We start from the raw sequence: 135,150 nt of genomic DNA on the forward strand, positions 1-135,150 counted from the left end.
GTTATATATTTTTTTTTAACCTCCGGGACCACCGTAAGGTATTACTTCAGAGAATGACAAATTTTTAGCGTTTGAAAATGCCATGCCTGACCAGAATTCGAACCTGGGACTTCTGGATGAAAGTCCGAGACGCTACCACTCGCGCTCACGGAGACTGGCTACATAATATTAATTGTAAAGTATCATCACTTCATAATTTTCCCCATCAACGTTTTATCGGTCATTACCAACTGATATTATTTTAGTATTGGTTACAATGCGATCGACCAAAGAAATCTGTGGTGAGATAGAGCTCAACAGAATTTTTTTTTTTAATTCGTAACAATTGCGGTCCTAATAAAAAACAATAGTAAAATTTCCTGTTAGCTTTTAAAACCCTATTTGTTTCTCAATTAATTGTAAGGCTTTTCGTCTACATGTTATACTTTCTCGATTTAATAATGAGCATGCATAAGACTATCGTTTCATATTTATGTGTGTATTGGGTAGGATGATTTTGCCTATAATTTATACCTAACTACTGATGAATTATAAGTAAGTTTAACCATCGATATGGACACAATAAATCTTATTTCCTCCATCAACTTTCTGTCATGATTAAGACTTTCCCTGCCTAATTTTCTGTCTTAAGATCACTTATAACGAGCGGTTCTTGATAACAAAAATATAATCATATTTCATGTCAGTATATGTGAAGAAACAGAACTTGACATAACAATTTTTAAGAGAGTACTAAGCTCTCTATGACAAACGATTGGTCGGAAAGTTTTACTAACTGCAACCAGCACTATCAACTTTAACGTTGTATATATTAAATCTATAAAGTCTGCAAAAAGATTGTTTTAAACAATAATTCAGGATTACAAATTTTTTTAAATAATATATTAATGTTACAAAAATTATAATGTAAATAGTATTATTACAATATATTGTAATGTAAGTGAATATTATTTCATTTTTTCATACGTTTTTCTTCTAGAAAAGTCTAGAAAACTTCACCGATAATGAAGTCATAATTAGAATGCTATCAAAGGCACATTTCGTTTTTTTAAAGTTTTTAATGCCATTAGATTTGCCTTTCAAAGACATAATTTGACCATTAATGATTTTATGAATAGAGTTTACGTATTTTATTACTATCTCCTCAATTCTAAATCCCTTTTTTTAAAGTAGATTTAAATTCAGATAAAAAGAAACATATGATGTCTTTTACCTGAAGATGGAAAGAAAACTTAAACAAACAATAAGAAATAGCTTTAGAATTTGTGACTAAAATTTCGTGAGTTATTTGGTAGAACAATCTTTTCTCTATTTGAAAAATAAAAGCAGTTTGTTGATTACCTACCTTTGTTAAAAGACCATTTCAAAAAACCGGTCTTTTTCAAAGACTACTTTTGAAAAATACACATTAAAGAAATGTTTCAGCGATCCAGGAGTAGACTAAAGTTGTGTAATTGTCAGTATAATGCAAGAAATTCATTTTCAAGCAGGTAAATTTTCTTTAAAGAGAATAAAACCTTAATAAGCATTTCCTAAGAGATCTGAAGTAACGATCATTAAAAAAAAAATAATAATTCAAAGTGAAAAACTAGACTGGGAGCTCGTGATAAAGATGTATCGCGAGCTTCGGATGGATCGCAGGCACCTAAAACATTACCTGTGGTAAGAAAGTGCATCAAAAAAAACATTTATTATTTTTTTTTAAAAGTATTTAAATAGGAGTTCAAAATTATATTCACAATATTTTTTTTGATTGAATTATATAGATTCCATGTAACATTTCTTGTTTGTACTCAATTCTTTATGAAAAACACGATTTATGCAAAGGAAAACACGATTTTAAAATTGGACCTAGTAGCAATAAATTAAAATTCTGTAAGTTTAATTTGTAATTTTTTTACTGACAAACTTTGTGAATTTTTTTTGTTTTTAGGAAGTAGCAATTTTTAGAAAGGTAAAACTCGAGAGATAAAAACTTAATTGTAACCCCATACAACGTGTTTCAGCCAACTGTTTATTTTACTTTTAAAAGCGTTTAAATACTTCCAGGGATATTTTATCAGAAGTGCTGAAATAAAATGACCAATACAAACTTATTTCAGGTCGTATTATATTTTCTAAATGGATAATATAACATGAAACTATGATTTCTGTTTTTCACTTGACCTCAACATATTATGGTAATGAAACTAGAGAAAAAATGTATTACCTTTTTGAAAACTGTAGATTTTGTGCAATGGTTTCTATTATGTAGTAAAAGAAAAAAAAATAATGATCGTTATTAAACTTCCTATCTGTTAAAATGTTTCAATATATTTTTTACACATAACATAAATTATATGTTTACTTGGTTCATATTTATCATATACTACAATCTTTGCTCTCCAGGAGTAAAATTATTAAAGTTTATAATCAGAAGATTCAATATCAATCAAACTGCCTTTTTGTATTTTAGAAAGGATTACGAGATAAGAGATTTACCCAGTAGGCGCTTCTACAACCACCGGAACATTGAATTATAGGCCGTACAGCCTGTCAGAGGTGAAATAGAGGATAAATATATTAAATTTAAATTATAAAATTAAATTGAAAATAAATAAAAAATTAAAAATGCAGTTGTTTATTTACTTGAGTATAAAAATATAACAAAATATAAAAACTTATTTTTTTTTTTTTTTTTATATAATTAAGAATCTTGAGGATGGTTCTTGTGGAAAATAGTAACAGTCTTGAAGAACTGGTTGGCAGCGTTGAAGTTACTCTCCTGTACTGGTCTGTCAAATGGGAAACCGTATGGACGTCCATCTTGGTACTGGCTCTGATAGTAACCACCACAGTAGAATGAATCAAAGTAACGTCCGTTTTGTTTGTTGTAATTAGAGCTTTCGTTATTGTATGGACTGACGATAGTGTAAAATATAAATTCTTGTCCTCCTTTCTTTCCCTTTGGAAGTTGAGCTCTGGCTGGGAAGCCACAGTGGTAACTTTCTCCCTGCAAGTAAAAAGAAAATAATTTATATAAAGACTTGTATCTTTCTAAATTAATAATTTTATTCGTCTTCTTATTTACAAAAACTATCGAGTAGATATTTGTTTAATCATTTAAAAAAAAGTTTTCTTCATTTCAATTTATTCGTAAAAAAATTGTACATAACGAAAATAAAATAATTTAATTTCTATTTATTATATCTGCTATCAGAAATAGTTTATCTGAATCAAAACTAAAATAAATTGTCAAGTTTGTAGTAATCTCTTTACTATAAAAATAATTCAAAATACAATTAAGAAAACTTCATGAAAACTAATTTTTATTCGTACAAAACTAAAGCTTCGATTACAACGTAATTAAATTTTTAGCGAACTATAAAAAATGTATCATTCAATTTTTATCTTTTGTCTGAATTCTATAGATCACAACACACGTGCTATTTCAAGATTTCGCTAAATTCTTCTTGAAAACTTTAATGGTTCTTTTTAAGTAGGGTTTTATTTTTGTATAATTTCCCTCAGTTTAAATATTTTCTAAGTTCAGATAAACCAAATTCGAACGTTATCAAAGTTTAAATCAATATTAATTAAGAAGTCGAAATTTCATCGCTTATAAAATTAATCTACCTCAGAGTAGTAGAAAGCTTGTGAACCCTGAAGTGCCTGTTCAACTCTATGTTTCAAAGTCTTATAGCTGGGAACATCCCCAACAAACACTGGTGATTGTCTAGAGCTACGTTCAAATTGGTTTGAACCCTGGTTCACTGAAAAAAACGAAGATCAATTTAAAATTACAAAAAAAAAATATTTGAAGCTAATATCAAAAAAATATTTAATATAATAAAAATACTCCACTCTCTGCATCATAGCCGATCTAATAATTATTACGATCTATCTCTATTTTTTGTTACATGATTTAAAAACTTCTAGAACGTATATACAAAGTATAAGATCCACTATATCATATTAAACACTTTAAAATGTAATTATAAACAGTTTTCATATACTTCTATATTAATAAATTATTTTACATAAATAATATTTTACAGGGTTAAAAACATAAGATTTAACCGATTTAATACGTTGTTACGTAATTAGAAAATTTTCAGGGATATTTAAAATTATTTCCAAAATCCGATAGTTTAAATTTCACAATGTAATCATTACAACAATACGTCAGTCAATATTCTGTTAATTTTCTTCATAATTCAAAAAATAAAACAACTTCAAAGGTTTATAGTGGATTAAACAATTCTTATTACTACTATTATTATAATTATGTTTATTTAAATTACTCTCACTTACACTGAACAAAGAATTGGTCAAGCTGGAAGTAATATTGGCTGGCTTGTGCAAGAGTAAATCCTTGTCCGTTAGAGTCATATTTTGGACCAACGAAAACTCGGACGACAGCGTTCTGAGCTTTGTCACTGTTTACGGAAAATTTGTAGGTAAATGGATTATGATTTAATCTTTGGAATTTCACGTGGTAGTCATATTTGTAGAAACTGTAGTTACCAGGATAGTTGTTATTATCATTGTTGCGATTGTTATTATCATTGTTGCGATCGTTATTATCATTGTTGCGATTATTATAATCATTATTGTTGTTGCTGTTATCATTATTGTGATTGTTATGATCATTATTGTTGTTTCTGTTATCATTATTGTGATTGTTGTCGTTATGATGGTTGTTATGGTGGTTGTAGTCGTAGTTGTAGTTACCAGATTGATTGTACCTGTAATAGAAACCAGCAAAAGCGTTGTTTACGTTGACATCGTATGTGTCAAAGTAAGTGACCAATTTTTCAACATCGAAACTCTCTACTTTAACTCCTGGGAAGGCAACCTGAAAGAAAAATGATAAGTTGTTCATATCTATATAAATAAATTCAAGGGGATATAATTTGGTTGTATAAATTAAATAATAAGTTGTTTATTGATAATATACTTTAGCGTAATAATATACTTTTTTTTAAATTATAGACCAATTTCTTTTTACTAACCACTTATTAAAGAAAAAATAATAAACTTATTAGTACGTTATAATAATTATTCTAAACTTATTTAATAAAATATTTTCATTCACGTTGTATGTTTTATTTTTGTACGATCGTATTTCATTTTAACCTTTATTAAAGTTAAAAAATAAAGTATTTTTAAAACAGGCAAATTTATACGATTGATGTGGATGGAGGTAGCTATTAAAAAAGTTTCGAATGGATAGACCTATCTATACGAGTTTTATTGACAAAATGCTTGAAATTGGCTACTGAAATCCTAGATTTCAGACTCACTTCACTAAAACAAACTGTTATTTGTTCAACTTTGTTGAATGAGGAATACCTTTTCATAATTCTGCTACAAATGTGAATATGTTTGGTTTTAACCAAGAGCTAAGTGTATTAATTTTTTTCTATTTCTCTCATACGGTTGGACCATAACAAAAATAAGAAAGAGAACTGAAACTATTGAAGCTATGATGATAAAGTATTTTGAACATCCCATGTAAGGGATACAGCAGGAAAGTATTTTCTTGCTAGAGTAGAAGAAAAGAACATTTAACAAAAACATAAAGAGAAGAAACAGTATATAAAACACCTGCTCAAGTTAGGTCAGTACCTTGCTGGAAGGAATCTAAAAGGAAGGAATTTCAAGAAAGTAAACTTATTAAGTTCGGAAAAGAAGGGATTATTTAAGGTTTTCTCTATTAAATATGATTATAAAAGAAAAGACATATAAGTTAAATGACTTGAGAATAAATTGACAAAGTAATTAGACAATGAAAGTAAATTTTCATTGAAGTAAGATTTATCTGAATTTTGTAAATCCTTTCTTAACATATATGTTCGGATGTTTATGGCGTGGTAAATTTTTAAATATATTTTTATTATTATTAGTAATTTTTTTAATATTTATTTATTGTTTTATCACGCAGTTCTAACAAAATTAACGTTTATTCAGAAACATTACTTTAAAAAAGTACGTAAAAAGATAAAAATATTATAATTCTTAAAGTAATTCAAATTATGTATACTACATATTAATTATGTAACTTATGTAATCATTTATATAAGCCATTTGTTAAACACCCATTGTAGGTTAAGTAATTTATTTCTGTAAAAAAAAAAATATGTAAGAACCAGAAGAATGGAAATAACTAGCGGTTACTTACCTGGCTTTGTGTGTATGGTCCTTGTTTGTTCTGATAGTTAAAGAAGACTTGCAATACATTAGCTAAGAACTGGTAGTAAGCCGGATCTCTTGCTGCAGTTGCGTAATTTGATACAGCTCCAGGAGCAACTCCGTTCTGGTTGTTAGGATCAACGATGTTACCAATGGCGTTTTTAGCAGTACTGAAGAAGTCTCCATAGTAATCAGGGTTAGGTGAACTTGCTGGGAAGGCGATTATGTTGGCGAGTATTCCTACACCGTTTTGGCTGTTAAGTGAGTATTTCTTACTATCATACTGCAATAAAAACGAGTTAAACCTTTATTAGAAATACTTTTTAACTTAAATTTACAGCATGTTTTTTTTTTTTTATTTAGAATTTATCACAGACATTTTTAATTCATTTAACTAAACAAGAGTTTATGCACACGCACTTGTGTGTTTTTAAGAGGGTGCCTGTGAGTTCATTAAAGAGCATGCAGTGTTACCAATCTCACCGTATGTTTGGAAACACATCCTAGTACTTTTGTAAAATATAGCGGCTAGGCTATCTAATTTCTTTTAAGTTATTAAGATTATATAAAAGTACTACGAACATTGATAAAAAGTACAAGTACGATTACCAATTATGAAGCTTTGGTTCTATTGGTTATCTATCAGAGTTTACAATTAATATTTATTGTATATCGTAATCGATTAAAATTAAAGTAAAAAGGTAAGATAACATGAAGTCGTGATTAACTTACATTAGTTAACTAAATAAATTGAATACTATAATAATAATGACAAACAAAAAACAAACAAAAATTATCTACGATACTCACAGCGTAAAAGTAGCCAGAGTCAGCAACCTTGTGAATTCTGTGTTCGTATACTTGTGGATTTTGAGCTTGGTAGTTGTAGGGTTGTTGAGCGTTATTGTTGTTGTTGTTGTTGTCGTTTTCTTGCTGTTGGAAGTAGGTGTTTGGTGGACGTGCAGGAACAGCTTGACCATTGACGTATTGAAGATTAGGGTTGTAACCAGGCTGAAAATAAATTGAAAGTCAGAAAGTCATCAAAAAATCTACTTTTATGTACATAGAATGGAATGGAATGCAAAGTTGGCGGGAGTTTATTACTCCCTACTTTATCGCAGAACCTGGACAGAGTCCCTTGCTGCTGGATGATTCTAATCGGGCTTGGTTTTTAAAAGGGTTATTTTATATCTCGGGTCTAATTTTTCAAGTTTTGTGTTATTTTAGTGAATTTAAGACGGATTTAATTGCATTCCAATCCGTTGTTGAACCAGCGTTATCGAACCCATTTTACGGGCCGACCGCGGAAGGCTAGGCTTATGAAGCCTGTCCTCCCGACGCAATTCCCCTTCAGACCGTCTACTGAAGTCCTTTCGGTGCTAACGCTTAATAGGCTAGCAGGAATACGCCACAACGGGGCACTAACTATAAGGAGGGAGCAATGCGATCCCTACTCCGGAGGAGTCGCAATTGCTGGTTTATTTTTTATGTACATAAAACTGCAATAACATTTTTCGTAACCTATTCTTCCCTCTTCAGGTTTATTGTCACCAGAACTCTTACAACAAACTTTACTATTAATATGTTAACACATTCATTCATTGCTGGCACAGTGATTATTTTTCCCGACTAATCATCTCTATTGCGAGTCAAATATTCGTTTTTTACAAACATTCTATGACATTTAATATTTTTTATTTGCTTAACTTCATTTAACTAAATTAAATTTGAATAAATTCACATTTAAAAAAAAATAAAAACTATTGTTAATAAAGCAATAAATAAGCAAGGGATATATTAAGTTGATTGAACGGTTGTTAAGTTTCTTATTGTAAACGTTCAACTTCTAAACACGCTAAAAATATCTTATCGGATATAAATTACATTAAACTATAATAGTCGTATAACATAAAAAAATGGCGTACCTTGACGTATTTGTAAAAGTTGATTGGATGAGGAATTGGCAGATCATTTGAAAGCCTTTCAAGAACGTATCTGGCGTAAAACTGCTGGTTGGCATAATAGAACGCTTCTCCCTTTTCTTGGTCTTGAAATGAATACTGGTTTTGATTATTATTATTGTTGTTGCTGTTTTCATTATTATTATTATTATACTTTGTATAGTAGTTGTAATAATAATTGTATCCAAAGAATGATGGATACTGAGTGTAGAAACCTGTCTGAAAAGCGTTGATACCGACATCTTCAGTGAAGTAGCTCATTCTGTTCTCTGGATTCTCTGGAGTACCAGCATTGTTGTAATAAGCGCCATCATCGTTAGCGTAGAAAGCTTTGGCACTGTGTGGACTATTGTATTTACTGTTGTAAAAATTGTTGTAGTAGAAATAGTTATAAAAGAAGTTATTTTTGTTTTGACTGGTGTAATTAGCGTATGCGTAAGCCTTGTTATATCCTGAAAACAGAACAGAAAATCGTACGTATAGGCTTTTACAAATATTTTTATTTTACAAGTTAAATATCAGATATATCTTCGTACAAAAAGAAGGTATTACAGATATTGTAAATATACCGAGATCATTATTACTATTTAATATTATCGAGAAAACACATCTCAAACTGATGATTGTGCCATATTTGCATATAAATATACCAATAAAGACAGCTCGAGCAGATCTGTGGGATTAATTTCAGAGAGATCACAATAAACAATAAACTGTAGTAATTTTTTACTAATGAAATTAAAAAAAAAAATGTTCTATTTAAATTTCGAAAATAAAAAAACAATTACATCATATTATAGATGTATACTATCATATATTATGATGTGTACTATTGATGTATCTATGTTACGAAGCTTACTGAATCACCTTTCCGTATAAAACAACTTCGACTTCTTTTTTATCAAAATATCTACTCTAAAATTAAACATATATATATATATATATATATATATATGTTTAAAACAGTGCTTTCATTTATAAATTAATAACATAAAAATGAATAATTTCTCAAAGCTTTGATTATCATTTTTATTGTGATGTTTAATTTTAAAAACTGCTTAAAAAATTTTTCATGTCATAAAATAAGAAATACTTACATGACAACTTCCTGATCGAAAAGTTTATTTAACTTTAACGCGACAGATTTTTTAAATAGTCAAATAATAAAATAGATATTCCCTATAGATTCATCTTTTCTTGTCCTTTAATAATCGTTTATGCATGATAAAAACTTTATTTTCAGAAGGTAATCTACTAACGCAAAAATAATTTCTAACTACCAAAAAATTTAATAATACATTAATTTCTGTCTGTCTCTCTCCCTATTTCCTTCACCGTATACATGTACCTATTTATTTGCCTATTTACTTATCTATCTCTCTCTCTCTTTTAAAAAATCTGGAATCTTTTTTCTTCTCCTGAACTTGATGAAGTTCAGAGAAATTCCAAACCTTATAAAGATTATTTAATTTTTCAGACACGAAGTAGGCAACTGTTATGTTGAGATACTTCTTTATAATTATGTGTCATTCAGGTAAATTCATGCACATATTTTATTACAAAATTAGTAATTCAATAATTGTATGGAGAATTAAACCCACTCGTTCCTGAATAATGCATTCTGCAGGAATTTTGAATAAGTTATTCAACATTTCACATCTGTGCAGAGAGTTACCAGAAGTTTTATTATACGTACCATCGTAGTATGCGTTGTAGATCTGACGTAATGCTGTAGCTGGAACATATTGGTCTGGGAATATTTCATAGAATGGGGGTAGAATAATTCCTCTAGTGTCGGGACGGTTGACAACAGCTGCAGCGAAAGCGTACACAAATTGACCAGGGTTGAAGTGAGCTTTAGCCCAAGCAGCGGCCTGGAAAAAAAATATATTAAACTCATTTTATCAAAAGGGACTAAAAAATTAAATGTCTAAAATTAATGTTTTATCCCTTGTAGAAAGAAGAAACAAGAGATTTTTTACCTCAATTTCAATTCATCGGAAAAATAGTAATAATGGGCATGATTAAATAAAATATACGGGCTAGAATAGTTACTGTATACAGAGTGCAAACGCCAGTTTAGTTTATTTTTTACTTACTCTAATTTAGTTCAGTTTCGATTATCCTGCATAATAGAAATTATTCCGATATGTAAGTCATATAATTAGCATTAACAAAAAAAATTTAGACTTCGTCATTAATAAAGGTAGGTCTTTTTAATCTATCTTGAAAAAGATTTTAAAGGAAACAATACATTAAAATAATATAGAACTGTAAATTTTAATCTAATAGAGAGCACAAAACTGAGATTAAATGAGGATTTTTTCCAGACTAAGGAAATATGTAAAGTTGTTGAGGGTGTACGAGGTAAAACTCAACGTGAGATAAAATATTCTGATTTACATCAGAAGTCCCTGCATCTGGCTTTTCTGTAGACACGCTTAGATAGTTTATGCAATTCACCATCTGAAAATGTATGAAACAACCAATTTCAGCAGAATATTTGATATTTTAATGATCGATATTAATATATTTAAACGTTTCCTTTTTCCCTTGTATTTTTATTTCCTTAACTTACAAAAAAATAATTGTACAACTCAATTGTAAATCTTTTTCTTGTTTTTTTAAAGCATTGTCTCTGTGTTAATAGTGAAACAATAAAGGCTTCTTTATTAAAATATACAAAAAAGTAAACAATGTAATTTTATAAAAATAAATGTATCTCTTCATTTTGTAGGAATAGTTATTAGACGAAAATCAAAGCATATATAATTAAACAGACTAATGAAAATCTCTAATTTCAGAATCCTGAAGTTTAGAGATCAAACTATTTAAATTAACTGCCTTAAAAACCTAAAGTAATAATGCTCATCTCAATGTAATTAATTTATGTCAGTCTAGAACACTTCCAAAATTTTTAAAACGGTTAAGTACAAACCTGCTTAAATGTGTTGAAATCCTGTGCATTGTAGAAAAAGTAAAATAACTGAGCGACTTGGTTCTGGTGTTGCTGGCTGCTAGGAGAGAACACCTCATTTTTAGGTAGGAAGTTGTCACTGTAGAAGGACTTCAAGAATCTCTTTACAGCCTGGGAATTCTGAACACAAGAAATACACATTTATCTGAGAATTATTAGAAATTGTTATTACAGATCATTTTTAAATTTATCAATAATAATATTTTACATTTTTCTTTCACACACACAAGCAAACTCCCTGTCTCGCACTTTCTCTCTTCTCTCACTCTCTCTCTCTCTCTCTCTCGTGTGTGTGTATATATATATATATATACATATGTGTGTGCGTGTGTGTGTGTGTGTGTGTGCGCGCGCGCGCATGTGTTTTAATTTACATAATTATTATGTAAATTTGTAAAAGAAACAAATAAGATACAAGGTTTTTAAGAATGGTTGATTTTTTAAACACTGAATACTTTTAGATTGTTAAAAATACTTTACGTTTCAAACTTCAATTGTAATCCGAAACGGAAATTTCATTATCAGCGAAATGCGAGTATTTATCGTTGGTAATTTATTATTATAATAATACTTATTATTACTACTTTTTTAGCAGTATTATTCAACTTGGGGATTGCTGGCCATTCTTGATATTGTTTTGTAAATAAAGAAATTGGTAGTGTACGTTATTGATTGGTCATTATTCTGAATTATTAACAATACTTGTAAAATGAATATGCATAATATATTTTAAGGAATTATCAAATAAAACTTCTAAAGGTAATGAATGATATTTAGCCCTATTCAAATTACCTTGTTTTAATTATATATTTCTGGAAGGTATTTTTCATTCTGATGCAAAAATGCAGTAAATGAATATAATATCAGTAAGATAATAGTCTCAAAAATGTGAAAAACGTTTAATTTTAATGTACTTCATATTTTTGTGTGTTTCTGAAAGTAGTAAACATCCACTTGTATGTGCTCACGAGGATGAGCTCAGCTACTGCTTTAGTACGTAATAATTTGATTTTGAATTTTTGAGAAAAAGCATTTTTATGTAAAAAAATAATAAAATAAATTTAAAAAGAAGATTAAAAAAATCCTTTCAATTTTTTATATTTCGACGATTTAAATTAGGTGTTAAATAAAGGTCAGTAAATTGTTGCTAATCTTTTTAAGTTTGTATTATTTCTTAAAATCAAAAAGTTTTAACTTGTTTATGGCATGTTTTTTAAATGAAAGGCAGATTTCTATGAATACTTACTGAAAATTTATTTATGTTGGCCTCAGGATCAAATTGATATGCATATTGTATATATTTCTGGTTTCTATAAGGGTGGTATATGCCATTAAAAAGTTCCAAAACTGCTTCCTGCTTCTCCAAAAATTCTTTATCCGCTGAAAATGAAATAATCATAAATAATTATTTACACTGCAATAATTTTGTCTCTTTAATATTATATATAAGAATATTCTAATTTTTGTATACTCATATTTTTATGTTTATTCAATCTTACAATGTTATTAAATCAGTAAAATTTCCTCTTATTTAGCTATAATGTTACCCTTTTTTAATACAACAGAAAAAATGAAAATTGCATGAAAGTAGGTATTGAATTATTATTCAAAGAAACAAACATTATTATTTTTATTATTAGATTTTATAAACACTTCTTAATTTATAATATTTTTATACTTCAGATTGATTTTTCTAGTCTTAACTACAACCCATCGATAATGAAGATAGCTTTGAAAAATTAACTGAATATAAAATATCTAAAATTTTATTAGCATCATTTATTATATTTTGGAACGATATTTAATAGTAGAAGTATATCAGAAACAACGTAGTATGAACTCTGTTATCTAAAATCATTACCCCATTTATATTGACTCAATATAAGGATTAGTGATCAATTTCCACGTTATAAGTTGTAAGACCTTTAATCCTTTCCCCTGAATATTATCAAGCTAGTATTAAATAAGCAAACGATATTAATATTATTATAAAGCATCGTATGTGGTTTACATCTACCGGTATATATTTTGTAATAAGTTGTCGATAATTTAAAGTAAGAATATTACAAATCCAGTTAAAGGTTAATAGAAATCTTATTTTTGTAGCAGTTAAAAAAAATAATAAAATAATACATTATAATACTACTACTACTATGTCCTGGATAAAAATACAAAAGGATATAACGTTTATTAATTTACACATCAACTATAAATATTACATATCAACTATAATATAATTATTACATATGTTACCCTAAATTGATTATTATTAAATATATACGTTTTCTGTTAAGATCGTCATAGCTTCGTCGTTAGTTTCGTTATGACGAAACTAAATTTATTTATTAAACTGTATATTATTATAATTATCTTTGTAACTACATAATTTAATATTTTTCTTTTATGGTTATTTTCAATATTATTTTTGTATCGCTAAAAATTACACTGCCTCCTGTTAATTAAAGAACACTAAGTTCTTTTTTTCTTTTTTGAGCAACAATGTTGCCAGTGTAATTATTTAGTTGTATTCAGTTTTCAACTCAGGCTCTGTACAGTTCGTTTTAAGTCTATTAAATCGTGGATTGGTCCACCGATCGTGGATTAGACACCGGATTGGTCTAATAGTGAACGCGTCTTCCCAAATCAGCTGATTTTGAAGTCGAGAGTTCCAGCGTTCAAGTCCTAGTAAAATCAGTTATTTTTATACGGATTTGAATGCTAAATCATGGATACCGGTGTTCTTTGGTGGTTAGGTTTCGATTAACCACACATCTCAGGAATGGTCGAACTGAAACTGTACAAGACTACACTTCATTTATACTAACACATGTCATCCTCATTCATCCTTTGAAGTAATACCTGAACGGTGATTCCCAGAGGCTAAACAGGAGAAAATAAGTAAGATCGTGGATACTGTCGGCCTCAGTGGCGCGAGTGGTAGCGTCTCGACCTTTCATCCAGAAGTCCCAGGTTCGAATCCCGGTCAGGCATGGCACTTTCACACGCTATAAATCATTCATCTCATCCTCTGAAACAATACCTAACGGTGTTTCCGGAGGTTAAAAAAACAAAGATCGTGGATACCAGTGTTCCTTGGTGGTTGGGTTTCAATTAACGAGACATCTCAGGAATTGACCTTAGACTGTACAAGGCTACACTTTACTTTCAGTCATACGTATCATCCGATGGAGTAATACCTTATGGTGGTTCCGTTGGATAAACAGAAAAAGAGAGACCAACTACCAAACTGAGTTGATAGCCTGTTATGAAGTAAAATAAATACGAATGAAAATTTTATAAAACTATAATTACAATAAATAAAAGAAAATAAAGTATAAATACAATATCTATTGATTTGTCCTCACAGGTTATCTAAAAATCTAGTGTTTAAATTTTTTCGGATAATTTTTTCTTTTTAAATAAAAGAGCTTTTTTCATGATAACTTTTGTTTTACCCTTGCTGGTGTGATGCTCAAACATTCGCTTCGACTTCCAATAAGGGTCTGTAATTTTTTTATCGATAATGTGCTTCGTGAAAAATGATTAAAACTGGGCTTCGTTCTCTTGTTACGATGCAAATAAATAAAAAGGAATTTCGAAGAATATTCATTTAAATAAATTTGCGTATGTTTAATTTCTTTCCTATATATTAATAAATAAAGACACATGTACATCAGTCATACTTGCCCAAAAAGTCATGAAATCACTACACGAAGTAAGTTATAAGACATGATTAATTTTTCTACACTAATAAGATAAAGTATACGAATCTCAAACAAATTAAGTAATTTAATACTTAATTTTAGCATCTGATGGTGTCGACCAACGGTGTTCAATGTCGATACTGTGAATTTGATAGAACTAATAGGGTTAGCACTAACTTTTATAAAATTAAATTTTCGATATTTTGTTTTTAACCCTATTCAATTAATAAAAAGTGATTAAAGGTTTTTCACCAATTTTATCAAGTTTTGCACAAATTTTTTCAGATTAAGATGGAATCTGAATTCTATCTGCACATGTTATTTTTTTTTTATATGCCTAAAATATAAGCCCAGAATTTAGCTGCTCATATTATTTTTTCTGATAAAATGGTTTGCCAAAATAAGAATATTTAGCTCGCATCATAAGTCAGCCTTCTAACAATTAGCTGCAGATCTCTATTACAAAATGACCAGTTGTCGAACTAATATAATCAAAATTACTGCAAAAGAATTATATCCGTAAATTAATAACATTTTTTTCATATCCCCTAAGTGAGGAGAGACATGTTAAATAAATTTGTAAAAGAAACATAGCCTAGTCACTTTATCCTTATTTAAGATTAAATTTTGAAGCGTATTTTATAAGCTGTCAAATTTAGTTTTGTTTAAATTCTAATCCGAAAAACATTACAATTACTAATGTATTAGTAACCTTAGAAAAAATTAAAAGTATATGTTTATTTACCAGTTTTTTTGTAGTTGCTGTATTGGTTTTGTTCGCTGGGCGGAGCAGCGATCGCCAGTCCAAAAAGGAAAAGACCAGAGAAGAGCAACTTCATGGTAGAGCAGTGGTTAATAGAATGATGACAACTGGGCTTTTTATACTATTCTTATATCAAATACCTTCCCACTATCAAAAAGTATCAGTGTCAATGTCCTCAACAAATAATATAAATTATGTTAATTTTGTTTTGTTTTTTTTACATTTTCTTTATATAGTTTCATTTCTTTTTTACAAGGAAGTTAATTATACAAATTATAATTTATATGCACACAGAAATTAATTACTTTTTATCGGTTAGCTACTTTTAGTTTATATATATATATATATAAAAAAAACATAATCAGTGGAAGATAATTTGTAGAGTAACTTTACTTATGTATTATTTATTGTTTATGATTATTATTACTATTATTATTAATCCAACAGTAAATATTAGTTTTTAATTATATTATATTTTTAAATGGAAAATTACCAAACACAAATCACAGCAGCTATCTTTTGACTGCATTTCTTTCCATAACTTATTTATTCCCATATGCGAATAATACTGCAGATCTTCAATATTCAGCCTTACCTTATTTAAATTTCTTTTACGTTAATAAGTAAAACAAAATTTATGAGCAAAAAATTACATTTTTCACTAGAAGTTAAAATTATTGAAATTTCAGCTGAAAATCTAAGAGTATAGAAAACTTTATATTTTATTATTAGTTTGGAGTATAACTCTAAACTAAAAAAAAATTCCTGATAGTACTTTTACCCTCGACCAATAATTGTTAAACTACAAGAAGTCGGATAAGCAATTACTGAAAGCTTCCCAATTAGAAGTGAGTTTGATACAATTAAAGAAAAGAATTACATTTTTTTCTATATCGCGATTAAACTCCAACAAAAATTCTGCCTTCAAACGAATCTAATCATTGTAGATTTTTACAATAACGTTCATTAAAACCTAATTCCTTACCGTAAAATAAGCTTTTCTTATTTATAATTGTATAATACTGATAAATACATTTATTATATTGTATATTTAAACAATAATAACAAAATACAGTTTCTTTTACATTAATAATTTTTCAACGTTAATAGAGCATACAATGAATTTCCTACACTAGTCATAGGTAGATCAATGTGCACATCGATGTTTAACGAGTCGATAACTATTTTGTGTGAAGTCTCAGACATTAGTACTGATTTTTCTAAAGTTAGAAAATTTTGTTCTTTTTGGAAGGGGGATACATTTTTTTCTGATTCCATACGATACAATCACGAAGCCGAGAATAAAACAAGACAAAAGACTTTATTAACATTTTTCTTAGGAAACCTTAATAAATCAATAAACTTATTAGCACCAGTAAACTCCCCATTCATCAGTAAAAAAATGTTTATGTAATTACCTTAATCAGTATCATGAAGTATAATCAGTAAACATGTTAATTTCTTTTAAAATACATATTTAATTTATCTTCTCCGAATAACTCAAAATTAAACAGAATCACATAAATCAATACTGTGGAATATATTTGCTGATAAATAATACTCATTCTTTCACTTTATTTTCTAAAAAATTGTTAAAGGTGCAAGAAAATCTTAAGATCGAAAAGAAACAGTACTTTAGAAGTCATAATTTCCTAACTTCAACCCTAATTTACAATCCAGGATTGTGATTTAGGCCACCTAATAACATACGCCTCTAATAATATTCTAGTCAGTATAATAATATTATAGCAGGCGAAGAATTTCCTTCATAATTCTAACTGCATGGAATTATGAAGGAAATCCTAGAGCTAATCACTCTGCTTCCACCATAATTTTCTGACACCTTTACACCAGCCTTTAGTTTCTGGTCCTATATTCTCTAGTACATCCTAAATGTATTTCAACTGTTCAGTATTGAGTCTGTACCTTCAAACTTCTAGTTCCACTGCTGAAAATTTTCCCTGTCATTTCCCAGCTATTTATAAACCCCAAATACAGAGATAGATAATAGCCTTCAGCTGATGTGTCTCGACAGTAGATGGCAGATGTGTCTGCCATTCTTAAAACATTGAGTAAGTTTTTCCATGAGTAAAGTGCTCTATTTCAGGAAGCTAATATCAGACTGACTTGTAGGGATTAAATTCAAGGATGTTCACTATGATTATAAGGTTGATCACTATGTTTATAAGGGTTGATCACTATGTTTATATGTTTTAAAATATGTTTTGAAAATATATCAGTCTTTTAGAAATATTACTATAAAATATTTTTTTTAAATAAAATTTTGTAATGACAATATATTTCACTAAAAACTATTTATAAATTTCAGAGATAACTTAAACTAAATGAATAAAAACATCCCAGATTCAAATGCAGAAGAGAATAGGCAATGAGAATATCGTAAAATAGTTGGATTTACTGACAGCATTAAATTTAAATCAGCAATAAAATTGATGATGGAGCTCCACAAATGAGTTCTAAAAGCATATTTCTCAAACTTAAAAAGTGAGTAATATAGTTGCGTTTTATTTTCCATTTTGTCATGAATACAACTTAAGCTAAACAAATCCTACCTTTGTCAGCAAAGTATGAGAGGGATGTTATCTACATGAATTTTTACTTTTACTGTTTACTTTTAGTACGTTTTTACAACTATCTTTGAATCTAAGCACCAAGTCTCAATTATAGACAATCATAAATATATAAGTTAACATTATAAAATCTAAATTTCCTGCATGACCTCTTCAACTTTATCCCACCATAACGCCTAGGGTTACCTCAGCATTCAGTCATGGTGAAAGCCACGTCAAAATTCTATGCGACTGTTTTTCATTCCCATTTTGGCTCACTAAACCAATTAGGGTATCATATATGTCATAGTCGCTCTCCCAGCTCACAGTATTATATTACTTTTGTGACCCAATCTGTATTATAGATATTTAAGATTTCAAGTAGATTAAGATAAGGTTATCCGTAGGCTTCAATAAAATTAGAACAGCAAGACATAAAACATTAGATAGCAATTATTTTAATAGGTAATATTTCATATCAAAAAATATGTTAATTTAACTTTTATCTTAAATAAATTAAATTTATTTAAGCAATAAGTTACGATTATATCAAACATTTGTCCGACATCAAACGGTGATTTCAGCCTTTCCTTGGTAATATTTTTACGTTGAGTTCACCGAAAGGAGCAGCACAAAAATTTAATTTTTGAATTGGATCTTGCCATTAAATGCCAGTTATATCTAATGAAACTGTCAAATAGGGCAAAGTCTTCTATATTTACAGTTGGTTAACTCTGCCAGTAAATCCTACTTTCATTAGCCCTTGGTTTGTTCGCAGGGCAATGTATGGTGGCATTTGGATTGTCATTATAAAGCAAGATGAAAGAGGGTGGAAGGCAGGATCTTGGCACCTTAAAGCTGTGACTTTTTGACTAGGTAATGGTAACCCCCAAAGAAAATCCCTGAACCTTCAGGGAGGGAGTTGTATGGCAGGTTAGAACCAGTCCACAGAAAAAAAATAATACTTTCAACACCAAAAAAAGACCTCAAAACTAAGATGGATAAGGAAAGTTTAAAGATCCTTGGATGTCGGATACATTACATCTTGATGTTTGGAATGTAAGGGACTCACCGTGATGGAAATGAGGCTCGCAAAGCTCCTGGAAAAACATAAAGTTGAACATAGCAGCAGTAACTAGTAAAACTAAAAGAAAATGACAAAGTTCACTATATGATTCCTATTTAATACTGTATTAAGGCACATTAATGAGAGAAAATGGGGTAATAAGGATGTTGCCTTTTTGGTTGACAAAAAATGATAAAGAATTGCAGATTTATATAACAGTGAGGTTTTAAAATGACAGAGGGTGTATGACTGTTGTTGGAACATATGGGCCAGAGGACGGGAAACCAGAAGAGAAGGAAATATTTTGTGATGGTTTATAGAAGATGGTTTTCGGTCATCATAATAAGTGGGGAACATGAATGCCAGAATGGCCAGAATTTTTACCTTAAGTGGTAGGTAGATTCGGAGAGGAAGTTATAAATTATAATGGTAAGGTTTTGAAAAGTTTTACAACTTAAAGATTACCAATTCATTTTTTTGGAAAAGGGATACATGAAAGTGTACATGGACGGTTCGGGGGTTTTGAGGTCTGTGATTGACTAAGTAATTGTAAATGATGTTCTAAAAGGACAAATTTATGCTACTACAGTATGTAGGGAAGATGATCTGTTTACAGATCACTGTACTATCTGTTGGCATCTCGAATGAATCTCTACAAGAAATGGAAGAAGATTAAAAGCTACTTCACCTGCAGCAAAAAATATGCAGGATAAATTTGCAAAGTATGGATAAACAGGTTTCGTATCAGAACTTTCTTGCTTCAGAAATTACTACAAAGATGTATACAACATGATATTTTGCAAGAATCTCATGATATTCTACAAGATTGGAATGATGAAGTGAAGGAATCTGTTGAGAAAAAAAACAGCATGTAGAAACTGGTTAAATTATCCTTTGAAAACAAACAGATTGACATATAATAGAATTAAAAACAAGGTGAAGGGATTAGTAAGGAAATTGCAGCAACAATCTTTGGATACTTTTATTGAAAATATTGAGGATGATCTTCATGGTCGTGCAAGGCTCACCTTCAGGGTTTAGAGAAGATTAAATTTTAATAAAAAGGACGAGTGAGGCTTAGAATATTATAAAAAAGAAGATTTAATAGAACACCAGGAGACACTTTGGTAAATACCAAATTTATACAAACAGTATTCTAGAAATCAAGGTATCAACTGCAAAACCTGTAACCAAGATGATATTACATATGATGAACTTAAAATTTTCTTTGCACTCTTTAAAAAGACAGGAAATCTCCAGGTTTAGATAATATAAGTGGAGAACTTTGGAAATTGGCGGTTTTGATTTGATTGTACACTCCTTTATCTTTTTAATTTATGCTTGTATAATCATAAGCCCCAAAAAATTGGAAGAGGTCAAATATGATCGATGTGATTGGTAGAATTACAGAGGGGTAAGCCTTTTTTAGGCAGGATATAGGGCACATACATTTATAACATATAACAGACTGTATAGCTGATGGTCTGCTTGAAGAACAAATGGGTTTTAGAAAAGAACGTTCATGCATAGATGCATTGTTCACCATAAAAGTGATAAAAGAAGAAGAAGAGAACATAATATTGAGATGCTTAGAGCTTTTATTGATATTGAAAAAGCTTTTGATAGTATCATAATATCCAATGTCTGTGAGATTATGAAGTAAAGAAGTTTCCTTAAACACCTTCTTATCGCCATAAAGAGTTTATATAAGAATAGGACAATTTTTTTATAATGTAGAGAGAAATTAACATCACCTTTAATGATAAATTAAGCAGTGGGACAGGGTTGTTGTATTTCCCTAATTTTTTTTAATATTTACATTGGCCATGCCCTTCAGGAATGGAAAAGATATTTCAATTCTAATATAATACTATCTGATGATCTGATTTTAAGTGCACTGCTTTATTCGGATGACAATGTGATATTTCAGGAGTTAGAAGAAGAACTTTAAACAGCACCAATTAAATTTTGTAAGATATTATGGGAATATGGTTTAAAGATATCAGTACAAAAATCAAAAGTAACAACCATTCTAGGAGTGGAACCAGTAAGAAGCAAGAGTGATGGGAAAGTTTTTGAACAAGTATTATATTTTTAATATCTCACCCGTGATATATCATATGAAAAGGATACTGATATACAAAAGGATACTGAAAGTGAATAAATTCAATGCAATATGTGGTACTACTCATTGGAATCAGAAGAATAACACTGGGTAGATCAAAGGATCAAGTTCCATAGAACTATTGCAGGGCCTACTCTGTTGAATAGGTGTGAAATGTGGATTCCTTTGATTAAGGATGGTGGTTTGGTTCAAATGTCAGAGATGAGATTCTTAAGAGCTACAAAGGATCGTAGCAGATTCGATAGATTCAGGAGTGAGATGTATGGAAGGAGTTGGGGATTTTCACCATCAATGACAGAATAAGAGAGAATAACAAGTGGTGGAGTACATATATTTCAAAAATGTCCGAAATTAAATTGCCAGTGGCGGCAGTTTAGGTATCGACTATAGTGGAAAGATGGACCAGAGGCAAACCGAGATTGAGATGGTTATCGGAACAGGCTTAAGGCCTAATCCCTGGAATAAGAAGAAGAGGAAGAAAAGAAGTACTTTTTTCTTGAAAGTGAAAATATGCTTTCATTAATTTGTATGTCATTATCGACAACTTATTTTAGATCGTTACACTGAATAATAATTGATTGTACTATATTAAATCATTAAGAAACCGGAATCGGCTTTTCATCTAGATGTAACCATATGAGCTGTAAATCCGATGTAGTTTTTCACATAGCTTTATGTTTTAAATGCTGTATAATTGTCCATAAAAATAAATAAAAACGAAAATTACATGCAGTTATCAACGGCATGTAAAGAATTTTTCTGAGGACACTCCGACTAGGTAATATCTGCTAACCATTTATCAATTCTAAATCAAATGGAACTTTCCAGTTGCTTTGCAAATAGAACAAAAGCGTTTGATTATTATGTTAGAAGTAGTGACTGGTGTTGCGTTATGTTCGTATATTACAAATTCAATGAACAATTGCAGGTATTAATTTTATTTTCTTAATTATAAAAACACATATATTTATATCAATATTGTAACTTCATTATAGACAAACTGTTCCTTCTTACAGTGAATGTAATACGCATATCACAGAAAAAAGCACTTAGCCTGTTAACTAGATTTTTGATATAAAAAAAGTATTAAGTATTATTAAAATTATTAGAAGTATTTAAAAAGTATTAAACTTTTATTTAGAGAATGACCTAAAATGAATTCAAAGAACGATAATCAAAGTCTTTTTAGTTATAATTTTATATTATTTAATGATAATCTATATTAACATAATTATTAAAGACATCGTATGTGGAATACAGAGTACATATTATACATATATCCACACATATTTGTGTGTGTGTATGTGCGTGTGTGTAGGGGGCATTTGCCTGCCTATATGCGTGCGCGTGCATACGTGTGGTGAACTTTATCCATATCTTTTTTTAACGTCGTACATCCACCCTGCAACTATCTTTACTCTAATTATAATAATTTAAAAATTTTCCTCCACACTTATTATTTGTACTCTGATTACAACTAAATATGAAGTAAACTAACTGATTTATTAACACAACACTAATATTTATTTTTTAAAGTATTTAAAGTATTTCTCTTCAATTTCAAAATATATGTAAAATAAATCTATATTAAATTTTGGCAGTGTAATAGTATAAAATTGATTAAGAGAAAAAAATTGTGGAGAATCTTAAGATAGAACTTAAAAGAAAGAGAAATATAATAAAGGAAGTTTGATTGAAACACAGAATAAAATAACACAAATTATAGCTTATCGTGCAGAATAATACGAAAAACATTTTATTATTAAATCAAAATAATTAATTTCAAAAGTAGTCGCGGATCACTGCTAATACAAACAGAATAAATAAAAAAACAGGAGATAAAGCACTTATAACATACAAAGGAAAAAATTGTCCGATTTGGTTCTCCAGGAAAAAAATAAAATAAACTGAAGTTGAATCTCGCGAATTGACTATATATATATATATATACAAACATAAGAACCCAAAATATTTAAACAAGATTAAAGAAATAGAATAGTAGGAATTAGTGAGGTTCGGTGGGAAGAGGAAGGCGACTTTTGGTCAGGTGATTTTAGAGTAATTAATTCAGCGTCAAATAATGGGCAGGCAGGAGTAGGTTTCGTGATGAACAAGAAGATTGGGAGGAGAGTGGAGTATTTCAAAACGCATAGCGATAGAATCATTGTAATAAGGATAAAATCAAAACCTAAACCGACAACGATTGTTAACGTCTATATGCCTACAAGCGCCCATGATGATGATGAGGTAGAGTGTGTATACGAAGAGATTGATGAAGCAATTAAACACGTAAAAGGAGATGAAAATTTAATAATAGTTGGAGATTGGAATGCAAGCATTGGAAAAGGCAAGGAAGGAAATATAGTGGGTGAATACGGGCTGGGCAAAAGGAATGAAAGAGGGGACCGACTTATAGAATTTTGCACGAAGTATAATTTAGTAATTGCCAACACCCAATTTAAAAATCATAATAGAAGAATATACACTTGGAAAAAGCCAGGCGATACTGGAAGGTATCAGATAGATTATATCATGGTTAAGCAAAGATTTAGAAATCAACTCGTTGACTGCAAAACTTACCCTGGAGCAGACATTGATAGCGACCATAATTTGGTGATAATGAAATGTAGATTGGGGTTTAAAAACCTGAAGAAAAGGTGTCAGATGAATCGGTAGAATTTAGAGAAGCTTGAGAAAGAGGAGGTAAAGAAGATTTTTGAGGAGGACATCGCAAGAGGTCTGAGTAAAAAAGATAAGGTAGAAAATGTAGAAGAAGAATGGGAGAATGTTAAAAAGGAAATTCTTAAATCAGCAGAAGCAAACTTAGGCGGAATAAAGAGAACCGGTAGAAAACCTTGGGTTTCAGACGATATATTGCAGCTGATGGATGAACGTAGAAAATATAAGAATGCTAGTGATGAAGAAAGTAAAAGGAACTATCGGAAATTAAGAAATGCTATAAACAGGAAGTGCAAACTGGTGAAAGAAGAGTGGATTAAAGAAAAGTGTTCAGAAGTGCAAAGAGAAATGAACATTGGTAAAATAGACGGAGCATACAGGAAAGTTAAGGAAAATTTTGGGGTACATAAATTAAAATCTAATAATGTGTTAAACAAAGATGGTACACCAATATATAATACGAAAGGTAAAGTCGATAGATGGGTGGAATATTTTGAAGAGTTATACGGAGGAAATGAATTAGAAAATGGTGTTATAGAGGAAGAAGAGGAAGTTGAGGAGGATGAAATGGGAGAAACAATACTGAGATCTGAATTTAAGAGAGCATTAAAAGATTTAAATGGCAGAAAGGCTCCTGGAATAGACGGAATACCTGTAGAATTACTGCGCAGTGCAGGTGAGGAAGCGATTGATAGATTATACAAACTGGTGTGTAATATTTTTGAAAATGGGGAATTTCCATCAGACTTCAAAAAAGTGTTATAGTTATGATACCAAAGAAAGCAGGGGCAGAAAAATGTGAAGAATACAGAACAATTAGTTTAACTAGTCATGCTTCAAAAATCTTAACTAGAATTTTATACAGAAGAATTGAGAGGAGAGTGGAAGAAGTGTTAGGAGAAGACCAATTTGGTTTCAGGAAAAGTATAGGGACAAGGGAAGCAATTTTAGGCCTCAGATTAATAGTAGAAGGAAGATTAAAGAAAAACAAACCAACATACTTGGCGTTTATAGACCTAGAAAAGGCATTCGATAATGTAGACTGGAATAAAATGTTCAGCATTTAAAAAAAATTAGGGTTCAAATACAGAGATAGAAGAACAATTGCTAACATGTACAGGAACCAAACAGCAACAATAACAATTGAAGAACATAAGAAAGAAGCCCTAATAAGAAAGGGAGTCCGACAAGGATGTTCCCTATCTCCGTTACTTTTTAATCTTTACATGGAACTAGCAGTTAATGATGTTAAAGAACAATTTCGATTCGGAGTAACAGTACAAGGTGAAAAGATAAAGATGCTACGATTTGCTGATGATATAGTAATTCTAGCCGAGAGTGAAAAGGATTTAGAAGAAACAATGAACGGCATAGATGAAGTCCTACGCAAGAACTATCGCATAAAAATAAACAAGAACAAAACAAAAGTAATGAAATGTAGTAGAAATAACAAAGATGGACCGCTGAATGTGAAAATAGGAGGAGAAAAGATTATGGAGGTAGAAGAATTTTGTTATTTGGGAAGTAAAATTACTAAAGATGGACGAAGCAGGAGCGATATAAAATGCCGAATAGCACAAGCTAAACGAGCCTTCAGTAAGAAATATAATTTGTTTACATCAAAAATTAATTTAAATGTCAGGAAAAGATTTTTGAAAGTGTATGTTTGGAGTGTCGCTTTATATGGAAGTGAAACTTGGACAATCGGAGTATCTGAGAAGAAAAGATTAGAAGCTTTTGAAATGTGGTGCTATAGGAGAATGTTAAAAATCAGATGGGTGGATAATGTGACAAATGAAGAGGTATTGCGGCAAATAGATGAAGAAAGAAGCATTTGGAAAAATATAGTTAAAAGAAGAGACAGACTTATAGGCCACATACTAAGGCATCCTGGAATAGTCGCTTTAATATTGGAAGGACAGGTAGAAGGGAAAAATTGTGTAGGCAGGCCACGTTTGGAGTATGTAAAACAAATTGTTGGGGATGTAGGATGTAGAGGGTATACTGAAATGAAACGACTAGCACTAGATAGGGAATCTTGGAGAGCTGCATCAAACCAGTCAAATGACTGAAGACAAAAAAAAAAAAGAAATAGAGATAAGAACGTATTATCGTAATATATACAAAGTATTAATGAAAAGAATAAGCCAGTTAATTGAGAAATTTATAAGATTGGAGAAGGTTCCTGGGATTAAAAAAAAAATAGAAATTTTATTTTTACCATAGAGAAGAAATTAGAAAGAGATAGATTCAAAAAATGCAGCGTTCTAACATCTCATGTGAAGAAAATCTTCTGTAAGATAATTTCCGTATAAGAAAGAACAGAGGTGATGTGTACTTGGTGACGAGCAGTTCGGTTTCCGAAAGAGCATGAGAAAAAGGAGGCATTGCTATCCTTCGGATTTATCCAATCAGCTCGAAAAAAAATTAATAATGCTGAGTAATTATAGTTTTGGACATCAAAACACCTTTTATTAAGTTGGTTGGAAAACAATATAAAATTTTAACTAAAAATCGTCTTGAGTTATTAATAAAAAAGAATTATTCACCCAAGAATTAAGGAAGAAACAGAAAATGAGGAAAGGCTTCTGTAGCACGAAAGAAGTGAGATAAGAAGAAAGAATACAAACTTGCTTTTGATTTTTTAATGTATTAAATTTACAGATTTAAAGCAAAATACTGGTGTTAGAGAAAGAATTCAATGAAACACAGTTCACATTCGTAGATAATATTTTTTATAACTATGAAAATAAGAAGGAATCAGAAAAATATTAAATTATATGGAAAAGGGAAAAAAAATATTGATTTGAAAATTAATAAAGAAAAAGCAGATTTGTGAAACGTTAGTGAAAATGAATTAAATTTATGATTAAATAGCATCATGAAAAGTGTGCATTTCGGAACAAGAATAAAATTTTAAAAGTTAAAATAATTAAAGCTGTATAAATAAAACTGGTTTAGGCAAGTAATTTTATGCAGAAAAAGAGATCTGCTGGTATAGCATAATAGTTTTTGGAATGTTCGTAAGAAACTCCTAAAATTATTTCTATGGAGGAGAGCGCTTTGTGGACAATGAGAAATAGACAACTGGAAAGCTGGAAGAAAAAACACAAGAGTTTTATTTAAATTTAATTTTTCAGAAGAATAGTATCAAAAACTGACGAATTAGAAATGACGTGCATTTTCTTATAATTCAAAAATTTTAAGGATTTGCTATTCATTGTTAAGATTATAAGCTATGTATAAAAGAAATCATCACTAAAGATTTTTATTTTGAAATGTTTCATTTTCATTTATCATCAAGTAAGAAAGCAGAAAACATGCTTCTCTGTAGCCCTCATATGAAAATAAAAGATTTTCTGGCTCTTATAAGAAATTATAAATACTTAGCATAAATTTTAGTCGGGGTGGAAAATATTTTTTTCTTAACTTATGCTAAATTCGTTTCCGTTAAAAATGTTTTATTACAGTTTTGGTTAAAAATATGATTTTTCCCATCTATTAAATGTTTTTTATTTTATACTAGCTCTACCCGCCACGCTTCGCTGTGGCACATTGTGGTTGCATGGATGAGAAATGAGAAACAAAACAAAGCATACGTTTCATAGAAGTTTAAATTTGCAATACTTGTAGATATACAATATTTTTTTTGTTTTTCCACTGTCTGCGTAGATATAAAAGCTATCTGGTTTGCCGACTCGGGAACACGCAACATACAGTTGCCCATGTGAGAAGCAATCCGCATCTAAATCTAAACCACACAATTCTAAAGATTGACCTTGAGCTATATTGATTGTGATTGCAAATGCCAATCGAATTGGGAATTGCAATCTTTTAAATTAAAATGGTGCATCGGTCGGGATAATGGGTATTCGAGGAATGAGGACATCTTCACCTTTGAAAGGCCCCGTTAAAATCGTTGCTTCCACTACGTTATTCATCAATTTCTTAACTGCAAGTCGCGTGCCGTTACAGAGTTTTGGCTGATTAATATTCCGCTACAGGATAGTTGTCATTTTTTGATCTAACCGTTGCTAGAATCAATCTAATGAGGAATGTTTTCCCAGTTCCTCCTGGCGCATCCAAAAAGAAGGTCCTCCCCAACTCCGTCATTTATCATTTGCATTATGCGATCATAAATGCCTTTCTGTTCACGCGTTAATTTGGGAATGTTTGATTGGACATAAGACTGAAGATCACCAATGTTGTAACTCTGTCCACGGCGTAAATCCACATCAAATGCAGCAATCGCAGCTCGGGTGGGTATTTCCAATTGAGTAAGAACTTTATTTGCAATAGCTAAGCACTTGTCTTCAATATTTATCAATGCTTCGTTGTAAATGCCTTCTGTAAATTCCATGGTCATATTGATATTTTCTAGGCGTACTCTATGCAAAATATCCTCAGCCATATGCGATCGATATCTTTCCCATAACTCTGTGGGAGATGAAGGGAAGCAAGCGGTCAATATAATTGCGAATAATGCGCGAATTTGGTTTGGATGTGCAGTGTTGCACGCGTCATTAATACATATATCCCACTCTTGGCCGTTTTCTAATAAATTCAGAGCTTAGTGAAAGGCGCAGCTCAACCACGACACGATCACACAAAAGTGCCTCGATTAAAGTGAATATTTAATTCTGATTGTATAATAATCTGAGTCAGATTATTATACAGTGGATACTTTTTTTTTTTTGTTAATAAACAATGTAATTGGGAACAGGTATTGTTTCACATGTGACTGCGGTGTCGTTAGCTAGTATGGCGATTGTTCCCCGCGCTTCCGGCAGATGCCGCGGTCACTGGTGCACAGCTGACCGTTAAAAAAACTGTTATCTCACGGTCGCGGGTATGTGACTGATACTAAAAATAGATAAAAACAATCTTTGATGCGGGTTATATATCGTGCTAAAATTTGAGCACACAATCGGAGCAGAACATTTTCAGTTTTTGAAGCGTACACAAACGAACTTAACATTTTTATATATAAAGATTTGTGGGCTGCAAAAAAAAATACCCTTAAGTCGTGCGAAAAAACACATCATTTTAAATGCTTACAAAAGCAGAGTAATGCTTACAAATTACAGAATAATCAAACGGCGTTGATTTCTGATGTTAATAAACTGCTAACGTAAGTAGAAGTTGTGCTGCTTCAGTGTACAACATGATTCTCGAGTATCTAAATGAATATTCCTCATCCACTAATGAATTACGGTCTCCAAAGAAAACAAAACCCCGCAGGTCAATTGAGAAAAAGGTGGGATTTTGATAAAAACGCGATTCGTAAAAAAATTACACTAATTTGAATTATTTAGAAATAGTTTAGCGGTGTATTATGTCCTTTGGAAGAGAATTCGGTTATTGTCATCGACAACGCTTCTTATCATTAAACGAAAAGAATTCCAGCCGTGTTATAGAAAAACAATGATATCAAAATGTGGCTTAGTTCAAAAGGAATAATTTTTGAAGACGTTTATGTTAATGTTCAATCATTGCAAAGGGTTTCGCGTATTAAAAGTAATTATAGTCCGTATAAAATTGGTTTGACACAACGCCATATTGGTAAGTCGTGTTTTTATTCGGCTCCTAACGAATATGTTTGCCGGCCTCCGTGGCGCGAGTGGTAACGTCTCGGACTTTAATCCGGTGGTTCCGAGTTCGAATCCCGGTCAGGCATGGCATTTTCATACGCTATAAATCATTCATATCATCATCTGAAGCAATGCATAATGGTGGTTTCGGAGGTTAGAAAAAACAAAAAAAAAACGAATACTTAGTTGTGTGGTTTCAGTGTTACTATTTGTGAATTTTGTTCTTTGCTTTTACATAGTAAAGAACGCTAAATGACCAAAAAACGATTGTTTGGTCATATATATGTAAAAAAATAACCTAACAAAGGATTTTTTGGTCATTACGTAGGGATATTATTTTTTGTGTATTTGGTTATTTCGACTTTTTTTGTTTGCATAGTCTTAAGTCTATCTGGGCTATAAGAAAGTTGGGTGTTTAATTTATTTACTGTAAGTCATTCTTGGTGGCTTTTCTTTTTGTTTTGGTGTTTTTTTGTGTTTTTTTTTAATAAAATACAGATGTTTTAGCTGTTAAATATAATTCAAAGAAATTTGTTACTTAATCAGTTGTGATTTTGTTTACATTGGCAACGGCCATACGGGCTCTTTGTGATTGGTCGTTGTGTTTGACAGCGGCCATCTTGCATTGATCTGATTGGTTTTCCTTTGTTTACATTTCCATCTGATTTATTAGCCTCTTATTTATTAAAAAACTGTACAAATTAAAAATAGATAGATAGATTTATTAAAAATAGATGAAAACAATCTTTGATGTGGGTTATATATCATGCTAAAATTTGAGCTCAATCGGTGCAGAATATTTTGAGTTTTTGAAGCCGTACACGAACGAACTTAACATTTATATATATATACATAGATTTTTTTTTTTAGTATATTTACTTAAAATCTTTTGCAAGAAAGTGAACATGGGCAGTACTGCGAAGTGTCTCTTTCATTTTAAAATTTGCTTACTATATAATAGCATAGATATAATAGCATCACCTTTGCGGATTTTCATTAAGCGTTGCCGCACTACGCAAATATAACTTCGATGAAAATTAAAACTTTTTTCTCTTATTTAATTAGAAAATTGTTACATCATTAATCTTTGGAAGTAGATTACTTATTTTTAACAGATACAACCAATAATAATCAAAATAAAATTAGTAATCAGTCGTTAGACGTCCATAAACGACCTTAAAAGTTGAAAATTGTTATAAAAATTATTTTTTTAAACGTTTTAAAATGAAATATTTCACTTACATTGTTTTAAATTTAATATTAAAGCAAGTTTCTCAAACGTTAGAGGGGTAAATAACTGGTTTCCTGATTCTGATGAGTTAATCATTTTTTAATAAAAGCGACTTTTACAATCAGAAGAATCAGTTCTACTATAATTACTAATATCAATTTGAAAAAAATGTATGTTATTTTTTGAAATCGACTAAGTATAACAATTCTTTCCTTGCAAAAGCGATTCTCTGAGATTAATTGTTAAATACATATTTTTAAATGTAATAAATTAAAAATGAAGATTCTATCTTTACTTGACTTACAATTTTGTTGACTTGTAAAATTAAAAAATTTCACTGCTAAACCAGCGTAGAATGTGTATTTTTCGCATCGAACTACGCATCGTATAGAGTAATAGCATCCTACAAACAGACTCTAGTCTGTTTCAAATAAACTGCAAGAATTTAACAGTTATTTACGTTCTAGACATAATATAAATTATATTACCTATACAGTCGTAATGTAGAAAATGTAAATACAGACTTTCAAATAGAAACAACACCAAAATGTAATTTATGATTTATAAAACACAAAATCATCATTTACAATTATTCCTCTTTTACATTTTATCAAAAATCTTGATATAAGTTTCAAACATTGCGCAAAAAGCTTATTGCAACATATGGAAAAGACTTGTGCAAAGAAATAAAATTAAAATAAAATGTTTGTTTTTTTTTTTAGTACTAGTTCTGATCGATCAATATTCATGTTTGACGCCGAGAAATCAAACAGAAAGAACAAATTCAAAAATTCTCTTTATCTTTATTTATTAACAATTTTTTAATTTAATTTAAGAATAAGTTCAAATAACCATTATGTCAACCACACATAATAAAATTCATTCATCTGGAGCGAGAAATACGGATCACTCCATCAATATTAGAAATGGGAACGCTTTGGAAGTTAACACTTCCCCATACATTGCACCCAAAGCAAAGCACGTAATATAGTCGATTATCTTAGATGTGGAGTTCATAAACTTATGTGGAGTCCTCTTCACTCGGTATCGTCTAAAATTCTCAATTTATGTTAGTCTTTCTACATTATACTAAAACAAACTAGTATTATATAAAGAAGTATTAATAATAATATAAAGTCGTTGTTATTAATTTACTTCTGTATGGCAAATTATTATTATTGTAACTTTCAAATGGCAAAATATCCTTATCAACCTGTAACCAATGTTTCAAATGTAAAATAAACATATTCCTTGAGCTTAGATGTGTTTCCGTATCTTAATACGTAAGTGCGGGACGGAATAAGATTCACTCTTATTACAATAAGCCATTGTTTTCTCTAGTAATCCGTCTCAACGATACGTTTACATCGATAAGGAATTGACAATTGCTGATAGACTATCTATTTTAAACTTCTGAATGAACTCGCTTTTGACATGGTACTTAAATAAATATTGCTATGTTGTACTCAGAAATGGAAAAATTCATTTCATTTGTGTGACTAATCATGCAAAAAAGTGAAAACATATTACTAAACCAAAAGGCTCTTCTTTTTACCAACCAATGTTTATCTTTTATTTAAAAAAAAAAATTAATCCACGAAAATAGTCTAAAAATACAAAAAATAGTTGGTAAGTTGAAAAAGCTTCTTATAACAGAATAAATAACCCGTTAATAAAAGGTAAAAAATAAAAATATCAAATTTCAATGGTTACATACGCTTTCTTTAATTCACAAATTTATTCATAATCCGAGATTCTGCTAAATGGCAATGGGAATCCTACGTTATTAATTATACCTATTACAACACCGGAAAAGGATTCATATTACCAGGTCAATATCGGAACCGTTTGTCTAATCCTCTTTCTCCTTAAAGATTGATTTACAACTGAAGAAAATATTTCTGTGTTACTTTGGTGTTAAATCTTAGAAATCAATCACACTGTGTCGTAGATTATCTTACATTTTTTTATAAAATAGGTTAAATCCACTTAACCTTTTACACTTAGCTAGTAACCTGCTGTTAAGGTTACTTTATCCGTAAGATGTACTAAATTGATAGATACTATTTGGCATAATAGTTGCTTTGAAAACTCTGGTATATTGTTTTGTAGACATATACATCCTTAATTAAAAGTTTTTCATTCTACTTCAAGATTCAAATGAATTTTCTAATTTTTTTCTACTATTAGATTTCTATTCTAGATTATGCTCACAAAGTATTGATTTTAAATCCTATTTCTAATATAAATAACATGAAAGAAATTATTTATTTAATTCTCATTAGAGTATATTTATGATATACATTTTCAATATTTTAATGATAGTACCGGAAGTATTTACTTAAGTGTTTAAAATATTTGCTTCAAATATTTAAAAGTAAATAGAACCTAACCAAATGACTACTAAAATGATTAACTTTAACTGCATTTGGATAAATCTGAAAAGCACACATTGCTCAAAAATAAGTAAGAGTGAAATAAATCTCTTTTAATTGCGCAGAAAAGTAATCCATTCATGTTCCGGAATGGGCAAAAGGCTTGTACTTAAGTAAGGTTAATAATAATCACACCTTTTTAAATAAAGGTTTAAGAAATAAAATGAACTAGATTCCCGAATGAATGTTGAGAAAGTAGTTGATAAGTGAGAATGAACTTTTCTTAAAATAATTAAAAAGAAACCCCAATATATAATTTTTTTTTTGTAGTGGTAGGGACTCCATTTTACAGACGCCGAAGCAGTGTCGGGGTTGCTAACAGCTCCCGCTAGGTTTTAGGAAGAACGTATGTATACCTGCGCACTATCGACTAAACCTCCACCCCTGGCTATCCATCCTCCCTGGCATAGCTAATAACGCATCCTACAGGTAGGGGGAAATCGCCCACACACACAATCATACGTCATATCATACTACAAGTACAGATCTTAAGCTGAAAACAGAATACAGATTCTTACATGAGTTCATTAAATAATCAGTACAAAACACAATACAAACATAAAGTGTAACAAATTATATATGATACATGTACAAATACAGCTAACCATATACACAATGTAAGTTTTTTTTTTTACATAATATCTAAAATTAACATCATATTATCATTCAGAATAGGATACGTATATGTTACATAATACCTAAAACTAAACATTATATACGTACTATAAGAAAAAAACAAAAATATAGAGTAGTCACACCAGAAGCGCAACCCACAGAAGCTGTACACAGCTGTACTCATTTCACAGATACAGTACGTGCCTAAAGTACTAAGCCATCCAGGCTGCCATCCAACACCTGTGGGAAGTGCCCGCAACTTCATCGCGCCAAGGCGACCCACACGCGCCCGGGGGACTCCCTAGGCAATCGACCGAGGGCCTATCCGCCCACGTGTCCTCCGATGGGCACGTGGGCGTTCTAGCTCTTATGCGGGTCTCTTCCCAGGTAATTAGGACCCACAGGACTGTCCTGGAATAGTCAGCGACAGCCTTCCAGTTCGACTCCGAGTGCAATATATCTTGCACTTCTGGTGTGAACATATCCTCTTTATGTAAAATATCTAATAGATCTTTTCTCTCACGATCATATCATGCGCACTTAAAAACACATGGTAGGCGGTTTCCTCCTCGTGACAGAGAGGGCATTTATCGGAATGGTCCAGGAAGAACCTGAACAGGTTGGTCCTAAACCCTCCATGGCCCGTCAGGAACTGTGTTAAGAAATAATCAAAAGAGCCGTGGCGTCTGCCGCTCCATCACTTGGCATCACCAAGCATGCGATGTGTCCACCGTCCCTTCGCGCACCGGTCCCATTTCCGCTGCCGTATGTTGTTCATTTCGACCGTTATGTTAATATTTTGCTGCCTTCTCTCTTCTGGTGGGAGAGTCCTAATCTCCCACATCCTTCTCAGTTGCTCAATCACCAGATCGATAGGAAGAAGTCCAGCTAGAACCTCTGCAGCCGCTCCTGAGACAGTCCGGTATCCGGATATGACCCGTAGACAGCACCGTCTGTGATATGTCGTCAGTATTCCCCTGTAGTTAGCGTAAACCATGGCTCCCGCCCACACTTCCACACCGTACAGTAGTGTGGAGTGGGCCACGCTTACCAGGGTTTTTCTTCGGTGTTTCTTTGGTCCGTTGCAGTTAGACAGCAAGGCGGCAACTAGCCCCATGACCCTGTCCGCCTTCTTGCTAGCCTCTACCGCATGCGTCCCAAATCGCATCCTGGTATCAATCCAGATACCTAAATATTTTACGGCCGGCCTGGATGTGATGCGCTATTCTTCGATGGTGATCGTCTGGGTCGCCTTTTAGCTGTTGATATCAAAATCGCCTCTGTTTTCTCGGGTGCCATTTGCAACCCGACTCCTTGCACCGATTCTTTGATGCTTTCATAGCCGTTATGTGTCTTCCCCACCGCCTCTCTTTTAGTAACTGCATCAACCACCATGACGAGGTCATCCGCATATCCCGTTAGTGCAACTCGCGGAGGCAGCTGCAGGATGAAGAACCCGTCATATGCAAGGTTCCAGAGGGTTGGTCCAAGGACCGACCCCTGCGGAACTTCCCTATCCAGTGCACGTTCCACTACGCCATCCTCCATTTTGCAGATTAATTTACGCCCAGTCAAATATGAAATTGTTATTCAGGTAATGTATCCAGGTATCCCACAGGATATTAAGTAATGCCTAATAGCTGCGCGAGTGATGCTATTAAAAGCATCCCTGACATCTACGGTGACCAGTACACATTCTGCCTATGGGCCGGCCTCCGTCATCACCTGTAATTCTGCGAGCCATCTCGCATACTGCACTTACCACGTCGAGAGTGGACCTACCTCTCCAGAAACTATATTGTTTAGAAGAGAGTGCGCCCATCCCTTCAACAGCCTCAACAAGCCTGTGCTGTAGCATTCGCTCTAACAGTTTGGCAACTGCATCTATCATTGCAAGTGGCCTGAACGAAGTGGGGAGCTCCGGATCTTTTCCTGGTTTGTGCACTAATACAAAACTTGTCTCTGCCATACTTCCGGGAACACTCCTTCTACCAGACAGGTGTTAAACACGTCCAGGGAAGTTTCCGGTTTGGCCCCGACCGCCACTTTAATAACTAAGTTAGGCAGGAGGTCTGGCCCAAGTAACTTATCTGCTGGCATCCGTACCACAGCAGCATCCAGCTCCTCTTTGATGAAGAGCGGTGGGGGGGGTCATCGTGGCCTTTTTCTTCTATAGCAATCATATCTCCACGAGGAACCAGACCATCAATGATACGTGTGATCTCGTTACGTTCCCTCGTAATGGGTTCCCTCAGAGCCCTTTTTACTATCAGTCTATAAACACATGTCTGTGTCTATTTCCGCCAATAGTCGCCGCCAGCAGGATTTCTTGAAGTCTCTAATCATCGCTCTGAGTTGTCTCCTGTGTTCTTTAAGTAAAGAAGTAAAGAAGTTATATAAGGCCCTTTAAGTTGGGCCTTATATAACTCTCTCTGCAAATCCAGGTGCGCACGTGTTGTCAGCCTCCTGTATTTGTGGCACTTTTTTCTTTTCTCTCCTATTTCTGGGGTCCACCAGTACACAGGTGGATGGCCTCTGCAAGGATATTCTTCTTGAAAGTGTGTTATCACAGACTTCTCTGAGTGAGTTGATCAGGTATTTTTCTTTCCCTTCAGCTGCAGTTATCGCAGTAATGATCCGTAAGTTAAGTGTCCCAATGAGTGCCTCCTTGTCCAGTGTCCTGGTACTCTACCCAGTTGTTGTCCTACCACTCCCACGTCTGTCACTGACTGAGTACTCCTCCCAAAATCTCCAACCATGAAACCGAGCGGCCAAATCCGGGGTGGCAAATGTGATGTCGACTATAGAACCCGTCGATCCTCTCCAGAATGTGTTTGCAGCACCATTATTGAGGCATACCAAATCCAGGGCCGCGACAGTCTCCATCATGATTCTTCCTCTGTAATCAGTCCTTGTAGTCCCCCATGCAGTGGACCAGACGTTAAAGTCACCGGCCATCATTTCCGGTCGGTGTGCCTGGAGGTCATTCGTGATGGTTGTCAAGATACCTCTCATCACTTACGTTCGGTGAGATGTAACAAGCATAGTAGTACACCGGTCCAACTCTTGCCCTGACGAATCCCGTTCCTTGGTATACATCTTTAACTGGTATTTGTCTACTCATCCATATAGCCGCAGTTCTAACTTCAGACAGTATCCACCCCGGGTGGAGGCGAGTGACATACGGTTCGGAGATGAGTGCTATATCTGCGCCCATCTCCGATGCGTATCTGATCATCACGTCATTGGCCAGTTCCGTATGATTCAGGTTGGCTTGTATTATCTGGACGTTCATTTCTTTGCCGTAGTTTGTCCGGTCCTTCCCCCGGTTACTACTAGTGTTCATCTTGCCAGCCCCCCTGGGACATAAGAAGGAGCCGGTGCGGTGCCCCTCCGTGTAACATGTTAAGCATTTTGATGCCGCAGCTCAATCCGCCGCCCTGTGGCCTACGCTACCACATTTAAAACAGGCTTTGGACCTGTCAGCGCGGCTACAGTTCCTGCCGGTGTGGCTCGTTTCGTGGCAGCGGAAGCACCGCAAAGGCTGCTCTCTAATGTCTACCCTGCGTGATACGAGGCCAATCCACACTCTATATTTCCTCACGATTAACTCTGCCATTGGCGCTGGTAGCCTATAGAAGGCAAATTGTGTCTTGCCATAGCCAGTTCTTATTGTATAGCGTATATTGTCGGATATTGTTATGTCTACGCCTTGTGTGCCACATACAAGGTCCCTTATGCACAATGCAGTAGTTCTGGTCTTTGCCGTCACCTTCCCATCCTTTATTGTATTAGTGACCGTTTGTTTAAACTCACCGGAATTTTTTGCTCTTCTCTGACTTTTATTTCCATACGGTCTCCGGTCCTCCGTATGGAAAGGATCTCCCTGGTTTGGGGCACCGTGACCGTACTCGGTACCGTTTTCAATAGGTCCGCGTACGTCGCGGTAGGCTTTACGACAAGTGTTTCAATCTTGTCCGTGGACTCGGCCAGTATTTCATCGTTTCGTCAACTCCAATATATAATAAAGAATTATCATTATTCATAAACCCACATTCTGACGACCAGAGTAAATAACAAAATTCACAATTTTACCCCATATTTACACTACACCTTTTGTCAACAAAAATTATTTACTTAAAAAACAAAATTTAATCTCATCAAAATATTTTTTTAAAACTACCGAACTTTATAAAATTTAAAATAATTGTAAAATTTTACACTTTTTTTTAAATAAAAAATGTGAAAGCACAATTAAATTGATCAGTATGAGAATATAAATATATTTATATACAGTATGTTAAATCTTGAATAAAATAAGTTCTTTTTTTTCTTGTAAAAAACCAAGAAATCGTCAAAGTAGCAAAAGGTACGATATTGAAATTCAACATTCAGTAATGTAAAATCTTTTTTTAAACCTTTATTAAGTTTTAAGTTCAGTGTTTGTCTGTAATATTACTTTCATAACTACATGGAATTATGAAGTCCATGATCGCATTTGAAGGATTCCTTTATAAACTTCATATGAGGCTTAAAAAAGTGAAGTAGACTTATATCTAGAAAACTGGTTAGCCAGTCGGCTTTAGAAATAATTCTATTCCCAATACCTCTGTTAGCAGGTTCGTTGATTGTAAATTGTCTTTTCTATGACGTTATCTTAATAAAAGCACGACTTGATAATCTCATCTTCAGTAATCTTGCTTATTAGCGAATGTAGAATAATTAGTTTTAGCGTTCATCGATTCATCGAAAATTACGAAGCCTAGTTTTCTTCTTCTATTTATTTAAAATCATAAAACCACCTTTTAATAATAAGAGGATGCCATGCAATCTATGGCATGTGGTATTTGGTAGTTGAGCTTTACATAAGTTTTTTTTTTAACCTTCGGGTCCACAATTAAGTATTGCTTCAAAAGATGAGATGAATGATTTGTAGCGTGTGTGAAAATGCCATGCCTGGCCGGGATCGAACCCGAGACCTCCGGGTGAAAGGCCGAGACGCTACCACTCGTGCCAGGTAAGCCGGCTTTACATAAGTTGTAAAAAGGTAAGAATAAGAAGTAAATAAAGAATAGTCCAAATTAATTTTAATATTGTTTGCTAATTAGAGTTTTGAAATCTGTTAGATTAATCGCATTTTATTAACCGTTGAAGTTCAGCCCCTTAATAAGAAAAAGGTTAGAGGTTATGATGGAATGCTTACTGTGCAGGAATGGCACATTGACATGAAAGGTGCATGCCAAACTTGTTTCTACCGAAGCAATTTTGAGAATTTTTAATATAACTCGAAGCTCAATAATAACATAATCTACTTAAGGCGTGCTAAAAACATGAATGTAATATGATTGCCGAATAATTGTGTAATACTTTCCCGATGCTCTGTATATTTTAATGCACAGTTACGACATTGCTGCATGTAAAAATTTCCTTTAGGAAAATATAAATCTTATAAAATCATTATATTGGTGATCGCAGTTTTTTTTTACAAAAATATTTGTACATTGTATAGATTTATGTATGATCTTCAAAAATAATTTTTTTAAATGTTAATCGGAAAGGTTTTGTAGTAATATAATTTTTTTTATTATTTTTAATATTAATTGACGATTATAATAGAATTTTAAGCGGTTAGTTTTGTTCTAATCTTTTAGTAATAAATATATGAATGTATGGATAATATTAATTGTTCTGAAATATAATTTATAAGCACAGTAGATGGAAGGGTTTCGGTCATTCATATCTATTTTTTTTTTGTTCGATTTTCGTTATGTTTTAATGATTATACGAGTAAATTGTAATACGATTATATTCATAATCTAACTGTGTTCCTAAACATACTATGTGTTTATATTAGTCGGGACAAATTTATGCAAAATAAATTTAATGTTATTGCTTTATACAAATATTAATCGGTTCTTATATCTTCACATGCTAGCATTATATTGCTAAAACACAATCCATAATTAATTTTATTCCCTCAAGGAATTTTTTCTCCTAATTCAGAGAAATGAAAACAATCAGAAGATTATTATTAGCTGTTACTGTTTTTCATATTCACACGGGTACGTACGTATACTACATGTTTATTTACTTCTTGTTCACTTTGAATCTATTTATTTATTTTCTCTCCAATAAATTCAGCCCTCTGCCTGGTTAGAGTTACCTCCTTAATCCGTTAATTATTTTGATAAGAAACTAATTTTGTATCATGTGAATAAATGTCCTGCCTGAATGGAATTCGAACCTTTCGAATCAAAGCCGGAGACTCTACTCTTCCTCCAAGGAGATCCGACAAAATTCTTATTGGATTATTGTTAATTATGAAAATTATTACAATTACTCTGATGTACTTATATCCTTTCTATATTTAAAACGTATATCCTTCTTTCTATACTAAAAACAGAATATGTATTTCAAAAGGAGTAAGAAGGCTTTATCCGATCAGCACCACTGCTATGGCTTTCTGAAAAAGCAACGGATGGAAAAGAGATCCTGAACAAACCCGTAGTAAGAGCTCCCCCAAAAAACCTGACAAGTACACTGTAACTCTTCAAGACTCTATAGCCTCAGATCAGATACAGTGGATGTCTTTTCAAACCCATCAGAAATCTCCAGAAATATGTTTTTTTTTTGTCATATTCCGAGACGTGATTTGCTAATGCCCTGTAAAATGTAGCAAAACCCACCTTGAAATTTCTGGTTATCTTTACCTAGAATGGGAATAGAACGTTATTAATAAATATTTCGCATTCAGAAACAGCAGTATATTCTTTCACAAAAAACTTTCCATCTTCTATTTAACAGCCATCTTAGGAGTAGAGTGAGACTTCCTAAAGAAAAATATTGCTCATTGCCAGAATTTTATGACGGATAGAAATATCAAACAAAACCACTAGACTCAAATTAGTAAAGAATAAAAATTTAATTAATTAATACTATTCTACAACTACAACTGATAGAAATTGGAATATATTTTGTTGGCTTCGTTACGTATTCAATATTACTTTTCCATATATTTTACTGTACGATAATTAAGAGTTACTGTCACTGTGCGTTTGTCTTTCTTGAAGTTATACCGGTCTATTTCTCCAAACTCCGCAACCACACAGTTCACTTTTTCTTACAGGAAGACAAGCCGATTTTATGTGATGCTATTACAGTGCTACCATATAAAATAACTACAGCCAACCTTTAATTATACTTTTATACAAAAACTTTCTTTTTTTCTAAATACGGACCTGGAACATACGTTTGGAACGGAACGCAAGAATGGCAGGAGTTTCAATATTTCTCCCTACAGATCGCAGAGCCTGGACAATGTCCCTTGCTGTTGTATCCTTCTATTATCGGACGGATTTCAGCGGTTATTTAGTGGTGGTTATAAATTTTAAGTTTTATTTATGGACGGAATTGGTAATTTGCGTTCCTATCTGTATGGACCATCGTGAAATTTATTTTCTTGTTCTGACCGTGAGAGACTAAGCTTTTGAGCCTAGTAATCCCGGTGTGATTCCCCTTCAGTCCATCCGCTGAAGTCCTTTCGGTACCAACACCTATGGGCTAGTAGGAGTGCGCCTACCGGAGCTGTAGTTATTTGGGGGGAGAAATGCGCCCCGTTCTCAGGAGGGAGTCGCATATACTGACTAAATGAAATTGTGGTCTCTTCGTGGAACGGTGTGGGGTGATGTCTAGCTTTTTATAATTTTAACAAAATTTAATTGCGAAAACGGTCACTTTCGCGGCCGGAATTTTCGCGCGGTTTCCATTTATAGGTTACGTGGTATAGAGGCTCCTAAGCCTGGTTTGTCATTTTTTGACTCTCGTACCGCCTCTTCACGGTGGTTCGTTTAATACGGCATGAGGCCGTTTTCTTATACCCTGCGGAGTACCGTCCTCTGCGCAGATATCCCGGGGATGGCCGTGTTCGGACACGGCCGCTCTCCCGAACAGTCTGCGTGCCTGCGCAACCACCACCTCGGATACGGTGTGTAGTCCCACATCATTGCGAAGAGTGATGTTTCTGACGAACCACGGTGCTCCAAATATCGTCCGCAACGCTATTTTTTGGACAGCTTCTAATTCCTTTTGAAGCGTGGAGTTCAACTAAGCTCTCCATGCCGGGTAAGCATATGCTAGAATCGACAGGACGTATGGTCGAAAAATGTACAATTTGGTTGACAGTGGATATGGACTGGCACTGTTCAGTACTGGGTATAGTGAGGCCCTGACGGCCAACATACGTTTAATTTATCACGGTAAAGAAATAACATCACTCTCACTTTGATTGAAATGTAAGGCTACAATTACCCAATTAAATACTAACATTTCAATTTTTAGGTAATTGTTTCGGAAACTGACTATCAAAATTTCATTTTAGTTTAAAGAAACTTTTGAACTGTTCAAATTACATTTTTTAAACCAGTTTTCATAATGATTTAAACAAATTTTTAGAAAAATTTTTTTCCAGTTTCAATTTTTTTTGTAGAAGAAAATTTGTTTTTAGGAAAATTAAAACAAAAGAACCTAATTAATGCTCTTGATTCCAAAGGTTTTATTTTGGCCGATTATAACTTGTGAAAAAATCTACAACCATTTTTTTTTTTAATTTTCTGTCATTTATCTTAATGTTTTAGCTATACCTTCAAACTATCATATCAATAACATCAAACTTTTCCTTTCTTTGTTCTTTTTATGAAGAGATGATCTCTAAGTATCTTATTTCCGTAATTAAAATCGTAGAGCTTTAGACTTACTGTTATTTGTTACGAATTCACTGACATATTTTAAAAATAATTAAAATGAAGTTACTGTGAATAGATTTTATACTGTTTTTCTTTTTCTTTTTTTTTGTTAGTAACTTTTGGGTTTTTATTGATAAAATAGAAACATGTCGCAAAGTAGAGAAACATTATTTTTATTCGTGTATTATCTGGTTAGTAACTTAGGCACAAAACGAATATCTTAGGATTATATTTCGCTTATAGAAAGTTAGCGAAAAAGGAAATGAGGTGAGTCATAGAAAGTTCCTAAATCGAGCCAGATGTGGATCTCTTAATACAGAGTGGCGCTCGAAATGATCCAACAGTTGTTTTGGCAATAATTGTTTAAGTTAAAAATTATTTAAGTGTTTTATGTTGGCAGAAGTGACAGCAGTTCATAAATCTTAGTTTCTTCTCTTTGCGAATGCGCTATTTTGCATCGTTCCAAGACGGCTGACAAAGGAAGACTGACTGTTGAACAGCGCTTGAAGACCGTGTTGTTTTTTAATGAAACGAAAAGTGTAGAACTTACACAAAGACGGTTTTGTGTACATTTTGAAATTCGGTGGTTACCCTCAATTAAAACAATACGTAGACGTTACGAAATATTTAATAGCGGTAGTTCAGTATTTGAGAGAAAGCGCGAACGGCCTGCCAACCTTTCGTTCTCCAAAGAACGTCGAAGCTGTCGGAGCAGCGTTGCTGATGAGCCCGGGCAAATCAATAAGAAAAGCAGCTTCACAACTTGGGATATCATGCAGCGAATCTTAAAAACCGATTTGTATTTCTATCCGTACAAAATAATAGTGCCGCCTAAATTAACGGTCGACAACAAACATCAAAGAATGGCATTCGCTGAACGGGCTGTGAACCATGATGTACGGTTCAACAATGTTTGGTTTTCAGATGAGGCACATTTTTACCTAGATGAAAAATATATGCGTTTTTGGGCTTCTGAAAACCCATAAGCGCTTCATGAAAAGGTGCATCACTATCAAGAATTACCCGTACGGGCCGATATCTCAAGTCACGTGGTAATAGGGTCATTCTTTTTTGAGCAGACAGCGAACAGTGAACGTTATCTAAACGTGCTGCGTAATAGTTTTGTTCCTCAGCTTCTTGCAAATGCTTTCAATTAGAATACGAGTGGTTAATGCAGGATGGCACCAGACCGCACACAGCTAATGTTGTTTTAGACTTTCTGGATGAAACTTTTAACGCAAATATCATTTCAAACGGATTTCCGATTTTCCAGAATTGGCCCCCGAACAGTCCTGATTTGATTCCGTTTGATTATTTTATTTTCTAAAGTAAAAGATTTTTCCTAAAAATCCATAGTACAATGATGGAACTGCGAATGCTGATCATCGAGGCGTACAACAAGATAACCAGCACGGGTATGTGTCGTCAAGTTATTAACAACAGTTCGTGTTGAAGAGGTTGCTAGACGTGATGGTGGTCGTATTGAACTTGTGATAAGCAGAACACAATTTCTAGGTATATAGTAAACACGATGTTTTTTTTTTTTCTGTAATGAGATTCAAATAAATAATTTTTAACAAAACCAAATGTTGGATCATTTCGTGCGCCACTCTATAGGATACTAATTATAGGGACTTTAAAGAAGTCTTACTATAGATCTTTTACTACCATTGGAAAATGAAATAATAGTTTTATATTAATTGGAAAATAGAAAATCACGTCTTTAACGGGTTGATTGTAATTTTAGTATCACTTTGGATCGGGCTCATCTCCTGTATTATCTACTTATGCAAGTTCAGTGCATTGAAGATCAGTTCTCAGAGAATGACAACAAAAGATCCATTTTTGTATTATAGCGAAAAAAAAAATATTTTATACGTTCTATAGAAAATAATAATAATAGTAAATTGAGATTTAAATTTAAAAAAAGTAAGACTGAATTAAAAAAAAAAAATTAAGATGTGTATTCATCTTACTTTAGGCATTGGGTAAATACAGATGCATTTTTTTGTGTTGTGTTAGACTGTAATGTCACAATTTATATTACATTATAAAATCATAAATCATAAAATGTGATAATATTGTACTACATAGTGAAAATAAAAAAACTGTGTCTGTAGAGTAAAATAGGCTAAATTTTCAGCTAAATGGGAAATTTTTATTTCTCCTCTTAGCTTGAAAAACAATAGAAATCACTTTGTTTCTTTTCTACACCACACATAGCTTACAGATTCGTAGCTCATTGAAATAATTTATGTGTGGTTTAATAAAAATTGTAATTTTTTATATTGTAATATTTCTATATTGTTATTTATGTTTAATCGTATTTTACAACATTTTAATTACAAATGATATAGTAAAATTAATGTTTTCTTCAAAACATAACGTCAAATTTGCTTGAAACTCATAGTGAAATAAAAAATTCTAGTAGAAATAGCTTATCGAAATTAATTTATTATAAGGTTCCGTAAAAATAATATGCTGGACCATTTTTAAAATGTATCTTTCATTACAATAAACCTAAATATAATAATTAAAATCATTTCACCAATTTATGTATGAATTTTTTTTAAAAATAAATTCTGTAAATTCTTCTTTAGATTTATTGAAAACTGCTATTGAAAAAGCTGAATAAAACGACATGTTATAAATTCAATAAATGTCTTTTAAAATTGTGTTTAAAATATAAAAAAATTAAGAATTTCCATAAAATTTCAGATACATGCATATATTTGACAGAACACAAAGAACGTTAGGTATATGACAGTACGGAAAGAAATTAGTCGTAAAATTATTATTTAGATCTATGAAATCATTTTATCTCTTTTCTAATTATAGGTATGGATAATTACGTACTATTTTTCACGTACACTGAATATATACGTAGATATACAATGTTTATTGAATATGTTTAAAATATTCTAAAACTTTTTATGCAAAACTTCTTTTAAATTACTATTTGTTTAAAATTTTTTTTTCTGGAAAAAGTAAATATATAAAAAATACTTCGACTTATTTGAATTTTTTTCTTTTTACTTATTAAAAGTAAATAACGTCCTTCTAAAGAAGAATCAGTATATTTTTCTCTTTTCTGTACTTAGTGTATCTCTTGTTTAATTTTTTTTTGGCAAATACTATTTCGATCCCTTTGTAATAAGTTTAATGATATTACAAATTTTTATAACCAGCTTATCAAATTGAACGTGTCAATATTTAAGTATTTATTAAATAACCCCATTCCAATTCATCGGCAAAGTTTCAGGCGACTAGTACTAATATAGTATTTAGACCATTAGCACTGACAATTATCAGAATTATTTTTTTACATGTACAGTTACTGAAAAAAATAATAATTCAGAAGTACACTTCTGAATGATCAACTAGAATAGGAATAGTGAAGATATTTTCATTAACGATGTTTTAAAAAATCAAATAATTCTTTTAAAAATATGAAGAATTAGTCTTCTCTTTAAAAATAATGTAAATCTCTCATTTACTTATCTTTTAATATTAAAATCCAGCGTTCATATTTTGTACGTTTCTATTTCTATGGATAATTTTAATATTTTAGACTGAAACTCTTCTAGGTTGAAAATTCCTTTTGATTAATCTTGCCTACCAAGGTAGTAACAGCAGTGATGCCATGTTTTCAACACTAGTGTTACCTTTTGTTTCATGGGGAACGAACTTTCTTACTGACATTAAACCAGTTTTTTAATTGAAAAAAATATTCTTTATAGCATTAATATAAACTTTGATAGATTTAAAAACTTAATTAAATCTTATAATTTTTTTTCCAAATTGATACAGTTAAATTAAGGGAATTAAGAATATTTGCCTAGTAAAATCTTTTCGAAACCAGGCTATTTCCAGTGAGTAAAAATAATCGTAAATTGATTTCTACAAATTTAATTCTGTATATCTTTAATAAAGAAAAAAATTATCCACTCAAAATATGCATTTTATGATGTACTAATAGTTCAAACTTACCTTATGTTAACTGATCTACAGTTATTTTTCAAACAATTCAGTACAAAAACAAAAAAGAACCAATTAAATATTATACCATACATTTTAAAAGAAATCTTGTATAATTTAAATTTAAATAAACTGATATTCTCATTTTAAAGCCTTAATTTCTTCTTTTTTTGGACTGTACATCGTTTATGATTCCTATTTCATTCAATCTTGTGTAAATGAAATTCAGTCTTTCAGATTTAAGAGATTGGATTACCTGCAGAAGGAATTTATTTATTTCTTTAGTATCTCGCGTGCGATTTTCTAGTTTTATGGAATTTTCCAGTCCTATGTATTTTGCATTAATTTTAGTTCAATTTTTTCAAAATAAAAATGGAAATTTATGTTTTACAATAATGCTGTGAATATTTTTACGAACCTACTTATTTTTAGAAATTATAATAAATAATTTTAAAACCAGAAAATTAAATATTTGTAGTGCTCTTTTTAAGGTAATTTAATTTTATAAAAATTTCAATGCCAACTCGTTCTTCATTTTATTTAAAAAAACAAAAAATAATAATCAATCTAGTAAAGTACGAAGAGCACATTTTTGAAGTATTTTATTATCTCCAAATTCATATGACTGGAACATGCCACTTAATTACGTATTTTTTTCCGTTGTTATGATTATTATTACATTTTTAATATAACTGATAATTTTTTATTTATTTCTGTAAGGGTCATTACATAATTTAAAGATAACATGTACGACTGAACATTTTCAAGTAAGAGAAATCAGTAATTTTAATAATAAAAATAATAAGTAGAACCATGCTTAGAACCAAACGTAATGAAAAATATATACATTAAAATCTGCTTTTTATAATAGATGCAGGCTGTGTAATTAGCAAATGTAGTTAGAACAGTATTTAATTGTGTAACAGTAATATAAAAAAGGTTTTCACGTATTTCAATAGCAGAAATCCGGAACTGGCGAACTGTAATATACAGAAAGTTAAAGTAAGCTATGGTCTGTGAGTATATGCAGTGGGCTTGTTTAAATTAAAAGATAATTTGACTATCAAGTGGACGGGCGATGGAATAATCTATCAGTTCGGACGGGTGTATTTTTCAAAACTTCCAACTTTTTCAAACTGCGCTCTGCAGGCCCCCGGAAATTTCAATAGAAATTTCCCGAAAGACGTTCCCCTAATTTTTGATACAGAATCCCAAATCAGGTCTCAAAACCCGCAGAGCGAATAGTCTAAATTCACCCTAACTGAATTAGTAGATTACTTGGCATAAACAAAGCTCATTAAGATAAAATGACGATCTTGCACCCAAATTTGTGCAAACCAGAAATATAATCCTAATGAAAAAAAAGATCAAAGCTTTGTAAAAATTGATGTTTCCAAAGAATTCAAATGTTATTTTCGTTATCACTGAAGAGCGTGAAATATTATTTAGGTACTTAAGAATAAAATTGAGGCACAAATCATAAATGAATGTTCCTCAGACATAGATTTGTTGTAAATCATTGCTAGAGAATGAATATTGGCTGTAAGTCTAATTCCAGCCAATGATGTCCTGTCCCAAAAATATTCCCTGGACAAGTAAGGTCAATAAATTATATTATTATTAGTAATTATCTATATTCACCGTTACTAAGCTTTAACGATTACGTCTTTCGCAATCCACCCTTTTGGTCAACTGGAAAACTCGTCGTCGCAAATCAGTTGATTTCGAAATCAAGAGTTTTACGGTTCAAATCCTAGTAAAGGCAGTTACTTTTATGTGGATTTGAATACCAGATCGTGGATACCGGTGTTCTTTGGTGGTTGGGTTTCAATTAACCACACATCTCAGGAATGGTTGACCTGAAACTGTACACTTCATTTATATTCATACATATCATCCTCATTAATCTTCTGAATATCTTACGGTGGTTCCGGAAGCTAAACAGAAAAAGAGCAGATTACGTCTTTCGCAATATAGGTTTATTTCTGACAAAAAAAAATAGAACAAAATACATTCCGTTTGTCTTCAGTTGTGAACAGTGAGAAAGATGTAATTAGTTCAAAAATGTACTTCATAAGTTATCACCTACAATTAGGCAAGATATAGTAATGGTTTTCACTTTTACCCATGACAAGGTTATGGTTTTAAAAAATTGTCATTAAGTGATGAAATTAAAATCTGAAACCAGAATACAAATAATTATTAGTTATAAAATAATTTTTTTTTAAATATGATAAAGTTTTTTATTAAAGATGTTTCCAGCACCTAATTGGACATTTGTGGTCGAATTAAATTCCTATTATCATAAGACTATATAAATATTACTCTTCAAAGAGAGAAAATCATACTGAATAGAATACATCACTTCATACACAACTATCACTTTATCTGAGATTTTGAGGAATGCCTTTAAAAAATTTGTACATAAATTTTCCTTTTCGTAGCTAACAAGAAAAGATCGTCTAAGCCTTTTCAAAGAGTAAAATAAATACCACTTTTTGTTTCATACACCTAATATCTGTATAACTTTAAATAATTTTATTTATTATTTGCGTTGAGTGCCATTACAAAATTATAAACTGACTGTATAAAAGAATAAAATAATTTGTCTGATTCAAAGTGAAAGAAATCTACAAAAACCAAAAGAGCCAAAAGAGATCTTTTTTTCTTCATTTTTTTGGGGGATTGTTTATTAAAGAAAAAACAATGAAATGTCAATCTTTCGTTTATTCCTTAACAGGTTTATGGTTAATAAAGTTTTTCAGATAAAAATATGCACCCAAAATAATTCTGCAGCTAATCTCGACCTGCTGAAAATGATTTTAGGGTTGTTCTCTTAGATTTCTGATTTAGATGTCATATCCAAATTTTTCTCATTTACATAAAATCGTAACAAACTATTTTTCTGGAAACTGAGCCTTTTTCCGTCAAGATAACAGTCTTCCGTTAACAGTCTTTTCAGCGAAGAAATAAGACCGACCTGACTTCACGATTTTTTTAAACCACACCGAACATTAACTTTAGATGTGTTTTTTGCTTTCGCAAATATTACATTTTGGTTTTCAGATCCCTTTATCCGTGAATGTTTCTGTTAATACATCCATTATGGTGAAAAGTATTTTCATCCGTAAAAATTACATTGTTGAAATAATTCGTTTCCACTAACTTTTTCTAAAATTTTATCAGCGAATTAGAAACATTCGTCCGTATCACATGATTTTATTTCTTGTATTACTTGAATTTTATAAGTGCACAAGTGAAACATTTCCAGTAATTTTATGAATGGTTGTTTTGAAATTTATAAGCCTACGCCTCTATGAGCAATGGATTTATTAGGACCTCTGATGGCCTTCCAAGCGATTTCTGTTTGAAAACAGATCCAGTTTCTTTGAACTGATTGAACAATAGTCGTATATTATATTCACTTGGTGATTTCGTTCATATGTACGTCGATATGCAAACCGTTGAACTAAATTTATTGACTTTATTTCGGCATACTACAAAACATTGTGCTTTTCTTTTTAATAAAAAACAAAGTAAACAAAAAATAAACGTTAGTAACTATACAATGACTGATGTAATTGTTAAGACGGCTACAACACAAACCTTTTGAATGGAAGGCTTCAGTGCTACCAAAAAAATGATTCAAGATGTCTCTAATACCTTTATTTGAACTAATGAAACCTCATCATATTCTTATGACAATCCTATATTTTAATAATATGGATATCTGATGAAGCTGCATTGAAAAACATTGAAATTTCATCGCACAGAATTTGCAAAATTATTTTCTTTAAGTGTTATAAAAACCTTATAGAACAGAAAGAAAATATTTAACTATAAAAATTAAAAATATTTATAAGAAAAATGAGTTTATTTTTTAGGATTTGGGAAAACATTGTATGTTAAAAGTCGTTCCGCAGCAATTCATGGAGAATGATTTATTTTAGAACCCAAACACGACCAACACAAGAATTATAATTAAAAGCAAATTATAAAGTAAAAATAAAGACAAAATGTTGTTAAAAGAAAATCTGATATTGACGCCACATAAATTCCTTGTACGCTATTAAATTACATATACACATCTTTTTGCTGCACTTCATTTAAACTTACTTCATTTGAAGGTGACATACGGTCCTCCACTTCTTTAATAAAGTGGACAGTTACACAATTGCTGAAATATTACTTTTTATTAACATCAAATATTTGTACAATTAATTCAATAATCTTACATGAAATATTAGGATAGAGTAAAGTCCCTTTATTACTCGTATTACTAGATCAGTATTATTAGTATCGTCATGAGTTTCTGACTGGCAACAAAAATCAAATAAACAAAATTATAATCAACTCCGACCTTGGGGAGAATATTGTCCGACAGTAACAGAAGCGTAACTAAAATATAAGAATATAAAAGAAAAAAAATTAAAAACATATATTTTAACTAAAATATAGGAACTAAAATATAAAAAAATTTGCATTTTATTAAAGTTCAGGCTTGTATGCCTCACTATATAAATTGTTCTTGTGAGGGTTATTTTTCAGTCAATCTGTCATCTTTAATGTAGATAAAATTAAACAGAATAATTAAATAAAATTAAACAGAAATTAAACTATAAAGTCCAAAAATAATACATTTCTAAATTATAATTTTCAATTAATATTAAATAACCAGATGTTTCACCAAATCTATTGCATATGTAATAATGCGTACTAAATTACATATACACATTTTTAAAAGTACTTAAAATTTTATTTCACTATTAAATTCTGATTTTTGTTCATATTTCTTATACAATATAAATAATAATAATTTATATTGTATAATTATTATTTATTGTAAAAGTATTTTTATAATCACGGGTTAATAATTATTAATAAATCAATGCATTTAAATTTAAAAAAAAGTTAAAAAAAAAAGGAGACGAAATCTGATTTGAACCGATGTGCCTTCCCTCGTAAGATCCAAATAAAAATAAATTTTTTTTACTTCCTTGTACGAAGTAAAGGAAGTATTGTGATCGCGAAAAATTTCGGTTTTCAAATTTCAACGGAAGTATCCATTTTCACCACCCCTGAATCCATTTGACTAGTTTCGACGTGACATCTGTATGTACGTATGTATGTATGTATGTACATATGTACCTTGCACAACTCAAAAACGATTAGCTATAGAATGTTGAAATTTTATATTTAGGACTATTTTAACATCTAGTTTTGTACCTCCCATTTTGATTGCAATCGACTGAACCAAAATTGTAAAAAAAAAACAAAATTCACAAACATTTGGATTTTGAACTATTTCTTAACCGCAGTAATATCAATGAGAGCTTTTCAATGATGCATAAGTGGTACTTATTTTTGTTGGTTCCAGAGTTGAAATTTTAGTTCCAGTCAAATTAAATTTTAATTAATGAAATATTTGGTCTTGCAAGGAGAAGTTACATCGGTTCGAATCCGATTTCATATACATATTTTTTTTCTTTTACATTTATTTTTAATTTTAATATATTGATTTATTAATAATTATTAACCTCTGTTTGTAAAAAAAATGTTACAATAAATAATATTCAATAATAACAATAAAAAAATATGAAAAAAAGCAGACATTATTAGTGAAATAAAATTTTATGTACTTTTCATTTTAATTCAAAAATTTTTAGAGGTTAAAAATTATTAATAAATCAATATATTAAATATATTTAAATTAAAAAAATAGTTAAAAAAATATACGTATACGAATTCGAATTCGAACAGATATGTCCATGGTCGGATCCGACAAGTTCTCACTTACACCACATGAGTTCTCACTTGAGTGACGTGAAACAAGATTAATATATGAACTAATATAAAATGCTCATACGGACACCACAAAAAAATGTGATGAAATGTGGTTTTCCACCACAATGCAATTGTGTAACGGCCTACTACTTTATTATAAAATTGGAGGATCGTATCTTACTTTCAAATGAAATAAGTTTAAATGAAATGCAGCAAACAATTTTTATATGTAATTTAATAGGCGTATAAGGAAGTCATGTGGTGTACACATCAGATATTTTAATAATAGTATGGTTAACGTTAACAGGCAAAACTCCTGTTTAATAAAATGAGAATAAAATGTTTTATTTTCTATTTTGTGAGTTAATCTTTTTGAGTGGAATTTTACTGTTTAATATTTATATTTTCACACTACCTGCTTTATACAGTACAGCTATATATCACATAATTAGTTGCAGTTCATGATTATTGTAATATTTTTGATATTCAGGTCAGTAGTAAATACCTAATCTGTATTTGATCTAAATATTTTTGAGTGTCTGTTAATTATCATTTATAACAACTATTTCTATTATTTAATCTTTTACTTTCATATATTTTATAACACCCTTAGTAAAGTATTCTTTTAGTTACGTTTACTTTGTTTGATGTAATTGTTATTGTATAAATTATTCTTTAAGACATACTTACCTAATTTCACTCGATACTGAAATAAGTAGGTTACACTTAAGATTCTAAATAAAGGTTATCTATAAATATGACCTAAAGCTTGCAAAAATTGTTTCTACTTCGAAGTTATGAAAGCTTCGTTTAACCTTTTATTTTTATATCATTATTTAATGTACTACAAAGTTTTCAGAAAACACTTGCTTATTCTGTTTTAATTAACAATTTTCCTCTAACTAACGTATATTTAATCAAAATAAATATGTTTTAATGATATTATATTATCGTGTTAGACATGAAAATACTTTAATTGATATTAAAAGATACTTCTACTTTCCCGTCTAGCCCTGTAGCAGAGCTTAGTTTCCTTTAGGAAATTTTCGGTGACCGAATTCTTACACGGCCAAGTTTCCTAGAAAAAAGCTTTTAAAATAATGAAGAATTTTTTATATCGTCTTCGTAGTCCACGGGATTAATTATCCTGAACAAATTGCGCCCTTATATGATTGAAGTTTAATAATACCTGTATACGATATGGAGTTTAATAATACCTCAAAAACACTTCAAAATTAATGAAACGTAATTCAATATTAAATAATTTTAATAATATTTTACTGAGCCACCAATCTTATTTAAGTTCTTGAAATCATATCTGATCACTGAAGAATTTTGGAAATCGAGCTCCTCACAAATATATTGGTAAAGAGGCAGGACTTAACTGTCCAGTCTCATACTGGATTTTATTGACAAAAATCGTTTTTGTTTCTCTCTTTTTGGTGTACTTTATGTAATTTTTCGTTATAATTTTATTTTAATTTGTCTCATACAAATGATTGCTAACACTGCCAAAAAAACATCATGCTTAATAGAAAAAATCGATTATTATCATTTTTTATTGATGAAGTCCATTTTCTCTCTCAAGTAGTACTTTTAATGTAATTTGATTAAGACTTTATTCTCAATTTTATCGATGACATTCTCCAGTGACATATTATTAAATGAAAGTATTTTTTATTTAATACTAACAATAACAAATTAGGCTACATTGTTTCATGATCTACTACTTATACTATATATTATAAATTCATGTTACTTTTCTGATTTAAAAAAAAAAATATAAGAAAAACAACTCCATATTTAGAATTAACATAATGAGGACAATATATTTGTCTGCTGTCTTTATTTTATTATTTCTTAGTTAGCCACCTTTCCTAAAGCACACATCACTATTTGCTATCTTGACAAATGGTTATAGTTATCCAACAATAAATATTAATCAATGGAAATTTATAGTTAATGCTTTCATTTAGTTCATGGTTATCGATTACAACATTTATGTCATGTACTTGTTTATTAGATTTATTATTATGTTGATGACTTTTCTTTCTTAAATTCTAGCTGAAGTACTCGGTTATTTGAAAAGACAAATACTATGCAAAATATTTAATCCTTCGATTATGTGTTTTCCTTTGAAGCCCAAGAAAACCTATATTACCTTCCATTTAATATGAAACTCCTACATTCAAGACAATTTTTTTCTTGATGGTATGGTCACATGAGCTTGAAGTTTTTGCATAGGATACGAAAATGGAGATTTTGTAGCGTATGAAAAATGCCATGCCTGAACGAGAATCGAACCGGAACTTACGGATCAAAAACCGAGACCCTACCCCTCCACCACCGGAAAGCAGTGGAATTGAATTTTAACTTGAGTTTTAAAATTAACTTCAAACTGAATTTTTAATTGAGTTATAGACTGAATTTTAAATTGAGATACAAATTGAATTTAAAATTCAGTTTGTAACCAGAATGCAAAAATAACTTGCTATCTGACTAAAAGGAGTTGTCCTTCACATGATTTTGATGAATTTTTTCAACACCTTAGCATATAAACAACGAATAAAAGATTAAGTTGACCAGTTTTATTACTTTAAAAATAATTTAAAGGAAAACCCCATAAGGCTTTTTCATAGAATTTTGTAATTAAAATTTGTTTTGGAATTTTATTCTATCCTGATCCTATTAAAAATATACGCAAAAAATTAGGGAATTCATTTTTTTTTTTAATTCTTATTTTGATTTGCGAATTGAATAATTGATTTCAACCGTCTAGTTATCACTTTGCTCACCCATCATATTTCTTCGTCCCGATTCGTACTGTCATCTTTCCAAGCTTTCTATCTACCCCGAGTTTATTGAGTTCAAAAATTACGAAGATATCTTCAAAAATGTTACCTACCGAATTTAATAATTACATATTGTGTTCCTTGATCAACATTGATCATTACTGTCTTGATATTCAATAGAATTTCCGCAAATATTTATTTGATATGTTCATTTGTTTATTCGCTTTTCCCAGGCTTACCTTTTCAGTTGATAATCACATTTAACATTTTTTTCTACTTTAAACTTTCTGTACAATAATTTACTCTAAAATACAGTTGTGCATCATTAAAAAATGCATTACCTTATTACTTATGAATAACACAACTACTGACCTGTAAGCGAACTTACAAACTATTCCCTCTCGAATTCATTCTAGACTGCTATGTAACTACTGAACTATTTTATTGCTTGTTATAAGGTTATTATTGCTTGAACTTATTGATTACTATAATATTTTAATCCTTTCAGAAATAAATTCAAAAACAATCATTTCTGAGGTGGTTAAAAAGAAAGCGTAAATCTCTTAATATTTGTTGACGTTACTACTTTTATTGCCAAATTCTAGCTTTAATCACAACAGGATCGTAAAACATACTGGAAATACAAGATTATCCTTTGATTCCTTACCCTTTAGAGGGACAGTTTCCGAAGGATCCTTTTAGAATAACTGTTCCACATTTAAGACCTATAGCTGTTAAGTAAAAGAGCCTTCTATTAATCAGTGATTCAATGATGAGGTATTTTCTATGTAAATATGTAAATCGATTTCATCCGCCTCTTAGAAATAATGGAAAATAGAAATCTTATCTAGTGGAACCTCGCTTATAAGATATTTTCCAAGTTTGAAGCACTCACATCTTCCAATCTTAGAATTCCTTCTACAATTTAATCCTTTTTCGGTTCTTAATCTAAAAAAAAGTCTTCTATATACTCCTTTTGGAACAAACGTCCAAAACTCTCCCTTTCTAGCTGTCCGATCTATAAAAGCATTAGAGATTTTTGAGTCAGTAAGGGTTTTCCCATTTATATAGAATTTTTTATTAAAATAAATTTATAAAGAATTGCTCATTTGTTTTCAGTTAATATATGGACGTGGGAAAGTTACATACTAATGAATAGTGTAAATCTATTCCACTGTTTGTAGTGGACGACTAAAAATATTTGCCTGATCAAGTGCCTGATGTAGCATCTGAATGCATGATACGCTAAACTGATTAGTAGACGACTTAAAGTAAAGCCGGAACTAAGAACAGCATCTTTTTCAGCACCTACAATTTGATGCGTCTTCCGCCTTAAACAATTCTGAAATTTTTATCCTAATTCATAATTTACATCTATAAAAAAATGTCGATTACACTGAATTTTATAATTTAAATAAGATAATAAGACAATAAATTTTTGAATTTAAATAATTCAAACTCTTTAGTAAAATATATGCGTTCCTAATTTGTTTCTAATAGTATAGAAAGAAATAATACTATAGAAATAATAGTATAGAAACTATTATACTTTGTACAGGCAGAAATTTAAAGAATTTAAAAAATGAAGAAACAATTTCTTGTCCATTATATGTACGAGTATCATTACATGTACGAAATATGTACAATATCGTATACATATATATATATATATATATATACTTTTTCTTACGATGAAAAACCAATAGTCGATCCCCCTCAGTTAATTTCCCTTTTTGGGTACCATCTTTCCTACAACTACAATATCTTTATTTGAATGTCGTTATAATTAGTGAAGTTCATATTCTTTATTTTTATTTTTGCAAGTTGGAGAACTGACTTGGCTTTAATGACTGACAAAGCTTTTTACCCTTCTAAATTCATTTAATCTTCAAAATTTAGTTCAAGAGAAAATTTGTCACCATTAAACGAAATCTTCATCAAAGAACATTTATGATACAAATGAAATTTCAACTAAGAATATTTTGCAACTTTTAATAGCACATTGGGAGAATTTATTTTTTTGGAGGTTGTATGATTCCAGTTATCTAGTGATAGATAATGCAGAGAACAAATAATATTTATATTAATGAATCATTTTTCCTGAAACCTTGGTTAATTTATTTATTAAAACAAACTCACATCCCTAGCAGAGATTAATATAAATCCAAATTCATATAAATTTTGTTACACAGGCAGAACCTATAAAAAAATATACTATCAATAAGAAATATTATCCGCTAGCTCAATTTTTATTCTAAAACTTTCAATATTACTCTTAATTCAGCCGAGAATCAGAATGGAATATTAAGTATTAAATTTATTTGAAAGAGATTTTAAAATATTTAACTTTTTACCCTTAATTTTATCCTTAAAAATATTTATTTCTTATTTACGTAATGACTGTAAGTATTTTCTGTATTGTAGAACGAAAATTTTTACATTTTTCACCTAATCTGTAAATGAACTGTAAGTGGTCAACTGGTTCTGATTCGTGGAATGAAGCTCAATTTATAGCAGCTTGCTTAACCTACAGTTAGATTATTCAGAATTGTCTTACAGGGAATAAAATAAATGACATAACGTTATGTTATTTTACAATATTTTTTTTCTTTTGACATTGCTTACAGAAATGTAGTTGTATACTGCTAATTTAGTACTCTTTTATTTTCCATATCACGAGAATGATCTATCTACAATCAATACCTTTTCTCATGTTTAAAAACTTTATTTAAAACTTTTCTAGTGTTTAATTTCATTTCTTTCATGCTTATCAAAAGGGTATGCCGTAGAATTTACTATCAGATTTATTTTTACATTTAAAGGTACTAATCGTCGTGTAGTTTTACAAGACACATAATTGAAATTTTTGCATTCAGTGATATTAGTATCTTAAAACATTATTAAATTATCATTTTAAATTATCTGTCAAAATATAACAATCTATAAAAAAATCTGATGTAGACACCCCATGAATTTCTTGTACGCCTATTAAGTTACATACACACATTTTTTGCTGCACTTCATTTAAACTTATTGCATTTGAAAGTGAAAAAAGGTCCTCCAATTTTTTAATCAAGTGGACAGTTACACAATTGCCAAATTAATAGATTTTATTAACATCAAATATTTATACAATTATTAATTCAACAATCTTACATGAAATACTAGGATAGAAAAAAGTCTCTTTATTACTCGTATTACTAGACCAGTATCATTCGTATCTTTGTGAGTTGCTGATTAACAAAATTTTCAGATTTCTGGTGTGTCGTGTAAATAAAAGTTAATAATTAAACTATTCTGTTTAATGAACTCCTGTATACGGCTTATAAATGTTAATTTCGAACTACCGGTGTAAAATATTAAGTTTTTATTATTGGATTATTTGGTAAATAATCAAAAATGAAAAACAAACAATCACACAGAAAAAGAAAGATAACGTGAAAAAATATATCTCAATAAAACGGCAAGAACATGAATATGAAGGGAAGAAAATGTTAAGAACAAGAGAAGAATAAAAAGATTAAGAGAATATGATAAATATAAAGAGAGAGAAAATTTGAAAACTAGAGAACGTGTACACAGATTAAGATCAGAAGAATTATATCAAACCAAAGTAGAAATAAATGATTGGCCACAAAAAAAATTAACGAAATGATGATCAACTCCGACTTAGGGAGAATATTGTCAGACAAAAATCAGAGGAGTGAAGAATTAAAATATAAAAATATTTTGCAATTTATTGAACATCGAGCATGTATGCCTCAGTATATATGTTGTTCTTGTGAGGGTCTATTTTGCAGTCATTCTATAGTTAAATTTAATGGTGATAAAATTAAACAGAAATTCCAGAATAATTAAATAAAATTAAACTATAAAATACAAAAATAAATTATAATTCTCAATTAACATTAAATCATCATATGTTTCATCAAATCTATAACATATACACGTATATAATGCTTACTAAATTGCATATACACATTTTTTTTTAAAAGTACATAAAATTTTATTTCACTAATAAAATCAGAGTCAAAGGAACGCAAAGAGCGGAGGAGTTTAAGGCGATACTGAGAAATAAGGCAGCAGAACTACAGGTCTAGAGGTAGCTGTAAGACCGTGATCCACATCAAGGACATCGACTTAAATACCTCTGAGCAGGAGATCCAGCACGCGGTCGCACAAGAAGTAGGAGACTGAAGAGTTTAAAATTACGTCGATCCACTCCAGCATTCGGTGATACTAAGAATGTTACAATAATAACTCACCGAGCAGCCAAAAAAAGTTCAGGCGATTCCATTAAAATTGGATGAATTTACTGTCATGCTTATATACGAGAAACCGATGAGAATTACTTTAAATTTTGAGGAGGAGGCCTCGAACTGCAAAGGACCAGACTGGTCGCACTTCTGCTTTAATTGCGACAAATGTTAAGACCTTGCAATTTGCGCGCTGTGTGGGACGGAGGGCAACAGAGGTGGGAGGTGTGTGGCTGCAAGATGAGATATTTCCAGATGAACACAAATCGGAGTAGCAGACAATGGACCTCTGCTGGCAGGTGGCTCAGAGAGAAGCAATTGACGTTATACTGATGACCGAACCCAACGAGGCGATGGTAGAAGAGTCCCGGTGGCTGGTGGACCAGACAATTAGGGCCACTATTAGGTTCCCGGCGGCTGGGAAACCGGTGATTGCCAGTGGTGCATGGAGAGGCTTTTTTGGGCTGACCTTGGGAGTCGAATGATCTTCTGCAACTATAATTCGCCCAACTCGAGTATAGAAGAGTTCGTGGCCTTTCGTGATGAAAGGAGAAAGGAGGTCAGCAGAAACAGAGGAAGGAGTATGTTGGTAGCGGGTGACTTCAATACGAAGTCTACCGAATGCGCCGGCAGATTAAAAACGGTCAGACGGCTCCATCTGAGCGAGAGAGTAAACGGCTGGGGCTGATTTTCATCAACTGGGAGGGTGCAACGTTTGTGCGTGGAGATTCACAATCGGCCAAAGATCTCACCAATGTTACTAAATAACACGATGACAACTATAGTGGCTGGATGATCTTAGACGAAGACAGCTTGTCGCATCATCTGTTTATTAGATTTGACTCCATTTCTCGGATTAGAATCGACACCCAAACAAAGCCGTTAACATCTAAGAAGAGGATGCATTTGGTTAACCGAAAGGATACGGAGAAGGCTGGCTGGAGTCACCCCTCTAGAAGACCTGATAGACAGAGTTACGGACGAGTGTAGAAACCCGAAAATTACAATTACGCAACAGAAGAAACTAGAAACTAGATGTAGATCAACTATACAAAAAAAAAGAGCAATTCCCTAGAATATAGACCGCACTCGTCTGGAATTTACGGAGGCCAGAGCTTCAATCAAAGCAGCTATAAAGAATACCAAGAGAAGGATTTGGGGAAAGCTGTAACAACATAGATGAAGACCCATGGGGTAGAGTATTGCAGATAGTGACAGGTAAACTCAGTCGAACCCTACCAGTATTAACAGAGAGCCACGTGCAGGAAAGCGTTAGAGCGTTGTTCCTGAGAAGAAAAGAGATTGTGGTCGAGGAGATCTCGCTTTTCCGGTTACAGGAGCTTTTTCGAGCAGGAAGAACGTTGAAGCTCCATAAGAGCCCGGGTCTGGACGGCATCCCGATGAAGATCGTTGAGGTCCTGGTTGCAAAAACCCCGGCGGAGATGCTCAGGGTGCTGAAGAGCTTATTGAGTAATGGTTATATTCCGAAATGCTGGAAGAGGTCCAGACTTGTAGTAGTAAAAAAACTAGGTGCATAATAGGTGCCCTTCCACATCTTACAGACCCCTATGCCCGACCAACAACGTGTACAAACTGTTCGAGCGCATGCTGGAAGCTAGATTAAGCGAGGAGATCGCGGCCAAAGGAGGGCTGAGTGAAAGGCAATTCGGATTCAGGATAGGGAAGTCGACGACTGACGCTGTCAGAGAAGTAATTAGGATAATGGATAGAGCGGTGTCCGGTACGGGGAGGGCCAGGAAAATACCGGTGGTGGTCCTAGACGTGCAGAACTCCCTCAACTGGAGGGGGTCAATCTTCCAGGCGCTGGAGGAGAGGGACATAAGTGGGTATCTCCGAAGGTCAAAACTGTCTAGAAACCAGGAGACTCATTTACAAACTAGGAGACTCGGAGTTATGGTTTTGCTCTATATGTGTGGTGCCCCAGGCTCCGGTCCTGGGCTCCTTATTATGAAATATCTTCTACGACGAGCTTCTAAGCCTCCATTACTCAGTTGAACTGATGGGCTACTCTGCTGATGGGCTTGCATTCTCCTTCGTCAATGATTTGGCCCTTGTAGTGTCGGCGAGGACGGAGGGCGAGTTGGAAGATGCTACTAACGTCGCTCTAGTATTGGTACCTGACTGGATGTTGGGTAAGGGGCTCCGGCTGTCACACGGAAAATCTAAATTCATTGTAATGACGAAAAGGCGCCAAATAATGGCCATTCTGGTCAAGATAGCGGATGAGTTCATACAGTCGCGAGAGACAACAAATACCAGGGGATATGGCTGGACCGAAAAAGATCTTTCACCCCTCACGTCAGGGAGATATGGAAAAGCAGGACTGGTAGTGAAGAACCTGGGAAAATTACTCGCAAACACCGGAGGATCACATGCCACCAGAAGAAGATTTTATGAGCACGTGGTAAATTCTATTCAGCTACACGGTGTTCCAATATGGAGCAGGACCATGGAGGTGAAGCGTAACAGACTTCTTCTAGAAGGAGTTCAGAAACGGATGGCTCTCATGATCGCATCGGCGTACCAGTATCGCCTCAGTTTCAACAAAGACGATACTGGTGATTACGGAGTTACCACCCGTGCAACAGCTGGCTAAACTCTGCACCAAAGGGGAGACCAGAGGCGCCGCCTATGCCACCATGCAAAGAGACTGGTAAGTCAGATGGGATGCGTCCACCAAGAGTAGATGGACGCATCGCCTGATTCCAGAAATCGTGCCATGGGCCGAGAGGGGGTGTGGTGGGCTGAATCATTGGCTCACCCAATTCCTGACAGGTCATGGGGTGATCAGAACTTACTTACACTGCAGAAGGAGGGCTAACGATCCTAATTGCTCGTACTGAGGAGATCATGATACGCCAAAACACGTCGTATTTGAATGCCCGAGATGGGGACTAGAAAGGCGTGAGTGTGTTGCAGTCACAGGGTTGGCTAATGTTGAGGGAGTAATCGGTGCCGTGCTTATAGGGATTACGAATTTTAACGCAATATCAACTTACATAACTGGGATCCTACGAAGGAAGGATTGTGAAGCAAGGAAGTGAGGGGCAGCCCTCTGTGGCACTGCCGTTCGTCCGTGCCTACACGGATGGGCGGTAGCGATGAGGCACGGGGACTCATGAACCCCCAAGCTATTAAGACCGAGACCCGGCTGAATTTTTTCCTACCGGGGAAGCCCACATTTGAGGCAGGCAAAGGGACCGAGTCCTGGCTACCGTGGTAGGGCGGCTGGAAACGGCATTGACGGGGCTGGCGCGGCTCCTTCCTGATGGTTTAAGGCAAAGGCACCTTCCAGAGCCGTGTTATGATTAGATGCGGATCTGGCCGTGGGAGTCGGGGAAAAGAAAAGGTGCACTTCAGTTGTGTACACAGCTGAATCTGTGGATTATCTAATCTGTGGCTTATCTCTTCTATTTTTATTTTCAAATTTATTGCCTTTTCTTTTCTTTCTCGTTGTTTATTCCTTTTTTTTTTCATATTTATGACTTCTTTTATTTCCCTTTCCCTTGTTTTACTGTTAGGTGTCAAATGTTCGTAATTATTGTGTAATTTTTGAGGAATTTCGTTGGGATCTCCTTATCATGTGATTGTGAGTGTCATCCAGTTTACTCAAGGTTAATATAAATGTAACCGATTACAAATAATCTTTGATATTATAACAAAACAAATACAAAAAGTTAATACATTTTCAATTTGTTTAATTTCGTTTTTTGAAGTGGACGAAAAAATATAAAATTACAAACTTGACCTTATTTTAATCTTTTAATTGTACTTTTATGGTTTATCTCTAAATTAATAACATCAAAAAAACGTATACTCATATGAAAAAAGCCGTTCTCAACAGCCTAAAGGACAAGAAACGTACCAATAACAATAAATAAATACAGAGATTGCTGTAAACTGCAAATAATGTTACTGAGCGTAAGCCAAAGCTATTGAAAAGGTGGACTACGTTTTCTAACTAATTTTCTTAAATTTTTCTGTGAAAATATTTTCAGTAACAGAATAATATCAAGCTATATATTACAGTTACAAAAAAATATTCAACTTCCAAAAATATGAACAACTTAAGTTTTCATTTAAATAAATTTTCCGCAATGTTGCAAGAAAGCGGAATCAGAGAAATTTCCTCAAACATTTTCTACAAAAATCAAAATTCGTCTATTTAGTGAACGAAAAAAAACATTTTGATTGAATTGAGAACTTACAGATTTGTTAAGTATATTTATTTCGTTCAGAATTTACTTATAAATAGAATAAAATTATGAAAGTCAAAAAGGTTTTTTCTTATTTTTATTTATTATTTGATTTATATGTTTCAACCCTTTTATTACAGTAAACAATTAGATTCGTAGCCTTTGCTTGGACTTAAGTTCAATATTTGCTTAATTTCAGTTTCCTAAATAACATTTTCGAAATACTACTATGAGTGGATTGTTTCATGTAATTTTGAAGGCTAAAATTACATATAGCTAACGTGAATTCACGAATCATGGTTTCCATATCTTTTTTTCGAATTCAAACAAAAAAATTTATTTAGTTGAATAATTTCCATATAAAAACATAGTATAAAGTAAGTCTTAATTTGGTTTATTTTAGGCTATGTTTTTTTTCCCATCGATTCCTTACATAATAAATAGATAAAGCTTTCTTACATACATGGTGAGCAACATAAAACCGAACCCATAAATAACCGCTGTAGAATCGGTAGGTTATGTTTGAATGACATTTTATGAATGATTTGGATAAATTCAATAATAAACACATAAAAAATAATTTAAATGTTGCATCTATTTACTTTAATGTTATAAAAGATGTTCAAAATAACCACCCTGGGCGTCGATGCAATTTTGTGCTTAACTGATCATATTGAGAGTAGACTGACGCAAAACGTTGTTGTCAGTTGCGTTGATTTCTCGTTGAATGTTCACCTTCAGTTTAACAATATTATGGGAAGTAGATGCATAGCTCTCTCCTCTACGTAGCTCCAAAGGAAAAAAATCGCAAGTAGACAACTGTGGGGAACGTGGACGTCACCGTCCTCTGTTGACAGCTCGTTCATTTGTGTAAGTTGCATGAACGCGATTCAGTGAAACCTTTGATGTGTGACTCGTTGCTCCGTCTTTTTGAAAGAAGCTGTATTCTTTTTCATTGTCGGTTAATTGCGCATAAAATTCTTTTAAAATTCGGAGGCAAACTTATTGCCGGTCAAAAAATATTGGTCCCACTATACGATTACCGGAAACGGCACTCCAAATACCAATTTTCTCATCGTGAAGTGGACGCTTGAATATCTCGTAAAGATTCCTCGTTCATACAATACCTGGTGTTCTGCGAATTAACACTGCCGTGCAAATGAAACTGTGCCTCGTCTGACGTGAAATACGACATCGGATCTATCTGCCTACCAACAATGTTTTCCATAAGCCAGTTGCAATAATCAAGTCGTTGCGATCTGTCTGTTTCCTTCACTTGTTGCACAGTTGTAATGCGGTGCGGTTTTAGTTTTAATTCATGAAGAACTTAATGACAAGATGTGTACTTAACCCCAGATTGTTGGGATAACTTGCGTAGTGATTTTTTTGGACTGGCAGTAATTCTCCTTTCAATATCGGCAATGACCTGTGGAGTCCTAACGGAAGGTTTCCTATTCGTTTTACATTTGAAACGGAGCCTATTGTACGCCATTTTTTTAACTAAATCGTGTACGCTACTCTTCTCTGGGATAAAGGCATTCGGAAATTTTTCTACGAATACTTGACGTGATTCTTCAAACGTTCCAGAACGAATATAGGTCTCAAATATAGCTCTCCTCTCCTAGATTGAATAAGGCATTTTACACAGACACAACTGCGCTGCAGCAAAACGTATACTGCACTGACACATAACCACCTGACAAACGGCAGCAACAATCAGTAGTAACATATACATCCACTTGTCGCGCTAGTTGTGTGAGAATCGTTCATAAATAGTGGTGGGTAACGGTTTCATTATGGGTTCGGTTATATGTTGCTCATCCCGTAGAAACCTATATTATTTTATCTGTAGCAACAAAATAATCCTCATTGAATATAAAAGCTGTTGGTAAGGAAAATTTAAGATTTGATACTGTCAGAATCTAATTTAACCTTACCGTAACATCTACTCTGTTAAAGCAGACTAATGTAAATGTTTCACAACATAATGATTGCTTCAACAGCAACAAAAATAATCATAACAGTAAAATTTACAGAGAAAAATCAGTGAAACTTTATAATTGGTATGATCCTTTTATTCAATTACTTTTCACATAAAATACTTATTTTATTCATAAATAATACTACATAATTCATATAAAATACTATAATAAATTCGTAAGTAATTTTCGCGTCGAGAGTGGTGATTTCCTAACTGGCTCAAGAACCCCGTATCTGTAGAACCCCGTATCATTTGATTATTATTATATGATTTACTTACTTTATTTACTCCTAAAGTGCCCAAACTTTAGGAACCGATTGTAAATATTCTAGTTGTGGACAAAAAAAATTCAAAGTTCATGTAACTTGTTTGTTTGAGTTAAACATATACTGTATGTAGACCTGAAATGTATAATGCAGGATTGTGTATTTTTAATGAATGATTAATTTTTCAATATTTATTTAGATTTTATTGGACTGCCAAAAAATGAGTCTGATAAAATGCGAAAAAATATATTTATGTATACATACATAATACAATAATTTGTTTTTAATGAAGGCTATATAGGCTTTATATTCTAAATACGAGTAATGGACAAAAATATTGTGATATTTCCATTCCATAAAAAATGTTATATAAACTTTAGTATTTGTTGTTTAGAACTTTTTTACGGGAAGCTGGAAAACTTTTTCATTGATCAAAATGAAAAATTATTTTTAACTTCAATTAAATTATAAAAAAATCATTGCAGAAATTAAAGCAAACCGCCAATCAGTTACAAACTTGATGATCCTTAATCTAATCTGTTAATAAAGTTACTAATTTGTTGATCCGAAAAAAAGCTCCTGTAACCGGAAAAGCGAGATCTCCTCGACCACAATCTCTTTTCTTCTCAGGAACAACGCTCTAACGCTTTCCTGCAAGTGGCTTTCGGTTGATACTGGCAGGGTTCGACTGAGTTTCCCTGTCACTATCTGAAATCCTCTACCCAGTGGGTCTTCATCTATGTTGTTACAATTTTCCCCAGCTCCTTCTCTTAGCCTTCTTTATAGCTGCTTTGAATGCAGCTCTGGCTTCCGTATATTCCAAACGAGTGCGGTCTATATTCTAGGGAATTTCTCTTTTATTACCTCGCTGGTTAACTCGTCTTGCTGCCCAGTATCTTTTGCACAGTTGATCTAGATCAGAGTTTCACCAGAGTATGAGCCTTTTCTTCCGTTAGTTTCTAATGTGTTGACCCATGTGTTGGTCTTCATATAATAACTGATCGTAGATAAAAAGAAAAGTATAAAATGAAAGACATGTTTGTTTATTATTATGTATTTAATTTGCTTTTATAATTTGATGCGATTAAATCAAAAAGACTCGCATAATTACAGCTGCCCCAATTCCTCACTTCTTTTACAGTACAGTTAATTTTCTAAAATACGAATTTTAGCCACAATTAAGAAACCACAATCTTTTTTTAAGAAACCACTCACGTTTTTTATAACATGAATAGAAATCACAATAATTTTCTTTTGATTAGAAAAGAGTTTAATTCTCTCGTAATTAGATTTTTTCATTGAGATTCTGGAATAAATATTTGTACCTTATCAAAAAGCCAGGCCGGTGTGGGATTCACACCCAAAACATTGAATAAAAAGCAGCCAAGGAGAATACGAAACGGATCATACCTCATATTTTTAACATGTATATTCCGCATTAAGCGATCAAAAACCTTCTAAACTTTGTTTACAAAATGCTTTTTCTAAATGATACTATCTGAAAAAAATAGGAGTGTTATTGGTTTTTGTAACCCACTATCTGTCAATTTTATCTTCATGAGGCTGTCTTTATTCTTGTAAGATAATACATCACTTATATGTTTATAGATATAACCTACGTATTCATACTACTATTTTTTAGCGTAAAATAAAGAGTATAAGCATAAGGAGTTTACGTATACTTAAAGAAAATAAAAATATAACTTCTTTTATATATATATATATTTTTTTTTTCTTTTATTATAACTAAAACTTACGTATATTACTAAATAATCCACTAAATTAAAAAAATATATACAAATTTGTAGTTTCATAATTCATAAGGAACGTGTTATACGTGTTATGTAATTAAATATAACAGAGAAATATGATTTTTTTTTAATATATGTTAAGGGTGAATGATTTGTAATTAATTGAATCAATCTTTTTTTATGATGTCAATAATACATGCTCTCAGTAAGTAGTTGATATCATTTCAGAGATAAGTCATTATATGGCTGGTCAAAGGTTATCACAATATTTCCTTTGTATTAGTATTATTTCTTTTTAAGCATAATGTAAACAATAAAATTTTGGTTTCCGGAAGATAAGAAGACATGTGTTATTATTTTATTATTTAACTGTTTACTTGTTTTTACCAAAACTTAATTGATAACTGATTTTTTGTCCACCACGTGAATGAAGTTAATATTACAGACCTTGATATTAAAATTAATCATGATTTCGTGATTTTAATGGATGCAAAATATGTATACCTCAATATTATTTAACACAGTATATGTATATATTGAGTACCATCCATATACTCAATTATATTGAAGTATTTCCTGCTCAAAGCTTGTATATGAGTATATGAGAATGTGATTTTAAAATTTTGTTTCCAAAGCTGATCCGAAATTTGCAAACAGAAATAACACATATCTTGCAAACAGAAACATAAAACCTCAATTACTTTATACTTAATGTACTATTTTCATAACTTTTGACAAAAAAAAAAAAAATATATATATATATATAACTCAGGTGGGAATGGAGTGTCATCATAATGGTTTAACTGTTTATTTTTTGAAAATTATTAATTAAATTCAGTAATTGGTTGATTGAATTCTGATAAAATTAAGCCCTTCCTATGTATAAGCACCGGATAGCGGAGCGTATTGGTAAAATAGTCTGGATTATGGTGTTCGAGGATAAGGAACGCTCGTTTGTCCTACCTGAGCGTCAAAATGCAATTCTTCAGATAGAGGGAAAGTTATTAGCTATGTCATCTGCTACTTCTGAAGTGTTAGCTAACCCTCTTCAAACTTTTGCTGAGAGATTAAAAAAAAAATTAATAAAAAACAGCGTTCCCTCAATTATCAAATTCATTAAACTTTCCAGATCAATAGTCTATTCTCTGTCAGAAAATTGGTTGATGTTATAAAGATGAAACACAAGAAGAGTACAACGTCCAGAAAGTCAAAAGGAACCTTATTAACAATTCAAAGAAGGTAAGTCTAAAGAATTTTAATAATTTTAAGGAGACTGACATTGAAAAGGGGGGTTGTAAACTAAGTCCGACCGTAAAGTAACTTTAAACCAAATGTTAATTCTGGTACTTCCGCTTCACAAAAGCTGTACTTGGGATCAGTGCGAATCATTGATTATGAGAAACGCACGCTAACAGCCTTCAAGTTTCCAGATGTACATAGCTAATTCCATGAGCACCTGTTTTTTAATAATTTTGATGTAATCAGATCTCCGATAGCGGGAGTTTTTACAGTAACACATCCGACTATTTTTCAGGTAGCTATCATATTTTTGCCCAGACAAAGTCTGGACAATAAGTCTGACGCCTGTAAGAACAGTGAAGAGGGTTCACTGGTTCCAGACTGGATTAGAATTTATCTAATATATATATATATATCTTTTTTGAAGTGCCCATGAAAGTCGGGGTAGTGCTGCAACAGGAAACCGTGTTTCAAACTAGTCCTCAATCTCGACCAATAGAAGTATATTGGTAATCTCAAAGAGTTACTGGATCTAGCCATTTACTGAATTCTAGCTGGTGACTTCAATTGTCCCGAATGTATTCTATAATTTCTATTCTGAAAAAAAACCAGTGGCTTTGTTTGATTTCTTAACTCTACCTTAATCAAGTGAAAATAATCACTTCCCGATTGCAAGGAAATCTCTAGTAATTCCTAATTTTAATTTATCTATCACTATGTAGAAGAATAATTTAATGTTTTACCGTTGCACATTGACCAACTTGGATTAAGCTTTTATCTCAGAGAAATGAAATCTATTTGATCAGTCAATCAGATTAATAAAATTATACAGCTTAGGCGACTAATACAAACTAGAAAAGGCTGAACAGGTTCATTACTTTTAAAAATTCTGTACTGCTGAAAACATTCATGATCAAAATAAAAGTTGTATTCCTTCATCAAATATTATTATTCAAAATCTTATTCTAAAAGAAAAATTATTAGCACAAGTAAATACCTTATCTGGTTTTCTAAGGAATTCGTTTTTCATTCTAATCAAAAGATAGCTCATAGAAAACCGAAGAAAGTTATTAGGTTTTCTGTTCCGCAGTCCTAGGTCATAACTTATATCTAATTATTACATCATTAGGAAAACTTTACGAAGGAAAGCAGTTGTGTCTGTTGATAGGGGATCATATAAAAATATATTTTTTCATGACATAGCTCAGTTATTTAATTACCTGAATAAATTTTTCCAAGACGATATTTCCTTTATTAAGGAATATACTACCTCCCAACAAACCTATTAGTGTAGACAAGCTAATCACCGAAAGAACGAAATCAAAGAATGTTTAGGCCATTATTTTAGTTAATTTTTGACCGCAATTGCTGCTGATGAAGAAGTTTCAAATAATTCTCCTCGTTTGCTGAGTTACATTTAAGAAATGGTGATTATTAATCACTAGGATCATTAATTCTTGATATATGATGATTTAAACCGGCATTTATACTAACAAGATTTAGAAACTATTTCTCATTTGCTTTTAAAATTTTTTGGGTGAAAATGAAAGCGGATGTACTTCCAATTAGTTTAAAACCAACCAATGCTTATGTTCTATCATTAACTCTACACTAAAGCCTTTGTACAAATTTTTTGAGAGTGATAAAGCCGTTTGTCATGACATCGATATATTCTTTCAGAATAAGACCAAATTTAAGAAAGTTTTATCATAAATTTACATTAACGAGACGACTTCGGACTTAGAGACAACTTCGGATTTGTAATGGATGAGCACAAATTATTTTAACTACATTAAATTTTTCTTTTTTTTTGTTGAACTAACTGTTATATTCAAGATTGTTAGAATCGTTTCAGGCGTTTAAGGATTATTTGATGTTTTGCATTTCTGACCATCTTAAAATTCTCCTTTTTAAGCTTAAAAAATAAGATTATTAATATTATAAAAATTCTGCAACGTAATTTTAATTTTACCTATTTTTTTTTGTTTTCTCTATTTCAGCAGATATTTTTATTTGTAAAAAAAAAAAATTGAATAAGTTTTCTATCAATCAAAAGAATTTTTAAATATAATTAAAAATGCGTTTTCGACCCACGCGTTGGAGAAAAACCCAATAACTCATCTAAAATTTAACCGTTTTTTCAAGACTTCATTTAATTTTTATATTTTACATAATTACGTATAAATAAATGCTACACTATATACATTTGACTTCCATGAGAGTAGTTCTCCTACATGAACAATTTTAGATCTACATGACTGGTGCTACTAAAGGTTATTTAGTAGAAGTTTCACTTCTTTTTTTTTAATTAATAAAATAAATTTAATAGCTCGCAGAATATTTACAATAATACTTTTATTAGGCCTTTTAATACCTAATATATTTAGCTAAAAAATAATTGACAAAAGTATTTAAATAAAGATTAAATTCTAAGAATAAGAAGCTTGATTGCCAAACTCTGAAAAGTGAGGAATGAAGATTCCTGTTGTCTTCTTAATAGAAGCAAATGTTCTGCTTCTTATCATCATGGCAAACTAACAGAAATGCAGTGATATTCAATCCTACACGAGAAACTTTATTCTTTTTACAGGAAAAAATTGGCTGTATCATACGAGTATTTTCAGACAAATTCGTCACATCAGTAACAGAAATTCCCACAGATGTTATATGACAACTAATTCATGGACTCCTTTTTCTGTGAAGTAATATTTTACATAGCCAGTATATTAAAACCCCAGCCAATATTGCGTTACATAATTCAACCAGAGAGATATCAGTAACATTTGGAGATTTTTTATCCCACTATGCTGAAAGAAAAGTATAATTTTTTGTTGTACCTTAATCTGTTCAAAGGTTTGTTTGCGCTCCAGTATCTTCAGAACAGCTCATCGATTTTCCTAAAAAATGAATCAAAGGATCTTTACTTTAAGCAAGTTTTTGTGTAAGTAATTTTTACAGTTATGAAATCGAAAGAAAGATCATCAACGACTTTCGTCTAAAACTTTTGTTAAAATCAAGAAAGATATTATTTTTGAAGTTTTATACAGAAGAAAGAGGTTTCCCGTTAAAGAACAACGTTTTTGAAACTACTCTCAACTGCGTGTTTTGCTCATCAAGCCCTCAAGAATCAAACTGCGCTCGAGCTGGCGCCGTTCATAAAGACTACACTGTGTTGCATTCCGTCACTATCCATTACAGCGTTTTAGTTGAATTTTAGAAATTATTTTGGTTACTTTTTTTGGTACAAATTTATTTAAAACATTAATTCATACTTCCCATATTAAAAATACCTATTAAAAAGCTGATTGTAATGTAATAAAATATAATATATCAATAATATAGTATATATAAGTAAAATATAAGTGTAATAAAATATAAGTATTTTAAATAAAATAATGTGTTGTGTAAGAATGTTGATAATGCAAGTATAAAAATAATAAGCAAAAAATAATTGAAAAATAAAAGCCAAAAAAAAGTTATCATTAAAAGTACTGTTTTACACAGTTGTAATTAAAACAGTAAAAAGCACAGTAGCGCCATTGTAATTTCCGAGAGCATGTTTATAATATGGATAATGTTGTAGTTTTAAAACGTTTGTCCTTTAGTAAGCCTACCGACTAACCTGCATTAAAATAAATATTTTATTATAAATCTTTATACTCGAATTTAAAAAAAAAACACAATTTATTAACTAAAATTTATCATTTCGAGCTAATATTAATTTATTTATAAAATAATCCCTACTAAATGTTGTAAGCTGTGAATTAACAGAATACATCAATTTCACTGTAATTTTTTTACGCTGAAAAGGGAAGAAATAAATAAAAAATCTAATCTAAAAAGTAATCGTGGTATTTTAGTAGAATTATATGGTAACAACGTTAAGACTGAACGATGATTTATAATTAATATAAAAAGAATCAAGTCATGTATCGCTTACGAGTATTAAACAATTTTGCAGAACTGTTTACACCGTGTAGTGCTAAGGTTGGTGTTGATAGACACCCTGCGTAAAGTACTAAGACACAGCTAAAATTAGATTGGATTAGTGTACATAAGCCTGACTACTTCGAAGGATTTTTTATCTGCGTTATAGCTCCAAATCGGGTGACCCCTAATACCAAACACTTGTTTACAACATTATCGTTTTAAAACAGAACTAATGAAAAAGTAATGTTCAAATAATATTTTTATCTATTCTTACTGATTTTATGATTTATTAAAAATATTTATTTCTACCAACATTTAACCAGTAAAATAGTTAAATCAATAATGATGGAAAATTTTATTTAGTATCATTACCTAACATTTTTAAGAAAGGCTATAAACGAATATAAACAAAATAAAATCTAAAAAATTGAAGTATTTACATTTTTCAGTCATTTTGGGAACGGAGTGGATACTGATTTGATATATTTGTAGCGAAGGAATTTACAACGAGTCTTTTTTTCCTGGTAACGAATACGTTCACTTCAGTATGTTTTTCACACTAATCCTAATTATAAATAAGCTATAAGAAAAGCTTGCGAAGTTTAAAACAAAGGTTGCCAATAACTTTATTTTTTTATTATCTTTTTATTTATAGTCGCATCAACAAGTAAAGTCATTAGCGACTAGAGTGTATATGTAAATGTACGGGTAAATATGTTGAACAGACTCAGGCTGACTATTCCTGAGACGTGTGATTAATTGAACTCCAACCACCAAAGAACACCGGTATCCACTATATGGTATTCAAATACAAATAAAAGCAACTACCTTTATTAGGATTTGGAACTAAGAATCTTCGACCTCGAAATTAGCTGATTTACGATGACGAGCTAAACCACTAGACCAACCCGGTGGGTTTAATTAATTTTTTTAAGATATCTTTATTCAAAACGCACAAAAAGGTCCACTGTTAAATTAAATTTTATTATTTCCAAAATTCCCTGATAAAATGCTATGAATCGATGCTCGTAGGCAGTTGTATTCCTTGTTCGTATTGAGTGAACATGTAGCATGTTACATCCCTGAGACATCAAAACAGAATGTATCATTAATCAGAACACATCAGAATGTTGACCCGAATACAATATTTAGGGTTTGTTAAGATATTAAGAATTAAAATTGGCTATAAACTTATCAACCTTCCAAATGCATTTTTACATTTTTTTCGCAGTTTTTATTATAATTCTTTTACTCGTGCGAAAGCTGGTGAAATGTTTTATTCCATTCTAACACGGATTCATTCCACGCGTCATTGTTTAAAGCCTGTATCTAAGGGGTTCAATCAGATTGAACCCCTTAGTGGGTCTCCTGCAAGAATTGATGGTCAAAAAAGTCTATAATGCCGTTTCTGTGTTACGTGAAATTCATGACATTAGTAGTTACCAAACTGATTTATTGACTTTTGTAGAACTAAAGAAGGCAATTGATCTTTTTGAGAGAAAGAAAGAGAATGATATTTATAAAAATTGAAGCTAATTTTCTGCAGTAAGTGTTTTTCTTATAAATAAGAATACAAAAATACATTTGACAAATCACGGCAGTGAAAGAGTATTCTAAATACACTACACGCAATGTAACAGTGTATCTCTAAACATCTGTTGGTGTCTATCCTTGTTTATTACAACGCTGTTTAATTTTACGGTAAACTACAGTAATACAATAATTATTTTGTTCATGTTATTCATAGAGGAAAAGATTGTTCGTATAAATTCGTTTAAAATCATTAAATTATTCAAAGAATGTAGGGCCATTTATTCCTCCAAATTCACTCTACAGAAGAATATCTAAATAACACCCTGAAAGTGTAATTTATCCTTTAATAGAATTAAACAATAGGATGAAAATCTACGTACATGTGCATTTAATTTGATCTGCTGTTTTCCGTGTAACTTGCTGTGGGAGGCTATAATAAAAAAAGCGTGCAAGGTTTTAAATGGATTAAGGTATCGTTTGTTGAAAATGATCTGTATAACTCATATCGTCAACAAAACAAAGCACCACCCATACATTAATACATTAATCCAACAAACTTAACATATATCACCTATATACTATTGTAATAAGAACAGCTGTCTGTTTATTAAATATCATGCGAGCTGAGTTACTTTCTTCCTATTTTTTTTCTTTTACCTTTAAGATTTTTATATCCAAAAGTATTTTCCTTTTACCTTTGAGAAAAATTTAAACTTCAAATGGAGTTAAGAACATATAGGTGTGATATCGTCATGTTTTTATGAAAATTAAATAGCATAATATTACAGCCTCGGAACATAAAATAATCTGGTGTAGACATGACTTTCTTGTACGCCTATTAAATTACATTAACACATTTTTTTAAACGAAAAATACATAAAATTGTATTTCATTAAAAATTTCTGATATTTTTTTATTTTTTATTTTTTTGTTTATTGAATTATTATTCATAGTAAAGTATTTTTACAATGAGACGTTAATAATTATAAATAAATCGATATATGTAAATTAAAAAAACAAGTTAAAAAAAGAAGATGAAGTCTGATTCGAACTGATGTACCTTCCCCTAAATCCAAATATTACATTAATTAAAATTTTAATAACTCTGGATCCAATGAAAATAAGTATCAGTTAAGATATATCGTTGAAAAGCTCTCAATGAGGTTTAATAATGAAAATTTATATGATTCTGTTCATTTTACCACTAAGAAAATAACTGGTTTTCAATTTCGATCCTAAGTATAGAATTCATAGCTTTAACGGGAAACTGATGTATATGTTTTATAACATAAAATAATTAAAAATAATGGATTTGAAGAAATCTATGCTGCCGTTCACTTTTGTTATGATGTAAATGATGACAAAAAATAAATAAAAAACAATTTTTTTAAATCGGTTTAATGAAATAATCAATATAATGCATTAAAATTAACTTTACATTGTAGTTGTCTATTTCCTTACAATCACAGCGTTGTCTACCGATACCAACACCAAACCAATGTCTTCAAATACAAAAACACCGTTTTCCCTGGAAAAAATTTATTTTCTACTACACTACACACACTGCGATTTTTCAATTTGTAAATACAATATTAGCACGATTTAAATTTCGAAAATATGCTGAAACTTGTGTAATCACAGTGTGCTTTGTTCAGAAATTTTACTTTATTTATATGTTTGTGTAAAAAAATGTTAATCAATGCGGATTGTAACAACAAAATAATATAGAAAAAATATAAATCTTTTAATTTTAAATGCATGTCTATTTTGCCTAAACTGCTCAGTTTTTTAATAGAGTTAACGAAACAAAAATTATAACAATATAATGTAAATTTATTATTTCCATTTAACTGCAAATTACCTTATCATTGACCATGCAGCTGTAATTTTATTGTGTTTACCCTTCGTCATCATAATGATACACAAAAATATAATTACCTTTATTATAATTTTTAAAAATAATGAATATTTTAATGATAATGAATAATAATTCATTATCATTATTAGATTACATTCATACTCTATTGTATAATCTATTGAAGTATTTTTTTCATAATAACCTTCTGATACATATCCTTTTATTTTCTGAGCCTTGATAACTTGAGCCATCGGACAAAATATAAACGGAAAATGACGTTTCATTTTAATAAAAAAAAATTTTTTACTCTTTTCAAAAATTTAACCGAGTGAATTCCCGCTAAAGGTCGACATCCTCTAGCATTTTTCCTTCAGAGTCAGTACGCTACCATTACTTAATTATTTTTAATAATTTAAACAAATGTAAACAGTATTATTGTTTATCTCCTTTACATGCTTGTTACGCTAAGAGTATAATCTCGTCAGAGAATTATTAATATTATTTTAGTATGTAATTGTTAAATAAGAAAGTACTTACAGAAACTTTTTTAACAATTTTTCTATAAAACTACTCGCATTATACTAATTAGTATATCCATTATACATCCAAAAAATTCTATTACTCTGTAATATTAATCTTGTATAAAGGTTTCTTAGTTTGCTGTAAAAAATGCACATTTACTGACAAATAATATGTGCATATTAAAGTAAAAAGATAATTTATAATTACAATACTCGAAAATTTTCTGATGCAATATTACTAAAAATCATTGATTTCTGTGTTTTTTGTACTGTATTAATTTATCTCATGACATGCATTAAATATTACATCAGTAAAATTATTACGGTCGTGTTTTTTTTCCTTCTTAATAAGATTACATCATAAATTGTTATTCTCGATATCAGAATTTAAATATTTCAAAAAATATGTGTACGAACTTTAACAAAAAAATTTGATAAAGTATAAAAAGAGATATTTTTTCTTTCAAATAAAAAAAAATGTATTAATATCATCACTTATTTTGTGACATATAATACGTACACATAAAATTAAAAGAATATAGATAAAAACTATGTAGCCGAATATGCAAAATTATGTATTAACCATAATAATAAAAAAAAAATGGAATAATTACCAATAAAACGTTTTTATTCTTCATAAAGGCTTTTCTATTTCTACACTTTGTTTTCAATTAGAAGTGTAGATTACAAACGTTCCAATATTCGATTTTTGCATAATTAATAGGTTTTTCGTAAAAAAAAAAAAAAAACAGTTTATTTGTAATTCATTTTTAATATCCAGTTTTAAAGAATTAAAGAAGTACATGTATTATTACTAAATTTTTAGGTCAAATAATTTTTATATCGCGTTTAAGCAAGACAAGAGGTAAAATCAAAGAAGACCCTACCCTCCGACAAAAACTTCTGGTGGAGACCAGCATCTAATTCAAACACTCCGTGATACCGAGAGGCATCACGCTTTCCAGTCTTGAAGACTGATTTGAACGAGGCCTCGTCCAAATCAGTATTCTGCTCCCGAATGAGAGACAGAACTTCATCATCAGAGAGACTCCGCTCGATGTTATATATAATGACCCGGGGCTTCCTCAACCGCTTGGGGTCCACCTTAACCTCAAGCTTTTGTACCGCAAGAGAGTCCTTGGTGACTTGGACCGTCTCCTTATTGTCCTCAACAACAACTAACACTCTACTGGTCTCCTTTATATCGATTCCGATAAGATTCCGATTCCGATAATTCCTAAGCCGATTCCGATCACCACGAAGGGCTTCCCGGAAATCGCGCTTTAAGTCCTGACTCGTGGTCTTCGAGCCCTCTGCCTTATTTACGAAGATTACCTTCGGCTTCTTAACCGCCTTGCTGGCCTCGCGTATGGTTTTCAGGACCTCAGCGTAGCGCCTGGGCTGCACTGGGGCCTGGACAACCACCTTGGGAGCCTTGACCTCGTGGGGCTTGGAGGCCAAGGCCTCGAAACCCTCACTTACTGCCGTAAAAACTTCCCTCAACTTGCCAAGTCGAGGGAGAATTGTTTTCCTCGCCCCCGAACTGACCCCGCCGGGAAGCGACATAAATTCTACTAGGTAGTCCAGGTCCTCCTGGACCACTTTCATCAGCAGGGCAGAACTACCAGGTCTGCCCTTTGAATTTTTTAATGCCTCTACTACAGGGGAGGACCGCACCTGGGTGGGTGCCCCTGTATCCATCGCGTCGCTTACCTCGTCCTCTAAGGAGATAGTCGACGGTACCGGCGCAGGTTTCCTCTTCCGCCTGGACGTTTTAACTACTTGGAACTCCGACATGGTCGAAGATTCCCTAAGTCCTGTTAACTAACAAGATTCTCGCTGTATTCCTATCGTACTAAGTTGGGCAAGCCCACAAGTGACAACTACCCGCAGCGAGTACGGGCAGCCGGAGACCCTTACATTCTCCTGTCACGCTTCGCACCTTTAGCCGCTACTGGATCGGTTGATCGAAGCACTGGAAGTGCAGCTAAAAACCACTGATTACTGCCCTCGCTCTGACAAGAGCGCAGAAGGACTAAAAGGCACGGCCTTTTTCCTGTTACAGTGGCTAACGACCAGCAGTCATTGCCACCCCTTTCGCCCCGATGAGGCAGGTACGCACCGAATAAACCTCTGCTAATCACTCCGCAGGAAGCCACATATGATAGTCTATAAGAATATGTGCAGTGCGAATACACTTGTAACAGCAAGCCTCGATACTGTCGGTGGTACACACTCAACCGACAGCCAAGAAACACCGAAACCAAAGTATATTCTCACTAATCACTCGGCGCACAAAGGGAGCAGAGTGATAGGACATCTAGACAGAGGTAGGATAAGTAGGAAGGGCAGGATAGCCTTGTAAATTAATATCTTGTTGGATAACGTGAGGCCTGAGTTTCTCCGTAGCAGCCGATGTAGTTCCCTATACCTTGTGTTTAGTTGTTTTCTCTTCATCCTCACGTAACACTTTCAGGTCAAACGCCCATCTAGGTGCCAGGTGAAGTCCGAGGTATCGCATAGTTTCTTTTGGTGAGATCAAGATACCATCTAAGTACACACCGGAACAGCACCCTTCTGCATGGCGATGTGACATATTTCGATTTATCTTCATTAACTTTAATCCTCAATTTTTTCTGGCACACGCCTATTTAATAAGGAAAATCACTGATAGCCAGTAAGTGCAACTGAAACATTCGTTATAAATTTACGGTTATTTATTGACAGTTTTGAAGATATTTTACAACGGGACGTTTGTAGAAAGTGATATAGTTATAACCGGTTTTCGAATTGACTATTATAAAATGCTATTATAACCTTATAGGATAGGATAAAGTCTGTAATTAATTTATAGGTCACAAATAGCTGAGTTTCAGGCGATGTATAGAACCCGGTTTCGTAAATACACATTTTCTGAGGAATTACTCATGCGGTGGGAAACAATAAGTAAATATGTTTTGTTGTTTATTTCTCAGATATTTCAAAATTTAATTTGTTCTGTTATCCTACTCGTAAATCAATTTTTAGTTTTTGGTTTATAATCGACTTTATTGTTTAATTTTTTATAACTTCAATTTAATATGAATAACAAATGAATAAATTCCAGACCTTGGGTAATATTTATAATATTACTCCCACAGTGGTACTATAATGTTTGTTATAGATGCCTGTCTATTCAATAACAAAATCTACAATACATGTCACGTCATTTCAGTAATTATAATAACATCTACCTTTTGGTGTAACATGTGTTAAACATTGATTATTGAAAAAGATGCGGTAATTTGATAATATTTTTTATTATAATTTGAATTTTATTACCAGAAAAATTAATTTAATTTAACTCTACCAAAGTATCCGCACTAATGATGAGCTATTCGTTTTAATAACATACTGACTTTAAAAATATACCTCTTGAAAATACACAAATTAGGAGACTTTTTCTCCTAATTTCTTTCTATCACAAAATAGAAAGTTGCAATAAATTTGTTTTAATATATATTGTTTCATCAATATATTTATTGATGAAACAAGGATAGGTTACAACAAAATTTTATTTAAGCTCAATATACTAAAATAAACGCCAATTCGAAAGTATTTTGCAATGAGAAGTATATTGAAAGCAAATAATTGTAGGACAAAGCAAACCAACCAAATCAATTTTAGGATTGAACGGTAATCCTCCTATAACATTATTCAGCCTAATCCGCACGATTGGTTTCATCATTGTCAGAGTAATGAAGCTCAATTTGTCAAAAAACATTTCGTACGGTTTTCACATATTCAGTGAAAAAATATATATTTCTGTATGTTCTCTTACAATCGCTAAATTTCATAATTAAATTGCTCAAATGTTTTTCACACAATTCAGATAACATTTAACATATTACATTTTTAAACACTTTCTATTAATAAATTTTCAGGAAATACTCAAAAAAACTGTTTAAAATAAAGTTTAAATATTATTTAAAATACTTGACAATATCAATCAGCTATTTACTTCGGTTGGAGGTACTTCATACTGATGAAATATCGAGTTCTAACCACAATAATCCGAACATAGAAAACGCTAAACTTTACCTAAATAAATTGCCAAGTGAACGGATACATACAAACAAAAGTATGGATTCCGTAAATTACCAAAGAGGTTGAAAGTACTTTTTTTTAATTTTCCTGGTCAGTTACAATACCGTATAATATTAATGGATTTTATAATCCGGTTTCACTGTGACCTCATCTACAAAAAGAAAATTACTTTTATCGTGTACATTACCATTAAATCAGTGTGTGATCTACAATCCTCTTCCTAATTTTTAATTCATAAAACAAGTGCTGACTTAAATAACCGGTTTATGAATTAAGAGTTTTTGTTGATCATCTGTTATGACAGCGGATCAAATGAAGGAGGTGCTGTTTGCAGATAATCTGGATTAACAATAAGATGGATTGTAGTGGAAATTCATACTTAAATTTCAGTTCGCTAACTACAATAGCATGTTGATATTTGAAATTAAGTAAACGGTATTTTTTCGTAATAATCACCTACAGACTAGAGAACTATTACTACGAACAATATTTTTTCTCAGTGCTTGTTATAAGAGTATATTCTCAAACGACTAAGATCATGGATATTTACATTTATTAAATGAAATATATTATCGGATATTATTGAACTGTATAATTATAAATACAAAATCGGTTTTATTATTAAAAACAAACGTTTTAAATCTAATCGAAACAGTTTATTATATACCAGTATACCAGCGAGTGGTAGGGGTATCGGCCTTTCATCGGGAGATTCCGGATTTGAATCCGCGATTAGGCATGGCATTTTCACACGCTACAAAATTGCCGTTTTATCTCATCTTCTGAAGCAATACCTAGCGCTAGTCCTGGAGACTAACAAAAAATTTTATTTTATTTTACTTTACCACATAAAGTAAATAAAATCTCTTAATCTACCCTTAGTGACGTATAAGACCTTGTTTTTAAATCTAACTTACCCGTGCTCTGGGTATGAAGAGTTTAAATTTTATCTGGTGACTGAAATTAACATCCGTAATAGTAATTTATGCACGTAACGTTTTTGCTAGAAAATAATATTAGATCGTACTGATTACTGTAAATACCAGTAAAACTAAGTTATATTGTTTTTTTCATGCTTAATCTTGTTAATAATTAAAAATTCATTATTTAACTTAATACATTATTTAATATTATATTATTTAATACATTAATAAATTGACGTATTGTTAATTCAACAATACATTATTTACTCTGATTTTTCCTTGGGTAATAGATGAATTTTCTTTGCTTAACATAAATTTATTAATTCAGTAGAACTGTACAACATTAAAAAATGTAAAAAATGCTACAATTACATTAATTAAAACTATTGATCGTGCGTGATTCAATTCATATTAATTCTTGGATAAAGGTAGCTGTAAAAGGTATTACCTTATTTTACTGAACTTTCCACAAAATAGAAATATTTTCTATATCTTTTTCCATTGTTGTTGATTGCATATTGTCGATTATACTTACAGAATGTAAAATTTTTGAAAAGTAAAACTACAGGTTTTAAATGTGTAATATAATAATTTAAGTAAAAAAAGAAAATTTTAAATGTAAAGCAAATTATTAAAAAAATAATTTTAAAAATTCATCGATAATAATTTATTTAAATTAAAAATACCCATTATTCGCAACTAATGAAAAATAGAGTTTATTTTCTCTTAAATCTCAATTGTTTTATTTTTATTTATATTTAATATTTAAATTTTTATGGAATTTATTTTTAATATTTAAATTTTTATGGAATTTATTTTTAATATTATAATCTATTTCACTTTCTTTAGTTATATTTTTAGCAATGGTAGAGAAATTTGAGTTATTTTTTTCCAAGCATGGTAATGCTATAGTATTATTAAATATTTTAGTATCACTAAATATATACACGCAGATACAATTTATGGCTGAATATGGTACAATTTAAGTACGTAAAAGCATAGCGTTAAACATTTATATTTAATATAATTGAAACATCATACATTTCACTTTTGATTAAATTCTATTGTATTTAGATGGATATCATGTGTATATTGCACGCACAAAGACGCGCGCACGCGTCTTTGTGCGTGCGCGCGCGTGCGTGTGTTGGAGTGCTTGCGTGCGCGTGCGTGTGTTGGAGTGCTTGCGTGCGTTCTATATTGCATCATTTCTCCATCAGGACTTCATTAGACTTTTCATTTATGCTGCCTTCCAGTAGGCAAGTCAACTGATCCGTTGAGAACGTATGGGTAATACTGACCCTAATATTATTGTTATACTTTTTATTTTCATAATTAAACCCCGTTAATATTTCAAATGAGATTTCTGTACATTTGTACACATATATTAAGAAACACATATATATTAAGAGACACATATATTAAGAGATTCCTAACAACACTTTATCAGGCTCTTCACCGACTCGTAAAATTCAAACTAAGTACATGTTTGTTAATTTTTAAAATAAAAGTTGAAGTTACGAAATGTTCTGTTATGAAATCTTTTTTGTAAATCTCATCTATGTTCTTCCAATTCCAATATGATATGATGTTCGTATATTACACATAATGTGCGTATACATGAATGTATCAGTATCATTTATACCCGCATTCTGACTTATATTTTAAAATGACATCGATAAATTTTATTCTAATGATTTTTTAACAAAAACCTCCCTCAAAATGATGATAAATAAATCATAATTATGCTGCGTCAACAATAAATGAGATTAATTTTGTGGAACAGTGACATAAAATCTATTATTGAATTATTTATTTTAATTCAGTAGTCTCTTTAGGATGTATTCATTTTCTAGGTGATCTTATACTTTCTTCAAAAATCTATTTTACCGGTTTTTAAAATTTTTTCATAGAAATGTGCTATTTTACAAATTAAGTTTGCTTTGTTAGCATAATATTTTGTTGTATTCAATTTCCAGTTAACATTTGCCCGTTATTACGAACAACCTCTGCCACGTTTAAGTTGTTTGGTTTATTTTTTTATCGTATATTAGTGCATTAGTAATTTATATAATAGCTTATGACGGAAATATTGATTATCATTTTAAACAGAAACAATTTAAAAGAACAGACTACTGAATTAATGAAGAAATTTACTCTGAAAGAAACAAAAAAATAGAAGATAATAATTATTAATACTAAATAGCGTGTACGTCTTTACGACAAAAGGCATACCGGCGAACTTTCTAAATTTAAATTTGACGTAATTAATAATTTTATAAGGGAAAAATATATATATTTGCGTTCAGTATCGAATAATGAATATTATATTGCTGCCCTAAGAAAAATACAAACGATATATTGTGTTCACTTTAGTAAAAATATGATTAATTTTGTATATCTATCCGATTTACAATTTAATTTATAACAAAAAACAAACTTTCTAAAATATCTTGAATTTATCACAACAAAGGATCTTAACAAAACCTTTTTTTACATAACTATTTAAATATAACAGTCTTAACTGTAAGAGTTCTTTTAATACCCACATAAAGGACGTTTTTAAGTAATCAGCTCATGCTTTTTAGTTGTATCAGTTAAGCAATCTCCTATTGCATTCACTACAGAAATATGTATACAGATTCCTACTTGTTAAGAACATAGTTTGTAAGAATATTAATACTTAATAATTGGGCTTTAAAATAAAATAAAACAAAATTACTTTGTATTGTATTACAAATCAATTACATAGCATTTTACTTTTAAATTTATTACACTTTACATCAAAAATCTTTGACCGTATTCACTAAGAAGTATTAGCATGCGCGGTTTAGCGGAACGCTGACTAGAGATTTTTGTGATAGAAGGGTCGAAAGTTCACCACGTTAGAAATAAGAACAAAAGGGTATTGTTTTTTTGCTTATTTCTTTACTCTTTAGGTAAGCAGAATTTTTTATATAAAATAACACATTACAATTTTCTACAAACAGTTAATCAAAATGAAGCCCATAGCAATATTACTGTTCATTTTTCTAGGGCTTTGTAAAGCTGACAGCTATCATCGGATAAATGGTCCCGTACATAACTTCATCCGTAATTTTAAAGGTAAATACAACAGTACTTACGAAAATGTTAGCCACCATTCCAGTGAATACGACAAGGACAGCTACGACAGCGTTACAAGCAACAACCAAAATCAATATGCAGGTAAGAGAAAAAAAAAACGATTTTTTTTAAATTTATTCTTTGAAATATAAAAATATGATTATACCTTATATGATGCAAATCTGAAAAAAAACTTTAACAATACATAACTGTTAAGCAATGCTGTAAAGTACTAAGTAACGCACTAGTGGAATGATCCGATTTTTCATAATAACTTTTACAGGTCAACTTTTGACTGCTAAGCCAAATCATTCAGTTCTGATTTTGCTTTAAAATTGCTTGTCAAAAATAAATTTTATTAAAACACTTGTTTGCAAATATAGTAGTTGATGAAAGTGAAAAGCTTTCTATCGGAATGAAGAAAGCTAGCATTATAAGAAAGGTAATTCAGGATTTAGGAAACATTAATTTTAGGTATCAGCGAAATTCATTCATAACAAATAAAAAATTTAAATAACCATTAATACATCATTTAAAAATCGAGCAAAATACTTCTTGCAAGTACATCTAACATGATTTAGTTACGAAGTTGAGAAATAAATAACTTCGTTGATATGGAGTAAAATTTGTAGCGAATAACAGTTTCCTTTATATCTATAAATTACCGCCTGAATGTAATTTATTTAACTATTTTATAAACTAATATATATTTGAAAACGACCATTTTTTAACCGTTTATCTGCCAAAAAAAAGGTACTATTATAACAAGATAACATTAACAATATTTTAACATTAATTAATATCTTAACATTACTAATATTTTTTAAATACAACATTTAAATTTGTATGTGAAGAAGGTTCTCTCATTGATTAAAGGATCATTATTAAGTCAACAATTTATTTTCATAAAATAAAATTACTTTCTTAAGAATTTACCTCCATAACCTGAATAAGATTGTATGGTACGTTACAATATGGTGTTAAAATTATTTCAGCATAGTTTCATTGTAAAGGAACTTTAACTTTGGCTAAGTTAAATAACATAATATTTTAAATTGTCAAACAAAACTTTCTTATGAATTTTAAATGAAAAAAAAAAAGGAAAAAATTATTTTAAATAATTTCATACTGTAACTAGTCCACCTCTAATAGAGATTTTTTGTTAAATTGAGGTTACTGTACAGCGCTTTTGCGAATGAATAAAAAGTATTTTCTTGTAAAAATATTTTTTCCATGAGTTGTTTCGTTTTACTAATAAAATCAACTTAGAAAAAACAAATTCTATTAATTATAGTACACTAAAATATTAAATTTATAAACATAAATAAAACTAACACATTCATGTATAAATGGTTTATTCACCATTACTAAGAATAAATAAGGAAAAAATTGGAATTAGGTCGTAAAAAAGTTCTTGTTCTAATTCTTATTTGCAATGAAACATCAGCTAAACTAGAATTATTTTTAATCTACATTTGCACATTATTTTTAGGAAAGAAAAATTCTAAAAGAATGGTAGAATAAAATTAAGATTGATCCTCGTATGTTAAAGTAAACTTTCATTCGTCTAAAATTCTTAGTTAGTATCTGTGACTCATTGTTGGTAACTTAATGCATGTGTGCACTTAACTAATACGTACGCGCCTGAGGTTCTGCTTTGAATCTTCTTGACAGAATAGCACAAACCAAAATATTTCAGTATCATTGAAGTAACACCACAAAAAAAAGAATAAAAAAAAAATTTCTCAGTCAGGAAAAGCGCTATTTTCTCTAACTTTCACGTCTTTTTTAGATTTTAATTAAATTTAAATTAAAATTTTTTAGACAGGAAACCAAATTAATGCTCTTTAAATTTTAAAGTAATTTTTTTTTTTTTACGAGTTACTTTTCCTACTTGTTTAATATAAATGAATTGTAATTAACTTACAATTTAGCCTGAACAATTTTTTACTGTACTGTAAATGTATACGTTATATAAACCATACGTAATACTTGTACACATATTGGGTAGACTATATAAGTTAAAAACTATTATAAATAGAAAAAATAATTTTTATGTAAAAAAACTACTTGAAAGTTTACGTAAATAGAACTGCAAATCTTTTTAAATGCCTTCATAAATCTGGGCAACGAGATAATTTCTATAAGGCATATTCAGATCTCCAGTTGAAAAATTCTTTTAAAAAACTAACATATTTAACCAAATTTCTTAAACTGCTCAACTGCTCTTCATCCAACAAAACATATTCTCCATTATTTATTATTATTTAACTTGTATTATTATTTAACTTGTTTGATATTTGCTTTAATCTAATGTACTTGTTTGTCATCATTACAGCCGACAAACATTTTTTAGAGAAGCAAAGATTTGTGTTGCAGTTGTTATCCTACCAACAACATGATGACTTTAACCAGTTATCTGATGAAGAAATCAAATTCGACTATTTTTATAATAACAGTAATTTTAATGTAAGTATGATTTAAATGAAGTTTCTAAAATCATAATACTCTATAATAAGTAAACAAGTCATAATTATCCTCTAAATATTGCAATACGTTACCTATGATTGATTAAATTTTACACAAAAATTATTGTATCATGATACAGTCTTTTGGGGCAGACGTTGCTACACTGTCAATATAATACCATCAAAAAGAGTAAATTTTTCAAAAACAATTATATTTTATAATTTTTTAATAAAAGACAGTAGTTTAAGATGATCCACGTCTATCTTGGATTTTTTACAATTTTATACGAAAAGTAAATACCTAAGGAGATGCGTGCGCTCGTATGTGTATGTGTATTCACTTGTGAAATAACTCTTTTAAAACGAATTTAATCATTTTCAAAACAAATTAGATGGTAGAATTTAACTTACCTTTTTTTTTATATTAGTAAAGTAAATTTTAAAATTGAATACTGAACTTCTTTTCCAGAATCAACCTGCAGTGAAGAAATTTCTGAAAAATTACTATAACGGAAATTTTCTTCCTGATGATGAAATATTTTCCACTACAACAGAGCACCATGAAAACCAGGCAGCTCAACTTTTTTACTTTTTCTACAGCGCTAAGAATTGGAACACTTTTAAACAAGCCACTTCGTGGGCAAAAGGCAAATTCAACTCTCGATTATTTTACTATTCGTTCATTGCTGCCGTCCTCAATCACCCGATTACTCAAGGAATTGTTATTCCACCTTTATATGAGATCTTTCCGCACGCCTTTGTACCAGCTACAGCTTTATATAAAATATACAGAGCTAAGATCTTAGGTAATTAACTATCACTTTCTATTCATTAAGTTAATAAAACCAAACAAGTTACCTTTCCTTTTTTATTTATGGAAATCTGTAATGACTGCTTTAAGATTAGTAAAACCTACTTCAAATAATTGCTATTCATCTTAGAATTAAAAAAGAACTATACATAATTTTCCAGTTTTATTGTATGTAATAAAGTAATGTTTTTTTTTTTTTAAGGTTACCAACACACAGATGTTTATGCCAACTATACAAATCAGAATAAATACAACAATAATTACCATTCAAACAATAATAAAAGCGGCTTTTACAAGCGCAATTACAATAACAAAAATGACTTATTCGGCAACAAAAGCAATGGTTCCCACAACGCAAACTACGTATATGCTGAAGATGATGGCTCCCATTACAGTAACGCTGGAATACCCGAGGATCCAGAAAATCGATTGCGCTATTTCTCAGAGGATATTGGTATCAACGCTTTTCACGCTGGATTTCACGTTCAGAATCCGTCTTTTTTCGGTGCAAATAATAAAAATAATTACTTCACAAGTGACAGTGACAGTGACCTTCACTTTGACAGTTACGATTATAATGATCAAGATATGGAAAGAGGAGAAGCATTTCAATTCTCCCATCAACAATTTTACGCACGATATGTCCTTGAAAGGTTCTCAAATGATCTTCCTGTTCCTGAACCAATTAACTTCAATGGCAAAATTAAGGTATTACTATAATTACCTAATTAATATCACAAAATAAGGCATGATCCGAACAGTAACGTTTAACTAATGGTGTCTAATCTATTTTTTTTAAATTGATTTAAATTGCTAGGAGATGGTGCAGAAGCTTGTCATCTATCTTCATGTATAGAATATCGATTGTTAGATAGAATCCAAGCTTTAAATTAAGTTCTTTGAACCACATTAAACTTTCTTTTTTTTTAATTTTATTAATGAAATTCAAAACAATTTAAATTATTAAAACAAGAAGCGATAAATGAATGAAAAAATGAATTTTAACTCATAAATATTTATATATATATTGTTTTTTATTTTATAAAGATTTAATTATTTATTTGAGTAAATTAATGTTTTTTGTACAAAGTAATTTTCTAAACCTTCAAAAAATCTCTTCAAGTCGACTGGGAACGGATATAGTTCTGACATAAAATGTTATTGTATTGAGTTAGGTTTATAACAAATAAATTAAAATAATAGTTTAATTACTATTAATACTTTGATATTTCAGAGTTCAGACAATTTGAATACATTTCATTTGAAGCAACAAAAATACTGTAAAATAAATAATACTACGTTCTTTATTGTTCATAAAAAAATTATTTCGAAATCGTTACACAAAATTTTATAAAGTAATCTTTCAAAAATAAGATAAAACGTTTCCCCTTAGGTATGGAAAAACGTTTCATATTATTTACGATATTAGAATAGTTTAAAATTCTATTTTTTTTTTTAATCTAGCTCCTACTGCGATAAAAAAGTTCAACTTACAATAGAATAGAATTATCTATAAAGTGGCATCTTTACCACTGTATATGTAGTATCCTTAAACATATACGAATAAATTTAAAAAAATATATGACTATTTTCAAGATAATTTGTAAAATGTGAGACTCATTGTAACATAATATTTTGGAAATAATACTCAGTTACTCAATCAAGGCTAAATTAAGAGAAATTTTATTTTCAAGGGAGCAAAATATGGAAATAAACGGTCAACAAAAAAATTACACTACAGGAGGAGAAAATGTCTAGAATTATTTTCTCTGAAGTCTCTCTCGGTGTGAACCTTCAGCACCGAAAAAATCAACATATCGTTTGGTTCCCATGATTCTCTAATGTTATTTCACAAAAATATTAAAGTTAGGTGTTTTAATGCTGAGAATTTTATGCTAATTAAGATTTAAAATTTGAGCTTTATTTATTAAAGTTGTTGACCAATAATTCGAAAATGATTATTCTTGTCGGTAAAATATTTCGTTAGTATTATTTAAAGGATGAAAAGTAAAAGTAAAAAAAGGGAAACATAAAAAAATTAAAAATAAAATAATAAAAAAAAGCAGAAGTAATTATTTAAAGGATAAAATCCAAAAATAAAAGGATAAAAAAGTAGAAATAGAATAAAACTATTATTATGTGAAGGATAGAGGAAAAATAAAATTTAATGGAGTAGAAGAGAAGGAAAAGTAATTTTCAGATATCTACAGATGTTTTCTATTTATAGAATACATAGGAGAAATTAATCGTAATAACCAAAATTGTAATACCGTGGGCGTAATTTTGTTTAGTTTCTTTCTAAATTTTATAACTTCAAATTACTTTAACTTTACTGTTTTACGTTTGATGTAAAAACTAACCAATTTTTAATAATATTAACAAAAAAATTATTATCAAACGCCCATCTTTATCTTATTTTAATTATTATTGAAATATTTAATATTCTAATTCATGTTTTTTTTTTTCAGACCGCTTACAATCCAAATATTCAGTACGAAAACGGTCAGGCTGTTCCTGCTCGTCCACCAAACACTAAATTTTGGAAGCAGCAGAATAACAATATAAAAAATAACAATAATGCGCGACAGCCAAACAACTATCAGGCGTTACTTCCACAGGTTTATGAACAACGCATTCAAAAAGTTGTTGGCTCTGGATATGCATTAAATGTAAGAAATTTTTTCAGTAATTTTTTTTTAAAATTATTACATTTAAAGAAACGCTTTTTATGAATTTTATATTTATGCCTTAAACTGATGTATAAATAGCCAATAAAAATTACATATTACCATATTTTGCATATATCTTTTCTTCTTTTTTAATTGATTTAATGAAAAATGATTCATTTTAATATAAAGAATTGCATTCACCAAATCTTTATAATTCTTATAGTTATTATAATTCTTTATAATTAGTAAACTTGTAAAAAGACATAATCTGTAACTAACAAACTTTAGTTTATTACTTTGTTTTATGACTAAAATTTTACTTTTTAGGTGATAAAGGTATTTTCTTTATTCTTTACAGAAAAATGGAACCAGATTCAATATTAAAGGCCTGAACGGAATCGGCCTTTTAGGCAATCTTGCTGGTTTTCCTGCTAGTTCACCTCATCCTGACTATTACGGCAATTATTTCAGCGCGGCTTTGAATGCAATTGGTAATATTGTAGACCCTTATAACCAGTACGGAGTAGCTCCAGGATCCGCAGCTAATTACGCCTTAATGGCAAGAGATCCAGCTTATTACCAGTTTTTAGCAAAATTTAACCAGATATTTTATGATTTCCAGAACAATCAGGGACCTTATAGTCAATCTCAGGTAGAATTTGAATTTTTATCATAATTGTAAGTTATGCTTTTCAATCTGCTGCAATTTAAGCTTTTTTAAACACAATTAAAATAGTTTTTACATTCATAAATAACCCGTAAAAATACTTAATTAACCTGTATTATTAATGATGTAATTTTTACCATCGAAAGTTATATTACTAAACACAGAAATAATTTAAAAGTTAACTAAAAGTATACTATTAACAACTGATAGCTGACTTTATATTCCATAATGATTTTCAATAAAGTTGTTAGTACAATAATTTTTGTTTAAAATAATCTTTATTATGAAAAATTAAGCTTCAAAATTAAAAAAAAAAATTTGTTTAATTTTTGTTATTAGCTTGATTTCCCAGGCGTAGAAATTGAAAGTTTTGATGTTTCTAACCTGATGACAAGGTTTGAAACTTTTACTATGAATGTGAACAACGCAGTTTACTACAGAAAAAATGAGAATTACCATACGGACAATCAAAGGAAGAAAACAGAAAATTTCAGTGTGAAATTCCAACGTTTAACAAGCCAGCCGTTTACTTACAAGATGACATTTAACAGCTATAAACCCACAGCTGCAGTGGTCCGTATCTTCATTGGACCCAAGTACAACTCTAATGGCCAGCTCTTCACTCTTCCACAAGCCAGCCAGTACTACGTGCAGCTCGATCAGTTCAGAGTACAGTGTAAGTAAAAGGTTATTGTTAAACATATATAGTTCGAGAGCATAAAATTTCATGAAATTTAAATTCAAAACACAATGAAGTTTTGTAAAAATAAGCTTAATTTGATTGGTCCTCAGAGTTATTACCCTGATAAAAGTATCTGCTGGTTTGCAAAAATATTCTCAAAAAATTATTTCATCGATTTCATAAAAAAAAAATGAAAACGTTCCGTAGCAATCGAATAATTACTGCGTAATAATTACCGTGTAATTCCGTAGTAATGAAATATTTTTCGTGGTTCTTCCTGTGATAAATATATACAAGTTGGCGGGGATTTTTATTTTTTATTTCTTTTTTCTTTTTTTCGTTTTTCAAAATAATATCGATAATATTATCGAAAAAAATTATATCGATGTAAAGTAAATTAAATGATATAAACTTTGATATAAGGAAAAACTTTCTATACTAATCCAAAGTTTCAGAACAAAAATATATCAAAATAAATATATATTTTAATAAAATAATGTAATGCTTTTTTAATTGTTTTCTAAATGCTATCACATGTGTACATGTGTAACGATTGTCGTCTTCAAATTTTTAGTTAGCTGTTTTAATCTTGTGAAAATGAAAGTTAATGAAAACATTACATTTTAATACTTTTGTTCTAACTCAAGTTTGCAAAGTTAGTATTCATTTTTCTTAAATTATGTAAAAATATCTAATTCTTTAGGGCATTATTATTGAAACGTAAGAAATATTAAACTATCCAGATTATGATAGTTTATTGATCAGCATTATTACTTTTGATTTGATCAGGTTATTGTATTTATCAATGATTTAGATAATGTACGTTTCTTCCTTCAAACAACTGATTTTACTTCTTTGTACAACGTAAACGACTATGTATCTATCTCGCATAACTCAAAAACGATTAGCCGTAAGATGTTAAAATTTTTAATTTAGGACTATTGTAAAATCTAGTTGTGCACCTCCCTGTTTGATTGCAATCGAATGGACCAAACGTATCCAAAAAAGCGCAAAATCCAATTTGGATTTTGGACTTTTTCTTAACTGCAATAATAAGCAGTCATGAGAGCTTTTCAACTGTATATCATAAGCGGTACTTATTTTCATCGGTTCTACAGTTATAGCCAAATAAAATTTGAATTAACGAAATATTTGGATCTTACAAGGGGAAGACACATCGGTTCGATTACGATTTCATCTCCTTTTTTTTTCTTTTGACATTTTTAATTTAAATATATTGATTTATTAATTATTATTGACCTCCCATTGTAAAAAAAGTTTTACAATAAATAACAATTAATAAAATAAAATTAATAATAACAATAAATATATATATATATATATGAAAAAAATATCAGAAGTTATTAATGAAATAAAATTTTATGTACTTTTCATTTTAAAAAAATGTGTATATATAATTTAATAGGCGCTCGAGCAAGTTATTTGGTATTTACATCAGATATATATATATTTTTTTTTGGAATAAGGCTTTCAGTTAGGTAAGTTTCATCTATATTGTTAGTTCTGGGAATACAGATGACATTGTAAACATGTTTATTACATAAGTCTTTATTAAAAAATTAATAGTTGCTAAATTCCTTACAGTGAACAAAGGAAAAAATATTATCGATAGAAATTCTCAACAATCACAAATTTACGTTCACGACCAACCAAGCTTTCAACAGTTGTGGAGTCAGTTAGAACAGGCAGAACAGGGAGTGAAACCTTTCTTTGTTCAAAAGGTCAGTGTAGTATGGTTATTAATTATTTTAGTAGTATGGTTAATTTCTTTTCTTTTATTAATAGTAGTAGTATGTAAGTCCAATATAATGTACTTCCATCATTAAATTAGTTATCTTAATCCGGATAAAGTAACTGGAATTCTAACCAATTTCAAAAGAGATTTAATTTATTGAATTTTAAAGTTATTTTACCTCAAAAATAAAAGAATAAAAAGATTTTCACATAATATTTGCCTAGCAATGGCTTTCCTTCAGATCCACGAAAATCAAGAAAACTCTGGAAAATTTCTGAAATAAATTCTAAAAAAAATTACGCAAGTTTGAATTTCATATAACCTATCTGCTACTTATTAAATTAACAGCATGAAATGAGATCGATTGGTTTAATTCATTACTAAAAATATACAGGTATATTTTACTCAAAAACAGCTAAACTCCTTAAAATATAGATAAAACGGTATGTTGGTTCTACAATATTTATGTATGTACTATTCATGTTGATGGAATTCCAATTAAATGAACCGCACAAAAATGTATAACTTAATTAGTTATTTAAACCCTATAAATTAAACTTACAACACCATAAATAAGAATTTTTATAACATTGTAATTACGGTATCGCTTAAGTTAATTTTTAAGTTTTATTTTCAATATTTACCTTTCTTTAATTAGATATTGTACTTGCTTTTTTTACTTCTCTTTACTGCTAACTTCTCTTCATTTTTAAATGAATGAAGACTAGCGCACTCTAGTTGTTTTATTTTAATTGTTGTAGGTTAAAAATAGATTTTAGTAAAATATACATACAATATCTAAACAAATAAATTAATGAATGATTTAATTCTACTGTAGCTTATTACAAAGAAAATTATAACAACCTAATATAAAAATATTAATATTTGGTAGTATTTCTTTCCCCACAACTAGTTTATTTACAATCGGCTCCTAAGTGGAACCATAAGTAAATAGTTTGGTAATAATCTCATGAAACGGAGTTCTTAAGGAACTCCCGTAAGTCAATTCATAACTAAAGTTACCAGTAAGCAACGTTCTAGAAATTTTAAGATTTTAATGATAAAATTAATTAATTATTAATGATAAATTTAATTAATTAATTTAATTTAATGATTTAATTAATTTTAATGATAAAAGAACGTATCAGGCTTCACTTCATTTACTCCACAAAACAAACAATAAGCAAATAGCCAACAAACACATAAACAGTCAATAAAAATGAACAAATAATCAAGTGATGGGAATTCGATAGACACGTAACAATGTAGAAATTGACAAGATAATTACAATTTTAAGTTAATCACTAGATTTTGCGAAATTAACTACAAACGGTCATGTAAGTCAAGAACATGAGAAGTTTCAACCTTCAAACGTCCACGCTATTATCGAGCAGATTAATCGCTACGTGCTTGACGTGATCTTAAAGACCTTGTTGGTATTTAACTCTGTACCGTTTCACAACATCAGAATTGGCGAAAGCTTCAGATATTCGTGAATCTCATCGTTCCGTGTAAACCATGCCGCCTCCAAAATTGTTCTCATTACCTTGTTTTAAAAGCGTTTATGATATCTACATTACTATTACTTATTGTCCCTCACAACTCCTCACCGTAAGTCTAGGAAAGCTTTGTACTTTATTTTATCAGAACTTTGTACTTTAGATCAGAACTTTATTGAAAAATGTGAGGTGTGAGTTTCTTCACAGCGAGCCAATGCAGTTCCTGTACTTCGCATTCAGTTATTTTCATTTCTCCTTCACGCGACACTTCCAAGTCAAACGCCGATCTAGCTGCAGGCCTAGATATCTCATACTCTCTATTTATGGGATCAAGACACCGTCTATGTTCACACGGGACAGTCACCACTTCTAATGGCGAATGTGACAGGCTCAATTTATCCTGATTAAATTTTATCCTCCGTTTTTTACCATGCGTCGAAAAGGTCCAATGCCGTTTGTAGCTCCCTCGAGGTTAGTTCAGAGTCTTCGTTAACGGCGAAGATAGTAGTGTCTTAGTAAATGTGGCGACGGTGAAACTTTCCAGGATTACAATGTCTACAGTAAATATTGAATACAGCTCAAGACCTAGTACAGAGCCCTCAGGACACCGACCTAATATCGAAGAATCTCGATAATTTATCATTATATTTTACCTGAGAGAAACCTCTTTCAATAAAATTCAAGGTAGTAGGGTGAGGGAGTTTTAATTTAATTTATAGAGCAGACGAGGCTCTATATTTGGTAGACTTTAGCACAAAAAACATAATCGTACTGCAGTAACAAAATTACTCGGCAATGAAATTCCCCGAGTGTGTGTATATATATATATATATATATTTATTTATTTATAGAATATTACAGTTTGTTTAAACAATTCCGTTTGCAAACAACATCAAATTGATCATAAAATTTATTTACAAATGCACACAAAATAGACTAAAAACCAATCAAATTATTCATTATGTAATATAACCAAAAATAAATATAATTATTTATAAATGTTGGTGTTAGTTTACAATAATTTTTCATTGAATTAATTTTAACATATTGTAAAAGAATTGGTCTTAATTAGACAATTTTATGCAAGACTAGCTGAAGTACGCTTTTTTCGAACAGACAGATGGGAATTGTTAAGTGTTCTATTTGTATGTATTTTTTGTTCTTTTGAATTAAACAATACATTTTATATCTGGACAGTGGCTTGCAATTTGTATAGTCAAGCAATTGTGAGAGGAATATATGAGTGGCTATCTGATTTAAGATTTGGTCTTTCACATGATGATTTTGTTTCATTACGAATAGCCAGGAAAGGTTATTTTAAAAAATTAAAATACTTCTCAATTCGTTTCGGTGACTGATTAATAAATTGTGTATAGAAATTAAAAGCTGGCATTATAAATTAATAGCAGTACTCTTATCACAGTACATCTTTTTACGACGAAGAAGATGTGGTGATTGACGTACTAAAGAATCTTTTTTTGTTTTCCGATGAGTCTGAGAAACCCCATTTACGGGCGGACTGTCGGACTCGCTAACAGCTTCCGGTAGATGTTATTAAGAGAGCGTATGTGTGCCTGCACCCTGCCGACTAAAGCTCATACCTCACCGATTCTCCCCTCCCGGCGTCGGGTTCACAATTAAGCATTGCACGTCCCCAGGAGGTGCCTTTGAACCAGAGGGATCCAGAGTCTCCGTGCTTCATCACCATCGCCCATCCACACAAGCGCGGGACGAACGACGACTCCACTAAGAGCTGTCTTTCACCCTCCGACCCTTCGTTCATTTTCTTCCGCCTCACTATGAGGACTTTGTAATGTGATAATCTTTAGAAGATCCACCTGAAAATATCCATCAGTTCCTTTCTTCCCAGACTTTGGTTTGCAGGACCCCTGCCACGAATCCTGCGGCTGTTTCAAAGTGGTACTGAATTTTCAACACGGTGTCTAGTATCGGGAGACCAATCGCAGCCCTGAAGCCTGATCATCAAGCCATCGTGGTCAGCTGACCGCCGCCACGCTGGTTTCCGAGACAAGGATAATATCCACCGACTCTCTCTGATCTGTTGCCCAACAGATGTCCATGGCGTCGCTGAACTTGTTAACATTAAACAGCAGTTATCTCATTTTGTGGTCTGACAACTGGCTTGGTGGCCCTCCATACCACATAATGCATAATGTGCTACTTCAATAAACTGCTCTCTCCTGTGTCCAAGCCTCCCACACGAAAAACAGAAGTCTGCCTGTCGGAACCAGTGCAAGTCGGAGCCCGTTGTCTCACTCCCCAACATCGGAAACACCTGAAGTCTTAGTAGCACCCGACAGGACTGCCACCCTATGCGGATGACCCGGTCCCAGGCCCGGGATACCCTTTTTAATATCCACTCTGCAGAAAAGATCATCTGCCCACCTTGCGAAGAACAGGCCCGCGATTTCATCATGCGTAACACCTTTCTCTAACTTCTAAGAATATCTCTTCTTTCGAAACTGCCGTTCTGCTGGACTTATCCATCTGTGTTTCGGCTTCAGCTGTCTCCCGAGGGGCAATGGAGATCTCGGCTAGTGAGAACATTTCGCGTAATTCTTTAAATTCGCCAGTCAGGAAGGAAAGTTCTCTATCAATGATTTCTAACTTCGTGTTAGGATTATGGCGTATTAGTGACTTCAAAATCCTAAAATCATTAAGTATGTCGTACACTATAGCCCAAAAAGCGTGGGCCTCCTCCTCGTCCTCCTCAGTCAAACATGTCTCCCCATCACTAAACTCAATTTCAGTAGACCCTCCACACGCCTGGTCGGGCGCTTCAACCCCTGCAACCTCGAGCCCCGGTCAGCCGATCGCAACTTCTTCAAGTTCTTTTCATTAGGAGAAGAACTCAATCTCCGTTTCCGCTCTTCTTGCATTTGTTCCTCAGTCATGCACACATGAGAGTTCTCGTGACGCTCCTTTGACATGAGTGACGCTCCCTTTCTTCTATGCTTTGTATAAAGAAAGATGTCGTCAATACTAGAATAAAAGTGACGTAAGTTTGCAAAAAGAAAATTGGGTATTAAAATAAGAGTACAATAGATTTTATCGTAAAGTATGAAGCGATTCATTTTATCAGACTCGTCAAAAAATAGGTAGAAGATAATTTTTTACAAAGGAATTATTCTACTGAACGGCTAATGATTGATATATTAGAAGTTGAGGGCACTTTCATCAGTTTCAATAACATTTTTGTTACTTAAAATTAAATCATTAAAATAAATATTGTTTCGTATCACTTTGCATAAATATATATTTCAAAGGTGTCATTGCCTTATATCAGTGGCTGATAAATTAAAGGACCGTAACAACAAACGGGTGCTGGCGCCCACACTTACATACGTACACAATTTATAAAAATTTACAATTAATTTTATTTTTTTTATTTTAGGCTGAAAGTCGGCATTGTGGATTTCCTCGGCGAGCTCAGCTCCCAAAAGGTAAGAGGGGTGGGCAGCAATTCGTCTTTTACGTTATTATTAATGATGCTGATGAAAAACCCAGTAAAAGTTACGAAAACGACAGCTTTAATAACAATACTTACTATTACAACCGCCAGTTTCAATCGTTTTATTGCGGTGGCAACAACTACAATCAGTTCCACGATAAGAGATCATTGGGTTTTCCATTCGATCGTCCAATTCAAGATGCTTACTATAATACCGCTAATCAGTATTTCAAGACTGTAACCATTTATCACTTGCAAGACGACAGCTAACCGAAAAACTGAAGAACCAAAAAATTGAAACAGCAATGTTTTAACGAAAGATTAGAATTTAAACAGTGTTTATTTTATTATCACTAATGTTCCTTTCTTTTAATTATCTCCTGTTTACTGTAATTATAAATTAGAATTAAAAAATTTTGTTTTTGTTGCAAATAATAATTTTTCTTTATCTCAGTATACATTAAAGTTATCATTAAAATTTATACATTTCCTGCTAATAACGTCATAATTTTTATATCAAATACATCTATCTACCTTTCTTAGCTTCGTCATAATTAAATCACATGTTGACGCGTTTCGGAAATATTTCATTTTCAAAAGTCTCTGTATTCAAGTTCAGTACTCAGTACAACTAGTCTTAAAATTGGATTATATCCAAAACTTGTCAGCAGGTTATTTTGTTATTAGAAAGCTAAAAAAGGTAGATAACTGTACTCAGTATACATTAATGGCATGGTATCCTCTGCATTAATACATTAATGGCAGAGGATAAAATCTCATTTAAATCATAATCGTTATGAAGATTGGTTATTATAATTGGTATGAAGATAATACCCTAACAATTACGTAAATATTTGTACATATTTATAAGAAATGAATTATCACTCACAATTTGATAATAATTCTTAACATTAACCAAATAAGTAAAATAAATAAATTGCACCCACACTTTGATTTTCAGTGAAAAAATTTATGGAAATAATAACAATAATATATTTTGGTCGCTGGAAAAATCCATCAGACAATTCAAAATTTTTTTTCGTATGGAAAACAAAGAAAAACTTAACTGCATTATCCTTCTTTTTTTTGTTTCATCTGAAATTTTTTAACTAACGTATACTATCAGTCCGATTGAGAGAAGTGATTTTTCTTATTCGGGTAGACCATTTATGTCTACTTGATATTTATATATATAATTACAATCAGCTTAATAGTTTACAATCGAAGGATAAAAATTTGATTATTTTAGCCGTTGCTTGAAATAATGGCTGATTTTACTAGTCAATCACTAATTTTCTTTTAAGCACGTTTTCCAGTTTTGATTTTTTTGTAAACAAATTTAAATTAAGTTGCTTGACCTATGAAACAGCAACGGATATAAGTGAAATATAGACAAGCAGTGTATGAGGGTTACTTGAGCAAACTTGACAATATTAGAGGATGATTTGAAGTGTGACACTAGGTCAATGCTTTTCTCTGCCCATTTGAGAGATATTCGTACCTCCCGTTACCGTTTACACTTTCCCGAGAAGTAGATCAATGAATGGTCAAACTACTCTAAATAGTAATAGTATATATAGGAACAACAAGTAGTGATTAAGGTTTGACATATTGGTCAACAATATTATTCATCATGCGTTCAAATATTTGTTTACATATGTTTGAGGATATTTCTCTCTCGTTGTGCACGACCTGCCTGACATAACAGGACACCTACAATATTTCATGATTTATAATCAATTAAATCTTTTTTTGGATTAAACAATTAATTGTACAAATTTAATTAAATAAAGTGTCAAATACAATCCAGATCAACTGTATTATGAAAATAATACAGATGCTAGAGAAAAAAAAAAATTAATTTATAATTATTTACGATAATTTTTGAAAAATGTCAGAATCTGTTAATTTAGTGAATATTAGTTTAATACCAAATAATTAAGCTGTATTATAATACAGCTTAATTATTGCTCATTGTACGTATCTACAATGAGTCTATAAGTGTCTTAATCTGTTTTTATAAATTTTTCACCTTATGTAAATTTTTAATCGAAACAAAAAAAAATTCTACAATACTAACAAATATGTAATGCGTGGTTTGTTTGTAATAAATATAATATTTACACAGAAATAATTTTAGTCAAAGGAAGGAATGGAACCAGTTAGTTCATAAGACAGTATTCATAAAATTCGCTCGTAATAATTTAATCTTTTGAAGGATTATATTCTTCTTACAATAAAACGAGAAGGAAAATTAAATGTATTTAGATTTTAATACTGGCTACAACATAAAACTGAGCTAATCTTAAAAGAAATGAGTAATTTCTTAGAACAGAAGTTTATCAACTAATTTCTATTTAAATTTCGATAAGTTTTAGGTTATATAACACAGTAAATACATCTACCTGATAAACGGGAAGATCAAGTTTTTTAAGAAAACATTTTTTTTTATCGAAACAATGGATTAGACTTTTTTTAAATCGAAGATATTGTTTCATCTGTTAATAACTCTGCCCGACTAAAATCATCAATAAAAATTCGAAATTCTAATAATCATGAAAGTCTTACACCTGCATACATCGCAACATTAAAGAATTTGATCCATAACTATTATTTTATAATATATAAAATATTTGATTATATTAATCACTTTAAAATATGAAATATATTTGATTGTTATTAATATAATATAATATAATATTACCTTCCTCCTCTATGAATCATGAGACCTTGCCGTTGGTGAGGGAGCTTGAGTGCTCAGGGATACAGAGTAGCTGGACCGAAGGTGCAACCATATCGGAGAGGTATCTGTTGAGAGCCAGACTAAGGAATGATTCCTGAAAGAGGGCAGCAGCTCTTTCAGTAGTTGTTAGGGGCGTGAGTCAGGACGACTTAAACGGCCGTATCAACATCACTCAGTCCTCTGAGTACTGCGCAGCTGAAAGCAATGGAAAACTACAGCTGCTTTTTTTCCAAGAAAATGTGGCTCTCTGCATTTTCACATAGCAATAATGGAGGCGCCTTCCTTGGTAAAATATTCCGGAGGTAAAATAGTCCCCCGTTCGGATCTCCGGGTGGGGACTACTAAGGAAGGGGTCACCAGAAAATTAAAAAATAACATTCTACGAGTCGGAGCGTGGAATGTTAGAAGCTTGAAAAAAGTTGGTAGGCTAGAAAATTTAAAAAGGGAAATGGGTAGGACAAATGTGGATATAGTAGGAATAAGTGAGGTTCGGTGGGAAGAGGAAGGCGACTTTTGGTCAGGTGATTTTAGAGTAATTAACTCAGCGACAAATAATGGGCAGGCAGGAGTAGGTTTCGTGATGAACAAGAAGATAGGGAGGAGAATGGAGTATTTCAAAACGCATAGCGATAGAATCATTGTAATAAGGATAAAATCAAAACCTAAACCGACGATTGTTAACGTCTATATGCCTACAAGCGCCCATGATGATGATGAGGTAGAGTGTGTATACGAAGAGTTTGATGAAGCAATTAAACACGTAAAAGGAGATGAAAATTTAATAATAGTTGGAGATTGGAATGCAAGCATTGGAAAAGGCAAGGAAGGAAATATAGTGGGTGAATACGGGCTGGGCAAAAGGAATGAAAGAGGGGACCGACTTATAGAATTTTGCACGAAGTATAATTTAGTAATTGCCAACACCCAATTTAAAAATCATAATAGAAGAATATACACTTGGAAAAAGCCAGGCGATACTGCAAGGTATCAGATAGATTATATCATGGTTAAGCAAAGATTTAGAAATCAACTCGTTGACTGCAAAACTTACCCTGGAGCAGACATTGATAGCGACCATAATTTGGTGATAATGAAATGTAGATTGGGGTTTAAAAACCTGAAGAAAAGGTGTCAGATGAATCGGTGGAATTTAGAGAAGCTTGAGGAAGGGGAGGTAAAGAAGATTTTTGAGGAGGACATCGCAAGAGGTCTGAGTAAAAAAGATAAGGTAGAAAATGTAGAAGAAGAATGGGAGAATGTTAAAAAGGAAATTCTTAAATCAGCAGAAGCAAACTTAGGCGGAATAAAGAGAACCGGTAGAAAACCTTGGGTTTCAGACGATATATTGCAGCTGATGGATGAACGTAGAAAATATAAGAATGCTAGTGATGAAGAAAGTAAAAGGAACTATCGGAAATTAAGAAATGCTATAAACAGGAGGTGCAAACTGGTGAAAGAAGAGTGGATTAAAGAAAAGTGTTCAGAAGTGGAAAGAGAAATGAACATTGGTAAAATAGACGGAGCATACAGGAAAGTTAAGGAAAATTTTGGGGTACATAAATTAAAATCTAATAATGTGTTAAACAAAGATGGTACACCAATATATAATACGAAAGGTAAAGTCGATAGATGGGTGGAATATATTGAAGAGTTATACGGAGGAAATGAATTAGAAAATGGTGTTATAGAGGAAGAAGAGGAAGTTGAGGAGGATGAAATGGGAGAAACAATACTGAGATCTGAATTTAAGAGAGCATTAAAAGATTTAAATGGCAGAAAGACTCCTGGAATAGACGGAATACCTGTAGAATTACTGCGCAGTGCAGGTGAGGAAGCGATTGATAGATTATACAAACTGGTGTGTAATATTTATGAAAATGGGGAATTTCCATCAGACTTCAAAAAAAGTGTTATAGTTATGATACCAAAGAAAGCAGGGGAAGATAAATGTGAAGAATAGAGAACAATTAGTTTAACTAGTCATGCATCAAAAATCTTAACTAGAATTTTATACAGAAGAATTGAGAGGAGAGTGGAAGAAGTGTTAGGAGAAGACCAATTTGGTTTCAGGAAAAGTATAGGGACAAGGGAAGCAATTTTAGGCCTCAGATTAATAGTACAAGGAAGATTAAAGAAAAACAAACCAACATACTTGGCGTTTATAGACCTAGAAAAGGCTTTCGATAACGTAGACTGGAATAAAATGTTCAGCATTTTAAAAAAATTAGGGTTCAAATACAGAGATAGAAGAACAATTGCTAACATGTACAGGAACCAAACAGCAACAATAACAATTGAAGAACATAAGAAAGAAGCCCTAATAAGAAAGGGAGTCCGACAAGGATGTTCCCTATCTACGTTACTTTTTAATCTTTACATGGAACTAGCAGTTAATGATGTTAAAGAACAATTTAGATTCGGAGTAACAGTACAAGGTGAAAAGATAAAGATGCTACGATTTGCTGATGATATAGTAATTCTAGCCGAGAGTAAAAAGGATTTAGAAGAAACAATGAACGGCATAGATGAAGTCCTACGCAAGAACTATCGCATAAAAATAAACAAGAACAAAACAAAAGTAATGAAATGTAGTAGAAATAACAAAGATGGACCGCTGAATGTGAAAATAGGAGGAGAAAAGATTATGGAGGTAGAAGAATTTTGTTATTTGGGAAGTAAAATTACTAAAGATGGACGAAGCAGGAGCGATATAAAATGCCGAATAGCACAAGCTAAACGAGCCTTCAGTAAGAAATATAATTTGTTTACATCAAAAATTAATTTAAATGTCAGGAAAAGATTTTTGAAAGTGTATGTTTGGAGTGTCGCTTTATATGGAAGTGAAACTTGGACAATCGGAGTATCTGAGAAGAAAAGATTAGAAGCTTTTGAAATGTGGTGCTATAGGAGAATGTTAAAAATCAGATCGGTGGATAAAGTGACAAATGAAGAGGTATTGCGGCAAATAGATGAAGAAAGAAGCATTTGGAAAAATATAGTTAAAAGAAGAGACAGACTTATAGGCCACATACTAAGGCATCCTGGAATAGTCGCTTTAATATTGGAAGGACAGGTAGAAGGAAAAAATTGTGTAGGCAGGCCACGTTTGGAGTATGTAAAACAAATTGTTGGTGATGGAGGATGTAGAGGGTATACTGAAATGAAACGACTAGCACTAGATAGGGAATCTTGGAGAGCTGCATCAAACCAGTCAAATGACTGAAGACAAAAAAAAAAAAATATTACCTTATTCCTAACTTTTGAATATATTAAACAAATATTTTTAATTTTTATGTAACAAACAAATCATTTAGTTAAAATTAACGAATTTTAGTTTACCTGTGAAATGAAAGTACAATTTAATCTATTTTTGAAGTAATACTTTTTTGACTCGCTTAATTCTAGTAAAAAATTATTATGTTTTTTTTATTTTTATATCTAACTATTTCTTAATATAAAAATCTTACGACTTATTTTTTAACGCAGTTATGTTTCGCAAAAATCATATTTTTCATTCTCAGCTTTAATAAATTTACAGTTATTACTATTATAAAAATAACTAATAATAATAATTTTTTTTAATAAATAAAGTACGTGCTTTTAATAGTACACACTATATGTATTGTTTACATTACACATTTTATTTTTTTGATAATAAAGAAATATATATTTGCTTTACTGGATTTATTTATTTATTAATACGAGTATACTAGAATTATTAAAAAAAAAAAAAATGTGAACATTAACTGACTGATACAAAATATTTGATAGAGATATCATATAATTACACTATACAAACTTTCTGATGCAACTTTACTAAAAAATCATTGAAGAAATTTCTTTATTTGTATTTATTTATTCATTTTTTTAATGTTTTGACACAAATTCACAACAGTAACACTATTGCAAGTACTACTACTATTGCTACTACTACCGCACAGTTTTTTCCTTATTTAATGAAAAGTTACATCATCTAATATTTGTTTTCTGTATCAAAGTTCAATTCTTTGTTTCTATTTACTTTTATAAAATATATGAATGAACCTCTAACATTATAAAAAGGTGAGAGCAAGAAATTGATATTTGACTAAAATTATCACGTAATTTTTATTCGATATGAATAATTAAATTAATACAATATTAAATTAAATTTTAAAATTGAAAAACATTGCTAATACTTATAAAAGATATGAATAGTAAATTGACTTATATATAAGCAAAAGGAAAATTTTAATTTCTCAGCAGATTATAAAATTTTGTAATTTTCTAATAAATGTGAGTAGAATAATAATGCCCAAATATTGTATATTTACAATATAACCAAATTTCTTGTTCTGGCTAATAAAATTTTTACCATATTACTCCTGACCGATTAAACACTACAATAATTTCCATTATCCTGATCAAACTTAACCTCTTTATATACATTACTAGTATTCAAAATCAACCATTGTTATCTGTACAATTATCATTGTTAATGACAATAGGTATATCGTTTTAAGAAGGAAGTAATATTATTTCTGTTTGTTTTGAAAAGTATGCAGAAAATATAACTATGAGGCACTGTTTCAATTATGATTGTTCTAAAACAGCAGTTCAAATAAGGGACAATTGGCAGTTACATTTAACATTATAAAATCCAACTTTGAATACTTTAACGGATTCAAAATCACTTAAAAATTATTCTATTACACTCCGTTAATAAGATTTTTATCATTAGAATCGTGTTTGAAAATGAAATTAATGCTTAAGAATCTACGTGAAAAATTTTATCTTTTTATTTGGAAATAACTAGCCGATTAAATGACGAATCGGACATTAGTACATATCCATTACAAATATATTATATACAACAAAGAGTAATAAATCCTACAATTTTAAGATTAATTTTTATCATAATTTAATTGTTTAATAAGTACGAGTACAGAAATTTTCCAAAGATTGTTAGATTACTTTTCTCGTACGAAATATTAAAAATAATTCTGTTTTACACAATAATTAAAGAGGAGGTTTATTTCAAACATATTACACAATGTTTAAGTGTATGATCAGAATATGTATTATGGAGAATACAAAAAACTCAGGATCACTCAAAAGTTTTATCAGCAAGCTATAATAGAAAAGCTTTTACCTTACTTCGAAGAAGTTAAAGAATTCCAAAATGAGTGGCACAAAAATGTATTCTTACTTATACTAGTGCTGTAGTGCAATCATCATTCTTATACTTCCTCATTTTAAATTTTCTAAAACATACCAAACCAGAAATCATATTTTCTTCTTTTGAAAGCGATAATATATACCCATTGTCATGTTTTCACTAAAACTTTGCAATTCTTAATAAAACGCAACAGTTACGAGTACATGCACTATTAATTATAATTTTGTTGTAAACGCATCCTGTTGAGTGCTCTTTTTCTGTTTACTCTTCTCCGCTTATGGTTTTTCGTTTAATCTGTATTTCATTTTTTCTTTCTCAGTATTAATCTCTTCCTTGGTTTTTTGGATTCTTATTATTTTTCGGCCTATGTTGCTATTAGACTTTACAGTATATGAACTCTCCTCACAAGTTTTAATTATTGAGGAATTTCTATGGGAACTTCCTGTCAAGTTTGTGCATGATCAGATTTACTGAAGTTTTCACTACGATGTAACCGATTATACATAAAATGTTAAACTTAAAAAAAGAATAAAAAATTAACGAAAAGTGTAACTGAAACAAGAAGTTTTACTTTTATTACGCATGCTTCAAATTACTGCAAATGACAAAAATAAATCGGATAAATTGTATGTTTTAATAAATACACCGCCTAAACACTAAAATTAAGAGGATTTTACTTTTCATGATTACACATTTTTTCTGGAAGAATGTTGAATTGGAACTAAAACAGCGAAATAGTCTTATATTTTTTACAAATATTTATCTCCAGGTTTCTCGGTGAAGAACATAAGTACAACATTTGATACTGGATATGACATACATATCCAGTGGTTGGTTTTTTCTAAACAATTGGTTTTTCAAACTTGTTTGAAATAATTACTGCTACCCTGATTGTGTTGCAGAAGGCAGGAAATTTTTTTTTTTTTTTAATTTTAACATTTAATTATAATTATTAATTAATAGTTAGTCAATTTAATTTTGTATCATCTATGGTTAAATTGCCAAAATATTTATCTTTTTTATGATATTTTTTTGCTGACAATTAATTTGACGTTTATATTATCACTATAGGTGGTAAGGTTCAGGTTATATCTATAAAAATAGATTTTAAAGAATGCATACAGATAATTTAGGGGTCATATAAAAAATAGGTGTATCAAAATCATGTTAGTCGCCGATACACTACGTTACCACGTTTTTTCTACATACGATGATAAACCTTTTTTTTACTGATTCAAAAAAAGAGAGTAAAAGTTTTTTGTCATGCTTTCATCAGTCATACGTTAACCAGAACGATATCCAAATTAAATATATAAATAATACCGTAATAATGCACACAATTTATAGATAGTCATACTTGTAGATAACTAGAATAATTAAAACTGGCATTTTTATTTATTTTTATTTGATAACAAAATTGAACTATTATGATGGGGGTCACCCTATTTGTGATAAAATAAACGTTAGTGTTTAAATATAATATAAGAATTTTATTTAGATAAATATATCAATCAGAAAAAAGTGCTGGAATTCTAGAACAAAAAAAAATTGCTTGTGATTCATATCGAGTTGAAACAAAATATACTTTAATATTACTGAAAAAAAAAACTTTAAAAGTGTAAGCATTTTTCGCTACTTTATGGTAAATGGAATATTATCAGCAATCATAATTCTACTTTATATTATAAGTTTTTAATAAAATTTAAAAATAAACACTAACTAGATTGTTTTATATGGATTACTAGGTTAAAGAAACAACATTTTTTGCATGCGAATGGAAAGTAACTTTTAGAAAATTGAATTTTATACGTATTTTTTTCTTCTAAAGTGAATAAAATTATGTAGGTGAATTTGATCCATCTTTTATTGACTCAAATTCAAAGAAAAATTTGTTAACAAACTCTAATAGCAAAATTGTAGGATATAATTAAATGTTTAACAGGTTTTCTTCCTTGTTTTAGAGAATTTGGCAAGTATGCTCTTTTATCAAATGAATTACAATGAAAATTTCGGTAAGACATAATTAGTAGACGTCAGTCAGAAAATCTCAGTAATATTATTACTAATAAAGCTACAAGTAACTAAAATATAGACGGCCAAAATGAAATCCTCATATTAAAATAATTATAGACGTACTCAAAAAATAGCCTTCGTTTTTTCAAGATATCAAAAAAAATCACAAAATTCCTGTGGGATATTAAATGTATTTTCATTCGAATAAAATAAAAACAGTAAAACGTTTTACAGCGAGATCAATACTCGGTTACATTTTGTATAATACATCCATATCCACTTTAAAAATTCTCCATGTCTGCACCCCTTCTGAGAATTTGATTTTGATATATAAATTATCTCTAACCGTTTATTTGGATGCTTGACAAGAATATACAATATTTTAGAGTTGACCTGCGCCCCTAGGAATACAGGATATACCTAAATTAGGATATTCTTTGAGCAGATTGAAACATTTTTTATATTATTGTTTTTTTTTACTGAGAACCCTTCTAAAAGTTGGATTCTGTTACAGCCATTAACATTTTAAAACAAATCATCGAGATATGTTGCTACGGTTTGATCAGTTTTAAGACTTTTTTTTATTTCTCTCATATCTAAAAAAAGAGCTTTCTTCATTTTTGTGCTTTAACGCTTCCTTCATCTTTAAAAAGAATTATTTAGGCCTGAAGCACGTGAGTGTTTTGACCTTACACCAAAGACATTACCGATTCTGTCCCACCTTATTTCCTCTACCGCTTTTATTTTTTCATCCAAAAATGTCTCTGAGGCAGTACAGTTGACCAGGAATGGCTTTTTAGTTTAAGAAATTTCTATTCAATTTTAAGAGGTATAGAACAAAGACGGTCGTTACAAGGCCTTTATGTGTTAAAATTTACATCTAATTTATCCACTTGCAATTACAAATGTTTTTAAGGCTACGTCCTCCCTCAACCAACTAGACTTAGCTTTTCTATTTACTTATTTTTTATTTTTAATCATGCCCCAGAAAAAAATAACAGTATTATTTTTTCCCATTGAGGCCGTATTATTTTTACAGAAATATTTTGTTATTATTGTAACCGGTCAAATCACTGATATACTCTCAAATTTACTACGCTAATTTTTTATATCTCCTCACTCTTTCGTTTTGAATTTTATATTTGTACTATCTACTACTAAAGTAGTCATTTTATGCCTCCTTCTACGTATGAAAAATGTATTATTTGGTTTTTTTTTTGTTAGAGGCCTTGTTATCTGTTCCAATTAAAATTGTTTATATCTTATCACATTCGGCTACCGTTAGGAGTTTAATATTCTTGAATTATTTACTTTATTTTTTCTGTTTCCCGTCATAACGTATATAAAGCGTCTTATCAATTTTGCTTTGAGAGGCTTCCAACTTGATTACATAAAGGTTACGGAAGCTACAACCACAATATTTGTCACCATGATTGTATTTTATCAACCAGTGATCTGTATAATTCTGTTATAATTTTTTTGCTAAGTTGATTTTTAAGTCTACAAGAGGACTTTGAGTACATTGAACTGTAGGACAAAACTGTCCTTCATGCGATCAACACTTGTTTTGTTGGTATTTTTGTTGTTTAAAGAACCATTCAAGTAATGAACTGAGTATAAAGTCCAAATGAAGTTAGACATGGGAAACCCGTTTTTGTGAAACCAGTTAGTAGAAGGCGCAGGGATCGCGCTTCTGCAAATCGGTTAATTAGATAGTTGAGGGTTGTAAGTTATGGCAGGAGGTCGTGGTTTGAAGAGACCATACGAAGGCGAAATAGGTTGTATAAATACACTGATGGAAATGTCTGCCCATGCATTTGCATCTGTGACATCCTGATAGAGGCCAACTGTTGACTGTGTTATGTTATCAAATTTAGAAAATCTAAAAGACGACTTCTGGTAGAGCCCATCAAGGCTAGAAATGGGATAGGTAGTGTATCTACGGGGATCATCACAAGGCGGGGTGACTTCCCCTACGGGGTTGATGTGTAATATCATATTATAATAAAAGATCCAAATTTTGGCTGTAATCCCTTCCAGAGGATAACTGAGCCGATTTGACCAACAGTTCGGAGTACGGTCAATTAAGTTCAACAAAAAAAGCTTTCAACTTTTCGCTTCCAGACCCCTTTTTACTTATTAGAAATACCTTTGAATACCTTGCCTAGGATATTATAATAATATCCGGAATTTGTGGACTTTCTCATACTTCTGGCTGCTGGGAAAATGCTTATAGGTTTTCTCTCCGACCCACCGGGTTGGTCTAGTGGTGAACGCGTATTCCCAAATCAGCTGATTTGGAAGTCGAGAGTTCCAGTGTTCAAGTCCTAGTAAAGCCAGTTATTTTTACACGGATTTGAATACTAGATCCATGGATACCGGTGTTCTTTGGTGGTTTTTTTTTCTCTACTCTCCCCGACCGGATATCCAATTAAGTATACTCAGTCGGGGAGAGTGTCCTTTTACTCTCAAAGGAGGCGTCCCTCACCCGCCGGCTATACGTCCGGCACGGCAGGTTGGCCTCCCCGGTCTCGGATCTTTTGTTTTACATACCTACCTCTAATCCCCCGCTTTAGAGCCAAGGTCCGGCTATGCCGTCCCCCAGCGCCTCAGCAGGGAACCGGGACTCGGTCTTTACGCCTTTAGCCTCTAATCGACAGCGCCGACCCCACAAAGAGCCTAGGCTCCCGCAGGGTCGACCCCGCCGACCGGGACTTGGTCTTTTATTTTAACCCAAACTCAAACTCCCCTGGAGTTCACCCCCTTCTCAGGTACCCGCACACCAAGGCGTACAGGCCCTCCATGGAGTGACTGTCCGCCCTACCCTACTGTTTATACTCCCATTCTTCTGTCTTCATCCTCTTTGGCCCGCAGGACCTCCCCGGCGAACCTGCGGAACCATTCCCAGTTCTCATTGTTGTACCCCAACCAGTTTATGAGATTTTCTGGTGTAAGGCCATTAATTACTATTTGACCTCTGTTAATGTCCAAGATGTTACCCATCTTGGACATATGAACAACGTATGTTCGGCATCGTCGTTCTCTGGACAATAGATGCACTGCCGGGTGGCTCTCTTCCCGATCCTATACAGATACTGACCGAAAGAGCCGTGTCCCGACAGTAACTGTGTCATCTAAAAACTGACATCTCCTAGTCTATTGTTATTCCAGGTTTTAATATTAGGGATTAGGCGTCTGGTCCATTCTCCCACTCTGGACCCTGCCCACTCTTCTTGCCATTCTTGTTCTATAATCCCTTCCATCACTTCTTTCGACATACCGCTGTGTCTGAGGGTTCTGGCTTTTATCTGAAGGTCTATGGGTAGGACCCCGGTCAGTACGCACAGCGCGTAATACGATACCGTACAGTAACTAGCAGCTACACGCAGTAATGCCAGTCTATGGACACTTCTCAACTTCTTTTTATTTCGCTGTATGTTCATTGCCGCCCCCCATATGGGAGCCGCTTACAGTACCGCCGAAGTGATAGCCGCGGTTATCAATCTTCGAATAACCATTTTAGATGTGCCGTGGTTTTGAAATAATCCTCTTAATCCCTTTACAGCAGGAGTAACTCTCCCACAAATCATATCAATATGCTTGCTGAACCTTAAACTTTTGTCCAGAAGTACCCCCAAGTATTTTGTTTCTTTTACTTCATCAATTCTCTGTCCTCTGATATTTAGATTCACACTTCTTAATGGTCTTCTACCCGAGAGGACCAGGCAACAGGATTTATTAGGAGCTATTTCTAATTTGTTATCCTCCATCCATTCATCTATTGTTCTAAGCGCTTGGTTTGCCTTGTTCTCCAGTTCATTAATATCTCTGTCTTCTACTAATATTGCGATATCATCCGCGTATCCTACTACCGATACCCCTTGTTCTTTGGTGGTTGGGTTTCAATTAACCACACATCTCAGGAATGGTCGAACTGAGAATGTACAAGACTACACTACATTTACACTCATACATATCATCCTCTGAAGTATTATCTAAACGATAGTTACCGGAGGCTAAACAGGAAAAAGAAAGAAAGGTTTTCTCTCCGACGTTTCCTAATATGTTATACGTTTTGCCAATAAGAAAGGTATGTAGCTTAATATTACAAAGATATCTATCTGTAGATATGTGAAGAAAATTATCAAAAATAACTACGACATAATCTCAAAACAGAACAATGTACGAGTACCTGAATTTGTCTTAATAATTAATTTAAATAAGAACAGGAGTGTAGATTACAATATTTAATAAAGGCAACCAACCAAATTACAATAATCAATAAGCAATAAATATATAAAAATTGATAAATAGAAGAAGAGTTATTTCATTTATTATTACAGATAACTTTTAATTTCAAGATTAATATAAATAAATTTAAGTTAATAATTTTTATAATTCATCTAACAGTAAATCATTTAAAATTAACTCAAAATAACACCTATAATAATTATTCAGTTAAGTGAATAAAAGAATAATCATTCAGAAAGAAAAAGATAATTTTAGTTTTTCTAAAATATGAAATGTAAGTAATTAAAAGTTTGACTACAACTATATTTAATACTAGAAAATAAACCAAAATTAAAATCATCACCATACACATTAGGAAAGATAAATGTGAAGCTGTGAAGCTTCCTCCCTTTTTTGAAAATTGCTGGAATTTTTGGTTCTGAGTAGTAACCGAAGTTCTGTAGTTCTAGACAAAAGATACAAATAAAGTTCTGAACTTTTTGGCTCAAACATTAGAATATTCAAAAATTTAAATAGGGAGTAAAATTTACGCAGTTACTTTTCATAGATTGAGCTGTACTTTTAGTACTTTAACAAAACTCTTGTTATTAAAGTACTAAGTAAATTTTGAAGAGTTGTAGAGTTCTCTAGTCTTTAGAAACGGTTCACATTTAATTTTGAATGAATATTCAGTTTCAGTGACAATAAACATGTAAAGAAAAATGACTATCATAAGTGTAATAGTTATATTTCAGTTTCTTTAGTTTTTAAAAGCTCAGACTATATTTTTGTAAATACTAGCCGTAATTTGTATATTATGATAATGTCCTAATTTATTCATTGAAATATAATTAAAGTAGAGTATACTGTTACTTAATGACGACTCAATATTTTAAAATCAGTACAAATTATTAATGTAATAAAAGTATTTAACGGTGTATCATACATAATTCAAACAAATATTAAAATTAACTTCACAAAAAATTGTAATTCTTCAATTAATATTTTGTAAATTTTGTTTCCATAACATATTTACAATCGAGCCATCTGAATTAAAATTCAAGCCAGTTAGCTCATATGTTGTAAATCAATAACAATTAACTGAATTTTTAATTTATTTAAAAATAATCTAATTTAAATTATGAATTAGAGAGTTTAGCATCAAAGATGCAAACGTCTTAAATGCTCTAGCACCATTTATATTATGCTGTAGTATATTATACAACTTCTTGATTAATAATAATGATAGATTTGGTCCCCAAAGTCCAACCTTCAGACTGGAGGGGGTGCGTAGTGACTAAGAAATTTTTCCGAAGAAAATAAGCCTAGTAGATATCTTCTTTTTAGCAGCCCGTCTAATGAGTTAAAGCTGAAAATAAACCAAAAGAAAACAATGTATACATTGCAGGATTGTACTCGAATCTTGTATGGAACCTTCCTCATCGAAGGAGAGGTAAGAAGAACGAAAGAAGCTACTCTTTACCACATACAGGTAACAGAAGTAAGAAATCGTGTTGGAACAAGCAACTTCAACTAACAGAAAGTATTTCAGCTTGTCAAAGGATCATTAAGGAAGATAGACTAAGAGTTCGTTCGCAGTGGACTCCAAAATTGAATACAATCCCAATGCACTAATACTAATTTTACACCAATATCGAATCAAATTCAATTCATTTCAGGGAGGAGCTATAGATTTTCTCTACATCATTCAGACTTGGATATGACATCAAAAATGTAACACCAGAAGCGGAGACTTTTTTTTGAGGTGGGGAATCCTATTATGGGCACTCCGATAGAGCGTATCGGACTCGCTACATGTTCCGCTTGATGTTACTTAGTGGGTATATGTGCTTGTGAATACCGACTACTACACACACCGCCATCATCCTTCCCGGGCTGCTGCAAGGCATTACTAGAGGAACAGCTTTCTCTTCGCGTGGTCTAACTACCTACGGCTGTCATCATTGGAGATGTCATCACCGGAAATGCTGTCTACTTCATCATTCCGGATCTTCCAGGAACTCCACAGGCATACTTTCCCCAGACCTTAGCGCCAAGGCATTACCATCTCTCTTCTTCCCCTAGCGTCTTTTTCGGCTCATAGTTTCAACATTACAGTGCTGGCCCAGTCCAACAATGCTTGCCAGCTTTCGATCGAAGTGACCATTATTTCTCTGTAAGCCTCAGGCGGGAACAATCTGTCTATTTTCAGCTTGGCCACCAGTGTGTTACTCTCTGAGATGAATCTCGGACATTCAAAGAACACATGGTAAGCCGTTTCCTCGATGTCCTTGTAACTGGGGAAATAATTGGAATGGTCCAGTTCAAATCTGAATAAGTATGCCCTGAACCCCTTATGCCCAGATAAAAACTGGCGCAGAGCGTAGTTCACGTCAATATGCCTCCTAAATATCCATTTAGCTGCAGCGCTGATTAGTCGGCGAGTCTTGCGACCTTTTACCGTGTCATTCCAACGTCTCTGCCATACTTCAGTGAGTGCTGTTCTAATCCGTGAAGCCTCATGGCACTGTTCTTTGGGTGACCAGCCTACTTTCCAGGCTCTTTTTCTTACATCAGTAAGCAAGTTGATTGGCAACTGACCTGCCAGAACTTCGGCCTCATCCTTGGAATCTGTTCTTTATGCGGAAAAAACCCTGAGGCAGGAACGCCTGTGCACTGCTTATAATCTATTGTTATTTATCGCAGTCTCCAGCGCTTCCACACAAACTGAGACACCGTATAGTAATACTGATGTTATTATACTGGCCAACATTGCTCTATGTTTGTGTCTGGGATCCCCGTGTTTGGGCAGCAGCCTAAACACCACTTGTGACGTTCTGTCCGCCTTCTCTGAGACTTTCCGCAACGCCAAAGTTGAGCTTTGGGTGTCTCCAAATGACAAAATATTTTGTCGCAGGCTTGGCCTCAATTCTATGACCTGAGACGAGTACGGATATGTTTTCCTTTTTCTTTTTTGCCGTTATAACGACCAGCTCTGTCTTTTCGGGTACCAGATTGAGGCCGGCCTCCTCCAACCAGAGTTGTAACTTGTGGTATGAAGACTGGATAAATTCCATCAGTTCGCCCAGCCTCTCCGAAACCAATAGCATGGCTAGGTCGTCAGCAAATCCCATAAAAATAACACCTTCAGGTTAGGGAACCCTTAATACCCCGTGGTATATGAGATTTCACAGAGAAGGTCCCAGCACGGAATCCTGCGGAACGCCCCTGGGTATGGTACGAGCCTTTATACCGTCGTGTGTGTTGTAAAATAACATCCTATCTGAGAAATATGAGGCTATCATCTCTTTCAAGTAGAAGGGAATATCAAGAGCCTGTGTCGCCTGCATTATCTTCGTCCAGCTCGCACTATATAAGGGGTACTTGAAGTCTATAGTGACGAGGGCTCAATATTTGGTCTGATGACCTGCTCGTATGATTTTTATGGCTTCTCTAGCGGTACAACAAAGGAATAATCCCATGTTAAATCCAATTGTCGCTTTCATGGCCACGTTAGGGAGGCGATCGAGTCCCGGAACCCTATCAGTAGAAATTTGAGCCAGCTCCCTCCCAAAGTCCCCCTTTGTAAAGTGACAGTGGCTCATCTCTAGCTCTTCGAATGAGGGCTATCTCTGCATCTTCCGGGAACTGCGTGTCGACTATGCGGATCACTTCTTCAAATCCTATGGGGGGAAGGTTGCGTTTTGTAGCCCTTATAACAACCGGCCGATATGGCCTTCCTCACGGATCTCTGGCTATCTCCTCAGTGAGTTGTTACCAGCTACACCTTTGCTTGTCGTTAATTGAATCTTGAGTTCAGTCCTGGTCCCTTGTAAAGGGTAGAGAGCACTGCCCAGGCTATTTCCGATTTATTCCGGAGCATCCTTCGCCGTATCTTCTGACACTCCAACCACTTGAGTCGAATGTCTTAATTCTACCAATATACTGGTTGGTGATTTTGATCAGAATTCCGCCGCTGTAGCACCTCGCAACAAGACGAAAATTAAATCAGATGAATTTGTCATCTATTAGTAAGGCATTTCACGAGCCGACCACCCTCTTCTTAGCCGTGTTCGCGTTAAACACGAAAGCTGAGAGCTATTGAAGTGAGAAAAAATCAAAAGTAAGGAAAGATGTTGAGTAATACTGGGTTATAGTATTTTGTCAGGTTGACCAAAATAACAATAATCACCCTGTTGTTAAAGTAACAATATTGGTTTACCAACAAAGAACAGCTGAAGAAACACCAATAATCCCTATGACAACAAAAATAGTAGCTGAGGCTGAGACGATAAGTATAGCAGCTGAGGCTGTAAGAAACATTGATAACAGGAAAGCGACCGCCACGATCATATACACAACATGATTCAAGGAATTTTCAGGCTTCCACCCTCAAATTTCTTAAAATTTTATTAAATGTTTTATGACTGTACGTCTTCCAGCCTAGTTATAATCTACTCATGAACGTAAATACCTAAGTGATCCAGTCAAATTTAGACTTACCTCTTGCTTTTTTACTTTCAATAAGATATTGACCTTGAACATATATATAGTAATTTCATCTGGTACTTTACAACTAACATAAAAATTCTATTGTCCTGGCAGAGGAAAAGAAAGCCTGCGATAAGAACTCTCAAAGATGATTAAGAGCAACCGATTATAGACTAGGTCATTGTTATACATAAACAAACCGTAAGCTAACGACGGAATATTTTACAGCATTGATAATTTGCAAGAAGCTTTTGATTCAGTTTTTGGTTCATGGCTTTTTACGTATGTGAAACGTAGACTATGGAACGATTGCTGTTCTGCAGCATGGTGGCATTAACTACCATGAAGGCCTTATTTTTGTGGAGGTCTTATAAAAGTCATAATGGAAGAAAAATTACCCCGGTCCTATTAACATCAGAACGAAAATTGTCTTGAGGACGACTGAGCCTAATTATGTACTTAGATCGTGTACCTTTACGCATTATAAGGCATGGGTATCACTAGGTAATAAAATCCAAAACGTTTGAGAATAGATAAGAGATTGTAAGTAATCATGTCTGCAACTCACATTATTTTACAGAAACTTTATACTAGCCTGTAGAGCCATCCTGTCATCTATAATCAGCCCCAAAATTTGTTATTTTGACTAGAATAGCAATAATTCGATCGTATATAAACATTCCATAATTGCAATGACGTTATTTGGTAACTGTACCCGTCTGAAGATGTGGTGAATAAAACAATAATAAAATATAATTTTGTCTTACATTTTACAGTTTACGTAAACGTCTTCTGTTATAATAATAATAAGAATTGTAATTATATCAATTTTCCTGTATTACCACCATTTTCTTATTTTTCATCCTACTATGACTACGTAACAACTACAATTATACCATAAAAAATTATTCTTAGTCATTATACAAGCTCTCAATTTAATGAAGATTAAAAATAAATAAATCACTTAGTTTTTATTTATTGATTTAGATAATAGAATATGTACAAACAATAACATAAAAATAGATGTGACTAAAGTTCATATTAATGTTAAGGTAAATACATTAAATACATGACGATATTAAACAAAAAATAATAACTACAAAATAATTTAATACAGAAGGCGATATTGAAAATTATTTGAGTACATACCAAAGTACACGTAGAACGGTATGTAGAAAACTCAGGTTTTTTTTTAATTAATTGGTTTTATTTAAAAATTGATCACTTAGTAATATTATTTCTGTAAATGAAAATCTTTTTATTGCATTTTAAATACATTGGTGGAAATTTTTTTTTGTAAACGGTTCGATAATTTATTAAAAATTGCTACGGAAACGTAAAGCTCTTCCTCGTTAGCCGAAATATTGTGTATAGTTATATGGGTACCAGATAGCTCTGCTATCTGGTTTGATGGGAGCAGATAAATTTATTTTTAGGTATAACCAACTATTCTTTAAAAAAAAAAAAGAAATAGGATATTCATAATAAATAAAAGCACAGCAAAAAGTTAACATATATTTATTTTTCTAAATATCGGTCAACAGAATTCATACTTATAGTCACTAAACAATGTTCTGACAGCCTGTTTTTGGTCATTAAATATTGAATAATGATGATAAGTTATTATGTTTTTCAGAAATTCTAAATGAATAAAATTAGGGGTTTTATTAAAAGTTATAAAATTAAAATAAATAAACAATACATTCTTCGCTATATAGTTTTATTTCTTATTATTATAACAATTTGTAATAACTTCTTTAGGGTTGTATTATTTTCTGGAACATTAAAGACCACTTTATTTTCTGAAATTTGGGAATTAATTTAACATTATGTTCATATTATAGTTGAATAGTCTTCTATAAGGAAAAAAATTTTTAAATATAATGATGTTTTTTTCTCTGCTCAAATAATCTATCCGCAGAAGTAACATCGGAAAATAGTTTAATTTAGTAATATTGCATGATATAAGCCTTACAGAGACGCTTACTTGAGCGTTCTTACAGATATAAGTATTTATAAGTTCATCAGCTTTGAAAAAGAATTAATTATTTCATAATTCCTAAATATATTATTAAATTAAGAAGTTAAACGTATAGTTTTCAAAATAATATTTCTAAACAGTAATAAATGTATTTTCCTAATTATTTTCTGAAGCCATAATTCAAGTGCACTGTAAGGATAAAACTATTATGAATAATACTAAATACTAATAGTAGATGGGTCAAAGTTATTGTTTATTTTGTAAAAATATAGAAAACGTATTCAAAATTTAAAATCATCATAATAATACTAGTAAGATTTCACAATAGTATTGAAGTACTAATTTGTTAACGTGGTTTTTTGATTTTCAAACAATTATTTTTGAACAAAAGAATGCAGAAATCCTGTTGTCTTTTATCAATTACTTAGAACTCTTTGAACAGCATTAAGAACTCCAAAATTTTTAATGATTTTCAACAAAAAAAAGAGCACTAGCTTCACATTATAAATAAAAATCGTCTAATTTTATTACCCTTCTAGTAGAACATAAGAACATATTCTAAAAGTGAACCGAACCGCGAATTAATTACTGATATGTCCTTGAAAACAGATTTACAGAAACCTGTAAAGATTACGTACTGAACTTTAGCAGAACCAAAATTTTACCAGGGGTCTAACGAGCCATAAAGCCAACATTTTAATGGCAGAACAGATTTTAAAAATTCTTTTTCAGAAAGCAAAATCTATTTACTTATCTCATTTTAAGGAAATAACTTTTTTTATTGCAATTGGTTCTAACATATTATAGTTGATTTAAACATAAAAAGTTAGAATCTAAACCGAATGTTTCACTGAAATCTCAGAAGTGACTATAAAAGTAATTTTATGTTTATTATAATTATTGTAATTACCGTCAGGAAATACGGGATCCTTGTACGAGTATTCAAATCACATGCCGTGCTGTGTTGACCTATAATATATAAACAATTCTTCACTGTATGAACATGCAACTACAAAACAAACAAGTTCAAGTTCACTTATTCTAAGAATATTGTAATGGGGCCAATGTAATGGGTTTCCTCAAGAAAAAAAAGAGAAAGGAAGTAAAGAAAGAAGAATTTGAAGAAAGGACAAAGGGATTCTTTCTAGAAAATGACTTATTGAAAAGCGTAGAAGGCGCGGACATCCCAACTCCTTAGGGGAAGACACCCACCTAGTAACATTCCGGTGGCCACACCGCCCCCTCCCACACGTTGTTTCTAGTCCTATTGTCGTCTATCGCTCTCTGACTTTTTACATCTCATAGTAATAATCCTGGCCTCGATGGGATGCCACTGATGTAAATGCCTAGGTAGACATTTGCATCAATGATTTATTAACTCAGATTTTGCCTTTGCTGAAGGCCTCGTCTGGACATCTTGAATGCCTTATATCGTCACCCTCTGAACTAGCTAACCGAGCTCGCGGAAGCTCAAATTCTGTGCCTAGTTCTACTTATTATGAGCCAATTTCATGAATGTCTCGTAATTCGAGGCAAAATAAACACAGCATGCCATCACACATGTTGATCGCAACAACGAAATTTAGTCCTAGTTCCCTTAGTGAAACTCAGCTTTCGCTTTGCCAAACCCCTGACTTAGGTTAAATTTATGTTAAAACTATGGATTCCAATCTGGTCTACTAGGAAGAAACGGACAGACCTCCTACGCCCACTAGCTCTATCGCAGAGTCCCGCGTAATATTCACCTCAAACCATCATCGAGATGCCACTACACCTCATAGCTGCATAGTATCCCATGCCCTCGGCAGTGCAGTTGCCGTTCCGCCGACAGCTTTTGCAATTATAGTCACCTCTTATCTATCTAACCGTGGCTCGCTGCCAAAGCGCCTACCTTCGGCCAATCAAACTGTTCACGTGGACCCTAGCCACCCAGATTCCTTATCTACTAGATCCCCTTGGCCGTCCTGCGCAGGGCGAGGAATCGAAGAAAGCCAGCAACAATTGCTCAATCTCTGCGAGTCCTCCAGTTGACTCGCAGATCAAAGAAGGAGTTTACTCTCTCAATTTCCCTAACAACTCTGTTATGCTGAGCTTCGTACCGGGAACAGACATACAGGACATGGTCCACCGTGTCATCGACCCTACAGTTCGGACACAAGCCGGAGTCAACCAAACCAAACGCACCATGACCCGAAAGAAATTGAGTATTATGCCGTTTGAGGAAACGCAGCTAATCGCTCGCAACTCTCTAATATTTGGAAAAATACCATGCGTGTATCGACCACTAGAAGAATCGTTCCACCTAGCATGCCAAGAGTCAAAACCATGGTCTTCAACTTTTCGCATACACCCTGACATTAGAAGGCCTCCCTTCTTGGAAATATACCTCTGGCTACGTTCCGTAGCCGAAATGTCAAGTGGTTTTATGCCGGCGATCACCGTGACTACCTCGCGAGACAGTTCTATAGCCACCGACAACAGCTAACAATAGAAGACGCTGGGCTCGCAAAAGAATGTCCCTATAGCATTGGAATTGTAAACGATGAGCCCAGAAGAGCGCAGAGACAAACATTATGGCCTCACAGACACCCTTGTAAAGAATACGCTTGTTACGGTAACTCAATCTCCAATCGGAATGGATGACTCTACAGACACCGAAGAAGACATCGATGGCTTTCTTCTCTATAACCTGAAGGTGCTACTTCAATTGAAGCTTCTCGTCAAGAATAATATCCAGGTAATTTTGAACGGTAACATATCTAATCGGAAGACCGTCCATCACAACCCGCGGATGACGAGTTGCGGCTAGATGACCCTTGACAAACGTCAGAGTGGTTTTCTCCTCACTGAAAACCATCTTATGCTGAAGACGTCACAACCTTAACACCATACATACCTGTGTCGCTCTGAGCTTTATCATGGCACGCGAATTGCCTTCGACCAGCAGCAACCCGAACTGCCGTCACGAAGGACGAGAGTTCTGTCGCTGAAATAGCTCGAGAGAGTCCTAATCTCGTTTAGCGTACATCCACGCTGCTGCAGTTGAAACAAGGCAGAGAGCCACCACAAGTTCTTGAACGCCCCGGATATAACCAGAAAGACACCGAGTACATTCTTGCAATCGCTGGCTGAAGCCAAATTTATGACCCTAAGAAGCGCGTCCTCTGTGCCCTTGCCTGGGCGGAAATCATATTGGTCGTCCATCAGCATATGGATACAACATAACCTACAATAAGTGCGGAATTACAAGACCCTCTCAAAAGCCTTACCTAGTACAGGCAAGAGCGTCAGAGGCCGGTAAGAGGAAATTACAGTGGGATCGTTGTCACCACCTTTGAAGAACAATTTCAACACACCACGTTTCCAGCACGCTGAGAAGTGCCCAGCAAAAAACCTACTGAAAACCCTAGTCAAAGGATCAGCAATCACGGGCAATTTGCGAACAAGGAGCTCCACCGTGATACCATCATATCCGTGGGCTCTATTCGTAGCCAGGTTACAAATTACTTGACGGACTTCCACCTCAGTAATTTCTGAAGACATAATCTTAGAGCGAAAACCAACAACTTCCCTTCGGACACGCCGATGATAAGAGGTCTCACCAACCTCGGTTTCATCTGGAAGTAGATCGTCCTTCAGATGAGTGAGGACACGATCTTTATCTATAAAAACACCATCCTGTGTCAAGAGAGCCGACAGAAGAATGTATTTTTTCCACTTATGACAAAGACCTCGATAAACAACACCCACGGGTCTTTATTCCCCAGCTCTTGCACAAAACAGCGCCAGAAATCACGTTTAGAAGACCTAACCTTATGAAAATACTCGGTCCTCTTCCAAGGATAATCCGCAATCAAGTCTGCACGCCGATCAGGATCATCCGCACGTGTACGCTCTCCTGAGCCGGCACACAGTTCGCTTCATCGCAGTCAATTTCCGAGTCCACCATCCAGCTACTCTCACTCGACCCGTACTTCTGGGAATAGAGTGTTCAGCGGCTTCAACTAGCGCATAAGGGAAATTCTCTGCCAGGTCGTTTAATGGGACCTCATCCAGACTTCGAGCAAAAACTGGCAGCCTGTCAGCAAGAACGTTAGAAAACTTTGGCCAATCCGCCCGCCCGTACTGGAAGCGCCCCTGGTAAACAGGAACGTCACCCCTAAAGACAACGCGCAGCCCATCTACCCAATAAAAAACTATTAGCCGGTGATCGCTTTCGCTAACCGACTGCACCGGCGAAGGTCTGTGCCAAAGAAGCGATTTGGCGTTTGCATCAACTCCTATATGAATAGGATGACCTGCTACCAAACTAACAATTCTATCCCATCTTTCCAAATGCTGTTCAGTGGGATACCTGTACTGAAAGTACGAACTAACAACGACCAGGTCCAAACCATTCACGGCATTTTTAACAACGACGTGATGCGTGTCAAAGGCCTACCGTATGAAGACACTATCTATCGACTTCCTGCAACTACAGCGGATTTGCTATCACCAATGAAAAACTTACTCCAGCCTGAAAAACCTGACAGATCACCCTTAACCACATACGGGTGCTGTAGAAGAAGAGCATCGATGATTCGTTTCTCAACAAACTCACGTAACTCAATTTGGATTTCATAGGCTCCCTGGGCATCAAGTTGACCGAACCTAACCATCGAGAGAGTTAAAGTACATCTCAACAGCTCTCAAGTAATACCACAATCCTTACTATTCACAAATAGTGAATAGACAATCCTCACGCTTATGGCTCTCCTCGCCACAATGCGCGCTGACCAACGCATACTTACAGAACTTGGTCCTATAGCCAAACTTAAAACACTTAAAGCATTGTTGCACGTTAAGTTTCTCCTTGACGCGACAGAACGTGAAATCTACGAAGATTCGTCCCTCCGACACGAACTTCTGATGGAGACCAGCCCCTAACTCAAACAATCCGTGATACCGTGGGGCATCACGCTTGAAGACAAGCCTACACTGATCCTTGAAAGAAGCCTTGTCCAAGTCAGTGTTCTGCTCTCGGATGAGAAACAGAACCTCGTCATCGGAGAGGCTCCATTCGATGTCATACACTATTACACGGGGCCTTCTCAGACGCTTGCGGTCTACCTTCACCTCAAGGTTCTTAACTGCGGGAGACTCCTTAATGACCCAAACTGTCTCCTTATTTTCCTCAACAACTACCAGCCCTTTGCTGGTCTCCTTCATCTCCATAATCTTCAGCTGATTCCGGTCGCCACGAAGGGCAGCCCGGAAATCTCGGTTTAGTTCTTTGCTCGCAGCCTTCGAGCCCTCCACCTTATTCACAAACGAGACCCCCAGCTTCTTAGCCGCCTTGCTGGCTTCACGTTTATTTCGCAGCATATCAACGTAGTGCCTGGGCTGTGCTGGGGCCTGAACCACCTTAGGCTGGACTTTCGTCTCCTGGGACTTAGAAACCAAAGCCTCGAAACCATCTACTACCGCTGCAAACGGTAGTTTGACAGTGACAAACTTTTTTGACAGTGGTTGAAAACAATAAGCAGTTTGGAAAATTAATTGTAAACAGGAGTAAAAATTACAGTATTCTATTCATTCGTAAGTGTAGGGTAGTAATTTTGTAAATAGCAATAGTAATAATACTTGCAAAAAGTGAACTGTATAAAATTTAGATTTTTCTCTTGTTATCTTATTGTTAATGTAGTATTAGTTTCTAATAGTCATTACAAAAGTTTTAATTAATCGGACTGTATTTCGAAGTTTTTTGGTTTAATTGTCATTTAAATTAATAATGTTTTTTTTTGTTATTTGAATTACTATTTGATGTTATATATAATTATTACTATTTTATATATTTTTAGAGTAATAGATTAAATTTATAAGAAATCTTAACGTTTTCAATCTTTCAAAATCCTTGTCGACGACGAACACTGGACAGTATTTCTTATAAAAAATATGACACTTCCGCTAACCAGTTGATACATAAGATAATCAAGATTATGCGTTATATTATAAGCTAATTAAGAACATGACATTGCTTGCAATAACATAAAACAACATCATCAAGCATTTATCTATCTATTTTGAGGTCTCTTTTAATATTTTCAAAAATCAATGGTTTCATATTTTAACAGTAGATATGGTTTCAAAAATACAATTCTGTAACTAAACACTCAAAAAAAAATTTTTTAAATATGTATACATATAATCAACTCCGAGGTTTTGTTAGAGACAACAAACTGCTTTTTGTGGGATAATAATTTTTCAAAAAAATTATATGCTCATACCGATATTTGAATACAAACCTGCTCTTTTCATATTGATGTTTGATACAGGATTACTTACAAAATTTAAAATTTTTAATGTGAGCTTTGTCCAATTTACTCAGCCTTTTGAAGTATTTTTTGTTTTTCATAAATATCAACAATATTGATATATTATTATTCAGCAATCCGTAGGGTACATCGGAAATTAACTGAAACAATACTAACCAATTGAATAAAAACTGTCTTTCTTTTATATTTTTGTTCTCAGCAGCAATTTCATACAAAGACTGACAGTGGAATAACTATCAGTAATTCTCGGCGTCCATGCTCTTTGAGATTGAAATCATAATTTATAACTTAATTCAGTGGGTTGAACAAAACTTCAAGGTAAGAATTTATTCTTTAAGGCAATTCATCATGCTATGTGGTAAATTTCCTTAACAAAAAAAATTCTGGGGATTATCTAAAAAAAAATATAACAAATATTTCTTGTTTGTAGCAATTGTAGTAATAATTTCTTCCTGTTTGAGAGAACTTGCACCACCAAAAATAATTTTTTGGTTTATTTTCGAAATTTTAAAAAACAAATTTTGTAATTCATTTTCTTTTCTCTTTGGAGAACAATAATTTACAAGAGCTTAACAAATATTCTGCTTTTATTTTTTTGAAAAAATCTTTTCAGAATGGAAAATTTTTATCATTACTATGTACATTTTTTTACAGACTTTTCGAAGAAAATTACAGTATTACTTTTAGTCGCATGGTGTATTGAAGGGTGAAATTGGATTTTCTTTACATGTTGAGATATGAGGAGTACGAAAATATTATTCACTTACATTGTAATTCTCATACATATATAATATATAATTTCGAGATCTTGTTAGAGACAACAAACGGCTTTCTGTGAGATAACAATTTTTTGAAAAGTTGTGGATTTGCTCATACTGATATTTGGATAAAAACCTACTTTTCTCATACAGATGTTCGGTATAAAATTATGTATGATTTAAGATATTTATGTTGAGCTATAAATTATAACGAATTCTTTACTATGTGAACTAATAATTTATTAAGAAGCTAGTTTTAAGATTTATATGCTTTTTAAGTTGACCCTCTCTGTTTTAATCGTATGTGATGCGTAGTACTCTGAAAATCAGTGCGTGTCTGACTTCGAAATAGTGAGGGCGTCGAAAACGAAAAGTCGGTCTTCTTGCGCAGTTCTGCGCAAGAATTTTTTGTAAAACTGGAAATAAATTTACTATATTTCCAAGAACTAGAAATGTAAAATCAATACTATCCTTTATAACTTGAAATTGATCGTAATTGTGCAAATGCAGCAACAATTAAAATATTTCCTTTTTAGCTGCTGAAAGATTACTGTAATGGTAGTTTCAAAAACAAAACTTTTATGTTTTAAGGTTTCAAAAAACCTAATAATAGTTTGTTCCTATTACAAGAATTATTTAGAACAAATTACTTCAGTGATAAAATGTTTAAAACCCTTTAACAAAAAAGCAAATTTAAAACGGTGACTATTTACTTCACTAATGGTGATGTAAAATCAAATGAAAAGTTGTAGAAATATACAAAGAAATAGTAGAACTAGAAAACATGCTTGCGGCAATCTTGTTGACGTAATAATAGGATTTTTGGGGGTGTGGCTGCGGGGATTTTCAAATCTTGGTAGATGTGAAAGACATGTAAAATCCGTCCTTGAAGCAGGAAGTGAAACGTTTCTCCCATTAAATCAATACATTATTGGCTCAGCGAGTCCCGAGGCAATCCACTTTATTCTCTCACACCTATTCAGATATCGAAATTTGTTTTTAGCAGCTCATGTCATAAATTCCCACAGATGCGAATTGAATACAAATAAAATTTTATAGAAAATTATAGCAAAATTCTCACAAAAAGCAATTTTGCAATAGTTGGCTTAATGAACAGCTTTGTGGCTCGAATTTATAACTGGCACGTTGTTTAACTGCATTAATATATATGTGATTTTATTAGTATGTTGTGTATGAATCTTCATCCTGTAAACTGTAAATCTACCTTTAGAACCAAACTTGTATAAAATCTAAATATTCATTTTAAAAAGATTAAATCATTAAGTTACTTGCCGTTTCTACGGCAAGTAACGTTTCTCCTAGTAATATGTTAATATCCCTTATTTCTGTGCCAGAGTCAGTAGTAATTGAATTTATGGAAAACAATAATATTTCTACGGCTCTAGGATGAGATAAAATTGTCTTCTTTCTTTTTAATGCAGCCATCTCATATTCCAGCTTTTTAATTGGTAATTTTTTTTAGAACTGGAAAGTCCCTCACTTATCCAAATGTAGTAGCGTCACAAATGTAGCATTATTCAATTGTAGTAGCATCAAATGTAGTAGCCTATTCTTAAAAAAGGGAACACGTCAGATCTCAACAGCTATCTGTTGTCCTATCTTCTTTCTTTCTGTTTTTTTTTTTTACTCTCTCGGAGTGAAGTCGTTTTTTAAGGTTTCCCAACACTCAATCTTGCCCATTAGTATTTAATGCTTATCAACGATCTACAAAGTATCGTGCAGTTTTGTAAAGCAAATATGTTTATAAATGACATAACATTATTTATAAAAAGTCTAATCATGAAAAGCTGGATATAATGTGATAACTAAGTGTTGATTTGTTTGCTATCAGTGGTTGATTTTCGGTTTTCGGAAAAACCTAAATATTTCTACGCTGCCCTTTATTTTTATCTACCACTCAACACTTCTAATTAAAGCAAACTCCATATAATTCGTTTTATTTCAGCAAATAATGAATAATTCAAATTTCCAGAAATAAGAAAACAATTTTCATAATCAACGATAGGAAAAGGAATAAACAAGCAGAATTGATAAGTTGTAAACGGACGACCATAAACGAAAACACAAATCAGAATAAATAAAAAACCCATTTGTTGGATAAGAAAAATTGGCTAATTATTAGCAAACTTCTTTGTTTAAAAAATAAGAACAATTCCACTTTGAATTCTTTAAAAAAAAAATTCATTAAAAAGAAAAACAATCCACTTTGTATTTCTCCGAATCCAGAATGGATTGTCAGTTTATAAAATGCTAATAAAAAAAATTGCAGTAAAGAAATCAATGAAAATTTTCCCACTATTTTTGACTAACGTTTACTAAAGAAAAAAATCAGATTTTCTTTGAGTGATATCCTGCATGGAGAAAATTTAAGGCTTAAAGGTAATTATTTAGAAATTACGAGTGTATGATTTAGAGAGACATATGATTTTCGTGAATTAAGAAAAAGCTTTTCTCAGGATAAATACAGAGGAAGTTACTCTAAATTTTAAATTTTTATTTTTTTTAACCTCAAGACCACCGTTAGGTAATGCTTCAGAGGATGATTAGGATGATTTATAGCGTGTGAAAGTGCCTTGTCTACCCGGATTCGAACTCGGGACCTCCGGATGAAAGGCCGAAACACTGCCACTCGTGCCACGGAGGCCGCATACCCTAAACATTTAATACAAGTAAAAATGTAAAAATGTAAAACTAATAATAGATACATTTGAAATGTATAATAATTTTAAATGAAGTAGAACAAAGAAATTAGATAAGATTACGCCATTAAATTGTTTACTGATTACATGAATGAAAGAACCTGAAAGACAGATGTTATACAATAAGGAATAGAAATTAGAAATGGATACCTCAGTGCATTATTATTTGTTTATGATCAAATCACCACACAGGAAACCATACTATATAGGATGCAGTTGGTTGTAAATTACCTGGTCTTAGAGCAGCACAAAATTCAAAACAATGATATTCCAAAGAAATAACCCACAACATTCAAAGAGCATCAAACTGGGCTTATGAGTTTAACAGATCTAACGCTTCCGGTATTCAGACTATTATGTAACCAAGGTAGAAAAGATGAATATTTTTAATAAAATGAGTATAAAACGAATAAAAATTCTTTTAGGAAAAGAACCTTGTACACGGTTGAAATTGTATAATTTAATGACAAAAATTACCTTCCCGTGCGCCTCAGAATTTAAGCACCTAGGAAATTCTTAATCATAAATGTGATTCCTTATAATTTTTGCTATACTAGAGAATAAAATAGCTAAGGAATGATCAAATATAAGTGGGATGTTGATGTGAAAGCTATAAATGGCTAGTATTAGAATCTAGAAGTTATAATAATTGTATTAAAGTCATTATCTTCAAAAAGTTAATAAATATTTCAAAATTATCCAAAAATGTAAACTACCGTTAATTTATAACAGAAATTGATAGTGAAAAACCCTTTTTTAACTGTAAAAAATATTCATAAATATATTTCTCTGAAAAGAAAAGATAAAAAACGCAGCCATGTTAAAAGTGGGCTTTTAATAAGGTTAGCTTTAGATACTAACAGTACCTACTACTACGGTAGATTTTTCAACAAGTAAACCGAATAAATTTATCCGTATACCGTTAGTACAATTATAAATGTACAACGACCTGGAAAAAAATTAGAAATTTTAAAAGGCAATCTGTGGACTCATTCCACTATAATTTTTTAAAAAGTAATGTATGTAAAATTTAATGACACATGATCTCAAAGTTATCACTGTAGATACGTGCATCGTGTCATGGATATAACCTAACACTTGGAGTTATAAAAGATGTACATGGAGTATTAAACCATCTCGTCTAATTCGATATTAGTGAAATTTCTATCTATATATACACTTCGACGCAACCACTTTGCCTAAATCTTTGCAGATTGAGAGGTGTGTAGGATATCTGTAATCACCATTCTCAACAAATGGATTGCTTTTCACCCAGATTCAACGTGAACTTTATGAAATAACATTCTCTTTCATTAAACCTGTTGGCCGCATTGCGCACGATCACAGAAATTTCATATACTCTTTAGTTTTATTTAGCTTCTATTCATTAATGCTTCTCACATCAACTGGAGTTTTTCTTCACAGTCTAGAAATTTATTTAACCGATTCTGAGATTTTACGTAGTGATACTGGAGTGAACTTTTTCTGATTTTCAAAACATACGTTTGAATGCAGTACTTCTGATTCACTTAAGACGTATCACTTTCAATCTTGAACAAATAAATCTGTGAATTGGCGAGAAATTAATGCAAATTGAAACTTTCTCATTGCCACAGAATATTTTTTGAACAGTATTGTAATCAGGGAAAGGCATACTTAATACTATATCTGAATGATTGTTGTACTTTCACTTGTAAATTTAAATAAAATTAAAAAATTTGAAATACGAGTAATTACATATATTTACTATGTATTTAATTTCACCAGTAAAAATATTACGAACAGAATTAACGGTTACAAATGTAACTTTCCCGGGGTTTTTATATGCACATAGATATATTTATCTGCGGATAATAAAACTTGCAAATTTTCATTTTTACAATAGCTTCAGTCATGTATGTAATAATAGCCAACAGTACTGACAAAATACCCTAACAATAAAAAATTAAAAATTTTAAATCCAATATACATCAACCAGATGAGTCGTATGAGTCAATGAGTCGTATAAGTAAAATCCGAAACACGTAGCATTTGAAATTTTATATAAATATTTTTCTGCTTGAAGAAGTATTCCTTCAAAAAAATTCTTTTCAGAATTTATCGTAATTTTGATGAGGAAGCAGCGTAGTAAAGTATTAAGGAAGATTTTAGTCAGTTTGACTATGCACATATGAAGCAGTAGAGTAATAGTTTCATCTGATTTTGATCCAACATCAAAATATATTTTTGTTTATTTTATTTGTGCATAATATAAAGAAAATGTAGATTAATTTATTTCGTTTAACTAAATTCAAGAACAATTAGCTAAAATAAAAAATGAGCAATTTTAATTTTACATATTGCTGTTAAACTGCTTAGAAATATTTGAACAAAAACTAATAACCATTTATTGAGAAAACGTTCATTATGTTTTTATACCTCAGTTCAAAAAAGAAATATGTCTGAAATCATCATATGAGTTCGGATACTAAGTTGTAATAAAGCTTTCAACTTTGCTGAGATAATTTAATCTCGTATCGTAGAATATTATGATGGCAAATTCCATGTAACAACCGTCGCGATATCAAAAGAGTAACAAACTTACATGTAGCCACCACATGATTTACTCATTTGCACAATTTTATACAGAAAACGAAGCGAAATATATTTCGCTTTATAATAAACACTGATCAACTCAAGATAGCCACTCACCATTGGGATCTCAGAGACTATAAGTTTTATGAAAGACTTCAATCGGGGAACCATTCCTAAAATTTCCCTACATTAAAAATACAGAAATACAATTTTTGAAATCTTCGCTCTTTTACCAATATGGTGGTCAACTTCATTATTTAAAAAAGAAACTCGTGTTTTTATTACATTTTTGGGAAGAAAATATTATTTTAAGACATTTTTATAATGGAAATTTTTCTCTAAACGCAGCCGCTACAGAGCTACGACTGTCAATTGTAAACTTACAAAAACAACAAAAAAATGTTTAATGTGAAATAATTACCTCGAATTTAACAGTACACTCATTGATGGTTGATTTGCGCCTTTATTCATTAGTTGTTTGAATTGTAATCAAGAAGTTAATAAATAATATTTAATAACAAAATTAAAATTGATAATATAAGTATATGTAATGCCTGTTAACTAAATAAAAATACACAATTCCAACGTTTCTGTACATATAGTCATAATTATTAAAATACCACTGCTTACAAACTCCTCCGACGAGGAAAAATCCACCAGAAAACAAATAAATAAAAAATTTATGTACATACTTTGTCAAAAATAAAAACCATCAACATACTCTGTAATTCACAAATTAGCGTCATTCGAGCATAATAAAATTAAACACATTCACACATTCCAGAAACAGAAAAAACTCTTTTCACTCGAAAATAAACTAAACCACAATCTACTACCATAACAGCACATCTCGGGACTCATAAAAAGATTTATATTATTAGATAAAAGTATTACATCAAATTACAAGTACATGCACCACAAAATTATAAGTACACAGCTTGATGGCCTACCTTCGTGTTTCCGTTTGCAACATCCAATTTGAAATCTTTTGATAACTTATAAATCTACCTACAACAAAAGTGCGTTGATCTCATCATTACATTGTACTAAGCAACACAATTTAATTTTTTGTAAATAAATATTCATAAAAAAATACACATAAATTAAATGTACTACTGAATATGAAAACAATGTACAAATAAATTTTCTTAAATTCAACATCACAAAAAAACATCAAAATCGCACTTTAAAAATATACATAAAACCAATATTGACAGACATTTTCATTCATAACACGATCAAAACATATATAAATTATCTGCTTTTAAAAGTATGATCCGACTCCTCAACTATCCACACCACCTAAAAACCACATAAAAGAACTCAGACTTTAAATAGACACAATTGGTTATAACATCATTCACTGAAAATACTTCATAAAATAAAAATAAAGGTTGACAATATAAAAGAATTTTTCACAATATTATACACATATAAACAAGAAATTAGAGAAAGGAGCCGTGAAATTATAAAAAATCTAGATATAATGAGTCCTTTAGAAATAAAAACAAATCATTACTATCGGATACAATCACCAAATAAACAATGCCCCTAGAATACGTAAATTAAACTTTACCGACTGCACAATGTTGTCAGTGGATCAAACCGACCGCAATTTTAAACAAAGATATAATAAATCTGGTCCTTTATAACAGCATTAAGTAAATATTTTCCGACTCCCGCATAGATAAAAATCGCAACTTCCCAATATTGAAATTCCACCTTGGTACTGAATAACCTTGTTATTGTATACGTACACAAAAATGATCAAATCTAAATACGGACGAAGATCAAGAAATATATAAACACAACAACGATATACTAAATGAATGGTACAGTATAACTGAACAAGTATTTTGGAAATACTTTTCAACCATTTTCTAAATATTTGTTCACCTATTCCTAAAAATCGCCAATAATAACATAGCTGACATCATTATTCCAATAGCAACGCCAGACGTTGAAGATGGCAACGACTGAGAAAGTTTTGAAATAAGATTTTAAAAGAGTTTCATTACAAAATTTGATTCAGGTTGTCGTTACGAAATTTATATTTTTTATGAAAGATTATATAAGAAAATATTAATTTATTTTATAATAAATCAATTTCATAAAAAAACATGGTGCTATAACAAAGTTAATTATATTATAGAAACTGCAGTTCTAATGAACATACCGACAGTCCTTCAACTGATTTCAGTTTTAAATCCTTTGAATTCATTTGAAACGAAGCCGGCAACAAGAGGCAGGTTAAAAATAACTTCGTAGTTAAAACTTTTTATGTCTGAAAATCACAAAATTAAAATTTTATTATTTTTTGAGAAATATAAATAAATGAGACTGTTAAAAACTTTCGGTAAGTTAATGTTGGACGTAAGAAAACTATATACACAAAAGAAAATGACATTCTCTACAGATTGAACATTTATAAGTTTCATAATATTTAAAAAATAATGTAAACTTTTTTAAAATATTTTCAGGTCTTTTATCTGATTTTCAGTTTTATCAAGTCTTTTAGACCTTATTTACTTAAAATAAGTAACCTCCTAAGCTTGTGTAATTCCTAAAAAAAAATGTTATACGAAAAGTTTATTTTTTTAAATTAAAAAGTTCAGTTTTTTACAAGATTTTTTCTCCAAGCTTTTCATTTAGCTTTTTTTTCAATTTTCCGCTAACTATTATTCTCAAAACTCTAAACGAAACTAGCCAGACGATGAAGATAAAAATCTGAATGCTGAAAATCACCATCCTGTAAGTTTCTTAACGATAGCAGATAATTTCAACAAAATGAATTAAAAATTCTGCTAAGTTAACTTAACTTGACAATACCTTTATTCTCTAAACATATATTTTTCACTGAAAAAACCAATACCTGCAGTAAAGAATTAGTTTTCCTCTAATCAGTTGAAAATTTTTCTTAAAAAAGGTAACCAAAATTTTAAGAAACATAATTTCCTAATTAAATATTTTATGTTAAGAGATTATTTAAAACCCTGATTTTTTTCGAGAAAAATTAATTTGTGAATTACGCTGACAAAGTAATGAGACTGATTGGGATTCACTCCTGGAACGTGAGATACTCCGAAATTGAAAGAACTTAATCTTTAGAGCAAGGACACACTACCCTGAGTAAAACTTCTGATTTGGTTGGTTTCTTGCTATTTCTTGCTAAGAACACTTAACTGGAAGATAAGAATCAGAAACATAAAGTAAAAAAAAAAGTTTTTTTATACCTGATTCATGGCTTCCTCTAAAATTAACTCCTAAATTTAAATTTTATCTAAAAAAAAAT

At 31.8% G+C, this 135,150-nt stretch overlaps 2 protein-coding genes across 2 annotated transcripts; one reads left to right on the forward strand and one right to left on the reverse strand.

Moving 5' to 3' along the window:
• Positions 1-2,617: 2,617 nt before the first annotated feature.
• Positions 2,618-76,799, reverse strand: LOC142329684 (hexamerin-like). Its single transcript, XM_075374385.1, has 11 exons — positions 76,755-76,799; positions 15,562-15,726; positions 12,359-12,492; positions 11,074-11,232; positions 9,832-10,009; positions 8,100-8,587; positions 6,985-7,185; positions 6,164-6,457; positions 4,294-4,837; positions 3,616-3,752; positions 2,618-2,992 (listed from the first exon to the last, which is right to left on the reverse strand). The coding sequence occupies exons 2-11, from the start codon at positions 15,653-15,655 to the stop codon at positions 2,687-2,689; spliced, it is 2,535 nt and encodes an 844-aa protein (XP_075230500.1). The 5' UTR covers positions 15,656-15,726; positions 76,755-76,799; the 3' UTR covers positions 2,618-2,686.
• A 7,925-nt stretch (positions 76,800-84,724) lies between these two features.
• On the forward strand, positions 84,725-99,332 carry LOC142329692 (allergen Cr-PI-like). Its single transcript, XM_075374396.1, has 9 exons — positions 84,725-84,954; positions 87,191-87,321; positions 87,790-88,126; positions 88,334-88,839; positions 90,600-90,800; positions 91,159-91,452; positions 91,807-92,143; positions 93,755-93,891; positions 98,820-99,332. The coding sequence occupies exons 1-9, from the start codon at positions 84,747-84,749 to the stop codon at positions 99,144-99,146; spliced, it is 2,478 nt and encodes an 825-aa protein (XP_075230511.1). The 5' UTR covers positions 84,725-84,746; the 3' UTR covers positions 99,147-99,332.
• Positions 99,333-135,150: the final 35,818 nt, after the last annotated feature.

The sequence above is a fragment of the Lycorma delicatula genome, chromosome 1 (genome assembly GCF_047948215.1).
Source record: "Lycorma delicatula isolate Av1 chromosome 1, ASM4794821v1, whole genome shotgun sequence".
Classification (NCBI taxonomy): Eukaryota; Metazoa; Arthropoda; class Insecta; order Hemiptera; family Fulgoridae; genus Lycorma; species Lycorma delicatula.

Coding starts and splice junctions, on each gene's coding strand:
- LOC142329684 (XM_075374385.1), bottom strand. CDS start 15,655: ATGAAGTTGCTCTTCTCTGGTCTTTTCCTTTTTGGACTGGCGATCGCT. Junction 12,493..15,561: donor CAGCAACTACAAAAAAACTG/GTAAATAAACAT, acceptor TTTCATTTTCAG/CGGATAAAGAATTTTTGGAG. Junction 4,838..6,163: donor GACCATACACACAAAGCCAG/GTAAGTAACCGC, acceptor TTTTTCTTTCAG/GTTGCCTTCCCAGGAGTTAA.
- LOC142329692 (XM_075374396.1), top strand. CDS start 84,747: ATGAAGCCCATAGCAATATTACTGTTCATTTTTCTAGGGCTTTGTAAA. Junction 87,322..87,789: donor ATAATAACAGTAATTTTAAT/GTAAGTATGATT, acceptor CTTCTTTTCCAG/AATCAACCTGCAGTGAAGAA. Junction 88,127..88,333: donor ATACAGAGCTAAGATCTTAG/GTAATTAACTAT, acceptor TTTTTTTTTAAG/GTTACCAACACACAGATGTT.